Source organism: Balearica regulorum, chromosome 4 (assembly GCF_011004875.1).
Source record: "Balearica regulorum gibbericeps isolate bBalReg1 chromosome 4, bBalReg1.pri, whole genome shotgun sequence".
Lineage (NCBI taxonomy): Eukaryota > Metazoa > Chordata > Aves > Gruiformes > Gruidae > Balearica > Balearica regulorum.
This window is the reverse complement of record NC_046187.1, coordinates 66,525,777-66,669,955: the sequence shown is the minus strand read 5'-3', so window position 1 is coordinate 66,669,955 and position 144,179 is coordinate 66,525,777. Positions and strand designations below refer to the sequence as shown.

The 144,179-nt window shown below is 40.6% G+C and overlaps 2 protein-coding genes across 4 annotated transcripts; both read right to left on the bottom strand.

Moving 5' to 3' along the window:
* Positions 1–41,454: 41,454 nt before the first annotated feature.
* RAB28 (RAB28, member RAS oncogene family) lies at positions 41,455–109,026 on the bottom strand. Of its 3 annotated transcripts, XM_075752473.1 has the most exons (9): positions 108,761–109,018; positions 102,750–102,838; positions 100,870–100,966; positions 95,527–95,615; positions 86,757–86,886; positions 52,412–52,515; positions 49,455–49,532; positions 43,063–43,163; positions 41,455–42,130 (listed from the first exon to the last, which is right to left on the bottom strand). In XM_075752473.1, exons 2-8 carry the CDS (start codon positions 102,768–102,770, stop codon positions 43,068–43,070), a joined length of 615 nt encoding a protein of 204 aa, XP_075608588.1. In that variant the 5' UTR covers positions 102,771–102,838; positions 108,761–109,018; the 3' UTR covers positions 41,455–42,130; positions 43,063–43,067. The 3 variants fall into 3 exon arrangements, with proteins under 3 accessions (XP_075608588.1, XP_075608586.1, XP_075608587.1); XM_075752471.1 differs by lacking the exon at positions 102,750–102,838 and having other exon boundaries at positions 108,761–108,984; XM_075752472.1 differs by lacking the exons at positions 43,063–43,163; positions 102,750–102,838 and having other exon boundaries at positions 108,761–109,026.
* A 24,400-nt stretch (positions 109,027–133,426) lies between these two features.
* Positions 133,427–136,192, bottom strand: NKX3-2 (NK3 homeobox 2). The gene is made up of 2 exons (XM_075752470.1): positions 135,530–136,192; positions 133,427–135,045 (listed from the first exon to the last, which is right to left on the bottom strand). Exons 1-2 carry the CDS (start codon positions 135,939–135,941, stop codon positions 134,570–134,572), a joined length of 888 nt encoding a protein of 295 aa, XP_075608585.1. The 5' UTR covers positions 135,942–136,192; the 3' UTR covers positions 133,427–134,569.
* Between the last annotated feature and the right edge of the window lie 7,987 nt (positions 136,193–144,179).

Here is a 144,179-nt window from a genome sequence, read left to right as displayed (position 1 = left end):
GAGGAAACTTGGAATGTCTGAGAAGATTGCATAGTGTCTTCCCAATTAATGAGATTAATTTCTTTTCAAACTCCTCTTTAAACTGTAAATTATCAAATAAACATCTGTCTCGGTAATTGCTTAGAAATTTAAAAACAGAGGGATGAAATTATTAGAGAGAACTATTAAAGGAAAAAGAAGTTAAGGTTCTAATTAATTTTAGAATCAGTCCTAGCTGAAATCTCCTTTAGAGTGTTGTACGGAAACGCACAGGCAGCAGCAAAGGAATCTAACCCAACAGCAAAGGGGCCGTCACCACTCTGGGTTTGGAAAGGGAGAGGTCCCGTGGCGGGCAGCTTGCCCCAACCAGGGAGACGTTTCCACGTCACAGCGTCCTGCTCTTCCCTGTGCTCAGGCAGCTCATCTGGTTCTGCCCCCACTGTCTTCTGATCCAGCAAGGAGAAGGAGTGAAAGTGTTTGTCCTTGCAGTTTTTCCCTTCCTCTGTCCCTTCCCGTTTCTTCAAGCAACAAAGAGAGGCCTAGGAGAGGAGGAGGTGGGAAAAGAAACGAACGCCTGGTTGTTCTCTGCAAGGGCAGGGATGAAGAAATAAACAACTCGCATTACTCGCAGGAGGGGGTGAGAGGAAAGCAGAGCTGGTCTGGACAAGATGGATTTTCCTGGCTCCGGCAAACCCCCCCTGGAGTAACATACTGAGCCACCTCACACCCTTCGCTCCTTTACCTGAAGCACGCTGTCCGCTCGCAAGCAGCACTTTGCCTGCCCTCACAGACCTGCTCCTTGTAGGTGCGGAACAGAGGAACCAAGAAGCCCAAGGCACAGGCAGAGACTCAGCAGAGGAGGAAAAATGCCACAGGAGTCACAAGGACCTGGAAACTCCAGTGCCGTCCAGGAAAGAGGTGGGAATAGCCTACAGTGTTTGCAGGGAGGTGTCCTAGCTGTAAAGTTGCCAACTTTCCCTTTGACCTGCCACAGAGTTACTTGTGTGGCTAACACACAGCAGGCTGGTAAGGGACTAAGGAAAGTAAAAATAACGTTTCTATTTACTGCATCAGACTCAAGGCTTGAATGACCGAGTGGCAAACCAACAACGCATAGTGAAGACTGGAGTAGTTTTTGCAGACACATAAATTGGTTGAATGTGTTTAATCCAAAATACATTACCAATTTTGAGAGGAAGCTAGTCGGGGCAAATTATGTGTCTTCTTGAAGGCAATTTCATATGCACTGAATATTCAGAACTCTAAATGTCTGCTTACCTTAAAGTGACAGAAAACCATAGGTTAGATAATGTGTACTTTAGAGCTCTGCTCTTTAAAAAAAAAAAAACAAAACAACCCCTTCCAATGTATTTTACCTCCTTCTGCACTCAGTACAACTTAAAATTACCTTTTCAACCCTCTCATATCATCAGAAAGACTGCTGCATACCACCACCTACTACTTTATGCTCTCCAGTAGCTATACAAGATACAAAATGAGATCACAACCAATCTCAGGATTTTACATAACCTCCCCCCAAATTATGGAACATACTGTGACTAGTGAAAACTTCTGGGAAACATTATTCTAATACGCAACCACCAGATGACTCTGCAACAGATTTAAACTGTATTAGGAGGGAAACTTGAAATCTGAATATAACCATTGTGAGGAATGATGACATTTGAGTTGTCTCAGAAGACACATCACAGGGGAAGGATTTATGGAATTCACTTTTCATTCAAACCCAGTTTTCCTTAAAGCACTCCAGAGAAAGGAATCCACAAATCTTCAGGTCAGACCTGAAAAAAGGCAGCCCCATGATAAGTAGAGGGAACACAAACTGCACAGCGACAACAAACTGGCATGAGCGTGGTGAGCAGTCTGCATGGGCAGGGCACTGCCTGACCCACCTGCTCTCAGGTCACCTCGGCCTCCCAAGTATCTCCAACACCAGCATCTCATGCATAACCTCGTTAGAGAACTCCAGACTAGGAATCCCACATCCAAGTCTCAGGCAGGGACCAAACAGCAGCCTGGTAGGCAAATGGAAAAACTCATCTCTCCGTCCACTTCTGCAAACTCATTCTTTGGCACCCTTATTCAGTGTCTGGGGTGGCTTCTGGCACCCTGCTTGAATTTGAAATTTTCTCTTCCAAAAAGTGGAGCCCAGAAGTCAGGCACAGACAATGCACAGGAACACTGAATCGCCTCTTTACCTTTGCTTATCAGTAGATAGATGACTTTGGTGTCACCTCCATTTTTTCAGACACAAATTAGGCATCAAGGACCTCAAGATCCACTGGTCCACAATAAGGTTAGGTCTAAACACCAGTGAGACTTTGAAAAACATGTCTTAAGTTCCCACATCTCTGAGTTGGCTTCTGTAAATTGTTTCCTTCGAACCATTTTCAAGACAAGCACATGTTAGAGGACAAAGCTGAATGAATTTGCATCAGTTGTGTGCATGTGTCTCTCTCCACAGAGGTAGCATAAAGCAAATCCTCACTGTGTTAAAGACCCACAGATTTCAAATCTCCTCTCCTGCACAATCCGTTATCACTGCTAGTTTTGTTACAGCATTGTCAGAGATCCCATATGGACTGAGGCCCTCTGTTTAACATTAGGATCCCACGCAGAAGCTTCCCGCTGGTTGGCCAAGATTGACAAGACAGCGCTTTGACCCAACTCAGCCTAATATAATCCACCGCCTAGCAAATGTTCAGACTTTATTACTGGGCCCCCCAGTCTTTCCTCAAAATATTGGTGTGCTTCAGCTAACAAGAGTCCATGCTAAGATCATCAACGATGTACTTTCCAGAAAGAAAATTTCTTGGGAGTCATTTTGCAGTCTAGGGCCAGGATGAGGCAACTTGCAGTAGTAAAAAAGAAAAGCTTAAATGTAGCTCCACTGGAGCTGGCCAGTGACTGAAAGCTTGAACATTCACAGACAAAATCCTGGCCCTGTTAAAGGCAATGAGCAAAGTCCCACTGATTTCAGTGAGGTCTGGATTTCTCCCAGATGTACTCAGAAAAACAGTCAAAAAATCACCCTAGAGGCAGAGCCAAGCACTCACATTCCTGCTTCCGTAAAGAACCAAAATTCTCTCAACCCCCGGTGCATGAAAACCACCCCCATATCTAATGTAATTGCTTTTATCTTCAAAAGCATGGCAACTGGTGCAGAAAACGGATCAAGAGGCTTGTTAAATGTTAAACAAGTTACACTCTTCTGTCTCTCCCTTATGTTTCCTCCTGTTTATTTTAAAAGGGAGCTTTTTAATCCAAGAACCTAATTCCCATCCTGCAACGTTTCAACTGAGTGAGTTATAGGCATTACTGGGCCGATAAAATACTTACAGGATTTCTGAATTAGCTTTACCTTTTCTAAAATCATCAATTCTTAAAATAAAGCAAGAGGAATATCCGGTGGAAATGTGTTTTATCAAAAGGAAAAAGAGAGCACCTATATTTAGTCCCTTCAATACAGACAGTTTCAAAGCAAGACTGTAAGTAAAACTCTTAGACAACACTATATAAACACATTATTTAAGCTACATTCTGGATCTGATTAATTATAACAGGAGATCAAATGTTAACAACTTAAGAATCTTCACTCCCATCTACACATATGGAGTACTTTAAAAAGTACTATAATTTCAGAGTAATAAATAAGACCTCTCACTTAAATTATACAAGCGTTATCTTTTAGTTGCTTTAAAGGCGAATGCACAATACAGAGGTTTTATTGCAGACTCATTTGATAGAAGTTGCCCATATATGGCCTATGAGAGAACCAAAGGGGAAAATTATGTCCTTTGTAAGAACATTTAATTCACATTCCTGTTCTGTTTTCTGTACAGCAGTTATGCTTATGACAGGTATGCATTCCTGCACTACTTACAATGTGTTTTTATACGAAAAAGACATTCATATTGATTCTTAGCTGAGAACATGTCTTGCGTTGCTGTGAGTGTTACAGTAATCCTCAGTTTCTTAACAGAATAAGGCAGGCCAACTTTCTCAGTATTCAAAGTCCAAATTCAATTTGTATCCTTACCATTTTGCTTCCAGTTATTTTCTCAAATACTGGAAAACTTCCATTAAGTTCTACATCTTACAAAAATATATTGAATGTTTATTGCCTGATAACAATTACAGCAATTTTCAGTATAATCAGAACTGCCACATCCTGTAGTCACCAATTTAAGAGAAAGGGAAAAACCATCTCCAGTCCAAACCATAACACAGATAGTCCAAGCTCATTCCAGACGAGAGAGAGCAGAAACACAAGCATGTGATCCCAAGCTACCAATACAGGCTTTTATATGCCACATATCACCTTATAAAATTCAATAATGGAAGTGAATCCTCTATTTGAGGTTTCAGTTATTTTCCTTTTTCCTTCCCTTTTCCAGAAGCAGACATAGTGGGCCAGAGTTTCATTTTGAATTAATAGTTAAAGTGATCAACCTTAAGATGGGAGACTTACAAGGAAAGAAAGCCCAGTATTTTGGAGAAATTGCAGCTGTAAACCAGGGCTGAAATATACTTCCATGACTTTTCATGGTGCACAATCAGACTCTTGGGAGAAACACCTTTTGCTTAACACATGAGTCTGGCACCAACCAGTAACCTACCCCTTTTGCAAAGGCTCAGCAGTATCCAGACCCTGAATTTGGGTGACACCAGACTATGAAACACGGAGGGAGGAGGGGAACAGACACACGGCATTGTTCTTACTCCTGCTTCAGTGCCATGTTTGCACCAGAAGTAGACAGGATTTGTATCAGGTGTCACCATGGCATTCTGTCAACTCCAAAGATATCTTATCCTTGTTATGTCACTGTATCCACCCTCCATTTACAAATGGACACCAGAAACCAAACTACAGTCTTACATATTCTGATGGCTGTAACAAAAAACAAAGGATATTTGGGAACTCAAAATGTCCGTTCACCTATAATAGCTGTTGCACGTCTATCACATTCACGGCAGGTAACTCAAAGAAAAAGTTTAAGAAGTTTTTCATTTACTTTGCTCCAGAATGCAGCAAATATGTACAAAGTCAGGAGGTCTAAGCACAAATAGAACACAACCTTTTTAAGCAGTCATTGATCTCGTAAAAGTGCTCCACACAGACAACAAAATGGCTAGCCAGTCCAAAATAGGATGAAAAGCCATGACACTGAAAACATTAATAAACAAATAATAGCATACAGGTCAATTGCATAGTTCATGCTGTTTGCTGTTTGCCCTATTAAATATATAGATTTTTTCCCCCTGATAACTCAACTGAAGTTTCAAAACAAACCCACTTTGCATTCAAAACAAAAGAAAAAAACCCCTTTCATTTGGAAAATGGTTAAATAGGATTTTTCTTTTTTAATTCGCACTAGTCAAAATAACCTTATTCTTTAGATAAGCTCTTTTGCTTTACATTCTTTTCTATTGTTTTCCAACAATAAAGTTGTAATCAAAATATATCTAATGAGCTGTAATTGACATTTCCAGAGTTGATAAGAGAAGAACGTAGATATTTGATTGGTGTCAGAACTCAACAGAGCTGTGACTTGGCTTAACCAATTGCTAACCGTCCTGAATGAGCCTCAAGGCATCACACCCTGCACTGTGCTTTCTCCCTCTTCCCTACCCTCACCCCAAAACCATCCCACTGCACACTGACATCATGAGACAATTACCTCATCTGAAATGTGACCTTTCATTTCAGCACCTCCATTATCTTATTTGCTTGCCGAAACTTACATTTCTCACCGATTCCCCTTGTGTCCATGGGCATGCTCCATGTTTTCTTTAAACGTTAACCTCACATTTGCACGTGAACATGCAGCCCAGGGAAACCTTCAGAAAGAAAGACAGAAGATATGGTAAAACTCAGGAGTTTGGGGGCTCTTACATGCTTCATCTTGCTGCTACAGAAAACAACTTGCTGTAAGTCTGATGAGACACTGTATTATTCTTTGGCCTTGGCCAGCTAAGAGCAAATAAATATTTCTGTATAATATAATTTCTTTATAGATTATGGCCTGGTATTTAAAATGTAGATCACATGGTTAGGATGGCTTGTGCAGAAAACAGATATGAAACACTACAATGATGATGGCAGTATTAACTACTTGAAAAACTATCAGTAATTTTTTCTACATTAATTTTAATATTTTTCAATACTGTATCATAATGGCGTGACTCTGAATTACCACCTCAAAATAGCAAGTGGATACTCCTGTGGATAACCACTTTTCAGATTCCAACTGCATGATTTCCATAAGAAAAAGAGCAGGCAATAAACTCTCCAAAATGTTAGGTAATGTTTCTAAAAACATCTTTGTTTCTAAGGAGCTTAAACATGTAACTTTTGAACTTGCACTTAAGCAATTATGAAAAATGTTAATGCATATATGAAGAAAAGTAAAGTGTTGGAGTCTAACACTTGCAAGAAGAAAAAAGTAGGAAGGAGAGTCAAAATTTCTTTTTTTTTTTTCTCTTTCATTAAGGGAATTGACAAAGTTACCAGCTGCTAAACGACTTGAACTAGCTCATATAAGCTTTGTGTAATATGTTCACTCTTCTAAACTTAGCTCAGGATTAACAAGTAATACTACTCAGAGCAAGGGTGAAATATGGAGACTGTCTTATTGGGAGATGAATGGATAGTGTAAGCTTACAGAAATGGGTCTGGACTTTTTGCTTATATAAGGGGTCAACCCAGCTCCAGGTTAAAGGTCCATACTTATGAAACAGGTGCCACCTTCCTCCTTTTCACCTAGTACCAGAGCATTTCTAACACAGTAGGTTTTTGTCTGCAGCTGGTTTTCACTGCTGTGACACCGAAGTGATCTGAAGGAGGATGGACCCCTAATTCTTTAACCTGACGTAGAAACCTCTGGAAGAGAACCAGCCCTCCAGCTGACTGCACACGTGGCTCATGGCTAACAACAGTCCCCGGGTTTATTCTCCCCTCTCAATATTGCTAAGAAAGAGAGCATATCCCCTTTGCAGCTAAGCCCAGAAAGAATTATGATCTCTTTGGGCTCCTTGAAACTAGGACAAGGCAAGAAGTCCTTTGCCTTTGAAAGTTCGTAAGTCCTGTCAAAAATACGATGAATCAGCTGAGAAGGTGTAAGTAGCAGCACTCCCTTTGCTGTGCAGTGTGTCCAGGCCTGGTGTGCCTGGCACCAAGACACCTGAGCCCATGGCAGGACAGCTCCAGGACAGCTTTGGAGAGCTGGACTCACCATCTGGAAGCTCTCATTCGGCTGGCTGGTGCACAGCCTCATCCCAGAAGCACATAGGAAAAGCAGGATCCCATCCTGCAGAAATGGGCTCAACCATGTTCATTTCAGTTACAGCACATCACGAGCAAATCTCACGCGCTATGTGCAGGTGACCGAGTGCCACTGAATGCAGGACCTGCTGCAACCAGAAGGAACTGCTCTGTCTGTAACTGGAAATGATGTCCCGTGTGTCAGGACTTGGCAGCACTGAGTACAAGGAATGATTGGATTAGGTGACATAGAATCATAGAATTGTTTTGGTTGGAAAAGACCTTTAAGATCATCAAGTCCAACCATTAACCTAACACTGCCAAGTCCAACCACTAAACTGTGTCCCTAAGCACCACAGATGGTGAGTCTCTTCATCATGGAGCACTTGCTGCTGTTGGTGAGTTCTTGCAGGCCATATGAGCACAGCAGCTGACGGACCAAGCTCCTGGGTGTAAGCAGGCTCAGGAGGAAGGGTGAGTTCACTCACTACATCATACAAATAAATGTAGTCCATCTCTACAAGCCCTGAGCAACATAGAGGTACACTAGATGTCATTCAGAAGTAGGACACCAAATGCAACTTTAATAACTGTTTTTTTCACTTTCTGAGGCACAAAGAAGGGGGACTATGAGTCCCACTGGCCTAATCAGTCCTACTGACCATTGCTCAGCCTGTGCTAGTCTAGGAAATCAAAATTACTTCATCTTATTTAGGAACAAGTTCTTCACTGAGAGGGTGGTGAAGCACTGGAACAAGCTCCCCAGGGAGGTGATCAAGGCCCCAAGCCTGTCAGTGTTCATGAAGTGTTTGGGCAACACTCTTAGACATATGGTCTAATTTTTAGGTTGCCCTGTGTGGAGACCGGATTTGGACTCGATGATCCTCGGGGGTCCCTTCCAACTCAGGATATTCTTAACCCAAGGAGCTGGAACTGGGTGGCTTCGTAGTTATGGAAGAGATCTCATTCATTGCTCTAGTCCAGTAAATGAGCTTCACATCCCATAAATGATCCTTTCACGACAGAGATGATTGACACAAACTTTGCAAGGTCTGTAATTTTCAAAGGCTGCTTTTGAAGGGAACAAACTGCTGAGGAGAAGTAGAATCAGCTGGGACAGTTGTGTCTCAATATAAATATTTTGCTGTTATACATGGACTGTCATTAACTTCTATATGAATGAAAGTTTCACAAATGGAGGTTCCTTCTCCTTCAAAAAATAAAAATAAACAACCATGGGTGAGCCAGCATAAAATTCACATTGTAAGCAACAGAGTTCAATGTGTTAAAAACCATTAATCATGCTGAGGTCAACCAGTGCTTTACATATTTCCTCCCCAAACTCTGTCTTGTGGGTGATCTGTATCCTGACAGGTTTTGTATTGCTGAGTTGTAAAGCATTCTTGATGAATTGTTTTTGGCACTCAGTCCAAAGCCTTGAAAGCCCGAGTCCTTGAAAATAAAAAGCAGAGCCTTCCTTTAACATTAGTGTTGGACACAATGCTGGAACACAGTCTGCATTGCATGCATAACAGGAGAAGAGCCTACAGCCTGTGCATAGGTTTGTCTGTGACATCAGGGAGAGTCAGAAGGCTATCAGCAGTGTTATAAAGCAAAGCCATTAGAGAAATGAGAGCAGATTGGAAGGGAAGGCTACTAATATTAAATTTATTCCCCCTTCACTCTGTCACAGTAACTGTAGGACTTGTTACTGCCCCTCTAACTCCCACCATGAGACAGTGACCCAGTCCACCCTCCCTGCTTCCTGTTACTGTCCCTGCCTTTCCTTAACCTCTCATTAGTTTCGTCACACTTCTGACAGCAATGTGCCTTACTCTCCTAAACTGTGTGAAGAAGAAAGGCACAAAACCCCCTCTGGCTTCCATCCTTTTTTCCTGCCTTTTCAACAGTGGCCATGAACTGTTATACTGAATTCTTCCCCACTGACCTCATCCTTCACCCAGTCCAGTCTGGTTTCTTCCTTGAAATTACATCCTTCCAGATACAGTGAAGCACACCTCCTACCTGAATCCAGATGTTCTTGCTCCACCTTCACTGTCCCTCAACTTTCACCTGCTTTTACGAACTCTGTCATGCTTCTCTTTACTTCCAACCTTCCTCTGCTTTTTGCCTTTTGATTAGGCATTCAACATGTTATTCAACACCTTTCCTTCTTTTTCTTTCCCACTTTCAACAAAGGATCCCAAGACTCCATCCTCTGCCTATGCCTTTTCTTCTTCAGCTTCCATACCTATTTTTATCTGTCATTTTAATCTCCACTTTCCCTCCAGTCCACAGCACCATTGCCTTCAGCTGTCCAAAATGACTTATTGGATGGCCTTCCTCTGTGCAGGGAACCAAAAGTTTAGCATAATCTATTAGCTATCAAGTTTCCATGTCCTCCACTTGTTCGTATGAGTAACTTTCACTGTGGACAGGTTATACATCTAATGTATGTGTCTTAAAGTATTGCTCTTGCTTTCTTCTTACATCATCAAAATATTATTTGGTTTTTGATTCATCAAGAGCTTTCTTCAAGTGTCCATCACTTCATGCCTTTGCTGTTTCCACTAATTTTCTGCCACTTGTTAAAGATCCTTTGGTGAACACTTACCTCAACTTCTCTCCTAGAGTTGGTGTAGTCTTCAGCATAAAAACAGGTCAGTTATATATAAATTCTGCTATCTGTCAAACTGAACTTCAAGAGTCTTGTATAGCCAATAGATATACATGGGAAAATACTCTGTCTCCCAGTTAGAAATAAACATGTTTCAGAGAGATTGGTATGGAAAAAAAAAAAAAAAACAAAAGACAATGTAGTAATAAATGTTAAGTATCTCATTATCTCATTTCATAGTAGCTACTATGAAGAAAATATACGGAAAAGTAATTTTAAAAACCAGTGATGGATTGTTCATAGTAATTACAATTTCATCTATGATCATGAAGAAGAGTATTAACATAGGGCTGTGATAGTAACATACTAGCTACGATGAAGAAAATTAACTCTATCATCTCAGCCGAAACCAGGACAACCATACAGTTATACCTCATCTACACATACTTATCCTCTGTCATAATTTGTCTTTCATAAAGCCACCCAGGTCTTCCTAAATTACCCATAATCAATAACATAAAAGGACAACTCTTCTGTTCTCAGAAATAAACTGCTTTTCAACTAATAACCCCTTTCAGGTCTAAAAACTATAGTACTACCTGGCCTCATGGCTGAGGGTTTATGTGGGTTTATCGATGCAGACTAATTTTTCATAAAGCTTGCAACTTGAATCAAAAGATCATTTCTCTATTTGTTTTCATTACGTTCAATAGGAATCCATCCCTGCATTTCAGCAGAAGCTGGATCAGACACCTATTTTCTGTGATACTCAACTTCATTCATCATTGTTATCTACTATTTATTCTTCACCACTTGACTAGGGTTGTGATTAAAACACAACTAAACTAAACAACTCAAAGAAAGTTAAAAGACATTAAAAATCATGGATGCTTTAATGAAATAATATATGCAAATAACTTTTTATAATATAAGACAAATATTGTCTGCATGAGAATTAACAAACTGTAATGAAGGGAATTTAATAAAATTCTGCAGAGTCTTCATTCCAACAGTATTTTGTTTAAATACAACGTATAGTCATTTTAAAGACCAGCTATGGATTGTTCATAGTAATTATAATTTCATCTATGATCATGAAAAAGAGTATTAACATTAACTGTGAGGATCATCTCCTTCAGTCATATGATTACTTTCACTTAGTTATTCCACTTTTTGTTTGGTTATTTGTCCATGTCATGTCTTGTTCTCTTTTTGCCATTAAATGCTCAGAAAGAATTTTCTATTCCATGTTTATAAATAATCTAGCACAACAGAACCCCAATCCTGGTTATGAGATACAGAAATAATTCAACTTCTAATTATAGTGACTTCATCATTATTTATGACCGGCCACAAGAACAGTCCCATTTAACTCTGAATTAAATAAAACTGTAAACAACATTACTGTCAGCCCCTTGTTTTTGTGATACAAACTCTGGATTAAATGAATGCTTTAAGCATCAAAATTTTCTCTCTCGTGTAGGAGAGAACATGTTTTTATATAGCCTCTGGTGTCAATAAACTGAATGTGCCATTCAATTCTTCATGGAAACCAGTGATCGATGTTCCACCTCAAAATTGCTAAGAAGCACTATGTTAGCCTCTAACCTCAGCTGCCCCAGTATCTGCTGGGGGTAAGTGGATGTAGCAAAAAATTTCTTGGTCCTCTGAGCTTGCCAATGGTCTGATTTAGAGCAGCCCACGTCACATCTGGCTAGCTGTGACCCCAGAGGGCTGCCTGCCAGCTGGGATTTGCCAGAACATCGTGTGCTTTGGACATTCCCCTGTTCCCACAGTAACGTTCTTGTCAGGGGCTGCAGGGAATGTGCTAAGCAATGAGAATACCCAGCTGAGGAGACGCGGCAATTTTCCAGACATCTACAGTGCAGAATAAAGGAGCTCAGACTGACACACTCCGAAGCTGCTTGCAAGAGCAAACCCTCTTATTCCCGGATTGAAAGTTCACACCACACTACACCAGTCCCGGCTCTGAAGGAGAGATGGGGAAATGTTGCCTATGAAGGCATTTCTATTTTAACTAATAAGATAAGCAGTGCTAAGCTGAGACTATATTCAGATGGAGAGCACTAAGGTAAATCCAGATAACAAGGCTTTGTGCTTACAGGGCACCATTCTGTCTTGAAGCAGTACTATCCATCTTGTGTGTGATTTTACGTGTGTATTTATCACTGTCTATCAGTGGAACAGCATCTTTATAAAATCAGTGTATATAAATAAATGAGATATTTTGTGATAATTAACTATTTTTGCACTTCACCTCCCTTTGCAAGGTAAAATACCTACTTGGGACAGGCCTGAACAAATATCCAGCAGCATGTTAAATTATGTTTTTCTCAAAAATAACATTCTTTGAATGAGACTTAAAAGTGAGGCTCTGTACTGCCAAGAGCATTTAAAAATCCAAATCCATTTTAAATGCGGACCTAATCAACTACCTCAGCTCATTATCTTCTGCTCGTTCACTTCCTGTCCCAAACCACTACCCAGGATTCCTCAACAGCATTGGGCGGCTATTGAATTCCTCTCCCATCGATCTTGACGCTCCAGTGCTGTGCTTCCAAAGCTGTGAATAGTTTTGCAAATCCCTGATGAAATGCATAAAGCACTTTGGGGGAAGGTTGATAAATGAAAGATCCGTAGGACTTTTTTGTTTAGCACAAGAGCTTAATGGAGCATGATCAGGGTGGGTGGTGTGCACCTTCGATGGGGGGCGAAGGGGAACCAGAAAACAACCTCACTGAGAAAAAGGAGGAGACAGAGACAGTAAACAAGAAGCCATGGACTTTGTAAGAGATGATTTCTTAAAACAAGCATATTCCAATATGCAGCACACATATTTTCTATTGCTTTGAAATTGCATCTGCTTTTTATAAGAGCAGGGTGATTATTATATAAGAAAAGCCTATTTGCCTGAGTATGTGGTTACACATTTTCTACTGACTTCACAAATTGTTCAAATTTCAGTATTTGTTGGCTTCATTATAAACCAGTGTTATTACTGGCAGCTACTATAAGGTATTAAAAAGACTTTTTTATTGTTACTATAGTGTGGCATTAAGGATCAGAAACTCATCTGAAATAAGTGAAAGCTGAAAGGGCAGGAGCCAATTTATATTGTATTTCAATTTAAAATCTTACTAAAATAAATCATATTTACTCACCAGGTCAGGGAACCAACAAATCCCCCAGATGTGTGACGTCTTCTAAGATCTCATCAATTAGAGCTCTCTGGTTCAAACCAAATCCTGCCTGATCTCAACTCTGCTCAGTTGAAGAGACTCACTTTGACTGGTTTTTGTGCTTTGGTTCACCTCCTACCCAAGGCACTTTCTGGACTCGTTTAGGGTAGACTTTTCCCCGTACTTTAATATTTTTTACTGGTCTCATACTAACTGAAAACAAATTTTCCACCACAATCACCCATGAACATAAAGCAGTAAGGAGGAACCCACACCACAACAAGCCATGAATACATAAGCTGAAGAGTTGGCATAGGTCAAACCAACCATGAACAATCCTATTTCTGACGAGTTGCCCAGTGCTGGGTGAGATGTTTCAGTCTTGCATTTCTGCCAGTGTGACACACTCTGACAGGGAGAGGAACCAACAAATTTCAACCAATCGCTCATCTAAGCCTGCATGAACACAGGCTTTTTTATAGCTTCAGAGAGGGAACACGTGGCTTCAGATATTGTTTTCAAGGGAAATAGGCTTGGAAGGACCCTTCAGGTCACCAGATCCAGTCCTGGCTCTCACAAGCACCAGTTCAGGTAATTGTCTTTATAGAATTCAATGGAATCTGTGGCTTGCTTCGTTTTCATGGGTTTTGTTTCTCCTATTCATTTTGTTAGAAGACTGTTTCATAAATTCACTGCTCTGAGGAGCAGGAACCTTCTCATTTCCAGCCTGACTGCATTTCTATGACCCATCTATATCTGTCTGTTGTTCATGTCACTACAGTTCTCAGCTTTTAATTTCTCTTTCAGTGAAAACCCCAAATAAAAGCAGATTTATTTTTTTTCTCGGTGAAGCCTCTGCTAAGTCATTAGTTCTCTCACTTAGTGTAGCTAATTTGGTGCATCACCATCATGAACAGAGGCGGGGGCTGATTCCGGGAGAGCAATCTTCCAGCCAGACCTGTGCCTGGAATCCCCACTGAAGCTAAAGGGCTGCCTGTTTTGCCACATGTGGGTGCCCAAACTTGAAATAAACTGAAATTAATAGTAACAGCACCCTTCACAAAGATCAGGTCATCCATATAAAGATTCACATGCAGCCTTTTGAGGAAACTAGAAAATCAAATAAAACTCCATTCCCAAAGGAGACAGGAAATCTCTGTTCATTGCTTATGTTTTTACTCTGTTTCATCAGTAAACTGAAATACAAAAAAAAAAAAAAAGGTTTATTAAATCTACAATTATAGACCCAGGTGAACTTTTTCCTTCAGAATACTAAACTAGAATTGTACAAGCATGTGAAGTTTTAGGGCAGCAAACCTGTGCCTACAGTCATCCTGGTAAACTGATACCACAGAATGTACCCATATGCATTAACAAGAAGGAACATTTCAAGCTGAAAAGAAGAAACACATATGTAAATGTTATGCAAGCTGTTGATTTTGAAGACAGTACAAAAACATCAATTATTTTTCTATCTTCTAAACTGAAGTGCTTAAAGAACATGAGAATTGTTCATAATCCAAATGCCCTGAGTACGTACGGGGGCTCCCCAACTTTTCAGTGAGACACCAAATGCAATGGCTAGACTATTTCACTTCATAGGGTCACACTGAGTGCTAAAGTCAGCGGGAGCCACCTCGCACCCATGAGAGCAAAACTCATCTTGTCGGGTCTGCTTTCAGGTACAAGACATTCAGAAAAATCAGGTTAAGGTCAAATGTGGTGGGACAAAAGTACTGGAAACAAAGGCAACAAGACCAGCAAAATGAAGTATTCATCTCAATTTATGGCAGCACTATATACAGACTGTGAGACAGCATGTGCCCAGTTTGCTAGGTGTTCCTGGGGGAGAGGGAAAGGCAGTCAGAGAGGTGTATGGCTTTCCACAGCATTACTAGCCTGGCTAAACTTCCAGTATCTACTGGTTTCACTAGATTTGAGGCAGCATCTCTAATACTATTGTTTACAGCAGTGCCAAACTCTCAGTAAGTTGCCACAACATCAGCCCTATTCTTGGGTAAGGACAGAAGATATTCGCTGAGCCCAGCGCTTCACAAACTCTAGACAAGACAAAAGATTATCAGTTTCCCATCAGTAACACAGTGCAGTTGTTCAAATGACAGGTTATTTTGACACCTACTGGCCAACTCAGAGTACAGCATTGTTAAATTTCCAGGTTGAGACAGTGCCAAGAGTAGGCAGAAGTTTAAGCCAGCCCCAGTAAAGTAAAAATCCTTTCTCTTTCCTTTTTTTTTTTTCCGTCTACGGGAAGGCAACATACGGTTGGAACAGGACAGACTGCCGACAATCCCAGACTAGTCTGAATCACAGGGTTACTTTAACATAATTTGGGGGGATAGGGACAGGAAGAGGAGAAGGAAGAGGAATATGGGGACTGGGAAGCAGGATGCTGCTTGGAGAGCGTAACATTTATATTTGTAAGCACTGGTGTGGTTAATGGCTCTAAAATAGCTCTTAGGCATTGATGCATGAAATCCATTGCCAGGTCCAGGTGTTGAAAAAGGACCTGACTGATAAGAAAAGGCTGGTCAGAGTTGAGAGCGCTACCAATGATATAAACAACTGCCATTTGGGGGGAAAAAAAGGATTAATCACCACTGGAAGCTAATCAGAGCACCATGGCCCCTAAATACCGTTACTGGATTATAGCATCAGGGTCCATACAAAGAGAGGGGCGCTGTTATATTCCAAGTCAGTTAAAATATACCATGAAAGTAAAATCTAGGGGTATGGGATGAAAAGATTAATGAACTTTGTGATATTTTGACACCGGAAGTCAAAAAGCATGGTTACTGTCAACTCTTCTGCCAGGTTGACACCGGTACAGAATCAATAGATGTGGACACAAAATTACAATCCTGCCCAACTAGTTTGGTCTACAAAACAGAGAAATTACTAAGGTCCAGAAATGAGATTTTTTGCAGAGAAGAACCAGGTGCATTAACTTAAATATCGATCCAAACATTTTCCAACCTTCTTTCCAAGAGCTTCCACATTTCCGTGGCTGTGCACCTGAACAGAAGAGGGGTCCCACAATGCAAGGCAAAGCAAAGCTCAGAGAAAAAGCTCAGTTGAAACCAGAATAAATTTTCCAGCCTTCAGCTGTTCCCAGCCAGTCCTTTGAATTTAGCTACACTGTGGACAGTGTAAAGCAATGAGTCTTGACATAATTTTTGCAAGTAAGGAATGTAAGCAACATATTGCAAGAAAACAAGCAAGCAAGCAAAACATACTTGCAAATTCTTTTTTTTTACCAACAGAATTTAACAAGCACACTAGAGTTGCCATATATCACATCACACCGTGAGCATTAGACAAAAGAAAAAGATGGCAAAGTAAGTGTTGAAAGCTAGTACTGTCCCACCTTAGACAGACAGACTTGGATATGCAGCAACTGCTCAGTTGGAACATTACAGAAATAAAGAAAAATTGCTGAGAAGAGGTGGACAAGTTTTCCCAAGCTGAAAAGTTTGTGAAAAAATCTTTCTGGTGAACACTGGTAGTAAGAGGGACCAAAGCTTTCAAAATTTTTCTTTATTCCCTCTTTAAAGCTTTTTTAATGATGTTAGAGACAATTTAATTTTTTAACTGTGATATTAAATGGAAACCTATTCTTCACGGATAAGGAAACTTCTCCAAGCACAGTGACTGACCCATATAGTACAGAGAGTGCTATTTTCATATGAATTTCTGCCCTTCCTAGTCCTGTTTCTTTATCACTCTCAACCTCCGTATTTTTTTTTCCATAGAGAGAAGCTCTCCATTGCCTTTTTTTCTTTATATTTTCACTGATTTTTTTTCCCCTTGCCCCTTTACTATAATCTTGAAATGAAACATGAACCTCGTAATGTTGAATCTTGAGCTGAACCTTGAAAGCGATGATATCTGAGTGGGTTTGAGGTTAGACAAAACGAGTTCTCTGTTCCTTCATTTAAATGCTTGCAAGAAAATGTCAACCTGTGTACAGAGATATGGGGATTGACTTATGTTTTCAAACAGCACAGAATATTTTTACAAGGAACGTGTGCAGAATTTGGGATACTGAGTCATTGCAGAAGGATTTTGTACCCTACTGCAGAGAAAGTGTCCAGTGTTGAAAGTACTCATACAGAGCTCATACTTCATCTGGGACTCTTAGAGAATATAGTCATTTTTCTGAGCAATCAACCTACCAGCTAATATCAGCCCTTCATGGTGGCTATGAAAAAGCGAAGCCGCAGACAAAATACCATGAGTACCATTTTGCAGTTTGACCTTATCTGGCAAAATGTGTCTCTTGAAGCTGTGCATCCCACTCAGATGATAGGGAATATCTTTTTGCTCTCCTCTGAAAAGAATGTAGTGCCAAGTCTCTGGTAATGTGAAGCATTGTGGTGAGAGTGATATGGGCATAAATATGTATACAAGAGGAATTACATGGTGAGGATTTAGCCTGCACACATAAGCAACAGCTGTCCTAGGCATCTGCAGAGTGAGAGGTGTTGACTGTAGTTCCTGAAGTGTTGTTAAACCCATTTTTGTTTGTATTTGAATTAGTTGTGGGGAAAACAAGTGCTGAGCATGGACATCAATGTGTTAGGTGCAGCCTGATCCTGAGCAGGAGAATGATCCCTGTGACAGAACATTGCAATTCCCAGTATCAGACAGGAAGGTACAGAGAAATGCAAATGGGCAGATGGGAAACTATGAAGAAAATTGCACTGGCCATCCTGAAGTGCAGCAGTCTCAGCTTGCCAGGTGCCTGCTACTCTTTTTTGTAGGCTTTGTGGAAAAATAGAATTTTCAGAAGTGATGCTTAAAATTCATCTTCATGCAAAGTTAGTATCAGTCTCTCCTACCCAATAAAATGAGGAGAAAAATTCTTGAGTTCCTGCCCTCCAGCAAATTCTGCTGAAGAACTAGAGGCAGCATCCACTGCATCTAAAATGTTAGCAGTGCAGAATCAACATTCTTGAAACTTTATACCATCAAATGAAGCTAAAAGTCTCTGGTAGGTATTGAGCCTGAGGTCAGATATTCTACAGCTGCACTCCAAACACAAAAACAACTTTTATCTTAAGCCTCCCATGATACTTCAGATGCCTTAAGCAAAATTCCCCTCTACACATGGGTTTTCATCTCTGCTGCTGTTTGCTTCCTCCTGTGGGCAGAGCCAGTGGGATTCCCACTCAAGCAGAGCAGGCAGAATAGCAGAGCTGAGATCTTCTCTGTGATTCACGAGGAGAAGTAGTTGGATTTTAACCAGGCTGCCCAAGACTACCAAAATGGATATTATCATTGAAACATTCACCTCCCTCCAGCATCAAAAATGCAAGTATCCCTGTTCCAGTCATATACATGGAAGAACAGGAAAAGCTTATGAACAAATTTAATAGCTTGATTGCACCTCACCAAGATTTTTATCTGTTCATTTTATCATTTAAAAAAAAAAAAATCCCAGCAACACACAACACACAACATTTTTGCTGGATAAGGAAAGATACTGTCCTGTGTCTTTCAATATAGTATTTCATGTATGTGTTAAGAACAGCACCCAAAAGCACTTAAAAATGGATAAGGCTTTAGTAAAAGCCTTCGCTTCCAGGGATGAAGGCTACATGCAGGTACTGAAGAGAATAAGCATGGGAATGACAAGGCTAGTGTAACACCAGCCTTAATGTTGCATGTGACTTGCTCTGCAGCTGTAGTTTGTATGAGTAGAAAGAAACCATGTGTGGAGAGAGGGGAGAGAAGAGGGAGGCAGTAGTTGGCCAAACTAAGGTAATTTTGCAGCTGTATGGGCTACGGATATATATGGGTGAAACAAAGGAAACCCCAGAGCCCATTTTTCCTCCCACTAACTATCTGGCCTCTGAACTCCGATCATCTGCTCTCCCTACAGCCATAGTTCTGGCTTATTTGAGGATTTAATTTCAAATTATACATGTGTAAATGCAGACTGAAATCCCATTTTACCACTGGTTTGATCACTACTGTCTGAACTATAATACTAAAATACAGTGACTGTAATGTAGTTATGTTTCTTCTCTGCTATTTGTAGTATAATAAGATACAGAAGCCAGGAACCCACTGTATCAAGCACTGTGCAAACATATCCCTGTGCAATTCTTCCTCCATGAGTTTACAATTTAAGTAACACAAGGGTTGAACTATGTCAACACTACAGCTACTTCCCCTTTTTTTCCTAGGCTCTGAAAGACCTAAACATCAAGTTGACTGTATATGTTATAAATATTTTCTAAATTTTATTTACCCAAGAGGCAGGATAACAGCTTTGAAAGTATAAGTACAATGTAGAAACACTGAAAACACACCCAACTTTCCCATGCCTCTCCCTTGCAGTCCACTTAACACAAACACCCACTACTGTTTTCTCCTAACACCCTTATGTTAAGCATTTCCACCAAAAACAGAGCTTGTCTTTACCTTCAAGGCACCACTTAACCATCAGCTCATTCCTTTGCCCAGACAGCAGTATCTTCTAGCTGCCCCGTCCCGTGTTTATTTCTGACTGCAGCTACTTTCCATACTACCATGAAGTTAATGGAACTTTCAACTAGAAAGGGCAGAATCCCCTAAAAATACTTCAGTTCCAAACTAATTTCTCCTTGCTATATACAATCACTAGCACGTTTCTGTACTAAAACTGCTTTTTTTCTTCCTCAGAGTGTACCCAAAGATGGCAGGTCCTATAACTCCAAAATGGCTGGTCTAACAGACAGCTTGACACATTTCATAAAAGAGAAACAAAAGTGGAGTTTATGATAAATATGATGCCACCTTCACTTCTGAATTAATTCCATCTTCTTCTGTCTAAAAATATAACTTGAAAATCAATCCTTCCAGTGGGTTTCCCAATGCATATTCTCTTTCCACCTTTAAGCCCTAAACTCAATGAGCAAGGGACTGTTTCCATTTTGTGTCTCGCACAGAACTGAGCAGTTCTGTAATTTGTGATGAATGTGTGAAAGCAAACAAGGGAACGTACCACCTGAAGTTTCCATTACAGAATTACAGACCACTGAGTAAATTTGTACCAAGACATTAAATGTGAATTTCTGCAGAGCAGACCAGAATACTTGCTCCTTCATGACCCACTAGCAGACCTTTTGTGACTTTAACTTTTCCTTTCAGGAATCACATTTAGACTGAAGGTTTAACTCATTGATTAAAGTTGCAAAAATTTAAGATCATGGTGGAGATTCTTATTTGCTTTAAAAATTTGTCTTTTCTTCCTCAGTTCGAGAAAATATTACAGTCACATATTATTTAGAAGTGATTCTAATAAAAAAATACCTTAGAACCACCTTTCTTTCACATGTGCATTGCTCAGGAAAATCTTCCACATTTTAACGAGTGGCAGGTACTCTTACTTCCATCAGTGGATCGATCTTAATATACTGAATTTTAAAGAATTCGTTCTGGTGATTAAAAAGATCCAGAAATTTATTTAATGGACATTTAATTGCTGAAGAGGCTACAATTTTAAAGCTATTCATCATGCTTTAAGTAGTTTATTACATGTAACTAGCCCATTTAAAATTCAAGGAGCTTTGATTTCACTAATATTAATATTTGTCCTAAGTTAGTACTAATGATGGATACCAGTGTGAAACGATCCCTTTTCCTTTATATATCTGACCTGCAACCACCCAAGCTGTGAGCCCACTGCAGATGCACCAGAGAATCCATCTTATAGTTGCAGTCATGTCTAGTTTTTCCTCTTCACTTTGTAAGTTATCAAAACAGCTGTAGGAGTTTGGGGGGAAATGAGCAGTTTTATATTATTGTGTATTCTAAATAGTTGACTACTCAGCCAAAACAAACTTTGGCCTTCTAGTAGCTTTAAGGCAGTATTGGCACATGTAAAACAAAACATACAACAATACATACCACAATCAGTGCCAGATGTTCATGGGAGAAAACACACAGCTGTTGGGCTTAGATCACCTGAACTCTTTTAAAAGCCAAAGACACCGGTCACCTTTGTTGAGCTGTCAGATTAGCAGAGGGACTGCAAAGACTGGAAGCAAGGAAGGGTCGTCTCAGTTACACTGAAGAATGCCAATTTATGCCTCATCAGCCAGCTGTCATGTACAATTCCTTGTGATGGACAGGACTAAAAATAACTAATTTGTCTTTAATGTACTGTTAGGCACATTGAAATAATCTACGTGTAGTCACTCTTCTATTAGAAGCTGAGTGCTTCTCAAGTTTACTGTAAAACCCAATTGACTCCAATTCTGTTCTTCTATCCAGAAATAGCGTTGAGCAATTTAGTGAGAGGTTATTCGGCAAGACTAAATTTCACCATGCCATGAATTACAAGCAAGTGGACTGCAAACTCCTGAATTCTATAGAATAATAAAATAATAGCTAGGAATTAGGATTATCCCACATACACAAACATAAGATAAATATTGGGTAATACACATCCCTTACGTGGAGTTTCAGTAAAGATTAATTTTGCTCAAAAGAGGAAGACATATTACAACAAATCATTAAAATATTGAAGGTGGAGTTACCCCAGTGCTGAAATAAACTCTGGCAAAACTGGCCCCCAAAAGAGCACTTCCCTTAAAAGGATATAGCTACAGGATTTTAAGTCATTTTGATGAAAACCAGTTGTAAGACTAAACACAATATTCCATTCCCAGCACTGAATTACAGTAAAAGTAATAAATATTTTCCTCAGTTTTCTGAGCATCCAAAGAGCAGGATTGCATATTCTTCTAGAAGGATTCAGGGGTTACAGTGTTTGGATCAGTAATCTAAAATTCTGCTAGTGTACACAGTCAGAAGCATAAGCATACTATTTTGAAATCACAATAACCAACGAATAATCTATTTTTAAGCTCAGTTTTGTTGAGCTCTTATGCATGCATGCATCCAGCTGAAGATACTTAACAATCTGTTGTGTTTGCACATGTTTTTTCAGTTATTTCTCTGAAATTCGGTTGGGGCCAGTTCCACAAGTGTGTTTATCTGCTCATATTCAAATTTCTATGCTAATTCCCACTAAAATTGGGAAATTAAATACTTCTAGATCTTTAGAAATCACAGCTTCTGCCAAGCTTCTCACGTCTGCTCAAGACAATAGTTTTGTTCTCACTTTCTAGAGACGTCCAACAGAAACACACCGATTTTGACTTAGCCAAACTGTGTTCATGGTGAATCTAGAATTTTACAGCTAAAAATCTTAAAGGCATTTTTTCAATACAAGTTTATTGGGGGGAAAATGCCAAAACAACCAACTTCCGAAGACTGAGAATATACAATGGGTAGCTTTACATTTCTCATATCTCTTCCTGTGTCTCATATAGCTATAAATGCATGGCAACAGAATAAATGAACATAGCCACAATGCAAATACTTCACTACTATAAGCAGTCTCACTGCAGTTACTGGAACTTCACATCCATCTATGAAGACATCAGGACAGTTATCATTGTACATTCTATTCTCTCACTTTCTCACTATTTTTGTTATTTTTTTATATCATTCAAATATAAAATAAAGCTCCTTTTGGAGAGGTGTTTTTGCCTGCCATAAATAAATGTAAAGACGTGCTTCCGATTAGCACAAAGAAACAAAGTTCAAACAAAAGCAATCCCATCTCCTACCTGTTGCTCAATTACTGCTGCCTGCATGTAGTTGACACTACTTAGTATGTGACAGCAGGATTAGGACATTTGCTCTTACTGAAGACAAAAATTCACACAGTGTTAGCTCATGAAAGATTTGGCTCCGAGAGCCCACACATTAAGTTCCTCCTTCTCAGACTCTGTACACCTACTACACCTCTACGCTTTAACACATCCGTGCTGTGTTTCCCCAGTACAACTCTGTAAATGGCAAAATTACACACGTAAGTTTTTAGTATTTGTGAATCTCAGACTTACTCTGTCCTCACTTGGAACCAATATGCTCTAATATTTGTCTGATAAGCAAATTATGTCATGGTAGAGAATTCAGGATGTATTAAACATTTGCTGAAAAGTTTAGATCAGTCTTTATGGAGTTAGACTTTATGCAAAGAGCCTATGAGGCCCATCTGCTTTCCATAGGGTATGAGAGCCTATGAGATTCCTATAGTTTAATATTGCTCCCTAAAAAAATACTGCAATTCAATCCATAAGCTCACCACTGTATACCATGTTTAGTGCTACAGGTCTGACATTACCCACCTGAACATGTGATTACCAAAAACAGGTGACCAATTTTTTGTTCAAAGCACTGCATTTCTATATGCACCAAGAGAAACGTGGAGAAAAAATTGAAACTATCAATCATCATCATGAAATGTAACAACTATCTTAAACATTTTTGTTGCTGTAAAATCTCACGAGTGGTTTCATGGAAACACCTCCTTTCTATTAAGTCTAACTTTCTATTAAGTCTAATAAATTCAATGCTTCCTTAAGTTGTTGCCTCAACTGAAGATTTTAATTGCTGTAACAGCACAAAACATTTATTCATACATCTGGTTAGAATTCCATTTCTTTGACAAATTTAATCAGCGTAATTATCTATTTGACAGAAGCATAGTTAGACAAGGAGAAACCTCAACAAGATGTAATTTACATGCTTCAATTAATCTTTCTAAAAATTTGTACAATCTAACAGATGGATCAAACTCTATGCGAGTATTTGACCAAAGGCTATAAATCAACAGTGACATGTTTTCTTTCAGGCAGTAGTTTGAGAAATTAATATTGTTTCACAAAGTTAGACAAAGGAATTGTAAATGTTACACTTATAATAGCTCCCTTCTTCATAAAACTATCTACCACATAGAGAATATTAATGACGCGGCATTCTTAACCATGACAAAGAAAGGATAGGTTTAAAATATACATTATTATTGTTAAATAATTTTCTTTTATTCATGTAAAGAACTTCATAGCCCTGCATTACTGCAAATTAATTCACATTAACACTGATGAACAAATAGTGAAATTCCCCAAAAGGCAAACACCACCATTACCATCCAATATCACAGCACAAAGCAGAGACATTTCCCTGATCTCCTGTTTTTCACTAACATTTAAAAAAAAAAAAAAAAAAAAAAAATTGTGATACAAAACCAACAACTGACCCAGGTGTGATACGAAAACAAAATCTGACCCAGGGAGGTTGTATTATTGTAGGAAAGGCTGCAATAGATGATTTGCGCTGTACCGGAGAGAGGACTACGTCACTGCTGACCCTCCCCGTTACAGACGGCACCGCACTGCTGACCGCCCAACGGAGCAGTGCCTGGCAGCCACGGCCAGCGAGTCTGTCGGAATTGCTCCACGGTCTCTTGAGCATTGGTACCTCCGTACCGGGGCTCGGCACACCTACAGTCGGAGAACGACTCCGGGTATAGAGGCTGAAAGCCTCTCAGTTTAGACCAGCCTGGACCTCCCAAGCTGCCCTCAGAAGGAAAAATAAACCTGCTGCTTTGCCCCCCGTCAGTAATTAAAATACACTAGCTGAAGCGCGATGGCCTGCGGCAGGTCGCCGTGTTACCACCGCCTTACCCTGAGCCGCGCGGGACGCCCGCTTGGCCGAGCAGAGACGTTCAGAGCTGCAGCACCCACAGGACTCCCCGCCACCCTCCCCCGGAGGTGCGAGACGCCTGACAAACTGCTGGTCTCACCGAGGAAGGACCTCCTGCTCTACCTGGGTTCCCGCAAGCCTTGCAGACGGCCAGAGCTGCTGCCTTACACAGAGAGACGTTGCTGGTCAGCTGAGTAACGGCATCTTCCTATAGACCAACTTAAACAGCTTCAGCAAAAGGAAAGAATAAAACCTGCACCTCTCCCCTGCTATGAGAATGAGCACCGTGTCTAAGTGGAATGCCTAATTCGTTCACTCTTTAGGCAACCTTTAAAATAAAACCCTATTCACTAGCAGAGTGTGCTACCATGCCGTTGTCACAATATGCTTTTAGATTAGGTAACTCTGAATGACAAGTAATACTTCCTACTCTTTAAAGCACCACAAATGAGAAGCCATAGGGAGAAAGTTTGTCTGGCATGAAAACGTAGTCTCTTGGTTGTGACCTTCATCATTCTGCACTGAGAAGTAACAGGAGCTTTGACGACAATTAAGGAGCCGGCAACATGCAGTGCAGTCCAGACTGTGCAGTGTAGAACTGGGTGGGAGCAAGAATTTCATTTAAATCTTCCACTTGTTAAATACATCTTTCCATCTGACTCTGAGTCAGCAGCATCCCCCTCAAGGCTGATACAAAGCTCAAGAGGAAACAAAACTGCTCCAAAACGTTTTCAACCTTAATTTATCAAGCCAATATTTAAAAACATCTGAGGTTCACTCCACTCTAAAAAAAGGGGGTGAGGGTGACCCATGAGTGTACTTCAAAGGTACGCTCTGTTCACTTCAATGTGAAAAGCAGACCTAGTGCTCTAAAGCTACAAAGCCGTAACGCCCTTGATGTCTTAAAGATTATTTAAAATCAAATCAAATCAAAATTAATACCAGATGGGGAGGGGCAAGGAAGCCAGAGAAAGTGAAAAAAATATTAACATTCTGTTTTATCTGCAGTTATTTTTGGCATTTCATATTGGTACTTTAATTTTTTTACCCTTCAGTCTGCTATGACTAACTAATTCCGAGCTTAACTGGTAGTGACTATTGGCAATTTTGCTCGCTTGTCAGATAATCACAGCAGTTAATTTTTCCAAATATTTTATTTAATAGTGCTAGGCAAATAGATCAAAATTCATTTGCAAATACTATTCCCTTGTCGATTACTACTTCTGCTGCTTCATTGCGCTGGTATTTGCACCCTGCTTGTTTACTTAGGCCTTGGATCCTGCTAGCGCGTATGTTCACAACTCGCTGCTCGCACGGAGCCAGCCAGTGGGACTATGCACAGATCGAAAGCTCTCCCGTGCAAACCATGGATCCATTGCAGTCAAGATTTGCATTTACAAGGGGAAAAAAAAAAAGCTCTTATTTCACAGCATAGAAATAACCATTACAAATCCTTAAGCAACTTGGAAACAGAGAACAAGATAGCACATTTTTCAGTCCGAAGCTTTCCATAAGGAAACAAAAAGAATAATGTGCAAAACCAAGGAATGATCCTATGGCATGAATAACTTGCAGCAACCGGTATAAGGAAAAAAATCCCACAGTCTAAAGTGAATTTACACAGATTACCGACTGAATATTAAGAACATGAACGCATTCCCAACACAATCCCTTTGTGGGAACTTGGAATAATCTTGAGGGATATATTTTAAGAAGCTGAAAAGGTCCCTTTTTACAATGTTGTTCATTCAATCTAACTGAAAACCCAATTAAGATGTAAGATAATTTTCTTTAAAGTCTACTAAAAGTCACATGGCAGCCTTGGCTCCACCACAGCATACTTATTTATACATGTATATTATATTCAATGTAGATTATACTTTATTATATTCAAAAAAGCCATATGGAAGAACATTAAGGCTCCAAAAGCCAAACAGCGAGAAGTTAGCAAAAAGCCCGAGTCCGAGCCGCCTGTTCTGCCATAGCACTGCCTGCTCATGCGGATACGTTTTGACAGCATCTCCTGTTACTCCACCACTCAGTCTTTTCCCTAAAGAACGCCCTCCCGCCCCAGATATTGTGTATTTTCTCCTTCCCTCCCCCAGAAAGGTGCAGCACATTCTGTTATTTACTGCATGAACGCCTTGCTCTGAGGGCAGGACTCCTTTCCTCAGTGGTGAATGTGGTGTTGCACATCCCCATAGTAACTGAGTGCTTGTACCACGCATGTATTTTCACAACACCCCTGTCTCCATCCTCCGTCACTCCGCTTGGTCCCAATCCCTTTGGCAGGCTGTTGGCTTCCACAGTTTCTCACACCCCAGTCACCCAATTCCTCATGTAATCTTGGTCTCAGCCACACCTAGAGAACGAGGTTTCCATCCAAGTCGTAACTCCAGCAAAAAAAAGTAAAATAGGTGGGGTTTAACCCTTATTTCCTTGAACCCCTTCTGATGAAGCTTCTCTCTGACTCCTGCAGACCCACTCAAGAGGAGAAACGCCAGCCCAAAGAGCCAAAGTTTAGCAAAGTTTTTTAAAAACTGACTGCAGGGAATTGGAAAGGGTAATGTAATCTGGTAAAGCTTTGCAGAAGAAGTTGCAGCAGCTCTGCTGATAGTTTTCATAAAAGACGACACCAGCTTCTAGTGAAAAGGAATTTGAATAGAGAAAAAAAAGCCCATGGGGTTAAAATAACAGCCTGGAATAGAGAGAAGCACTCGCTTGGCAAAGGCCGCTTTCAAGGTTAGGGCTGCCTCATTTTGCACCACTTTAAGGGCCAGTTCCCAGCAAAGCGTGCCGAGGAAAGAAAGGTAATCCTATGGAAAGCAGGAAATGTTAACAGTTGTAGTGAAAAGTGTCATTTATGTGTATTTTCTATACCTTTCAAAACACAAAATATATCACATATTCCAAACTAACTCTTGCTATCTTCACAGATTTGAGTTTTTTAAAAAGTAACATAATATGAAATTACACCTCAAGACTGAATTGTTTTTTTTAAGCTTAAACACAATGTTAAAATTTCTTGTCTCTGCAGTAAGTGGGAAAATATTCTTGGAAATTTTCTCCCATTAACACACATTTTGGTAGTCAAATCAACACACTCCTGCATGATGAGGAACAACCTGTGTTGATGAGCTGGTCACTCAGAAAACCCTTTGTAAAGCCTGTGCTTCCCCTTCTGCAGGTTCTCCTCAATCCCACAATCGCAGCTGCATTACAGGACCCAGCGATAACCCAGACAAATCAGCTGTGGGTGCACGTCTTGGATGAAATACGTCTCTTTGCAGTATCTCTGCGCACAGATTACACCAGCTCCTAAGAGGAAACGAGGAATGCTACGCTTCATTTTCCTAAAACCTAGCGGTCTGCTCTCTGTTAGCCTCAAACGCTGAGTCCCCGGCAGCTTATTTAAACTTTGGAGCCTGAAGGAAATCCTGGCACTGCCTGCACCTCTCAGAGTTCACAGGCTGAGCGTAAACGCTCGGGGCCAGACCGGTGGCCTTTGAGCCAAGTGGCGGAGGCCGGAGGTCTGTCTGCACGCCTTGGGGCACTGCGGCACCTCTGAAGCTCCTCTTCGCAGGGCACCAGCGCAGCTCAGCACCTTGAAAACGCTCCCATGAGCGACAGCTGAGCAGTTTCATTCTTGTAGACCAAGTGATACCATGGCAGCACAAAGGTACTGGCCTGTCACTGTGCGGCATCAGCTCTGCTGGCAAACCCCTGTGAGAGGTGTGAGGAAAAAAAAAAAAATCAACTTTTTCTTTTATCAAATAATTCATGCAAGAACCGCCCCTGCAATGTCAGCTTCTAAAGATCTCGCAGCAACCAGGAGCACTCAATCTTCAGGGGTAGCCTCCCCACCTCATAACTTCAGAGACCAAGACTTGCAACTTTAAGACCAAACACAACATCTCAAGTTAAAAAAAAAAAAAAAAAAAAAAAAATTAGCAGCACACTGACAAAAAAAAACATTTAAAAAAAGTCTTGTGTTTATTTCAGCTTTATCAAATCCTGGTGACTTTTTAGAACATTTATTCAGCCGGTCTGGATTAAAAGTAAGATCTAAAATATTTGGAAGTATCATCAGATGTAAGTCTCTCTCATAAATTACAAATTGAAAGGTGAATGACTGTGAGTGGAAATGATAACTAATTAGTAATCTAGGGCAGGAGTCCAACTATTATGAAATCCATCTCCTGACTCTATTAAGTAGCAGATTAAGTACTGTTTAACTGCATGGATAAACCCTTAGTCCTTTATGCATCTATTATTTATTAAAATTCAGCAGATGTTTTGAAGATCACACCAGCTTAGTGTAGAAACAACCGTGAATTGAGGAGCCTCTGCTTTTTTTGCCATAACTGTTTGTACTGCTCATGGTTTTAACACTTTCTACAACAGGCACTCTTCAGGTAAAGGATGTAAACCCTCCTTTTATGCTTCCAGGTATCTCCTTGGGTTGTGAAGTATTAATCTAGGCTTGAAGTACAAGAAACCTTGTAATCCCACCACACAACAGGTATGGATTTCCCAAGGTGTTACTACATATCCATAACAGATCCAGAGAGAGAAGCCCAGGTCTCTTGGCCCCTATCTGAGGGCTCCATCTGTGAAAGCTGGCTCTCTTTTTAAACGCCTCATTGACAGCATTTATCCAGAATTGCTCTTCTAACTGGGCATCTGCCTAGATGCCCTCATCAAGCACCAAAGCACAAATTTTTCAGTCAATAGCACACAAGTTCCCACACAGTTAATGCATTCTCTGAACCTCAGAGTGATGCCATCAAACATGCAAGTCGTGTCCCCAGCTTTTGCCTCCTACTTGGAAGATGTTGCAACACCACCATGCATCTTCCCATTGAACATGTATTGTGGATATTGCCTTTTACACTATGTATGAATGTACCATTCTGAAAAGTAGGACTTTGAGGATGGACTCCTTTTGGTCTCTTTGGGAACCCAGGAGACCTCATTTGGCCTCTACCTTGAGAGGTGGAAACAGAAAGGCTACTCAGCTTTTGCCAGAGTCCAATAAATAATTTTAATGGGCAAAATCTGTGTCACCGAGCATCACAGATAGTATAAAACAGTGGGCTGATGCCTTTATCAAAATCCAACCTACAGAGCCGCTCATTTCCACCTCTAAAAGTGCACCATGCCGCAATTTACCCTTATCTTTCTGCATCCGTGCTTGACTCCTGACCCCTACTTACGATGGCAGCTCTTTGGGGTGAGGCCATCATTTCTTTCTGCATTTGAACAGCATTAAGCTTCAGGAATTCCAGATTACAGATGAGATTTTACCACTTTTTGATAAATACAGCAAATAAATATTCTTCCATGTTTCCCCTAGCAAAGAAACAACAAAAAAAACCAACCCAAAACACAAAGGGGAGAGGAATGCTTGGATTTGAATGATTTGACCAAATGTGTATCATTTACATGGCACAAATGTTTACATACATATCATACAGCAAATATAAATTAACAGGCTATGCCTAGGGATTGTAGCTTCTATACAAGGGGCCAACTTCAGCTTTGATGCAGTCAGCAGAATTACATTTGCTTCAGCGGCAGCCATGTGCCAAACACGCTTTTCACACAGAGAAGCTTTTGAGCCAGGAGCAAAACTACACAAGAAAGTTTCTAATCAGTATTGATTTGCCATTATGATACACTCCCTTCCTCAACTCACTTATTCACCAACAGATGGAAAGAGAGAAGAGAAGAGAAGAGAAGAGAAGAGAAGAGAAGAGAAGAGAAGAGAAGAGAAGAGAAGAGAAGAGAAGAGAAGAGAAGAGAAGAGAAGAGAAGAGAAGAGAAGAGAAGAGAGAAGAAAGAGAAGAGAGCCAGGTATGTTAAAACCATTTCTCTTTTCATTAAAAAAAAAAAGATGCCAGAAAACCCAGAGAGGAATGTAAAGTATTTCTTTGCAAAATATTTCAGACAGGCTGAAAGGGTGCATCCCTTCTCTCCTTCCTCTGCTGTTCCAAGAAACCACTGTAGAGGTAAAGGGGCAGGTCATTTTATACTTAAGGTAATAATCTTTCTTCATGGAATTTAAAAAAAGAAAACAAAACAAAAAAAACCCCACATGCACATTATTTTATAGAGAAAGAAATTAGAGAGATCCATTTTCAAAACCTGGGGTAACCCTAGCCCTGCAATCAGATGCTCAGGTATTCAGTGTCTCATTTTAGGCATCTCTGAAATATCCCCTATATGGAACACAGTCAGGTCTGTCTTTTGTTGCCAGATGTTCTTTGATGAGGCAGCTGGCTTGGCAAAAAAAGGGGGAAATTCTTGAAAATCATTATTATCTTCTGTGTTTCTGCCATTAATAGCAACATACAAGGAAAACAATGTGAACTGAGTATCTGGGAGCTCAGGAAAGGACATGTGTGCAGACTGACTTTCTGCAGGTGGAGTTGATATCAAGAGGAGGGCAGACAGTGGTGAGAAGGATGAGAAAAAGGTCACTTTTCTTTACAACTTTTGCACGGCCTGAGGAATGCAGGTCATAAAGAGCTATACATTTTCCAGGTTCTGATTCCATGAGACAGTTTCTTCACCGAAACACTGACCAGTGATGCTTCTGTGCCACAGCTCACTGTCCCCTCAGCTGTGCTTAAAGAACTTATGCCAGGCCACATCAGTCCTGTCTTCTAATTAAAACTGATTCTCTTACGCTCCTCTTCCACACTTTTTAAGCTGGATCATTATTTTCCCAGTCCAGATTATAACATGGCCATATAAATAATTGTGCTGCCTTAGTGACAGTGGAGTGAGGACTTAAAATACTGTAGGCTGAAACTACTGGGAGCATCCAAGTGCTTTGGAGAAATGACAAAAAGAGCTGGTTTGCCTATCTACTCTCCAGCCATCTTCCCATTTCCCAGCTTACCACCGCAGCTCTTATTGCACCATCTAATTAAAAGCAGAAGGTGAGCTCTGGGCAGGCATGCCACTTCTGCATCACAGCAGCGTAAGCAGCAATGTTCCAGCACTCCGCAGCGCTCCTGGGACCTGCTTCATTTACTGTATCGATGTAATCAACATAGCCTAGAGACAGCTATATTTAATATATAATATTAATAATTGTAGGTATTTCCAAGTTATAGCCACATGACTTAATATGGACTTCTTGCAGTACTGAAACCTCTGGGTTAAAACAGTAGAGAGACAGGTGAGGAGAGAAACAAATATTTACCTAAAACTTTACTAGCACCAACTACCAAGATATGTATATGTGCATAAGTGTATGCTGGTTTATATACATATTTATATACACATATAAATTGCGTGTGTGTGCAAGCAATATAATGTCCTACTAAAGTACATAGCAACAAAAGAATCAGTTACACTCAGAAGAGAGATGCGTGGTTGTTGTTGAGGATGACTGCAGTTGCCAAGTATACAACAGAAGCCACTGCTGTAGTGTGTTCAACATTTAAAGAAAGAAAAAAAGGAAAAAAAAAAAAAAAAAGAGGTGACTTTTTGGTAATTTTTTGGGTTTTACTAGAATAATTAGGGAAAGGCACATATCAGTAAAAAGACTAATTTGTTAATTCAAAAGAATCCCAAGACTGACTTACGTGACTACTCAGCCAGGCAAAGCATTCACCCATCCCCAGGCTTTGCCAGAACACCTCGGTGATCACTTGATCACAGCCTTCAGCTGTCATTTGGGCGTCTTCTAAGCAGAAATAGACAACTTTTTTTAATGTTTATGTATGTAAACAGTCAGCTATCCTTGCTGAGATAACTTTTATAAACTTGAACCTATTTGTTCCCTGAAATACACCTGGTCCAGGTCTGCCCCGTGTATTTGGCTATAAGGGGAACACCATCAGACTGCGCAGCCGCACAACGGAAGCCTTAACAAGAATCCTAGACAGTATTACTTGTTGCCTCCGATGTCCAGACAAGGTATCAGTCAAAACTAGAACTCCAGCACCACAGTAGGCAAGCACAGGACATTCCCGCGAGTGTCCGCGGCAGCCCTGCTGGGTGAAGTATTATGGTCACCCTGAAACGAGTCCCCAGACCCAGGCAGCTTAAGTGCTGTGTAGAAAGGCACACAAGAACCGTTTGCACCTCCTCCAACTCGGAGCCAGAGATGCCGTTCTGCCATTTCTGCTGAAAACACTCATCTGCAAGGCCCAGTTCCAAATAATCTTAAAGACATTATAATTTTAATTTCTTGGTGAATAGGTATCAATTAGACTAGTAAAGTCCTATAAGCCACCAAAAAAACCCCAAACATCCCCCTCCCCCCCCCCCCCCAAAAAAAAAGCCCAATATGCCAAATATTGAGCAGTTCATCAATTTTCACTGCCCAGCACTTCCACCATACTGGGGGTGTGTGTGCATGTGGAGAATAGAGAAACAATCACAAAGACCCGAACTACCACCAGCTACTTCATACCATTCTCTTGTAACGGATATTGCAGCATCACCATTACTTCGAGAGCTGGCTGATGAGGTCAGCGCATGCACAAGGATCTGGATTCAAACTTTCTCAAAGCTGAGCCAGTGGTCACGATCAGAACACTTTTTATATTGGAGAACAATTCACTTCCTTATTGCAGGAAATCTTTAATGTCTGACAAACCTGCCGTGGTAACACATCTCTGGCTCTGTACAATTCCAGAAGAGAAATATAGGTAAGCTGCAAAATGCAGTTTCCGCACGTAAACTGATCTCTGACAAGCACCTTTACCTTCCTTTTTTCTTTCCAGTTAAGTTCCCTGGTGATGATTCAAACCAGGTACAGCACAGAGCTTTGATTAACTTCATACCCAGAAACAAATAATGATGCTTCTAAGAACTTCGCTTGCCTGTAGCCCTCTGCAACCCGCAGGAAAGTTATTTTTCATGTGCTGAATGACAAAGAAGATTTTTACCAGTAGCAGATCACTGTTAATGATTGGGGATCTTCACAGACCCTACGGTTGCCATAATCTACCATATTTCTGTTGGCGGCATAAACATTTTGCCAGAATAGGCAAATCCATGGTTGCAAGTATCTGTGCCATGATTTAACAGATTTGTGCCTCTTATACTGGTTTCCAGTCAGTTGTCAGTAAATGTTGAAAGTTGTTGTATGTACTTGTTCAGACAAATATCTCAAAGCACACTTGGAGCGTGATGCCACTACTTCCTCCTCGGATCAACAACAGACATTGGAATTACCATTTTTACTCTTCTGAGGTGAGGTTTGGCCTCATCCTTGCTAGTCCAGCCTAGGAAACCAGAAAATGCTAAGAATCAGATTCAGAAAACCTGAACTTCTGTTCACAAAAGCCACAAAATGTGCCCTGAGAGAGAAACATCTACTGACTAATGGAGGTTCATGTGCACAGAGGATAGTATTTTGAGATTATTAGATCTGTGAGTAGCCACTTTGAAGTATCTGGGTACAAAAGGAGTTATAGGACTTTATCCTATAACTAAATACAGAGCCAACAGCCCAATTCTTGTGCTGTCTAGCACTTCTCTACCTTTCCACATGGCCACTCCACAGACCAGTGTAGGACTTTTGTGATACAGCAGACCCTGCATGGACCCTGACCGCAGCCTTCTGTCATCTGCATGACTTATGCTACTATGGAGATGAGCATATGTGCACAAACCCACCTTTATTTTGAAATTGTTGCTTTTTCCTCGAGTCTGTTTTGTCTCTGGAAGGCATGGATTTCCCACTCCCCAGTATCAATCACTCTGAGTTTTTCCCCTATGTTTATTTTAATGAAACTCTATTAACAGGGCTAAATTATATGAACTCAAATATATATTTTTGCAGTACATACACAGATAGCAGTAATAGCAGACAGCATTAGGTATCATACGACAGCCCAGGTGGTGTGTGTAACAGCTGCAAGGAACTGGACTTGCTCTGCACATGGAATGGGAACATTCACCTGGTATTTCCAGATTTCCACAACCTGGGTAGTGTCCAACCTGAATCAGTATGGTCAGTGGGTCTGCAATAAGCTTCTCGGCCAAAGAGGAAAAGACTATGCCCACACCCAGGAGGATGCAGAAACATCCAACCCTGTTGTCACAACTAAACAACTACAGTAAACTTACACGCGCCTAAAAAAATTAGTTTAGGAAAAAGTAAGTTTGCGTCTTATCTAAAAGACAACAGAAGAAATTCAACTGCTGGTGACATGTAAAAATCAAACTAATTGTACCTCAATCAATTAACTTACACTTCTGTGCTTGCAAAATCTGGCTGAACCTTCTCCAAGCACCATCATCAGCATCAGCACCGGCTGTCATCTCAGTCTGCTGCGGGGACCTGGCTGGCAGCAGGTGCTCTGGGTGGAGGAGATCAGAAAGCCATCTCATCCTCTCATCAACTCATCAACCCAGCCGACGACTGTATGGAGGCAGAGTTAAACTCTGACTTGCAAAGGCCGGCCAGAGTCAGAAAGATTAGCAGAACCATAGCAAAAAAAAAGATGGGGAGCACTCTCTTAAGAGTCTTGATTATGTTCAAGCTTAATTGGGACAAACACGAATAGTGCTTTTATGCTGAGAATGCGCAGCCCCCTGAATACAGGCTTATTTGCATCTGTGAATTTCTGGGTGATAAAACCAGGAAAGAGGTTAAACTGAAAGACTTCCATTTCCTTTCTTACATCAGTGTGTGATTCCTGGGGGATATGATTAGTTTTCTCATAGTTTACGCTAGGTTGTGAGCTCACTCACTGTTATAAATGGGTTGTCTGTATAATTGTTACCAATTACATGCAAATTGCTGCTAAATGGCACAGACAGCCCATTTGTGCCAAATGTTGGTTTACACTTTGCTCTCTTTCCAAGACAGTGGGGAGATAAAAAAGCAATTGGATTGATGAGTGGGATGTCAAAATTTCTCTCCAGTTTCCATTATGCAGTTAAACATTGCCTCACCATTCTTTGACAAATACTGGAATATATCCAGAAATCACACCTCATTTTTTCCAACATGGTGATCAAATACCTCCCCAAATCTGAGCAAGAAGTACCAGCTCTTGTTTATCCTCTGTGTCAGATCTGCAATTCAGACACTACAAATGAGAGCTTGAGACGTTTTCCTGCACTATCAGCCCGGTATTCAGCTTGCAGTGAGGCTTGCCAAGTGTCTCCAGATTCTGTTCTCTGTTTCTGATTCATAATGGATCTGAGGAGCATTTGTTCCAAAAACAGCAACTTGCCCAATGTCAGTAAGTGGTCTGATCACACAACTGAACCACATGTCAACTTTTTTTTTTTTTTTTTAAATTTCATAATCATTCATGCTAGGAGAAAGTATCAGAAAAGCAACTGAATATATGAGAAATACCTTTTTTTCTTTCTTTTTTTCTTTTTAACTTGGGAGTGGCTTTAGTTTATACCCTTCACAATGGGTAGAAAATTTAAGAAACAACACTGAAATTCCCGAAAGAACTCTAGCCTCAAAGGCATTTATTTCAATGGAGCCAGATTTTCAGTGTCAGCAAAGTATGCCAGAACGTATTTAGCTTCAAGTGTGTACTTAAATCGTGTAGACTTCAAGGGAACTTAAATACATGCTTAATTTTGAGCATATGCTTAAGTGCTTTTGGTGAATAGTATTGAACCACAGCATTCACCTCTTTGTAAAGGAGAGAATGCTTTCCAAAGCAACATTTACTTCTCAGGGCACCGTGTGTGTCTTTTAAATCCTCCTTTGATGTTTCTTGGTCTACTTTGTTTTTAAAAGCTCACCAGAAATCAAAAAGGATTAGTAGGTCATGATCCTGCAAGCTACCTGGTATGGATCAGCCCAGGAAAGGACAGAAATGGAGTTTAGCTAGCAAAGAAAAAATGTTTGCCTGGAGCAGTTTGCAGGACCAGTTTTCTGAGGTACAAATTAGTTAAGGACAGCTTGGTATTTTATTTTGTATTTATAATCATTATAATTCTAAAGAATATTTAAAATAAGAAAAGTAGAGAGTAGGATATAGGATATTTAGCAGATCATAATAAGTAAAGATGATTATTAATGTGTATTAAACACCTTCACCTATGCCAGTGATACCTCATACAACACAAGCAGTTTTTCCTGCTCATCCTTAAAAGAAAAACTTTCCTGAATGGAAGTGTAATTACCACATTTTGATTTTAAAATGGGGACTTGAATTAAGTTTTGTATAAAAACATTGATTGCCAATTGAGTAGAGGTAGAGAGTCTTGAAAGTGAGATTAAAAAAAGATCTGGATTCCTGTTTCCTCCAGAACTCAGGGCTCTAAATGTGGTATCTGAGCAAACACAAGCTCTTGACCTCAAATCTATATTCTTCTCCAAGGTTCATCCACTAGGATAAGGAACGCTGTGTAGCGGTTAAATACAAAACAAACCTGAAATTGGTACCTTCTGAGGTTTGGTTCTGACCAACCTTTGAAACAAGATTGCTTTCAGTCAATTGGTTATTTCAGCACTTGACATCACCCCCACATAAAACAAGGCAAATGGCCAATTAGCTAACTGGAAGATTTCCAGTTCAAAATGGTGCCAAAATGAACGAAGATGAAGTGGAGTAGGGGAAAAAAAAAAAAAAAAAAGTTTAAATTGGCTGAACAGTCAGCTCTCTATGGGAAGCTGAAAATAGAAATCAGTTCATGGAACTCAGGAGCTTCACTATCTTCTATTTGGGGAAGATCAAACTTCGGCATTTGCAAGTTAAACAGGGATCTAGGCTTCTAGAGAGTACTTTATAAAAAGAGGTTTTATATAAGACCTATGTATTTTGCAAATAAAACTGCAGCACATTAAATTCTAATCACATTCTATTCATAGCATCTGAAATCAGAGTATAAATTTGCTTCCTATGGTTACTTATCTGGACTAGAGTTTTATTCTCATATGTATGCCATTACCCCTGTGCAAACATGGATAATTTTGGGCTTTTTCTTTTCAGCAGCATTCAGCTATTTTGACATTTTAAGTGGTTATGAGTTGGTTTTAAATAAAGACAGCCTAAAGAAATCAGATGATACGTTAAACAGTAGTACTTGAACTGAGCAAGAAAAGAATGTAATGTTGTAGAATAACCTCTTTGCTTGGGAAGTAGTGCTCAAATTCCAGAAGGAAAAGCAGTTAATCACGTCAGCTTTGTAAATAGAATTTTTATAAAAGTCAATGTCACTTTAAATACATCTATCAGACCCCTCATGCAAACTCTGAAGCTACATCAGAAATGGATGCAAGTATTCTAAATCGGAAAAATTCTCCTGCAGAAAATTTAGTCTTCTGTCAATGACAAAACATAAACAGGAGAGTACAGTTCTAGTTAGATATACCAGGATTTACTCTGAAAGGGTTGAAGACCACAAGTTATGGGGGACGTAGTTTTGCTTTCCATCAGTTACAGGTGTTGGGCGAGCGCAGAGCTGTGATCCAGGCACGGCACAGGCACGGAGCGACAAGGCTGCAGCGCCGCTTGCTCTTCCCAGCGACACCTGAAGCTTTGGTCTCAGATCAACACATGAAATAGGAACACCTCCTAAACATCACCCTCTACTACAACTTGAATGAAAAGGTCACGATCATCATGAAACACAGACTACAAACCTTCTTTTGTGAAAAAGCAACTATATTTCTAACATAAAATAAATGTAAACAGGAAAAATGTGATTTTTACTTATTTAAATTGCCATCATCATCAAAAAGCGAAAGAATAGCCAACTTTAAAGATTACTATGATATTTTTCATTACAAGATTATTATAAAATTTTGGCTACACTGGCATTTGCCAGTGTTTACTCTGACAAGAAAGTTAGCTCTGCATTTAAAAGAAGCTGCCTGATCCAAAAGCCCTTTAGTTCCAGTGAAACCCAAACAGTGCTTTATGGAACAGGTTTTTTGGTAAATAAATGTCTAATGATGCAGATAGCACCAACAACTTTCAAATTCCTCAAAAGAGGAACACTCAGTAACCTTGTAAGTGTCCTTTAAAACTTTTTTTTTTTTTTTAAATTATTCTGGTTAAAAAGAAACCTTGTGTGGGTTTTTTTTTTTTAACTTTTATGAACTGTGAAAAGAACGATGTATTCAGAGAGGAGATCACAAACTCGTGGCAGGTTCTGGCACTCACAGCAGCTGGTCGTAAGGGAAAATACCTTCACAGTGCTGTTTGTGAGAGCCTCGGTTTGACCCCTCCAAATTTTAGAACCACAAAAGATAAGAAGTTGCACGAGTCTAATACCGCTTCAAATACATGTTTTAAAATACAACCTAACATACAACCAGGCACAAGGTACCTACGGGTGTCCACCACATCACGTGAGACTGACCGTAGTGAGGAGCTGAACTGAGAAACAACTTTTAGCTGGGGAGCTGTTACTGAAATGATTAGTTACAACAGCTCGGAGCAGGCAGATCACTTCACCAGCGTGGATCTGTGTAAGATCAGGGCCTGAACACGTTTCTTCCCTTCATCTGGCCTCAGCTTCAGGAAAAAACATGCTTCCCCCAGCCTCCACCCTGCTCCCCATGTCAATGGACATTAAGCATATGTCGCCTCACTTTTGGAAAGCGTCACATTATTTAACTTCATTACTGTTTGCTGAACTGCTTTCAACCAGTTCACACCTTGCAAAAAAACTTTTAAGTGCATTAATATGGCACATGCTTACTCTCCACCATATGTGACTTGTGCGGATCAGCAGTGGGACGTTACTTTCGGAAGGAGACCGGACACAGGGCGGTGGCTTGCCTGCCTCCCCCTACACATCTCTCCAAATTTGCTTCCACCCTTCCAGCGAGCCCCTGCCTTCCCTGCAGAACAGTGTCTCCTCCCGCTCTCCACGTCGTTTTAATCCTCCAGAATTATCTCTGACCTTTCTGCTCAGCCTGGTGGAACTTGGGCTGTACTGATGGCAAAGGCACCCCTGAATCTGCAGCTACAGCTGCTGCAGCACTTCAAAGGCAGCCAGCACAGCTACGGATTTAGACGGCAGCTGGAATCCGAAGGCTCGAGGTGGGGTCCCCAGGGCTGAGCAAAGAGAGCAAAGCTCATTTGTAAGGATTAAAATGTGGACAGGTAATGGATCTAAATGGGGAGGGAAGGGTAGGGAAAGGCAGGGAGAGTGGAAGTCAGTATACAATACAGAAAATCTGAGGAGGTTAAGAGGGGCAGCAAAAGGAGGGGCTGGGGGCACAGAAGACAAGAGATTCCTGGTTAGCGTAAATAATATACACGTATGGTAGGGAGGAAGAATGAGAGCAGCTTGGAAATGTAAACAAAAATATCTTCAGAGGATGTAGGGCTTTAACATAGAAAATGGTGAAAAGATCAATGGGAATAAAACACAAAAGGATGTACAAGTCAAAGACAGCTAGAAAAACAGGCACTGAGAATAAAAGATCGTGATGAGACGGAGACATAAAATCCATCTGTAAAATACCCTGGACTGGGACAGGTATCGTGAAAAAACATTTTCTTCTGAAAAGTGAGATTACGGAAGTTTTTAAGAGAAAAGCACAGTCTGCTTTTTAAGTCCATGCTACTTATTACTTGGGAAGCAGGACTATTGACTCACATGCACCAGAGATGACTCCAGACATCTGCCTGGGCCAGGTTGTGCTCAGCTCCTGGGAGAGGGGGCAGTTCTCATGCATATTTGAACACATGGGCAGAGTTCAGGACACAAACACACCAAGAAACCTGAGGGTTCACCAAACTTACCACATGCTTTGGAGAGCATAAACTTGTAAACTCATCAGTTACTTCAGAAAAACTGTTTGAACAGAAGTTCTCGTCTGTGGTAGTGCAAGACAGTTCACCTTCAGTTGCATTTAACTATAAGGTAAAGCTATGCAGGGGGACACAAACTCCATTGGACAGGAGCAAGAACACAGACTGTAACCCTGGAATAAATAATTTACTGCAAATTCACACCTACCTTAGTGTAGAATAATTTCTCAATATCTCAGCTTGTTTCTTAGAATTTTGCACATTTGAATGATAAAATATTACAACACTAAGTCATTATCATGGAGTTATAAAACTGTGTGTCAAGCTGCATGTTGAATGGTTTAAAAATGAATTTAGGTTTTCAATGAACGTGGAATATACCAAAATAATAACAAATAGCACATTTCTGTCATCTGCACTTTTTTAACATAGTTAAAATAGTTCAACTATTTTATTAAACTAGTAATAGTTTAATAGTTCCAACCATTAAGCATTTGCTTGAACAGCTTAATAGGAACACTCACTTGAAGGACCTTATCATTTTCACTTGTGATAGACAAGCTTCCTTCACTCAGCCTCATTAATTTCCTAGATCTCCAAACATTTTGCTGTACTTTGCAAGAAAACACATTCTAGAGTTAAAGCAGGAAAAGACTTCTAGTTTGGAATCAAGTTGGCTTAATTTTTTTTCTCTCCTTTGCTTTATATTCAGATATGCCAGCAGAGAACTGTGTATCTAAAAGAGACTGCTAGAAAAGGAACAGAGGAGAAATGTGATGATCACAGAGCAGACAACTTTTTATTTGTCATTTACTCTGAACTAGAAAGAAAAGAATATCAGGCCAAAAGTCATTTGGTTAGTTATTAAAAGTGACTGATCCTAATTGATCTATCAACAGTTTCTAATGCATGATGAATGTATCACTCAACTTTTACAGCCCAGACTGTTGACTGAGGTTCATCCATATTCATAAAGACATACGAGTGTATCTACTACTGCAAGAAGTAATGCTGATGTGGTAATAAAAATACACAAAACCAGTAGCTTTTTTTCAAAGCATCCATGGAGACAACTTGAGACTTCAGAAAAGTAACTATTTGTATATTACAGCTTTATTTCAAGCACTGTTTCTTACTGGATACAATTTATACATTTTGCAGTATATATAATTAATGGAATACTTTCCAAATTATCCCTATATGAAATATGTTACGTGCTTAAAATTATCTCCAAGTTACATTTTGCAGAGTGTTAGTTCATATCACGGGGGAAAAAAAAAAAAAGAGAAAAAAATTTTTAAAATGCTTTGGCAAAATACCCTTCCATAGTGATGTCTTTAAAAGTATTTTGAATGCAGGACTTCTTCATCCATTTTTATTCCGGTATCAGTCAAATACATGGAGGAAACATATAAACACAGTTATAACTGCTTTATTTAAATATCATTTAAAAGAATATATATCTTATTTTTTGCAAAGTGTGTGGTTTCAGATTTTTATTTCGTCCAGTCAAAAAACTGCCTGCTGCTTCTCAATGTACAATCGTGCAAGACGTTTTTGAAACCTCTAATTGCATTGTTGCGATGGTCACTGTTAAAACAAAGTTCCTGGTAATCCCAGGGCCTGTGTCAAGGTAGGAGGACTGCCAAAGGTATCAAAACAGAGAAGAATAGTATGGTCATTGAACTGTACACATTGAGCTTCTAGGAGGATTAACTGTTCTTGTCACAGGCTCCTGACTGTAGTTGACAATATCTGCCTTCACCACCCTCTGTCATAAAAGAAAACACAGTAACAATCAAAAAATATAATCTTCATGTTGGCAAAGCGTTCAACAGATATTTTACTATGAAATACAAAGGGAAAAATATCAGGCAAAACAGACACTGTTTAGGGGTCTTTTCATTACCTTACAGAACATCTTATCATGTGCTAACTCTTGTTATAAATACCAGTTTATCCATACTAAGCAGAAGGAAGTGCCTTGGTAGGTTTTCACAACATTGCAAATGGAGCGTGACTTTTTTTGCCAAAGCAATGAATAGTTTTACTTCCATGAAAATTGTTTTGTATGGAAATAATAAAACAATAGTTGTTAACAAAGACTACGGCATGCATTTTTTAAGAATAATTGCCTAAACTATAATTGGAAATTGTACATAAGTTTATCTTTCCATCTTTACTCCAAGCACTTCACAGGAAAATATGGACAGAATTCAAAGCAAATTTCAAATACAATCATATTTCAAAAAAGCTTTGATAGGCAGACTGACTAAAGACTAAATTAACATAAAAAGAACCTCTGCATACCATAAATACTAATTTTCTAATACAGATCCAACAGATACTACCCATTCTATTTATAAAGCATTTGATAAGACTGTTAGTCTCTCCTACATGAGGAGAAGGAAATGAGATTCCAATTTTGTGTCCATTCCATCTGAGGCAGCTATATAACATTTTGAATACACAGCACTGAAGGACCTTCCTAATACAGTAACAGGAAGTATTGCAAAGTTTGTATGAACTATCCGGTTATTAGAAATACCATGTAATTTTACACAGAGTTCCAAATTAACATGTTAAGTGTTACAAGTGCTTAACAATACAAAATATATTTTTCCAACAGAACTCACTGTAACAGTTGTTACTCCATGTAAAAGCAATGCAGCTTGAAAAACACCCCAAGTTTTCCATCAATACCTGAACTACTGCATTGAGCAGACTTTGCTCTGGCAGTTGGAAGTGCAGTGATGTTGGTTATCTTCTTCAGGATATTTCACTAGTTCTGCCCTGACAACATGCTGTTAATCATGTTTCAACATAATGGATAGAGAGCAGGGAGAAGAATGTAAAAAGAGAAGAGAAGAGAAAAAAATTGAGAGACTGATCAGTAGTTGAAAAGAATGAATGAATGACATAAAATGTTATGCAGAAGCAAAACGAAAGTGCATTTCTTTTCAGACAACAGGAGCAACATGTCTAGCTGAAAGCAGCACTGTCAGCATCAGGGATGCTTCTCAAGCTTCTTGAAGGACATGCCCTTTGAAAGCACCAAAGTGAAATACTCATATGTGCAATCAACAGAAGTCTATGAAAGTAAGAGAAGGGACAGAATAAAAAGGAAGGCAATTCAGTGGAAGAAAAGATGACGATGGCCTATTACTTTAAGTCTAGGGTACTTAAATATTACATTAGTCAGCTTCCTATCTACAATTGCAACAAGTGCATTAGATGTACACATGCATCTTTTCCATGGCATAACTATTGTATTATAACTACATATATTATCAAAAACAGTGACATAAATTAACAACCTCGCAAAAAGCTTTGATTTTTTTTTTGCTGCAAAGCTTTGATTTTTCTTTACTTCATATCAAAATAAAAGGCTCTCACTTTTCCCCTTAAAGACAAACAAAACTGTTGAAAGTTTTCTCACTATTAATACAGTGTTCATGCAAAGGGGAGAAAAATTCATAGAACGATTTCAGCAAAGAAGTAACAGAGGAGGTAGGTGTGCTATGAAAGATACCCTAAACCAGTTTAATAATTTTTTCTTATATACCTCAACTGTTACACAACATATTTTCAAGGCTAAAATGAATGGATAAGTTAATAAATACTATTATTTTAAAGAAACAATATATAAACTGGATTATATGAATATATAAACAGTATATGTTAAAGATTACCTCTGTAAATAAAACCTGTATGTCAAACAAGCAACAATAATTGAATTGGCTGGTAAGGGATCTGGATTTATTAGCTGCTGATGTATTCTTCTTGAGTTTAATTGATCACATTCATATTATCTTATCTAGTGGACAACACTCATGATTTACTGGACTCCTGGTCTGATGTTATCAAGGGAAAGGTTGTCAAATACCATGTAAGGCGGTAGTAGGAGTTTTAGCATTAAACAGTGTTATCTGACCTCACAGGACCTAGTTTCTTCATACAAATCTTTTAACTAGAGCTGGGGGGGGGGGGGGGGGGGGGGGGGAAGTCTTGCAATCAGTAGGCAATTAATTGTTCCTCAAAACATTGGTTTAAATCCCGTCCTATAAACACAGGCAGGTTAGTGACCCATGCTTAGGCACATGTAGCAAGCAATTGACTATCATAAATGACTTGGATTTTCTAAAGGAATTTCAACTAAATAAGAGTAAAAAAATACCACTGCAACATTCCTTTTATTAACTTCACGGTAATTAAAAACTTGGGCCTCTTTGTATCAGTTTCTATGTCAGGCACATCATTGCCATGGTTCAAAGCACTGTCAATCATGAGAAATAACCTTTCTTGGTGCAGGTGCTCTGAATTCCAGATCTGAGTTATCTGCCAAACATTTTATTGCACAAAGCTGGCACACACCCCCTAGTTTGCTGAACTGGCATTTAGTTAAAGAGAAAACTACACATCACTTACAAAAATGCTAGCTTTTGCCAATGCCAAGGAACAAAGCTGTACCCCATGCTGTTTTTACACTACAGTTGGAAGTAAAAAATATAGAAAGAAAAACATTTGATTAGTAAAGAAGCTATTTCCTCAAATTTCATAAGACCCTTGCAATTTAAAAGGGAGAGTGTTTTGAGGACTGAAAATAAGTCAGAATCTGCAATTTTCTTACTTTGGAACTGTTCCACTTCAAAAACATTCTCTACTTTCCAGTCACGCAGAAAGAGTAATCTAGTTCTTTGTTTCACCACAGTTTTGACCAAATAAAGGTTTGATTAACAGTCATCTCAGCATGTTAACAGACAAGGTTTAGTAGCTCTAGCTGAGACAGTTTAAAAACTTACCACCCCCAAATGTCTGTCCTATTCCTCTGCTGGAGATCACTGCTGCCCAAGGAGAGCTGGTGGAATGTAACGTGTACTTGCACCTCATCCGCTTCAGCGCAAAGTCTGGCAGCTTCACTTAAAAACAACTTTCAGCAGCATTTTAAGCTAAGCTGCTCAACTTTACCCTGATGTGGCCAAGGCACATGATCACCTTCCATTTTCTGATTCTGCTGTGGGAGTGATAAATTCCAGCAAAAGGGCAGTAACAAATAGCTTGGGTTGCATAATATCTTAAACTGCTGCAGCTGTTTTCTACAACAATGCATGGTAAATAATTCAATTTCTACGGCATGTTCTTGCAGTTAATTAATAGAAGCTTTGCTGTTAATTGGAAGGGGACCAAGAACTCCACTTTTCACAAGAGCTTCTGCAGTTCTGCCAGTCAAAGCTCAAATGTCATGAGTCAAGCCCCACAAATTCATACAAATTAAAATAATGTGTTTGGGAATGCTATTACTTTTTTCTAGCCACTTGTGAGTCACTTCTAAGATCTTCCTAGTCACTGTAACAATTATAATTGATTTTAAACACAAGAAATATGATCTTCAGGCAAAAAATCAAAAATGCGAGAAATCATTTTTAAAGAGTCTTCTCAAGATTAGGCAATCAGTAATAATGAAGAAATGCATAATAAAACATAATTCACATACAGCATTTCACTGTTGACATTTTACATAAACTCCGTATTTCATCTTATACTTTGTTACCACCTAGGTTGAATGAAGACATCTGATGTTCTCTGACAAACATATTCCAGCAAAAACCTTCTCATTTTTCAAAATAAGGAAACCTCACATTACACAAAATATGGAAAATTCAAAGATACCATCCAGCGTGTAAATAGTGCACATTTGTAAAAACTAAAATGTATTTTACTCTTTGTTTAAAAATGAAACTTAGGTCAAAACTTCTGTATTTATTGATTTAAGGATTAGTTGCACCTACTATTGCATTTTTTTTGGTTTCTTTATAGCATTTATCTAGTATCCATCTATCTATCTATCTATTTTTGTAGTCCAATAGCTAGAGTATTAAATGCCAAAAAATGTTAAGGAAAACATTCACATAACTGTTCCACAATTTAAGGAAGCTCTGTGCCCACTTTACAGATGGGAGAGGAAAAAAAAAAAACCCCACAACAAAAAACCAAACACCAACCCACCACCTCCCTAAGGAACCTGTACCTGTCATAGAAGTCTGTGGTAAGCCAGAAGCCTAGTAATGGCACCGTCACCTAACACCACCTCCTCCACCCAAGAGACCAGCTCCATGCTTTTGGGAAACAGCATCAACACATTACTTCAATTAGACTTTTCCACTGCAGACTAATAAATTTCTCTCAAGAAACATCCTTCTATTCATCTCCATGAGGACAGGAAGGTTAAAGTTTTCCTTCTCCAATTTTACGCAGAGACTTTACCTTTCCTATCTTAAGAAGAGACCAAGGTATTTGGTTGCATACAACAATGAACCTTAAGATACAGCTAACAGGCACTCCAATACAATTCCCATTGGTTTCTCACCAACTTAAATTTGGGCAATTCCTACAGCCCACTCGAAATAGCACTCTGAAAGGAAGCAAACGTTTTACTGGTAACAAAGAACTATCGCTTGTTCAGAACAGATTGAAACTACGCTTGATTAGCAGAATCCTGCAAAGTCAGGCAGCAGCTTTCCAGCTCTTACTCTTCAGCTATGTGCACAGGGTAGCACCACATAGTGACTTCTGCTGTACCTGAACGGCCATAATGTAATTTCTTTTCTGTCCAACTCCATTTACCAGCTTTGTTTCTACTTTTGTTGTTGTTCGTTTGTTGTTGTCCTTGGTTTTTTGGTTTGGGTTTTTTTGGGCAGTGTACCTTCTTTTATCACTATAGCTTGGATTGACATTAACAGTAAATGTGTGAGTCACAGTGAGTATTTAATTTATGCATATTAGCTATTTATAGGCCAATATCAATTTGACATAGAAAGTTATATACTCTTGAGTCAGGGCTATATAGATGTTTTTACTTTAAAAACAACCTAAAAATAGATGCTTTCTTTAGAAAGCTACAATTTTTTGTATAACCACATTTCTCATATTCTCTTTTTAATTTAAGGTATTTGCATACCTATCTACAAGCTTACTCCTGAGTTACGGGAACAAACCACCACACAGCACAGAGAGGTCTAAGACTGATGTTCCAGTGCTAGCTAAACAACCCAAGAAAAATCAGACACTCTTTATGTGCTGAATTATTTATATGCAAATAATCATAGAGCTCAGAACAACAGATGGATAGTACCTTCATAGTAAAAGATAAATGAAAAGACACAATATTTCTCTACCTATAAATTAGAGCTTTCCAAAAGTCCTTAGCTTTGCTTGTTAGGTATGCACTACAAGTATATTTTACCATTTTACTGTTTGCAATACAGTTTTCTAGTTAACCACTTCAACACAGATTGTAAACACTGCTCTGCCAAAACACTTTCGGAAATTACATATTTATTGTATATTTCAAAAAGCAGGAGACCAAACTGTAGGTAAGAGATGTTTTGCCTTTCTTTTAAATAAACTTGTTGACTTATTTTGTGGTACTTGTTTAATGTTGGTACTAACAAGCAGTTCCAGGATATTACACCACTAGAACAGCTACCTTTTGGTTCAATAACTAAATTTAAAATAAGCGTATTGTAATCTCAAATGTCATTATATATTAAGGGTTGCCTCAGTAGCATAATCTTTGTTTTTGAGGTTTCTGAAACTGGGTTTGTGTAAACTGGGGTTTTGGTTTAAACCTATGCACACAGTCTTCCTGGCAGAAAAATTATTTTTAGAAGCAGGAACTAGGAAGAAGAGGGTGGTAAGGGAAAAGGGGTTATATTGGAAAACCTCTTGCTTGATTGCTTATTCGAACAGTTAACACATTTTCAGTCTCCTAACTTTCACTGATAAAAACTAAGTGCCTTCCAACTCTGGTAGATACAGTTAAGCAAGTACTCACATTTTAATTAATACAGTTACAGTTCAAATTTTTAAAAATAGTGAAAACATCTTTTCCCCACTAATTCATAAGGTCATAAAACAATGTTCTCATTAGAGCTATTTTGCATACATCAGTTACTGAACAGCATGAACTCAACAAAGCTCTGCTACAGTTCAGAGCAGGACATGCAGCAGGGTTTTACCATGCATTCACAGTGAAATTGCTGTATTCACATCCCTAACTCACTGCTAACCCATGTCAGAGAATGGGGCACAACATTCTCGATGGCCTTCCCACCTATTGCTGTGAAACATTCTCCTCTCCTTTGGCCCTTTCTTAGTGCAGAGGAAATTGCAGAAAAATCTCCAAGATAACACTCACCACACAAAGAGCAAAACACAGAATGCAAGGGCAGAAACTATACAGCTCCTTTAAGGGGAGATTATTTGGGAAAGGTACAGTGAGAAAAATAATTGCAGATGCCAGGGCGCCATAATAGCTACCCAAACGCATGGTTCCACAGGTCTGCATGCTGTTGAGAATGGGTTTACTGAAGCAGAATAGGATTCCTTTCTCATCTGCACATCAGAATAAAATGGAAAATAGTGACTACAAAGTCATTATTCCTTCCCCGAGGCAGATAGTCACTACCGAGGAAAGTATTCTTGTGCTGTATTATATAGGCATATAATGAAAACTAAAATCTGAGATTAACTAAACACAGGATTTGACATAGTTAATTCCTGAGTCTGATTGACAAATAATATTTTTCCTGTATGATGACAATGAAGACTGATTTAGAACATTTCCACTCACAGAAGCTTATGCCTTCTATCACTTAAATTTGTAGTGTTCTAAAATGAAATTTGGTTTTAAATATGTAAAGAATTAAAAAAAAATTATCATAAAAACTTTATCTGACATCAATGTACAGTAATTAATGTACATATGAGTGTCTCCCATGATACCTGTATATGCATACATATAGTGAGGTTTTAATTTCTAAAACAATTTTAAGTACTATTTTTCAACAAACAGCTCTCAAACGAAAGTTCTTTCCTGATCTTTTAGAACATACATTTTCTTGTTTCAGCAAGTTTATCATGATGGATAAATAAAGAATTATTATATTTTTAAAAAGCTGTTGTGAAAGTAAATAATTGTCTTCAGAACAACAGATGCAGCTTGCTTTAAAAGACAGTTATTAATTTGCAACAAGATTTTTTTTTTTAATACTAAATAAAATACTAAGAAACAACATGTATTTCTGGAAAATCACCTGTGATTGTTCCAATTCTGCTTTGTTTAATTTGATGCCAAGTATGTCAGCAGCAATTCTCTGAAAACACAGGAAGACCTATGGAAAAAAATTAAATTGCATTTAAATGATTAAAACCAGACATCCTTGAGGTTCTTTCAAATATATCAAACCATTCTTGAACTGTAAACAATGAGATATACAAAATTATGACCTGTGCAAAATAGATCTGAAAATAACCTCATCTGGTACACTCAATTTTGTTTAAAAATTGGAGAAAATAACTCAACAATGATACAAGGAATGAACAGTATGCTGGGTTGTTAAGCAACACTTTTACTCTGCCTCCAGAGACCTAAGTTTAAACAAGCTTTTACACAACCCACCTCTCAAATACTACTCTCAGTGCTATAAAATATGAATAAGGGTATTCAGTAATGTTTAGCACAAAAACATATTACCAGACTATTGTGCAAGAGAGATGTAGGTTTCTGAAATTGAGAATAACAGAAGTGTGCATCAACATCACCAAAATCTCTACTGCTCACATTTGAAAAACATTAACAATACAAAAGCCAAGCAATGATACATTTGTTCTGAAGAGTCTTGCAAAACATTCTGAGTGTTATACTGAACAGAAGTTATCTAGGGAACAAGCAAGACGGTGTACGGCATGCACCAGCCCAGCAGAGTTAGAATTGGACGTGGTTTGACAGATAACATGGGGTGGCAATGCTATCTTAAATAACTCCTTCACTTCATCTCAATCCAGTCCTCCAATCTTATTGTTTAGGAAGCAGCTTTTTAAACGAGACTAAAGAACACAACAGATGTTAAAGAGGAGCAGCTTATTGCACTGCTTCTGAACACTGTATTGTCAAGCTACACATTATATTGTATCTACATCGTTATTCAACTGAGCTTACAACCTAACCTACTAACAAACACTGCTTTCATCATGCAGATGCCACCCCCAAAAGATAAGGCCTGTGTAAGCGCTTTTAATAATTTTCAATGAAAATTAAAAAAAAATACCATTTACACAATCCCTTCTTAAACCTGACATGGAAACTAGTAACGAATTAGTGGCACAACCAACAAGCCATGGTAGCTTCTGAAATAATCTCTTTCTCTGAACTACTTGGTCAAGTACTGGTCTACTCTACCAGCATCCACACAGCAAGAAAGTAGATCCTGAACAGCCTTACTTTTTCCAGAGACCTACTTTAACCCACACCAGGCTCTCAGGTGTACTGAACTAGATCACCTGCCAAGAGGATGCTTTATGCAGAAAACATCAGGCATGTGTTCAGTGCTTTAGTTATGCAATTTGATGGACAGTAAGACAGTTAGCTATACTAAATCTTTTATAGAAGTGTTTCTCCCCTGAGGAGACTTTCTGGCTTTTCTATGTACATAAAATTATCTTTTGCAAATGAGTCTGTTAGAAAGATCTGAGGTAAACAAAACAAATCATTTATCTTAACTGAGTATTTAAGACTCCTCTAGTCTATATCCACAGTAGCGATGGACGACCTCTTCTTAAATCACTGTCTAGGGTAAACACCCTGTCTTTCCTGCACAACTACCCAAATACATGAAGATTTTGAAAGGCCAGTGTGCACTAACAATGAAAGAGTTAATTCAAATCTAAAAATTAACTACTGTAAACTATATCTCATACCTTCTTTTGTTAGTAGACTTTTAAATAGAGATTTCTGGTTAATGCTTTCTAGGTATCTTCAGATTTACTTTTGTTTTTAAACAGTAAGTTAAAGAAAAGGACAATCAGTATATATAATGGGATGCTGCTGTAAGTCATGAATTAATTAAAAAGAGGTAATAAATTTGTAATGTTAAGTATATCAACCTTATAAAATGTACTGCTTTTCCTTCCTATTACCAAATCCCACAAAAAAGTTGTCTCCTTGAGAAAGGAACACATTTTATCAGATGCATACTTCATTGACTGAAGTATTATAAATTTTTTCTTGTTTCCAGCATACAAAACTTGATTTTTCACATATTAAACAAAAATTTATGCCAAAGATTTAACACAAACTATAAGGAGAATCAGGATTCATTGCATTTGTAACAGCAGTATTGTTAGACTTTACAGAATAACTATTATCTTATAAAATTAGGTAGTCCAATGTAGAAGTTTCAAAGATCTTAAAACAACAAGCGATTCCATTTATGTTACAGAATTATACTTCCATGTAACTGAACATGGTCTTACCATTCAATAACATAAAAATAAAGTAAATTATGTTGTCATAAATAGGAGACAGATACAGGACTGTTTTATGGGAATGACAAAGTCATTAGGCATGTGACAGAAATCAAGCAAAACAATACAGTGTGATTTAATTTGACTGATACAGTCAACTGAAAAAGAACCTTTTCTTCCATAGGCTTCCAACTAAAACAAATAACGCAGTTAGCTCAGAGTCAGAAGATTGTTCAAAAATGTGCTCTGCAAAGCATTACAAATACCAGAATGTTCAAATTTCAGTGGACCTGCAGAGGGAGTTTGTCTCATGGCTCAGGATCCATATTAAAAACTTTGATCACAACAGGCTCTTGTGACACTATCAACTGCTGAAAGTTTCTATATTGATGGTCTATAAATGGGACTCCACCTGGATTGAAGGAATACATTTAACTACAGGCTGACAGCAGAGATCCAGCTGGTCACAGTTCTCATGCTGATGTATGAGCTAGGCCATTTCCATATTAAAATCTATACCTCAAACTGCAAATTGGATGAGAAGCCACTGTAATTAATAAATAACATATATACTTATACAAAGATCTATTTTTTACACAAGTAGGTAGGCAAAAAGGACCAGCAGCAGCCAAAGTTCTCAATGGTTTTATGTGTGAAGTATAATAAAACTGCTACATCATATCCCAGAATAATGGCTTTCAAACAAACAAACAAAGACATCTATAAGGATTTTATTTCTCGTACTTACAGAATCTCCTGTCTTGGCTGACACGAAATGGCTACTGAAATTGTTTTCCTGACAAAATCGTTGATGCTTGTCAACTTTCACTGTGCGCATATGCTCCAAGTCAACTAAAAAATAAGTTGGAAAAAAAAAAAAAAGGAAAAATTACTACAATGGAGTCCATTTAGTTACTTGTCTCAGACATTATTCCTTGGAAAAGCATTAGATGTAATCTTTTCCTTTACAGATGTATGCAAATATAAGTTTCTTTCTTTTTATATTTGCAAAAAAATAAAAATAACTAATTAGCTCAGATGAATTTTATTTGCAAAACTAAAATGAAACCACAATTAAAATTCTACAGTCAAATGAAACAAATTTATATCTGAAATAAAGGACAAATTTCTGGATACACAGAAGAAATTGTAACAACTTTACTGCTAACTACATACAAAAACCTACGACAGAAATAAACTTTGAGCATTCTGTTTGCAAGCATGATGCATATTGAAGATTCCAGTGTAATCTAAAGACTTTTACAAAATAGAGTTTACCAAGCACATCTGAATCTACATATTTTTTCTAAGTAAAAAATGTAAATGAGTTATAAAGAATTTTATTGCAGAACATGGTAGAGCAAAAACATTCACTATAATAAAAAATGAACTAAGTAAAAACATTGATGCTTAGTTACTTGCATATGAAGATTTCAATTCCACAAAGGTATGGTTCAGAAAATTAAAAACAGTAAAATGCGTATTTCAAGAGTCACACGCATTTTCATTTTTATCATTTTACAACCACTGGAAGCAGAGCAAAGCTTTCAAATGGTATTTTATGTTGAAAAGCGCTGGTTGCTTCCAAAACAACATGGAACTCAAGTCTTGCACAGGTTTTATTGTGTACATTCCAGTTTCTCCAAATCTGATCCTAAGGTAACTGGAAACTATATTGAACAGTTTCTCTTTTTATTGCATTACAGTTCCTATAAGGGTGTTGACTCAATGCCGTCAAATTATAAGGCAAATATATTCAGAAGGATTTAAGGACAACCAGGCTCTTTGAGTCAATACAGGAAAAAAAACTTAAACTGATTTCCTGAGGAAGGGACCCAACTGACTTGTAAAAACTTGTAAATTTGCAAATCTAGTAAGCCTGCATAATAGTGTCATTTGATTATCAGCTGAAAAAATGCTCTCCTACTACATAAAAGGCTTTATTTTTAAATGATATTGGAGGTCTTTAATTTGTAGGCTCTGGAGATTTTCTCTTGGAGATTTTCAGTCTAACAGGGGATTCCTACACCCCATTTATACTGCTTACCTTGGTTAACGTGGAGTTTTTGCCACATATTACTGTTCCTTGCACATCAGTAAGGCCTTGTTTATAAGAACAGGCCTAAAATCATCCAGTTACCACAGGCATTAATTTGCAAAGGACTAAAATACTAAGCTATTAACACTAATGTTTGTAGTACAGTTTTTCATAACACTAAGCGTAGAATATACAGTTTCTTAAAAATAGGAAGAACAAATACATTTATTTAGATAAAACCCGAAGTCGATAACAATTTTCTTTAGAACTCATGCAGTCTACATAACAGCTACTTTGCTTTTTTCTCTGAAAAATAACTACCAGAAGAGAGCCTCTGCTGAAATGCTTTTAAGAATAAAATACAGCACACTAAACCATATCATTATTAACTATTATTTTTACTCTTCACATATTAGCTTTAAGTGCAGCTTGGAAGACACAACAGTGAGATTACTCTTTTGGGAACAATAAATATATATTTTCTTTATTTTTATTTGACAAGGTCTTACAGGAACCTTAACCCCACCTCCAAATTTCACTCACTGTATTTCTTCGACTATACCCGAACTCTAAAAACCTATACACGATTACAACAAAAATAAATAAATAGTTAGATAGCATTTACACTGTATCCCTCTAAAATACCATGACATGCTTATGCAAGCCCATAAAGACAAAGTCACAAGTTACAATCTCTCTCCAAGTCTCTTTCCCAGGGAGGAAAGAACCAGGAGTGGAAGAACACAACAGCATGCTGATGAATTTGCAAGAAGAAAATGCCACTGCCATATTGCAAATCATATCCTCAAATGCCTCCTGTTTTCTATTTGAAGAAACATCAAGAATAATATACCATCAGTGGAGCATATACTTTACTACAGTAGAGAAATTAAAAGCACACAAGATCCTAGAATCTAACAGACTGGAATTGAAAATCAAGGTGAAATTACATTTCTGAATTTTGTGCAATTCTCAGTCCCTCTCTCTGCTTACAAGTATTTCACCTTGTGCCTCCTGAATTATGGGCAGTCTGCTGTGAACTGTACGGTTACTGTTATGCCAGATAACTGCCAGGTAACTGTCCATGTGCACACTCTCAGCCCACAGTAAATGCAAGGCAATTCATGTTACATTAGCTCTCAATGAAAGAGGGCACAGTTTTAGTACAAGAAAAGGGTTTCAAGCGTTAATAAATATTTAACTATAAAAAGCTGCAGTTTGCAGTCAATGAAAGATGACTATGCTAACTCAAATTACTTTTCATTGCCACAGGCTAAGGGCACAGTCATAGACAGTTACTGAAGATCAGCTAAAATACAGTCAATAGGTACCCTCCAGTCCTTTTTTTTTTTTTTTTTTTTTTTAAAAATCTGATGTTGGTCAGCTCAACAGGCAGAATTCTTAGCACACCAGGAGATAAGTCTTGTCCAGCTTTTGTTTAGACATCGCAGCAAAAAGACTTTAAGGAGGGATTTGGAGGAGAAAAATTATTTTCTAAAAAGATGTTTATAAGGAATGTAGGGACTTTATAGAAAGAAAACTGACAGCTGGCCAACGTGGGCTCATATGATGAGCCAATTAACAGCAGGAATAGATATCTTGGGATGAAGGATGATAATAGAATGCACTTAAGCCATGAAAAGTTTAAAGGCAAAGACAAAAAAGTTTTGGATAGAAAGCAAGAGAATCAGATACATAAATACAGTTTGATTTTACAAACCAGGAAAATGATCTTGTAGAATATTCTAAATGACTAGATAACATTGCATTGGCCAAGAAAAAGGAATTACTGAAATTAAGATGCAAAATAAGAACATTTTAACTGTGGTAATGGTTATGATGGGCCATATCTAACAAAGGTTTCAAAGAAAGAATCTGCAAGATTTGGACACGCATCAAACATAAACATTTAGAGAAAGGCTCACAGTGAAGTTTATGTGTCAGATGGCACAGTCATCGTCCTCATCTGAAGTAAATGAGAAAGAAGACAACAGAAGGGGAAAATAGCTCCATTTTTACCACGTAGAATTTAAATTGATAGCTAAAAATTCACAATGGGATGTCAAAAAGAGACACAAGGATTTCTGTTTGAAAAGTGAAGAGAGATACAACCATTTGCAAACAGTGAATCTCTAAAGGACACAAATGTGACAAACCAGCACTTTGAATTAAGTGCTTGGATACAAACTCTGCTATCTACATTAATAAATTAAGTTTTCTGATCATGAAAAGCTAAAGCAACCCCAAGATGTATAAATTTTACAGAATGCAGTGAAAGAATTTCTTTGATGGATCAAGTCTTAAAAATGAGACCAACAGGAATGGCACTTAAAGTAGACATTAGCAAAGCAATAGTTAAAATGTCAAAGGAGTACACCAACATTGCTACTTCCTTGACTATACAGGAACCACTTGGTATATTTGCATTAAATTGAATACTTAAATAAACCACATGAAAACTGAAATCAGGAGAAGCAGAGGGACATCACGAGCAATGGAGAGGGCGGGGGGGAGAGAGAGAGAGAGAGAGACAGAGATAGGTCATAGTATTGTTTCACTGATTGGCCTGATGAGGACAGAAAAAGAGGCTCATCAGCCCCCAAAGTCATTTTGAAGTCCCTTTCTAAGAAAAAGCATCCACAGTATGGGCTGCTGCCATTTGCTCATTTTTATGCCTGGAATAACACACTAAAAAGCTTGTGTGACAACTCCAAAAAACAACAACCAAAAACCAAAAAACAAACAAGACAACCAAAGTTGCCAGATATTCACCAAAAAGTATCTCTGCAATCAAACCAAACCACCTGTAAGCTTGTCTGTTGTGAAGAATCATTTCAATCAAATGAAATTGGTGAAATTGGAGAAATTGGTGCTCCACAACTAAAAGATCTATACATGTTTCTATGTGCAGGTATCCCATAAAGATACTGGCACAGTTAGGACTTCCACCAAGCCAGAGAGATGCAAGTGAAAAAAAATCTCACCTTGTAGATGAAACCAGCATAGATCAGTGTCCGCTGTAGCAAAAGCAGGTAAGGCTTGCTAAAAGACTTGTTTCTTATGAACTCTGGAGAGTTCAGTTTTGATTTGTAGGGGAGACTAAACAGATATCTAGTGAGGTGAAAAAAGAAAACAGAATATAGGAGACAAGTATGAAACTCCTACAGAAATCCCAAAGACACTCCCTTTCAGGCATGCCTGAAAATGTGTGGGGGGGCAGGAAACCAGGTAGGAAGAAAACGGCTGAATCTACGTAAGGAAAAAATACAAAGAAAACTGCAGAATCTACATAAGGAAAAAGATATAAACATCATCATGGTCACCTCTGTGGAGAGAAAGTGACATTTCAAAGATGACAAGGACAAAATAGTCGGTTTAAGTTAGGACCAGAGAGATTTGATTGGACCACATCTTTATTTATATAAACAACATTTTCATCATCCTTTGAATTCCTGCTGTACATCACTTATTCGCAGTGAAAAGCTGATAGTGCCCACTCAAAAGGAGAAGGAAACTGTATTTTAAATGACTGTCTGCAAGGCTAGATACCACACAATAGAAAAATTCTGAACACTTGAGACAGTATAAATAGTTATTCAAAGTCAAATCTCTCTGTAACTTTGAGAAATTAAGAATAAGTCACTGAAATTTTAGTTTATTGGGCAGTAGCAAGAGAATAGAAAGACACTAGATAAAGTGCTAGATAAAACACAAATGGGTGCTTTGCAATCTACCCACACACAGCTGTTCAACAGCAATCCAGTCTTGATTACATAATTCTGCTATTTTTTTACTTGAGGCTCGGGAACCACTTAATGGTAAATAAATTAATGCCAAATATATTTCTTTTACACTATTTAGATACATGTACCATTCCTTTAAGATAAAAAAGGCTTGCAACAAGCCACGTAGCACCATTGTGCAAAGAGAAACGATCATTTCCATTCCATTACACCATACAAATGTGGAAAAACAACAGTCAGGCAACTTAAATAATCCTTTAGCTCACCTGCTTCACTGAAAGGAACTAGAACAGATGCAATCAGCTAGCCAGAGTTTGCTTCAAGGAATAAAGTGCAATATCAAATCCCACAGCTGTATTGTCTTAAAATAAATTACATAAAAATATGTATAACAATCTACTAGAGTAATACAACTGGTACAAACATGAAGCCAGTAAGCATTTTAAAATATGTATCATCACTTAGTAGAACGATGAATGTTCTGGTTTTGTTGTCTTTCAAAATGCCAAAAATGTAATAATTGCATATTTTTATTTAAATATTGTCAGTCCAGCAAATAACTGCAGATACTCTAAAACGACAACAGAACATCATTTATGCAGAATGTAAAGCCTGCTACTCAGGCTATTTATCTCCCTTTCCCACAGGGCTGCCAGTCTCTTCTTTCATAACATCACTGGAGAAGAACTCCACGTAAAACTACTTTTTTTTTTTTTTTTTTTTTTTAAAGCCGGAAAACATCCATTTCGCATGAATCTTCCTTTCAGGTAATTCTGGAAGAAACACAAATATATAACTTGTACAGGTACTTCCAAGCACCTGAAAAAATAGTGACAGTACTTGTTCAGAATGGCATAAACAGCTGAGTGCCATGCATAATGCATGTTAAGCAAGTCTGAATGTTTAACAGTTTGTTGGCATTTCTCCTGGATCGTGAGATTACACTTGCAAACTATAAGGCACTCTACAGTCACTGTAGATGACTACACCAGCGATAACTAACCTAACTATTTTCTAAAACATACGTATGAAAAGAAACAGGAGACAGTTCAGAGAATTTCAGTAAAGGGACGCCTCTCCACCCAAATCTGACCGTCTTTCACTTTCAAAGCTTGCAATTGTAGTAACTGCAAGTAACTGTTACAAAGGGGCAGTTCTCCTATTTAAGCTAATCTTTTTCTTTTATTGATAATTAGAGTATTTGCCATTAAAATTGGTACAAACACATAAATGAATTTGCAACTATCCGGTTTTGTAGTTATGCATATGATAACTATTTCATATTTTAATATAATCAAGGATAGTTTTAAATTTATAAGCATCGATATTAATCTACAGTACTGCACAAAAATATATTCTTTTATAGTATGCTGTGAAAAACGAAATATAAATCTTTCTGCAAAGTATTTGCAGCTGTTCACACAAGGTATACAATTACATAATGTTTAAATAATGAGCTATCACGATTAGCCCACACAGACATGACAAGTAAAATGCTTTAATAATTTATTAATTTGATTTACATGTGCTTAAAATTATGTACATATTTTCTCTTCTGAAAATACTCCAGGGTCATAAAAAAGAGGGCTGTATACGATGATCTCTTTTTCATCCTATTTTTTGGTATAATTTCAGAGTAATTTCTTAAGAACAAACCTAGCTTGAGCACCTGAAAACCCAACAGAGTGATGAAGATACTAGTTCTACAGTGGTATCTTCATGCAGTAATGCACTGCTCAACAAGTGCAGTCCAGTTAATTTCAGAGTGTGAAGGTTCTGCTTCTCCCATGCATAAGCAAAAGTGCATGAAAAGAGGAATAAAAAGGGATTTCTCTAAGATGTGCCAAAATATCCACTGCTCTAAAGAATAAAAGAGAAATCATGATGAATACTGGGAGCAGCATTCTGGGTAACAGGACTTACTGCCCAGTTTATCAGACCTCTGCCCCACAGCACCTCAGCAGAGCATGACTTGGCAGGTCCCACAGCCCTGGCCACAAGGAACCCCTCTCAAGCCTCTTCTGCCATAAGCAATATTACCCGGTTTTAATTCTAATTCTGCCATCTCTCCAAAGAAAATAGAAAAAAACACAAACAAACAAAAAAAAAACCTCCCTAGCTTTTTATTGCCCAGCTTACCAGTCACCCACTGCCTTACCACTGAAAGATGGAGCTATTTCATTATGCCTTAGCTTTTAAAGAATATTTGAATGGGTTATTTAAAACTTCAAACAAGTGCACTTTCATTTTCCAATTAGACACAAAGGTTCGTTCTATGTAAATAAAAAAATCATCTGATATAACATATATCTGATGTTATTAATAATAATTACCTGATATAATAACAGAAGAATAACCAGAATTATGCAGAAATAATAATAAATAAATTTGACAACAAATTGTACTGAGTCTGCAGTACTACCGAACTTCAGGTGTTACCTAGCTTTCTAAAAATCAGTTTTGATTTGGTACTTTCAAATTACTACAGCACACACTTCTCGAATATTCAAACCTAAACGGAGTGCAAACTGCACCTTTTTGTAGTTAAATTTTTATTAATACTTTCAATCTTTTTCTCACACTAAAATTGTATAACTGCCAAGAAAAGAAAACGCTTTCATGGAAGTCCTGAAAACTATGCCACTACTCTGATTTAAGGAAGCTCAAAACGAAATATAAATATAGTCCCAGTACAGATTTTCTCAGTAATTTTTTTAGGTTATCAAGAAAACATCTAGAGTGTTGATCTGGTTATACTCATGTCAGACAAACTACATGTCACATTAACTACCTCCAGGAAGTTATTCCAAACACAAAATAAACTGTTTATGCCCCTTCTCAGATAGATAGCATGACAGATTGTTATTAGTTGAAGACAGATGAAATACATTAATTTGATTGCAAGCATGTGTTTACTTTCTCACTGTCATGTACACTCTACTGCTGATTCTTCCCCATGAGGACATAGTAACAAATCAAACGTTGTATTAGAAGACTTGCTAAGGCAGAATAATAATAGCTGGTCCTGCACTTTAATACTTAAAAAACTATACTTAACTTTTCCAGCTACAACAGGAAATTACTAGGTTCAGAAAGAAAAAAAAATTGATAGCTTAAAACCTCTTGTAATTTACACAAAACATTGTAACACTTCCTCCTCTAAAAAAATTAGAATTATCCGCAAATATGCTTGTCAATTATTAAAGAAAAATGTACTTTCTTAACACCCAATCTATGATCTGAGCTCCTTCTACACCAAAAGACAAATTCCTACAGACTAGAAAGTGTATGCCTAATCTGGGAAATGAAAGGTGGGCAATTCCTAGGTCTTCAGTTAAAAACAGAAAGTGTCTTGCCTGTGAAGTGAGGGTTGCCTGGTTTTATGCATACCTCTCTTATGGGCCTCCACTTGTTTGTACAAAGCCTATGTGGAATTCTCTTTCCTCTCAAAGAATGACAAATGAAGACACAAAATCTGTGATGAGCTGCTTAGAACAAAGGTACTTCATACAATAAAATCAGGTTGATGATGCTAATAGTTTGTTCTAACACAGGAAATAGTAAGAAAGAATGTGTTTAGCATGACCAGTTCTCTTTGATCTGTATTTATGGAGGTAGCTATAGTCTCAATATCAAGTTTTCTAAATAAAAACATACCATATAAAATAAGACTTTCAAAGACTGTTTAATAAATAAAGGATAATAAAGGATTACAGCATTTTTTCTAAAGCTATAAAACATAGTGGTTCTTGGGCATCTTTAGAAGACAAAAGGCTAATAAGGTTAACATTTCCAAGATCTAAAATAGATTTCAACAAAAAACAAAAAGAGCAGCAAGAAGCAAACGTCTCCATCTCAGCACACCAAGTCAAGCTAACTAGGGAGGACACAGTGTGACAGGATTCTCGCCTAATAACAAGCATGTACAATGTTTGGTAGATGACAGACTGTTTTTAAGAAGATATGTTAACCTTTGCAAATACAAACAGCAAGCATCTTTTCATACCAAAGTAAAATCTCTTATGAAGAAAAAAAAGAATACACCCAAGTTTCTTTTCAAAACTAAGATGACAGATGACTGGTTTACACAGCTTGAAGAGACAGTTAAAGAGAAAATAAGAATATTTTTTTCTCAGCTAGACATTTCCCATTTTCATTTTTCAATAAATTCTTGGCAGAAATTCATGCAACCATTTATCATTTGACTGAACAGACTAAGATTACACTGATAGTTAGAATATGATCTCTTCTGTCAGGCACCTATACTCCTTATCCCTACCCCTAATGCAGTCATTTTTGGAAACAAGTATTCAAAAAAGATGGTATTAGTCAGCAAATATCCAGTGAATTAACCTTGTAGTATTATTTTACAATTAAAACAACTCTGCCTTTTTTTTCCTTTTTTAAAAGGGACACAGAAAGCAAGAGAAGAGAATGAAAGGCAGGAGGTGACTGTCATCTCCCCATTCTGCAACTCAAGTCCCTAAGTACACTGAGATACATCTAGACGGCAGAGAGTGGCATAGCAAAGATATGGGCAAATTAACTTGAAATGCATTAACCTGGGCACAAGGAGTTTATATGTGGCAGTACAGACCTCTGTGCAGATGATTTTACCACCTATCTCTGTTCACTGTCTGCAGCGTACAGACTACATAAACACACCCTTAGGGTAAGCTTAACAAATCAACTGAGGGTGTGAATGGAAGAACATGAAACACTTTTGTGCATACTGGTATGGAGAATGACAGCCCAGCTTCAGGAAATTAATGCCACTCTCTCTAAAAAGCATCATCTCACAGGACTTTAATGTTCTCTAATTTCACATCTTTGGTTGATCAGTTTTTACTTTCTGCAAAGAAACTACAAGCTCCTCCTGGAAAGATGACAGTTTGTTCACTCTGCCTGGTTATGTAGACAGTCGGATTCTTACCTGGCCATTATCGACAGTTTATAAGCACTTTGCAATAATTAACAGATCATTTGCTGACTAATTCTCTTCCCAGTAAATTACATGAATACTATTCTTATTTTTACAAATGGAAAAATAAAACATACATGAAAAGATAAATTTAAAGCCTTGCCTAAGATCACATGAAGTTTCACTGAACCATGAATTTATTGCTTTGTGCACTAAATCATCTTTCATCTTCTTTAACACTTGTGCAAGTGCAAAAATTGATAGCAATTAATTTTACTTCCTTATTAAGTAAAAGCTGTTAATTTGGACTCAAACATCTTTATAAATAGCTATTTCCTGGAGACAAGAAGAAATGATAAAATGGATAGGACAGGAGAACCCCCCCCAACTGGATTTTTCTTGCTCTATTAATTCAATTATAAAATCATTGGCAGTTGCAGTGACAAGCACAGCACACAAATGCAGCTGGGAAAGGCTTATTTATTGAACGACATTGAGAAAGCAAAACAAAACAAAACCAATCTGTACTCACACAAACTATAATCCAGGATGCCCAACAACAGCTGGAATTCCAGTCCCCACACGCACACTCTAACACGCTGGCATTAGACAATGAAATGTCTGATGAAATTATTAATAATACAGTAACAGCATTTAAATGATACAGTAATAGCATAAGGGTGACCATCTCAGAGAAATGACAATTCTGTTCATTAAGTACCATAACTCAAATACAGTACAGCATAAAAATATGTAATTATTTTGTATCTCTGCAACTCTAGCTGCAGCATTTCTTCTCATATTCTTAAATTTTTCTACAAGTAATAAATACAATATTTCACTTTTTGGATCCAGCATCATTACAAGAGTAATGAAACATACTAATTTTTAAAAAAAAAAGTTTCAAGTGATATATCATTTTCTAATTGACAATGTTTTAGTGACACTAACAAGAAAAAAGTTACACCATTTAAAAAAATCTACATTTTCTCTCACCAATATAATACTACCCTTTACAGCGCAACAGACTGAGAAACACAGAATTGCTTGATTCATAATCTTGTAAGAATATTTTTAACACTATGATGACTGCAATATATGTATTTTAAAATGTTCATATGAACTCCTCTGGACAAATGAATTTCTATGAGCCTAACTTCAAAAAATACATTTCTCTTTAGATTACACATTACTGGTTTTGATAGTAGTTTCCAAACTTCCCTATACTGAACTTTAATAACTGCCCAAGCACTAAGAAACAAAATTTGCTGACAGAAAAATAATAACAGACCCTTCTTTGATTCAACATGAAATTATGTTTACCAGGGTTACTGAAACAACATAAAAAACTGCTTAAATTGATTTATTTAGCTGAGCTACTAGTGACAACTGCTGGACTTCAATAGCCTTTTTTTCACAAAATAATTTCCCTCCTTGTAATAGTAAATCTACTTTTTAGGACAGAGGTTAAAAAAGTGTAAAATAAAATATTCTTAATTTCTCATTAATTCAGCTATAGATATTCTTTGGTTTGGTTTAACGATTTCAAACACAACAGAGTTTTAAAAAGATATTACAGTACTATGATTACTGAAATTCAAAGTTGAGTGAAGATTTTTTTAAAATGTTCTTTAATACCTTAGTGAAGACATAAAACTGTAATGTACTAAACATTCAGAAGATGGTGCTAGTCCAATATATCTGCAAGCCATGGATGGATCAGCTTTTCTTCGTCGCTCTCAAATATTTTCTCTAATTTTGATGTATCTACTACGTTATCACTGAATTTATAAATTTCGGGACAAAGTATAGTTATCTTCAGTTAAATACTAAGAACACTATTAAATGATTTAGCATTCTAAAATTCACAGAGGTTTACTGGATTGACAGCCATAGAATATAAAACTAATTATAATTTCATCAACTCAAGGTCTTGGGATCTTAATGAAAACTCATACAACATTTCTTAGACCCTACCTTCAGTCGCTCACATCTGTCTCCTTTTGCAGTCAACAGCAAGACTTTCTGGCCACAGTTTCAAGACCTACTGATGCCAGCACCAAAGCTCAGAAAATCTCACCAACCTGTCCCACTCCTGGTTGTTCAGTCCCACCCGCATGCCACAGTGCACTATTTTCTCCTCACCTACTTAGGACACCAGGCAATTCATATGAGCTTATGAAACTCAATGAGCTGATCCACGTTAAAAATAGCCATTTCTTTTTTGCAACATTCTGTTTAATCCAGATTAAGTCACAGATCTGATTTCCTGTGGGGCAGTAGTGCTACTTCAAGCTGTAAACCAGCTTCACTGCAAAACTACCTGATCATGGAACTGCAGCCTCCGTGAGCTCAGAAGGGCTGAATTCTTTGTCAGCATTCAAAAGGGCAGGCAAGTTAACAAAGTCAGTCTCACTATTGCATATGAAAAACTATTTTTTTAATGTTATTAGAGGTCAACATCTCCTTACTAAGAGATTAGATGCAGTCTGTAATTATAGACAGAATACCAAAAAAAAAATCCCACTTACCTTCCCCTCACCAAACCCCCACAAAATGTTAGATACATTTGCAGTTCTGCCTAATTCAAACCTTCTACAGTGCCTTGTAAGCTAGGTACAGTTGTACCAGCAATTTCTTCCAAAAATAGTAAATCCAGACATACTATAACATCAAGCGAAAAGCTTTATCCTTACATAGAAGTTCCTAAAACAATGTTTTCAAAATAGTACAGAGGAACATAGAGTAATATATGTCATGAAGCCGTGGAAACAAACTACTAATACAAAACTTCTTCCTATAAAAAGGAATAATAAATAATAAATAACACTCCTAATAAATAACACTTCCTCACAGGAGCCACTCCAGCATTCCTGATGGTTTGCTGCTGCATTCCATCTATACGGACCATTTCCACAGGTACCCTCCTGTTGATTTTACGCCAAAAAGCCGTGTTAAAAAACTGGCTAGCCTCTTGACTGTGATGCTGTTACCCAATACCCTGAATCACTTGCTCCTAACAGAGCCAACCCAGGTCAGCTCCAGGGTCCTTCCATGCCTGATTCCATTGTTGCTTCCGCAGATGTAATAAAGAGTTGGAGACACTTAGTGTTTTCTCCGTACATACCCCTCTGGGAGCTCTCCCACAACAAAAATTATAAATGAACATGAAATCATTCACTGGGATATAAAAACAAGCCTTAAATGTTCAAAGATCAGGCCAAGTCAGTATTATTGTTATTACAATAAACCTCCAGCATTAAGCAATTTCAAACATCAGTTCTTCTTCCAAACTTTTTTCAATGTAGAGGCAAGATTGGCACATATCTGAGTTAAATTACTCAGTTACTAGGCAATTTATTACTGCTTAACTGTTCCATGTGTATCAAATCCCATTTGACAGCAGCCCAGTTTTTCTTCCATTTGGAAGCTTTTGTAACTAATTATTACCAAGCCAAAAGTGTTTTTGACTGGCAGTTAAAAAATTAATAGTACAACTCAACTTTATATTAAATTACTTTTTATGTGAAAAAAGTAAGACTGCTTAGTAAAGAAATATCACATGCTTTGATTAACTATAAAAGGAGAAATTAAAACCAAACATATTCAGATCACTGATAGTGAATTTATCAGCTATTTCTTAAATTCAACCACAGCATTTCAAAGACTACAAAGAACTGAATTCAAACTATTTGTATTTCAACATGATGATGATTTCAAACCAGACAGTAGAAGTGGGACTGTACAAACCTCTTTCATATTTGCCAAATCACATATTTCATTTCACTAACTAGTGACCCAGGCAAAAAAAAAACCCTGAATTTCAATCAATACATCAATCATTACTTCATCATTGTATTGAAGAACTGTTCTTGTCTCCAAGTAGAATGAGCATATAGCTTCTTTCTTCATGACAAATTTTTATCATGATGTGAACACTTCAGTCCAAAACTTCATTGACTTAATAGAAGGTCATAATTGACTCAGATACTGAGGAAAGGCTACAAAAGCTCTTCTACAATATTTATGTCTACTATTTTTCCAAACAAATTAAAACATCGAATAGCTGGCACACTGAGACAGAATATACTAACATTGTACCTTTACAGTATTGACCAGTCTCAGATGAGCAAGAGGCACCAACTCATCAGGCTAGCTACAAGGGACTGAACAAAAATTGTTAACAACTTTGTCCAAGACTTTAAAGCTATATAATACATAGAGGACCCAAGGAATAAGAAAAGTACTTTGTACATAATTTGATTGTTACACACCTAACAAAGCAGGGTCCATATTCTTTTCAGAGCTAACCTGTCCATCTGGCTGTGCAGAGCAATCCAATTCCCACTTCTTTTCTCTAACACAAAGACAAAAAAAACCCAAAAACATCAAACCAAAAACCCAAACAAACAACAAAAAACCTACACACACAAAAAACTTCCATCAAGAAAGTAGATAGTTCAGCAGAAGGGGCTGGCCTGAGGCTAGAGTTAGAAAAGTGGTAGTTTCTTTAGCAGCATAAGCTACCATGATTGCAAATCAAACGGATGGTCCTGGCTTTCCCTGTTCTGCTGGCCAAGTACTTCCAAATCTCCCCATGTGATAGTAGGACTGCAGAATAAAAGGAATCCACAAGTTCATTCAAACCAGAACAACTCCCATTGTTCTGTTCAGTTTAGGTTGGATCAGGGAACTGAACCTACTCTCTGTGCAGTGCTACCATGACTACAGTTGACAAAAGCGAAACTGGGTTAAGCCAATTGTGAAACAATCTCCTCAGACTGGGCTGAGCCTTGTGGGGAACACAACACTGGGAACAGCCAAATTTAGACACATGTATGCACTCAAAAATTTTTGTTAGGATTCACTTTAATTTGAAAATATTAAGCAAGTTAAGGTTCAGCTGGGACTTCATTTTGTAAACTTTTTAACACTTTTTTCCTAAAACTTCCTAAAACCAAAGACGAATTTAATAGTTTCTGCTTCATTCAATTTTTGTTGAAGTTAGAGAAATCAGCTACATCTGACTTACAGCAGAATTTAGATTATTTTCCCAGATCATTTGGTCAGTCACAACCTGCAACAGTTAAACAAACCCACTCTACTTTTTATAGTTAGGAGTCCTCAAGGATAAGGAGCACTTCCTTTGCTAGGTTTGAAAAGAAAAGGGAGAATATGAGTCAAGAAGTTAACAAGTGCCTCGTAAATAACCCCAAGATATTATCTACTAAAATTTTAGCACAGCCCTGATAATGACCTATTTTCTTTTGACTTAGTACACTCCTCCTCTTCTAGTACACATTAAGAGGGCATGGAGGCATAATTTCCATGGGTGAAGTTTTCAAAATTAGGATAGTAAAGAGATTCTAGTTAATGGTTAAACATTCATTTAGGCCACCATTGAGCATTCTCTCAAAAACTGTGTCACCATCATACCTCCATTTAAAGCATATTTAAAAAAAATATTAAACAGCACATTATATTTTTAGAACTTTTCGGCAAAACAAACATATTTCATATAGTCTAGGCAAGAAGTGGCATTTTCAGGAGAGTCTGTGTGACTAACACAGCTGAATTTGTTAACAGCAGATACTGTAAAGACCCTGAGGGCCTAAAATTAATCACTAGGGATTACTCAGATACTCGGTGCCTCTCTCTATCCCACAAATTTCTTAATTACTTTATCCAAAGACTGTTGTATTGAAAAATAAATGAGAGACTGTGGAGCAACCACCAGAATCCAGGTCACATTCTCTCACCTGCACTGTTCCAACCAACCAGCTACAAAGTAATATATATAAATACAGCTACACAGCCTAAGGCATTGATGGCAAAATGGCAAGGGAGGGGTGTGTGTTTTGTTCGCTGTTCTGCGGGTTTTTTTGGATGGTGGAGCAAGGGAGCAGACACTGTAATAGCTCAAGGTCAATAATTTTTCTTTAAAATCTGATATTTGAAGGTCTGGTATAACCCATGCCAGTAACACACCTCAAGCAGCAGTCAACAGCAGGTATTGAGGCAGGAAAATAAGAAACAGTACAACAATCATTCCTTGATACACACCTCACTTCCAGACAACCTGTGTTCCTCAGCCTGACACAACATCTCCAGGTTGCAAGGAATACAGCTGAAATGTTTTATAGTCACTGGTGGACCAGCCCTTCACAAATCTCTGTGGTTCCTTTTATGAACCCAAGCACTTTTGGATTCTACAACAGTCAATGAACAGGACCTTCCACAATTTAATTATTCACACTGTGAAAAAAATAATTTCATCTGTTTATTTTAAGCTTGCTTAATATAATAAAAATAATAATGCCGTTTTTAATAAAACGGCATGAGATTTCCTCAGGTTTGTATGGCGAAGATGCTATATAATTGTTCTCTAGTCTCTTCGCACAGTTTTATACACCTGTTTGTCTTTTTCCTACTGCTAATGAACTCAACCTGTTTTGTCCCTCCCCATATAAAAGCTTTTTCATTCCTCTGGTCATTATTGCTCTCCAATATGCACTGTGTAGACTGGGACCACCTAAACTTCTTAATTCTTCAGGATAATTCTGTGATTTATACCCAAAATTCTAATCCCATCATAGATGGAGTCCTATAAGAGCTTTACAGTTTGGTACCAGGGATACTCACTGGCAATTTGTCCTACTTGTTTCTTTTCCTTTCAGAAATGATAGTGGGAAATTTTTAGGGAATTCTGATTAAACACCACAATAATGAGACATCCAAGAAATCTGAAGTGATTTACAAGCTTTTTGGTTCTTGCTTGCTAATAATATGAAGTCATAACATACTTAAGCATATAAGCAGAAAACAACGACAAAATAACTTTGAAAGAATTTACATTGCTATCCCACTCAACTTCACTAGTTGCCCACGCAAAGAAAACACAGGCATATTGCAAAGAAAGATATGTCAAATAAAATCACTACCAAACCTTCAAATCTGAAACATTAGGCTGCACACTGCAGGCTACACTCTTGGGGGCAAAAGTGATATTGAAGGTATAACACAAGCGTGGAAACCCCAGCACAGCAGTTAGAAGTGTAACAAAGCAACAAATCCCAAGATAGACTGTTTTAGTGACAGCACCAGTTAGCACAGGCTGTAATCTGCTAGAATGAAAAGATAACAGAACCTCAGCACCCTCAATTTAAAAAAAAAAAAAATTGTAGCTTTGAAGAAACTTCAAAAGCATTTATGATTATTATCATTCTGCTGCTCCATGAAAAAGTCAAAAGACTGAATTAGGAAATGTGGCTCAGGGGACATCTCACTTCAGTGGATTGGCACAAGTTACCACGCAAAGCTGGTTCTGTCACACTCACACATAGGAGGTTATATCTATATGCCACGTGTAGCACAGGCTGGTGCTACAGCCATGTATCTGCCAGGCTTCCAAACTGTATGAAGACAGTTCTATATCCCGATGCATGCTCTGAATGAGTATTAGTGCACACTGACACAGTAACCTGGAGCTAAGCGAACTTACTGTTGCCCTACCACAGCGGGACTGCTCACACCTCTTTAGACAGGCTGCCACCATACATCTGGGAAGGCACTGCAGCAATGACATCTTGCTTACAGAATGGACCGACTAGGACAGGCCCAAAGAAAATTGCACAAATTCCCAAGGTACATACACATGCTTACTAGGTCGCAAAGCATTTTATACTCCAGCGCCCCCCACTCCATCAGTAAAGACAAATGTTCTTGAAGGAACTTTTTTTTCTCTCTGAAAGCTCCTTACAGTACAGAAGGTGGACTGAACAAGGAACAGTCTAAATCTTTCTTCCTTCTTTTAAATATTCAACATCTGATAAATTACCCGCATGTTTCTGTCCAACTGATTAGTCAGATTTGGTAACTCAGACTTGAAAAAGAAATCCTATAATTACCTCAAAATGCTTAAGTCATGAGCAGGACTATAATGCCTGCAAAACATGACGCGAGGGAAGCGTTATCCTTCTACGCTTAAGTCTTAGAACTCAGGAATTTCAGTGAACAAGATCCCTCATTAGAATTAGATGGGGACAGATGTACCTGCATTGTGGGTGGGCACGGGTGGACATCAGCCCCTCAAAACTCTCTAATGAGTAATTTCCCCAGATTCAAAGAAAAATTTCATAAAAAGTTAAAGAGAAATGGCAAGTTGCCCTCCTATTACCACTGGCCTAACTGCTTGGGCTGCTGCTTCTATAAAACACAGGGTTTTTTTTTTCAAAGAAAATTATTGTTAAAACCATTTGGCTGAAAGTGAAGAGCTATTGAAAAGTACAGTCAAACTGCCAGCTTGCTCTTAAAATTCCCCCTACCACTTTTATAAGTATCGTTTTGCTTGTGGCTTTTCACAGCTGTTCACACACGCCTAAGCTAGATGTGAACTTTTATTTTCCCAAAACTAAATGGGAAGCTTTAAACAGCATCTGATTTAATTTTTTTTTAATTAAAAGTGGAGGTTAAAAGGACCATGGAAATGGATGATGCAGCTGTGCTGATGCTAGGGAAAAGAATTCCAGAACAAGAAGTGAGGTAGAGTAAACACACAAAATAAGTTTCATGAAACTAAGTGTGCACCACACTTAAGTGATTTTATTAGCTAATGGGAAGTTAACTCTATGTTTCTTAGGAAACATTTTCCAAAATTAAATTAAACTGTATTTTGCAAATAGAATTTGGCTATCTACTAAGCTCTTCCCTCAGAGCAATCCTAAAATTAATTCCAGAATGAAGTGGCTTCACAGGTTCCAATATTATTCCCAAATACATTTAGGAACTCAGAAAACTCAGACACACAATTCAGAACTAGCTCATATATATGCCATATATTTACTGGTTTGGTTCTCAAAAGAATTTAACTTCTCCTGTATTTACATGTCTTCTTGGAATAATTAAACGTTTAGAATCAGACTTACAACAGTACTGAGATACTGAAAGATGCAGGCAGGTATTCCTAGGGGGACTTTTTAAAGAAGCAAAGCAACTACTGGGCAACTAGGCAATGGTTGAACCACATTCGAAAATCCCACCAGACAGCAGTCTACATTTTTAAGCACCGGCATACTCACAAAAATTCTGCCCTCTTGGCCTAATTACTTAATACCTAGCACTAGATACTAAATTCAAACAAACAAACAAACAAAAAACCACAGAAAGAAAGGAGAATAAAAATGCCACGGTTTATTTCTACTTGTATGCCTTAAATACAAAAGCACACAATGACAATATAATAATTCCAGATATCACCACATATTTAAAGGGTCTTGTCTACTAAAACTCTTAGGAAAAACATAAAAGTATTAAGGCAGAAAATTCATAGGATTATGAAGGAAATGCCACATTAATCCACATGGATTATATACCCTGTAGACTGTAACAGCTCCAAAAGAAGTCTTTTTCAGTGCACTAGTACAGCTACTATTTAAACCAAAAGACCTTAGTAGTTCATCCATCAAGTTTATTCAGCCAGAGAAGCTGCTAGATTTTTTTATAAGATGTCTAATATACTACAAAAATATGCAAAGTAACCCACACTTCTCAAAGCATAACTATTAAAAAAAAAAAAAAGAACAAAAACCTGGTGTCCATATGGAGCTGATGAAGCAGCACTCCCAGAACATCTATGAACAAAGAAGAAAACCAACAACCTTAAGAGCGTTCCCTTTGCACCAAGCACAAGGGAGTAGATGTAAAGAGAATGGAGAGGATAAAAAAGTGCGAGAGACATGTAATCCAGCCTGGACAGCATAGCATAGGTGGAAAATTTTAATGATGCAGTTGTCTGTTTGTCTCCCTTGTCCACCCACATGCAAGACACTTGAGGATGAGAAATAAAGCGCTCATAACAAATATGAAAATTGGACCTAATCAAAAACAGGAATCCAGAATATTCTATTCAGGTCCAATAAAAAAACCACTACAACCTGGATCCCTGCCTAGGGTTCCTCTGGGACAGAACTTGATACTGTCTTTGATGATATGAAGCCTTGATTTCTGTTGGGTTAGTTCCTTGCTGAATCCAAGGCACAGTCTGGCAAATGAAACCCAGGTCACAAGTAAAATATTTTATGCAGGTGCATATAAATTACATTTGTGCACTTTAGCACATCAAACATAACAAATAAAAGTTCACCACAGGTAAACACACTGATAAAGCACTAATGTTTCTGAACCTTCTACAAATAAAACTATGCTTTAAGAACTAAGATTAATACAGTGTACACCACTGACAGATAAAATGATCCATAGTGCAGAAAGAAAATTTAACTTCCATAACTAGGAAGTAGCTATAAGTTACTTTTTGTTTAGTTACCTAATAGTACTGCCCTCAGCACTACAAATATACATAAATCTATTATAAAAGTATTGCTCGATGAAAAGACAAAAGGAACTATCAATGACTATACATTTGGCAGAAATACAGTTCCTTAATATTTTACAAGTTAGCTGGAAAAAAAAATGGCCATGCGATCGCAGAAATTGATACACACTACAAATAAGATCACAGAGATGCACTCACACTATAAAATGCTCAAAAACAGATGGCATGGAAACAGAAAATGCCTTGTTCCCACAAGATATTTCTTTGTCCAAAGGATACCAGAAATGCTCTTTCTTTTCCCTTTTGTTACTCAGTATGACTCTAAACATATCAGAAGCTAGCTCCCAAAAGGAGCACAGAGATTTTCCTGTTTTGAAGATTCTTAGCTGGAAGTGTTCTCTTCAGCCTAAACTATAAAAGCATATGGTTCTGCAACCTAGTAAAGGCGAAGTGAAACTATTCAAATTCAAATGGAACGAAAGTGTAACCATTTTCATCAATAAAGCAATATAATCTGCTCAGGACAAGGAAAGTGGTTTTATTCCATGTTTGCTCAGTGTTTCCTTTGCACCTTGGTTTCCTAATATCTGATTTTGTTGAGAGACTGACTTTACCTCCTAATGGCAGCAGGGCTTGGGATGTTAGTAGAGTCTGCACTGCTTGAGAGAAAAAATGATAGCCCTCTCTCAATGATCTGTTCTAGTTCAGGCTGAATTACTAGCCATGAAAAAAGAGTTAGACAGCAAATATTATGACCTGTGCCATGCAGATCAAGTCTGATTATCAAAAACAGGGCTTGTGGCTAAAATCTCCGAAACAAATCTTGGTCATGCTGACATCAAAGGCAAAACAGTACAGCTGACAGTAGAACTACACACTCAGTTTTGAATTTATGATTTTTCAGTTCTGTCTCAAAGCACATCAATAATATCCTAAAGCTTATCCCCACATAACTGTCCATATAACAAAAATGTAAGGTGCTATTCAGTGTAAACATCGTAATTAAAATAATCATTCTATGACCATTTATTTCAAAATTAAGAGATAGGGGATAAACAAACTAACAGTTGTTTTGGTGACTGTTACAGAGCAAAACAGTGGATTTGTAAGTATGCTTCAATTTTAGAGAAGCCATGTACAAGACATCTTTCCGTCCATTTTGCTCTCTAGTAACCTGCCTCCATTATTAGTTCATTGCCACGCTCAGAATTTAAATATATGAAGGAAACTTCGGTGTTCTTTCACTGGTCAAGATAAGTGTATACCGTGGAATTGTGATGTTGCTATAGTACTTACTCTTCCATGAATAGTAATTACTCTAGCAAGTGTGTAAAGCAGACAGGCCCAGTTGCATAAGGCTCAACGCAAGTTTTATGAACTGCAGAAAAGCATGATTAGTATTGGGGGGAAAACATGTTTCACACTTTTATTGTAAAGAACATGAGAATCTCAGAGAAACTGCCAGAACAGATGTTCATAAATTGGGCCCTTAATCTGCAGCACTTTCCAGGTTTTAAGCTATATCCACTGGTCTGTAGAACATATTCCTCTCTTTTTAATATAATTCTTCTGTTTAGTTTTTTTAATAAATAAGTTTATGACTTTAGTAGTGTTGCCAGCTGTTCAATTTTGATTTACTGTCAGAGTCTGCTTTAATATATAGTGGCTTTTGTGGCTTACCCATATAGATTACATTTTAAGCTTCAAGATATCACTATAAAGCAGCTGGAAAAAGTACTGGCTGTGCTCAGAAACCAGCGTTATTGCCCTGGTGATCAACCACTTAAACATGCAACTACACCAGTAACTGTTCTCTAAAAACCTTTTGGATACACCATTCCCAAAATAAAACTGCAAAACTTATGGCATAAGAGGAGGTCATTGTAACATATACAGTTTAAAAAGCCAGCCCAAGAAAATTGTTAATTGTTAATTATTCATTAGGTGATGTATTAGCTGGCAATAGAGATCTCTACAATGACTGTTCTTTATTGTTTCATTACATTGCTTCCTTCTACTGTGTATCTTGAGACAAGAAATAAAACCTCTTCACATTAAAAAGCCCAAACATGTAAGTTCAAACATTATGAAGTCCAGACATTTTCAGTAATTGTTCCTGATAGACATCAGTAGCAGTGTTGAAAGTTACAGTTATTGTAACTTATTGAAGTTACTGTAGGATGACAAGAACTAACAGAGTAAAGAACATAGTAAGTAACTTATAGGAAAACCCAGAACCTGTCTACAGCCTGAATGTGTATTCCATATTTTACAACGGCTTTATACAGTGCTTTCTATCAAATTTCTTTACAGCATTGTTTACTGAATACTGCTATGAAGGAACTGTCAATACTCTTCATACAGAACCATGTTTAACCTCGTAGAATTGCAATATAACCAGACTAGGTTCTTGTTCCTCTATTATCTGCAAGTACAGGGTAATGTTATTAAAATAAACTACCGCAACAGTATTCTTAGAATTGAACAATGGATCAAAAGAAAAAAACTCGGGAAACTCTCTACAGTTGGACTAGTCCAGAGTTACCAGTCAGAACAACTAAGGGTTTTTTTATTATTATACTGAAAACTGCTTTTTCTGATTAAAAAAAAATCCTTTTTCCATATAAAACTAACTCCCTAAAAAAACTCTAACCAAGAGAACAGAACAGTTTGATTCAGAAAGATCAGTAACATGGCTAATGAGAGGGGGGTTTTGTTTGGCTTACACTGTTTTCTCCCAGGTTTGGATTTGCCAGTTGGACAGTATCCATGATGCATTACACTCACAAAGTTCTATCATATCTAAAAGACTGTAATACATCATGGAAGACATAAGGTGAAAAATAAAACAAAACCAAAACCAGCCTTTATACCCACACCATCAGGATTATAGCTCATAGGAGAATGGGAAGGGAAGCATCAGCACTACACTTCCCATGAGACATTGCAGTGGCATCTCTACATCAAAATACTTCAACCTTTTCCATACTGGTTTTGAAGGGGGACTGAGGAGTAGACTCCCAAATGCCACCATTTTCTTCTATGTGGGAAGCAGAACATAAAAATATTTTTCATAGAATCATTGTGGTTGGAAAAGACCTTTAAGATCATCAAGTCCAACCGTTAAAACAGGGTTTTTTTGAAACAATTCAACTTAACAGCCTGACCAACAAGTCCTATACACTGCCTTCTTCCTTCTGCACACTTACAGCAAATGACTTTTCAAACCTCTGTAAATGTATAAAGTAAGTTTTTAGTGACTGAGGGTGTCTTTTTCTTTCCACAATATCAAAGGTGTGCTATCTCTACCAATCTTAACTTATTTTTTCCAGTCTTTATTTTAAATTATCTTCCACAAAAAATGCTTAAGATTGCAAAACCCAGCATTTTAAAGTTGCCCTCATATTTATACATAATGATTATATCCCAGTATTTTTCAAAAGCAAGCCTTCCTTAAGACATTTTGTTATTCTGTGTGTTCCATTCAACTATATAGTTTGTAGCCTTTTTTTGAATGTGTTTGCTTAGCATCTGAAACAAAGAGCAATGATCCTCATGGCAGTTTTCAAATGCTATTACATAGGAATACTTAGGAATGACTTGTCTAGTCAAAGTCAGAAAAAGGTAATGTTATTCCTCTTTTTTGTATACATATTTCAAAACTTTAATGAATTCTACCATCACATACTAATATGATATATTCCTATTATCACACATAATTAAGTACACGTATTGGACAATACTTACCACAAAAGAAAGACCACATAGTATAAATATACAAAAAGTAATCAAAAAATAATATTATAATCTAGGGGCTTGTCATGAAAACATCAGAGTAAATTTGGAGCAGCTCACTAAAGGTGCTCTAAATTTACAGCTATGTAAACAACCAAAATTTTTATCTTAAGGTCAGTGATTCCCCATACAGAATAAAAGAATGCAGCAAATGTGACATGGCTCATTTTACAGTTTTAAAAATTTTTAAGTGTTAAAAACATTAGTCTGGATGAGATGGGATGGTTTACTCCTTGTACTCAAGGATCAAAGGACAAATATATGGAATGAAATTAAACCTTCTCAAAAAGTTTGGCAGAAGTTACATATTTACAATTCTCTTGTCATATTCACAAAATATACTGCTGCATTGTTAAACAAGGGAGATAAAACTTTGACAGTACTGCTTCTGCAAACAATCTGAGTTAAAAAAGCTAAAATATATCATGAAAAATTCACAAGGAACTTGGCATTTTAAAAATAGAAATTGTGTTTAATGTACATAAAGCCTTCCTCTTCAAGATCTCATTTTAAGTAAACAAGCCAGATTTCTAATTTTCTGTTCACCATAACCGTACTCCACCTCCTCAATCAACACATTTCAGCAAATCTTAAATGATTTTTAACACTAATTTTTTTGGCACTACAGAATCTTAGATCTCTCCTTTGAAATCAGCAAACATATTTTGAGGTTATCCTCCATATCACGAGGGCTGGAAGCACAGAGTGTAAATAACAACAGCAACACTGTCTGCATTTAAACTACCTGGCTTAACTATTAAGAGCAAACAAGGCTTGATAATGCCTTAGTAGTTACTTCAGAGTCTCTTGTTACACAGACAAATAATGAAATACCTTTTTTCAAATACCTTTTTTCCTCAAAAATAACTGTCCTATAAAGTAAACCAAAGTAGATAGCACAAAGAAATTGCAGGTCATTCAGAATCTCATTAAGACATGCATCTCAAATACTGGAACAATGAATAATTCATAACCAGAGGTGCTAATGTCATTAAGGTATTAATATGCTTTAAGATCTATCAAAAAGCCAGACATTTAGCAAAGTATACATGTTCCTATTCTGAAATGCGCATCATAAACTCAGAATGTCTCATTATATCAAGTGTATGGAGCTATAACTGTGGACTAAACTGGAAATATATATTATATTCCACTTCTCTTGCAAATCCCCAATAAACATCATAATGTCCTGACATTTGTACAATGTTAAAACACACATATAATGCATTCTCCATAATTTTTCTTCATTTTTAAATCTGCATGCACACAGTTCATACTATACCACTAAGAGCGGCTGATTTGAACACTCATTTATCCATCTTCTATTGTATTTTGCTTCTAAAACATCTGAGAGCAAATTATTCTCAAAAACAGCAACATGGGAAGATAATCCTACAGTATTATCTTAACTTTAATCTCTGTAAGAACATCAAATATTTAAAAATATTTTCAGGACAATGTTTCAGAATTGCATTTTTCATACTACAAATTCCTATTAATCATATTAATGGTGGTTATCCATTATGATTATTCCCCATATTAGCTTAGGCTATCATTCATCCTCTAACTGAGCTGAAATAATTACTGGTTACTTCCAATAAAAGTCTTAAATTTTTATGGTTCATTGAAATAAATAGAAAAAGCTTAAGTTTTTCCCTGCTGACTAGGAAGAAACTTCTCTTCCACACTTTCTGCCTGTATGGAGTAGTAAACATACTCAATTATTGTATGCATTTCAGTTGAAGTTGCAGTGTACACATAAATACTGTAAAACTGTTACTATGTTTTATTAGTCCGACTCTGAAACTGTGAAGCATTACAAAAGATTAGTTTACTGACTTATCTAGCTTTTAAATAGAAAATAATGCTACAATAGCACTTGTTTTTTTTCCCTACTTTGTGCAAAATCCTACTACTAATACCCTATTCACACTTGAAATTTGGTTATCCTCTCTCATCAACTTCCTTCAATAATAATATATGAGAATATATTTCCACAGTAGTTAATGGAGACATTCCTACAAATCAATGTGCTGCAGTGATACAGAAATAAAAGCTTATTTCACTGTAATGATGCTTCCAGACTTCCCTCAAGTCAGGTGGTTACTTGCAGTTAATGATCTGTGACATACCACACAAGTAGTCCTAAAAAGACTTATTATCCACTGCATGTGCAACAATATTTGCTTTATGGATGGCTAAATGAATGAAGACATTCAATGTAACTGTAAAAGTAAAATCAAAAGAAAACTTACAAGTAACATGTTTTCTTGAGTAAAGAGCTGTGAACATTTTCCATTAATACTTAACCTTTTGCTGGAGCAGTGCAACCACATATAATGCTTGAATCCATAAAGCCCAAGAGCTGCTCCGGGTTAACACTGATTAACTGCTCCCAATCAAATGTTGTAACTTTTAAAAATTTCAGAGAGCTTCACTCCACTAATGAAATCAAATTGCATTTATGTCATATGGCAAAGGTGGGAGCAGGACAACTTACAAAGAAAAGGAATTCTGTCCTGTCTTAAAAACAGGTATTTTTTTCAATCCGATAAAATAGTCATGAAATTGATTGGGTTTTAAAACTACTTATTTCACACTGCACTGACCTACATTAATATTCTAATAGAAAAGAATAGAAAATTAATTTAAAATAAGCTACAATCCAACAGCACAATATCTCCCATGACTCTCAGACTGTGCAGACATTCACACATTTTCTGTTTATAATTTTTTTCATTTACTAGACTCAGCTTTTGTCCACCATATGTCCACCATAGATTAACTATTCCCTTAGGCACAATTAAGGGCTTTCCATTTGTTGTAAGAAGACCTAAGTATGAAGGACGCAGCCAGAAAAAACATTTCTACCTAAACCAAAAACAGAAGCACATTCAGCCTGGACTATGGTTTATGCAGCATCCTTTTTATTAGACGTATGTCTACATTGCTAAATAAACTACAGACAAAATCCATGGAAACAGTAAGAGATCTCTCAGCATTTCATTTGTGTATTATTATAAAAATAGGGTACATATACTGTTCTAACCTTTGTATTTAAACAGCTTACTTCTACTTCCATTTTTTCAATGACATCCTTAAAGATTTTTCTGAATTTAAGCATAACCATTAGCAAATGAAAATATAGTATTTACTGGCACTTCTGTCACACTGGCGTTTGAGTTTCAACTACACTAACAATATTCTACCACGTCCTTGAACTTGGTCTTAGTGCTTGGTTGGTCTTAGCAGGCAAAACTTATGTGTGCAAATAAAAACCTGAAGTGTGGCCTCAAGATTTTAAGTGCAGGAAGAAGAAAGCAAGTTATTCACACTCAACTAAAATAAAAAAAGGCTAACATAAGAACAGTCTGTCAGTTGGACTAGTTCATGACTACCCTCACTTTCTTGTCAAAGTATCATATGATCCAAATGAGAAAACATTAATTTCAGCAAACAGTTTGTACAATATCTAATCTGTTCTGGTTCAAATGAATGCAAATTAATTGATTTTCATAGAATTACACCTGTTTATATCAGGGCTCTGTCTAGCTATACAAATCTCAAACTCAGACAAGTGGTATAATGGTAATAGAAATTCTGTGGGAAAGATGTATATATTATTCAGCTTCATCCCTGTACTGAATCCCATACTGCAGCAGAACATAAATCAAAAAGCAAGCTCACTACTAGCTAATCCTATCTGTGTTGAACATCAGAAACTGGTCTTAAGACAGCTAGTGCAGAAAATTGTGATAATGATGAAATCATCTTTTGAGTAGCATGACAGAAAAGGTTTCCTCTTTCCACTCTGTTTTTTTGTTGGTACTGTGGCACAGGCTACTTGGCTTTTGTGAGCCACCATCAAACTCTACCCTTTATACATGCTCCAGTAAGGGCTGCAGCTTTGGAAGAAAGTCCAGAAGTCTAAAAATCTGCCTTTAACCAGGTGATTTAGCAGCTGCCATGTCCTTTGTGACTTCTCATTCACGAGATCATTTTATGAAAGATTCTGAAAGAAGGGTCTGAGTAAAACATTAGCTGATTTGCAACCAGATACCTTTACCACAGCAGATTACATGGAGATTGGGGTGAGAATGGAGTACATACGCCCAGATCCTTGTGATCTATCCTGCCAAGTGTTTTCCCTTCCCAGCAATAGAATATGTCTAAGTAAATACTACACAACAGCAATAAACTTTTCTTCCTTTGTTCTATATAATTTTCTGTGAGCTCAGCTACTTTCTAAAGAACCACACTTGAGACTCAGGCTCTGTTTATATATCTCTGTGTGGCATACATCACAGTTTAGTAGACTTGCCCACATGGCAACTTAACAGACATAATTAAATAGATGACTTTGACAGCAATGGTAGACAGCACCATTAATACTATGCCAAGCATGATTCAGGATCAAAATCTCAAAAGACAGATGCTTTCTCAGACAAGCAACGTAATTTTATCACTCAAAAATGTGTAAGTTTCTAGACTGGTCCCATCCCTAAAGTAATACAGATGACATTCAGACACTGGGTTGGAAATATATTATTATGGTGAATAAAACAGCATTTTCACCTGTGATTTTCCCTTTCATTAATTGAAGTTTCTTGTTAAAAATAATTTTAAAATAAGCTACCCAGCCACTGAAACAAACAAATCCATAAGACTGCAATTTTCTATTAATCTTACAAGTTTGTTGAGACAAACATTCTATACATATTTTAAAACAGGGTAGCATTCTACATTTATTCAAATGAGTTGGTAAGTTGACCATAGTACAGGACAAGGTTTTCTTTTTAAGGGAGTCTCTACATATAAGTAGTTTACCCTCCAATCCCAGGAGCATGTGTCAGGCTCAGGTGACTGGATCTGCTGTCAGGAATATAGGAACTGTAGTTTAATCAAGCATAAGACTCAAAAGAACAAGGGTCTTTGCATTTACTGCTCAACACTTGTCTTAATTACAGGTGAAGGACCTAACAAGTGCAAGCCCAAAGGAAACAAGAACAGAAAACAGCTGAGGGAGGTTGGGAGGGACAAGAGAATGAATGCATAGTTCTGAATTTTAATAAGCTAGAATCTCAAAATTTGTATTAATGAAGAAATTTTCTGAGTACAATGGGGACACTAAGTGTATAAGGCAATAACGGACCGGGTATGTCCTATTACCAGCCAGATTCAGATGAGTATGCAGTACACCAAGCATTCATTTGTATCTGGGCTGAAAAATGTATGTCTCTGCACTCAGATAAGATAGGTAAAAACATTTACCTTGTATGTAAATGCAAGCTAAAGGGTACACTAAAATGTAACCTTTAAACTTCACAATGTAACAGCATACCACTTCCTGTTCAGAGATAGCATTCCAAGATCAATTAATCATGGCTAAGACGAACAAATGGTCAACATTCTTAATTAGTGTTGATGCATTCTCCTCTGTGCCCTCATCTGTCATGAAGACTGTTTAAAAATCTGAGTTATTAGTCTTTATTGAGGAGTGGATCTGGTTAATATCTCTAAGAATAGAAATCATTCATCCATCCACTATACACTGGTACCTGATAATTTCTACCCCCTATGTAAGCTACAGATAACCACCGCCCTAAGACCATCTTGGTAGCTATAAATCAAAAGGAGTGCAGCTCCCATGCAACCTGGGTTAATTTTTGTTTACAATATATCCACTGAAAACGTTGGTATGACACTTGAGGAGTCTGCTTATAGATTAGTGCAGAGGAAAATATATAAAGTAGTCAAGGTAGAAAGGAAAGAAACAACATCAGTCATACAAAACACTATAAAAACCTCTCTAATTCACACTAACAACTAGAAGATCCATTGCGATTACTGAACTTTGTCAATACCAAATTTAAGCGAAGATCCTAAGTGCACAAAACACAATTAATTCACTTGATAACTATAGTTCAATTTACCCTATATGATATAGGTCAAAGTATTTGACTGCAACATATCTACAAAAGTTTTAAGTTACTTCACTGAAACTCAAAAGCATTTGTTAATCTTAACAATTAGGTTTACTCCCTTACTTCTGGTGCAAATGAAGTGGAATAAGCAACACAGAAATAAGCACACTTCAGATATACTTTGTATTAAATAGGATTAAAATACCACAAAGTTACAAGGAAAGTTAAATTTAAGATTCAACACCAACTGTAAATTTTAGGATTATTAAGATCGTATGATTTACAGTTAATATGAAAAGTTCTACATTAAATTTTACAATTCCTTTGCTGTTTACCAAATGCACAGACAAAAAATCTATGGGAAGACAGAATTCACTGATAATAAGTGCAGGGAGCAGACCTGGAAAAGACCTTGACTCAAAACAGTTTTCTACTCTCTCTGACTAAATGTGTAGGTCAGGCTATAAAAAAATGTATGGGAAGGAAGAAAAAATGAAAAATAAAACTTAAGCACCCAGGAGGAAGACAGTCACCTTAAATAAAGTACCACTTTCACAAAGGAGGACTGCATCTCTGAAGGTCCTGTTATCCCGATTATTTTTAATAGATTAGTGGGCAATGACAGTCCTTCATTTTAGCTAGTCTTGAAGAAAAAAAGGAAGGGGGGGGGGCAAAAAAAAAAAAAAAAAAAAAAAAAAGGAGGAGAGGTCCAGAATTTAGTAGATCTCAATTCATACTACTCTATTATTTTCAAATAAATTTCTGATGGATGAGAGACCAGAGACTGATTGGAGGTTTGTATGTAGAAATTACCTTTCCAATGAGTAAATCTTAATCTCTTACTATCACGTCAGGACATTTAAATAAATTGCCAGCACTCTGAAGTTAATTATCATGCTTTACACAGGCATACAGTAGCTTACTGTGTTCATGTTTCTAATATATTGCAATGTATGATAAAATAATCAAAACTAGCACTGATTCATTTAAATCAGCACTGAACAATTTCTTCAAGTTTGGTGGAATACTGAAGAAATTCCTGCAAATTTAACACTAACAGAATGACTACAAATTAAAAACACTAAAAAAATCATGCAGTTTTATAGACAACTTAACAGCTAGTACACAATCATGTACCATATATTGCTATACTTGAAGTAACTTGCTTTCAATGACAAAGATTGCTCAAAGAATTTATTTTCATCTAAAAGGATTCATATGTAGAGTTTTCTTTTTCTATATTTCATTGTGAAGAAAAGTATTTCTCAGTGCTTTCTTCCAAGCTTTTTTTTTTTTAAACTATATCATTATTCCTATTTCTGAAGCACTACAGCAGAGATCCCATGTGCATTTACCCCAAAATGAAAAAATACGCATTTCTTTCAGACAGTCTAAGTAAGTGGAAACAGTCAAATGGGAGCCTAAGCCAAGATGAGTATACTTTAAAGAGCAGCACTAAATTTAGGTCAAGGTTTCAAAATGGATGATTTCAGCTAGGCTTCCAAATTCTTATCTAGGTATTTAAATACTGACCCAATGCTTTCCAATTGTTATGAATGAAAAAAATGAAAATTGCATAATTGGCAATTTTTTAAAAACTTTTATCAGAAAGTTAAGCGTCAGAATAACTTGCCTATGGATATAGACATTTCTAGTCTTTAAGTAAGCATACCTGGATATTTTCCTAAAAGACATGTATAGCTCAAAAACCAAGTACAATCCTGAGACACAAACTACTGACTGAAAGTATTTCTCATATATGACGCAGGAGGTCAAATAAGTTCATCAATTCATCAAATGGCTTTTCTTAGCTTTAAACCTATTACCTCTCTTGCATTGTGTATGAATGTCTTATTACTTACTGAGTAAAGAATTTGAACTATTCTGAACAAAGTGATTCCACATGAAGAACTTGTTAGTACTGGTAGCTTTATCCTCTCATAATATGCAAGAGTCAACAGCATGCTTCTGTAGAAACACCTTGTGCCCGGAGTACTGCATTCAGCTTCTGAAGCCGCCAACATAAGAAGGACATGGACCTGTTGGAGTGAGTCCAGAGGAGGCCACGAAGATGATCAGAGGGCTGGAGCACCTCTCCTATGAAGACAGGCTGAGAGAGTTGGGGCTGTTCAGCCTGGAGAAAAGGCAGCTCTGGGGAGATCTGATTGCGGCTTACCAGTATCTGAAGGGGGCCTACAGGGAAGATGGTGAGGGACTTTTTATCAGGGAGTGTAGTGACAGGACAAGGGGTAATGGCTTTAACCTGAAAAAGGGCAGATTTAGATTCAATATTAGGAAGAAATTCTTTACTGTCAGGGTGGTGAGGCACTGGAACATGTTGCCCAGAGAAGCTGTGGAGGCCCCATCCCTGGAAGTGTTCAAGGCCAGGTTGGATGGGGCTTTGGGCAACCTGGTCTAGTGGAGGGTGTCCCTGCCCATGGCAGGGGGGTTGGAACTAGATGATCTTTAAGGCCCATTCCAACCCAAACCATTCTATGATTTATGTAACAAAAGGAGCCTGACTACAGTTACCTCTCACAGGCCATTAAAGTATTGCAGTGGAAGCCCTCCTAGATATTCTTCTCCTATTTTCAGAAAAGCAATACACTTCTAAAAGCTTCATTTTTATCATGCTGAAATAAAAATAAAGCAAAAAAAATTACCCCTAAGTAGCACCCCCTGCATGCTCAACCAGTGCAACAACAAACATCCTTAGGATCAAGTGAAAGCAATAGTTTGCTTTTTTTCTTTATAGACAGTTTCTGAAGGAAAACAAGGTAGCAAGCACACTGTCCCTTCAGCTACTTTTTTTCATAAAATGAAAGCCCTTTCACTAGTCAGTGTCAGCCTTTATCTGGAAACTCATGTACAAAACCGTATTCTATTTGCAGATGATCCCAAGGAAATACTTGGATTTTAAAGAATTGCAGGCATGTATACGAGAAAAAAAAATATATACTTAAGGCATATAAAAGAGAGAAAACTCCTTCCAATGGAAACCAGTGTCTAATTTTCTACCTCTATGGTGTCACTCCAGCCAAAAGAACACTATTTATCCCATGTTACAGTGTATCTTATAGTAAATAATTAATAAGATTTGCAGAACACCAGCTAGAAAGTCCAATTTGGGGGCAAAATACAAATCAGTGAAAAATATTTTTCATTTGAATTTCAACAGAATCTGTATTATTGACTCTGGTCTACCAGAGTACAACACTGACTGTGTTATACTTTCAGAAGTGCTATTTATATATTGTAACTCTAAGAGCTTCTCTGTTTTCTTCCCAGAAAATAAGTAGTCTTTCATAATTAATATCATGAAATGTTACAGCATCACAGTAACAACACTACAGTTCTCAATTAAAGTGTTGTTTCTACATTGTTTTCAAATGCTTTTAAACAATACTAACTTGCTGGATGAGGTCTTTTCAGGTTTGTTCATGATACGGACATTGTGACATGGACACAAATTACTTGGAACGTCAAAAAATTCAAATCTAGTTTTTGTTGTTCAAATAAATGTATGTACATTGTAAAAAAAAAAAATCTATACCTGCTTCCACCACTTTGTTTCTAAAATTGCTTTATGTTGCTTCTATCATCTTCAACAGAAAAAGGGTAAGAGAGCCAAGATCAAGACCTCAGATATGCTAATAAGGATGTTTCTGTACAATTTCTTAGCTGGAAATGGGGGAATTTGGTATTTATCCTATTAGGAAACTAACCAGGTAATGGTTATTTAAAGTGGCATATTTTGGTGTTCAGAAGAAAACTGTTATATCATACTTACATGATGAAAAAGAGGACAGGATAAAAAAAATCCCAGAACAACAGGAAATAAGTACCCTCATGCAAAACTACAGATAGCATGCAAAAAAAGCTAATAAGCACCTCATAAAGATTATGTCTAGTGCATAGTGTAGTTAGTTTAAATAATATATATACAGTACTTAATTTAGCAGTCTCTCAACATACAGAACCATGAGATATACCTGTTGTTAGATCCAGGAATGCTTCCCTGTTCTCCGTTCTAGATGCATACCATGGCTATATCCTGAAGCCCTATCAAATTCAAACATGGGTGAGAGATATTCCCCTACACCTGTGTGCAGCCCTCCAACTAAAGAAAGCACAGGCAGAGAGGCTGCAGGCTTGGCAAAGCATGATACAGCAAGTCCCTCAACCTAACTACCCAGAACCAGAATCCTGAGGTACACCCAAATGTGTCACCTGTACACAGCACTGAGTTTCATTTTACTAAAGATACGTGCCCTGTGCCACTTCTTCAACAGAGAGCAATATCGAGAGTATTTCAATTAATATTTAAGTATGAATAACTTACTTTTATTTCCAACCAAGGCCACAAGTGGCTGTGTTTCTGATTCTTCATTCACTCTTTTTACCACATTATACCAGTCTTCTAAATTTTCAAAGCTCTGGCCATTGGTAATATCATAAACCAAGAGAATAGCCTAAATAAAAAAATATATTTAAAATGTTACAGGTTATAAAAACATTTGAATATGGTAAAATTTGCATCAGTCTAAATTATTAACATTAGCAGTAACAAATAATGGCATTGTCTCTTTTGAGGAATAATCAAAGGAATTACAAGCTTCTGTAATAAACACATTTCATACAGTATTTGTCCCACATTCCATGCATTCCAAATTCAGATGCTAACTGAACTACAAGGGGAAAAAAAAAAAGACAATTCAGTAAACAGCACAATTATTTAAATTAGAAATATTCCAAACTGCCTATGTTTTATGAAAAACTCAAAAAGCACTTCACACTAATAGTAAGATAAAAATCACACTGGAGAAGGACTTTTATTTTAGTTAAAATTATTTGGAGTTTCACTGTTCTCTTTTCGAAAAAAAAATTAAAAATAAAAGCAGTTCAACTGTACATTTCTGCGCATTGTGTCTCTGCTCTCCTTTGGGAAGAAAGGCCAGATCCCTTCCATCACTGTTGTAAAAGACAAGCAAGAAGTACTGGGAAGCTTTAAAATTTCAAAGGAGAAACTAAAAATGTAGTCAGAAGTCTATTGGTTTTGAGTCCCATGTATTTGGGCCAGGTTACATGTAATAAATACTCAAAACAGAGATTACTGAGGATTCCTCAGAGCTAACATCTTATAAGATAAAGCATAGCCTATTAATAGTCCAAATAGTTCACCTTTTCCCCTCCATAATTGTAAGATCAGCTCTCACAAATCACTCTCAATTATTGAGTCTTCCGTCCCTGCTTTCCACTACACCCTAATAAAGTATCTCATAAATGAGGAATAAAGTCAGAATTGGCTTCTGTTGCACTTGTTCTCATGGTGTTCACATCTGGAAAAAAAATTCCAGCAACTGCACACTGTTCCTCACATGGAATTTTCACAAATATTCTAAAAAAAAATACAACAGATACAAAATTAGCTGCTTTCTATTGACTCACTGTCAATAGAAAAGATTTTTTTCAAGTCAAGTTTTCCAGTCATTTGTCTCAGCCCAGCTTTACTTGATAGTTTCATGAGGAGTGTCTTAGATCGTAAAATAGAGTGCACGCTTATTAAATTAATTTCACAGATGACAACAAACTGGTAGAGACTGCAAGATTATTTGAGAAGAGTTTAGATTATATGATGAGAAACGACCTAAAAATAATAGGATGCAATTCAATAAGTATCATGACAAGTTCAAAGGAAGCAATAATCAAATGCACAACAGGAAACATCTGGCTTTGTAGCAAGTTCTATATAATAGGATCAAGGAGTTATAATAGATCACAGTTGAATATGTCAAGCTTATTTTGTAGTAAAAAGGCAAATACCACACTGGCATGAAATATTTCAGGTGAAATAATGCATCCAGTTTAGGACACTGAATGTCAAGAAAAGCGTAGGCTAGAAGAGACCAGTAACAACAGAAATTTGGAAAACATGACTGACGTCAGAAAATTGAAAAAACTGGACTGTTCCAACAAACACAAGACTGATGGCAGGCATGATGATGCTGGTAAAAGTTTCAAGAGAAGATAACAGGAGTTCTCTTTTTATATGCTCTTATGCATAGTTTGCAGATGACACTAAACTGGGAGGACCAGCCAATATGCCTGAGGGCAGGGCTACAATTCAGAGGTATGTAGACATGCTCAAGGAATGGGCAAACAGGAACCTTGCAACATTCATCAAGGACAAATGCAAAGCCCTGCATCTGAGGAGGAATAAACAATACTGGCTGGGGGAACTGACTGGCTGGGAAGCAACTGAAAACGACCTGCAGGTCTTGGTAGACAGCAAGCCAAATAATGAATATGTTCCCTGGCAGCAAGGATGGCCAATGTGATCCTGGGCTGTATTAGCAGAAGCACAGCCACTAGTTCAAGGGATCTACTCCCTTTTACTCAGCACTTGTTAGATCATATCTAAAGCAATGCATCCAGCCTTAGGCCCCTCAAGACAATGATAACCTGGAGTAAGGTCAGCAGAAGGCCACCAAGATGATCAGAGGCTGGAGCACTTGTCCTATGAGGAAAAGCTGAGAGAATAAGAATTCTTCAGCACGGAGAGGTGGCAGCTCTGGGAGAACCTAAAGGAAGCTTTCTCATACCCATGAGGAAGCTATGAAGGAGATGGAGCCAGGCTCTTCACAGCAGTGCATGGCTGGAGGATAGAACACAATGGGCATAAGTTGAAACAAAAGAAATTCAACCTAGATATAAGGAAAAGCTTTTTTACCATGAGGATAATCAAGCAGTGGAATAGGTTGCCCAAAGAGGTTGCTCAGTCTCAATCCTTAGAGGTTTACAAGAAGGAACTGGAGCAATGTAGTCCCATCTCACAGCTGACCCTACTTTGAGCAGAAAGTTTGACTAGAGACCTCCTGAGATCCTTTCTACCCTGAACTTTCTTACAATTCTGTGATCAATATCACATGTAGCAATAGGTTTAACTTACAGCAAGAGGATTACAGCAAGAGTATATACTAGAAAAAAACACGTAGACAGTAAGAATAGCAAGCTCTGAAATACACCACCTTCAAGGACAGCAGAGTCACCAACACTGGAGGATTTTTGAAGGTTGATAAAAATGAAATAGACATTATACAGGTATAGCTTTGGAGGAGGGCAACAGATCCTACTGAGATCCCTTCAATTTTTATTTCATATGACAGCAATACAAATGTATCTCTTTTCCTTAGATGCCATCAACTCCGTGCCAAAATGAGTTCTTGTTCCTTATATTTATATGGCTCCTATTCATTTCTGAAGAACAGCTTTCACCAGTTCCTTCAAGGAAATTAAGAATTACGATGCCCATCTTTTCCCTTGCTATCTTTCCTCCTTTACTAATCAAATCTAATATTAAACATCCACTTCCCTCTTCCAACTTCTGAACAATTTATTCCTTAATATCTCGTGTCTCAGTTCACTTCTCCTGACTATTTTAACTACCCAAATGCCTGTGCATGTATATTTTTGTCTTTCATAACATAAGCCTTGCTCTAGGAAGGACAAACTGATGTTATTAAATGCTCAGTGGAAAAGAAGAAACTCAAGCTGAAGGACAGGTATTATAAAGGTTTAAAAAAGCCAGACATAACGCTGAACGTTGTAAACGAGAAAGCGCAAATGGCACGCTTCTTTCACCAGTGATCAAGTTCTCTCACCAGCCTTCAGCAAAGCAAAGCAGACTATCTAAACCATCTTCAGTACTGAAGAGTTTAGTGAGAGTTAGATGTAAGATAAAGTTAATAGAATCTGAGCATTTAAGGTTGGCCAACTCTGTTTCTAACTAATTCTTCATCCAAATGCTACTCTGTTACATGGTCTCTAGCCAACTGCAGCCTACCTACACCTTTGGAATAAAGAGTACTCACAGTGGATTTACTGTGAAAGAAATCATTGAAGAAAGTTTGCAACTGGAGCTCACCTAACTTCCTTCTGGTCCCCTTCTCCATGATCTAAAAAATTGCCTCTAAAGCATATCCTTTTCTTAACCAGTCTTTTTTTGAATCTTGTCAATATTTCCTATAATTAAGAAACACAGATGGCAGGTATGACACCTTAGAGACAAAAAAGCAGCATGGCATCCAGGTCATAAAGAATACTTCTTGCTTAGATTTTTGCCACAACCGCACTCTATAAGCAACTTAGTATGATACAGTTAATTAATGAAGGACTACTCATAACTTCACAGGTAAAATTTATTTCACCTTTTTTTATTTAACATAGAAACCCCATCATTGCTTTTACAAAAATATATAATATTTTCCACAAACTTACAGTACATGGAGTACAGAATGTGTGCATAGTATAGAAGCTGTTACTTTCCTATTATGCATAAAGAATTAAGGTGGAAAATTAACACTGGCTTTTGTTACGCAGAAGTAGTGAATTTCCCTGCCATGAAAAAGGTTTGAAACACATGGAGGATAACATGCCAAAACCAGCATGTTAATTCTCTAGTCTCCAGCAACGTGGCAAATAGTCCCTCTTGCATAATTGCACTCTAGTAAGAGAGACATTTTGCCTACATTAGTGCATATGTGAGTGCTTTTTGTTTTGGAATTACAGAGTATTTTCAAAAATAGGTCACTGGAAACTGAGAACATTGCAGAAATTATTTGCTGGTCTTTGGAGAAGGTACAGTCTGTCGTACTCTTATTCTATTAACAAGCCAATTTATGAGGTAGTGTATGCCAGCGCTTAAAGATACTTTAGATATGTGGGTAGGGGAAGCAATCACAGGTAAGAGATGGGAGTGGTTCTCAAATATTTACCACACAAACAGCAGCAGTGCTATTATACAGCAGAACTGCTATTATGGAAGTGGTGTAACCAGGCAATATATCACACTAGACAATCAACATTTAAAAGGTGTCAAGTTTATGTCAGGATTTGTCACAATAAAAAAAAGCTACAGAAAACACTAATTAAGACCATATGTTCTCTTCTTCAGGTTTATCCTCAGCTGCCCTCATCCTATGACTGACTGTAGTATAAAGGAACGAAATTAACTTCCAAATTTCATTAATATTCATTAAATATGCCAAATCAAAATCATAAAATTCTTTTCTAGTCACAGAATATTCATTTTAACAAAGAGTAACTTCATTATGATATCTTGCACATCTGCAGAAATGCTATTTTTACAGGTGAAAACAGTTTACAGTCTACATATACTTAACAACTGTTGTCTTTGCTGATACTGAGACTACTGTCACTCAAATAGATGCAACTGAGTTGCCATAATTGAAGGAGCTACTATCTATCAGCTCAGCTGTGTTAACTGAGTATATGATTACTCTTAGACTCTCTCAATTCTGAGATAAATGTGTCAGTTTTAATCAACACTGACAGAAAGCTGTTTATAGCATTATTTTCATTTATAAAGATCAGAGCTCTTTCCCCCCCCCCAGCTTGCAGAGTTCTTCTGACCCATCAGTGAAATTCAGCTGCCAAGATGGGATGCAGCAACTATATCATTCTGAATGAGCAACACCAGAGAAAATTTTAAAAAGGAAGACAAAAAAGCAACTGCTTCAAGACAGCAAATGAATTGCTATTTCTCCAACCACAACCACGCAAGCAAATTAAATAGGTTCCCATCCTCAAATCTGGCACTCTATTTTAAAACATGGCACAAGAAATCAGGGGCCTCAGTCAAAAAATGGCGTCTTAACAGTAACTTATTCAAAAGATCTATCCTACAGAATTGATTCAGCTCTCATTCAAAGAGCAGGAAACCTCCAGTAGCAAGGTTTGCAGCAAAGTATAGACAGATGCTTCACTCATTCCCCCTGGTATCCTGATCAAATTTCAACTGAGATCAAGTGAACTGCAGACTTGCTATTAAGATAACTTTTTCAGTTACTGTAGATTCTCAGAACTCCCATCTCCAGCTGGTCTTAGTATTTTATAAGTAGGTCTACCATACATTTGGATTTCTGAGTGGAAAACCAAGAATTCAGACACTTGTGATTTCTGAATCTCAAGATGATCAACCAGATGAAGTCTATTCAAGGCTGTCGGCATCTGCAAATACTGGATAAAAGCATAATGCATACTGTAGGCATGCTACAAGCTTTTCTACACATGTATTTTAATTTGAATGATTTAGATTTGGAGAATACATGCAGATGAAAATTTCTGCAACAGATCCAAATCATCTACTCTACGTGTATGTGTACAGCTTGTGTACTTTACAAACAAGATGTTTAAAATCCCAGTTGCACCACACATGCTGACCAAGTGCAACACACCATAGGTACACCTACTTCTTTTGTAGCAACCTTCGCTAGAATTACTCCAATATTTTAAAGGCTTTTTTGTACTGGAGAGCCCAAAACTGAACACAGTACTCCAAATGTAGCCTCAAAAATGTCAGAAGATGATAATCACTTTCCTAGATGTGCCTACTTCACTCTTACTAATGCAGCCCAGTATTCAGTTAGCTTTTACTGTCGCAAAGGTGCATTGCTGACCCCCATTCAACTGTTTTTTTCCAGTAGGATCCATTTCTCCAAAGCCATTTCACAGAATGACTGAGGTTGGAATGGACTTCTAGAGGTCATTTGGTCCAATGCCCCTGTTCAAGCAGTATCACCTAAAGCCAGTTGCCCAGGCCCACGTCCAGATGGCTTTTGAATATTATCTCCAATGGAGACTCCACAACCTCCTTGGGCAACCTGTGCCAGTGCTCAGTCACCCTTCCAGTGAAAAAGTGTTTCCTGATGTTCAGAACGTCCTCTGTTTCAGTTTGTGTGCATTGCCTCTGGTCCTGTCACTAGGCACCACTGAAAAGAGCCGGGCTACACCTTCTTTGCACCCTCCTTTCAGGTATTTCTCTATATTGAACCTTCTCTTCTCCAGGCTAAGCAGTCCCAGCTCTCTCAGCCTTTCCTCACAGGAGAGATGCTCCAGTCGATTAATCAGCTTCATGGTCCTTCACAAGATGCTCTCCAGTTGATTCCCCACCTGCATAAGGTTCTTCTGGCCCAGGTGCAGGACTTCGCATTTGTCTTCAGTGAACTTAACACAGTTTCTATTGGTCCATTCCTTCAGCTGGTCATGGTTTCTCTCCTTCCCTATTTGCAAACTTACAAACAATGTTTTCTTCCATTGTTCAAAGAATTAATAAAAGACATGACTCCAGCACCAACCCCTCGGGAATACGACTTATAGCCAGGTACCAGTAAAACATTGACCTATGGACCTTTAAGTCCAGCTGTCTATTCAGTTTTTCAGTCACCTTACAGTCTGCCCATCCAGTCTGTATCTCTACATTTTGTCCGTAATAATATTATGGAAGATTATGTCTACGGCCTTGCTGAAGTCAAGGTAAATGACATCCACTGCTCTCCTCTCCACAGAAGGCAATCAAGTTGGTTGGGCACAATTTACCCAGGCCAATTCCATGCTAACTCCTCCCAATTACTTTCTTGCTGTTTTGCTGTCCATTCATGGGAATTTTTATACATACTTAAAAGATTTTTCCTCCTAAATACTCTTACTTGTTCTACTTTATCTTTCCTCTTTTTCTTCTAAAAAGCTACAGATGTTCAACATGAAATAAGCTTCTGCCTAGAAACAAGCTGAAAGCAGTGCCTTTCCAAATTATTCACAGCGTTTCATGAACAGATGAAAATAAAGGTAGTTTTATGTGTCTTCAACAGGTGCTGTTAAAAAGCTAATAGAAAAGTGTGTTACAAGTCAGCTTTGATGATAAGAAGCCTGTATGGAGACATTGGCAATACATGCCAACAATAGGAGAGAGAATAGTTCATTAAAAAAATTAGGGTTACAATGAGGATTGGGAGAGGATTAAAGAAGAGATTGGATGTATGGGTTTTTTGTTAATGTGCTCAGAATGACTAAAAATAAAACTTTTGTAACTTTAGGCTTACTGAGAGCAATTTTTTCACTACTTTGGGGCACTGGTATTAACTTTTTGACCTGCTATTGCTGATAAGAAACTCCTAAGTTTATCACCAAATTCAGTACAGAAAAAGTTAATAGTCTTTTATTTCCTTCATTGAGTTTACTTTGGGCATATGGCAACAATTTGTGATTAATCAAATTCCCTCTGTCATGGACACCACTTTCTCCTGTTGCTTGGTAGATCTTTAACAGGGCAGCAAAATGTTTTTTATTAAAAAAAAAAAAAACACATGCAACAGCTAAAAACATTCAGGCATTTTTTGAAAGTGACAAAATGTTAAATTGACAAGTTTGTCTTTATCCTATTAACTAATAAATCCTAATCTCCTTAATTAGCCATTTCTGTGCTGTACTTACTAGTACAAAGTTACTGTCCAATAAAAGTTTTAGGATTCCATATTCCTACTGCTTAAAGTATTGAGGGAAAAAATAAGTGTGTTTTGGTTTTTTTCAGATAAATATATCATTGTATAATAAAATGTTATGCCTATTGTTCTCATTACAAACTCCAAATTAAAGAACAGAGTACCTTTTAGGATTACTCATGTTAAGAAGTTTGGCATATAGTACGTCTTCCTAAATCATCTCGTAACTCAAGATACTGTTATAATATTTAGCTCTTACTTAATCCTAACATTCAGTTTAAGTTGCTTAGTTAACCTCAAGATAAAATTAATTTTCATTGGATAGGAGTTCTGCAAAAATATTTAGCTACCTGGTTGCCTCCTTTTGTTTGCCCTCTTATAACCCCAGATGCATGTATGAGTTTAATGGTGTAGGATTGCTCTTAATTTCCTCCTTCTACTTTTTCCCCCCAGGAGGCATCTGTTCTAAAAGCAGCCACTATATCTACCATGTGGATATCCAAATAGCCTTTACTATTTACTGTGATTGCTTTTCTTAACTCAAGACACAAAGCATGGAAACATACATCTGTTCTTGAGAGTTATTCAGATCTACCCTGAATGTGCACCCTTGCTTTGCTTTTTAAGTCAGTTCTAAGAAATTAACTATGTACCAAAATTAGACTTGAACATTGTCATTTAAGTTTAGGTTAAGCAGAGAGTCAATATTTTTGCAATTTACAAAACCTGTAAAATATGTATAATTTTAAGAACAAAATTTCAATGAATTTTATATAATTACTATAGATACAATTATCATCATTTATACTGTACCTGAGCTCCATAAATATATTTATCCAGCATTTTGCCTCCTATCGTCTGCCCCCCTACATCCCACACTTGAAGAGTAACATTCAAATTTCCTAAAAAAGAAAATGATACAGATATTGCATAACCTGGAAAATTTAGATACAAATAAAATTAAAGATATATTATCATGGCAGGTAATACAGCTCTAGCATATCAACAGCAACAGCTTTTTTACAAGTATACAATAAATAGTAACGAAATTTCAACACCAAGATGACTATCATTTGGAAAAAAGTCACTTGTGTCCAGGTAAGTCATTAAGATGCAATAAAACTATAGCTGGGTATTAACATACTTAATATTTTAACAGAAAAGAACTGGAATTGCACAAAGTATGCAATGACTTTGCATATTAAATTATGCAAAGTATTCTTGACTAGAAATTCAGAAAATTTCAGTTTCTTCACTGAAGAAACGTGTAAAACTTTACAGAGAAAGTTCTATAGCACGGTATTTGGAATTGAAAGGTAATACAATTAATGCCAACTTAACCACATTATTTCATACTCTGTATCTCTTTCCCACCTCCCCTCCAAATTTTCTCTCAAAACTGCATTTTGGTAGTGATGCTCTTAGTACTATACAGTTAAAGAATTATATACCTGACAGATTAAAAAATGGAAATACTGACAGACATCTAAATTGAGGATGCAAACTATGATTTTTCCTCCACCCACCACCACAAAGCAGGCAACTAAACTGGACATGATTTACATAATTTCATCTTCAAACAATCCACACCAAGAATAGATCTTCCTTTCTACTCTAGTCTTTAAGCTATGTTGAAACTGTTAACAGGTTTTCAAAAACAAAGTAATGAAAAATCTGTGTAAATATCGAGTATTCAATATCCTACAAGTCATACATATTCTGCAAGCTAACAACTCAGAAACCCACAGGCTAAATATACACACAGCAATGTATGTCACCACATGGATACAAATGTATTAAAGTATAATTTGGCTCATTTTGCACAGTGAGAACTGTTTTCAAAACCGTACTGACTACCTGAAAGCACCAAACTCTAATACAGTAAGATCTGATGAAAATTTTTCTAATCTACATACAACTCACATGACTTACACGTTAATAACAATTCTACATACTCATAAATAATCATAACTGCCTATTAATTTTATTCCTAGATTTAAAAAAAAAAAAAGCAACAAATTCCACACCGCAATTGAAAGTCGAGTGAAAAGGAACACATTCTTTTGGGCTGCTAAGATAGATATACTCTTAATTCTACTATTTTAAATTATTAACAACCTTCTTATTTTACACAATGTGATCTATTCAGCCATCAATTTATAACTAATACATTCACATTAGTTATGCAAGGGAGTGTGCTCCATGGAAATAAATCATCCCAGTGCTTAGTGAATATAAACAGCAAATTAGAACTATATAGCTGAATATGTGCTACTTGTGGTATTAAATAGACCACATTATGTTTCTATGATGCATCTTGCTTTAATCTGGTTGAAAGCACAGATTTCCTAAACCGCTACTTTGGTCTCAAATATATTGAGATGAATGTGAAACAACCTATTCACAGAATTTTTAATCTACATTGAGTTTTAGCTAATACTAAGATAAAAAATTTCTACGCAGAGCTTAGTAAATACATCATGAACACTTCAATAAAGGCAACCCTTTATAGAATAAAAAGCTTATTTGTTTTGACAGTGCATATACTATGTATTAATTATTTTTAAAGCTTATAACATAAGTGACTGCAAACAATCCAGGAAAGTCTTTCATAAAGCATCTGGTGTGGATAAACTGGTGAATCCGCAGTCTGAAATGACAATGCATCCTCAGTGCATAAACAAACTAAACATATTCAAAAGCTCACTAGACTGCAGTATTCTACCCCTAACTCAGTTGCATGTATTCTACCGGAAATTTACCACATCATTCATGCCAGCTATTTGCTAAAAAAGCTTTATAAATACTATCACTTTCAAACTTAACAATTCTCAGATGCCTAATTTTGTGTTCAAATGCTTTAAAATGTGTCTAACTCCATCTTTCCTCCTAAAAGTAGTAATTATGCACAGCATACTGGGCTTAGCATCTGGATAAATTATCTGAGAAACTTTAATGCAGGAAGTTAAATTAAATGGTCTAACAGTCACTGTTCAACTTAAAAATCTACTATTACAAATTATTTACTTTCCTTCACTAACAACAGAAAAAAGAAACCAGAGAAAAAAGGTTGGAATGTTCTTTTAAGATGAAGTGGTTCTCAATTAAGACCTCACTAACTACTGAAATTCATGCTGATCATCTCCAGTGCAACACACTTCATTCTCCCTTTTTTTCAGTTAGGTCCTGTAGTATTTGCTTTGTGCTCAGATTGATTTGGCGGGAGAAAGAAGAATGTTAGGATTATTCTGACTGAAGGAAAAACTCCAGACAATTTGCCTAGCAAATATTTAATTAAGAACTATGATAGTAGCGCATGAAGTTTTCTGCAGAGAGTTTGATTTAAAAGGAACATACAAACTGGAGAATGACAACAAAACAAAAAGAAATCACGCATAAGACAACAGTTCTTAGAAACAAGGTTAACATACCAATAAAAATAACTGAAGAGTCCCATAAAAAGAATATGTAATACACTGCTAAGGAACACAAAAACACTAACACTTCTTTACTCTGTAGAAAATCCACACAAGCGCGAAGTTAAAATAACTGAGGCAACACAGTGCAGGTATCTAGACTATTTCTGGTATGAACTGAAGCCACTGGGCTGATTCAGTAGTGGTCCTACAGAAGTATACTTGGTGCATTGGTTAACCTTAAAGTGCTGCACAGTCAAGATGGAACTGAAAACACGAGTCTGCCCACTTTTTGCACTGACGAGTTAAAAAAAAAAATCCTTTTAACAGAAGAATCCTGTTTACTGGACTGCACCCACAACCCTCCTAAAAGTATTTGACTATGGCTCTTAAGAATATCTATCAGCAGACCCTCTGACTAACACTACACTATTTAAGCAGTAAAATCTACACCGTGGTTGCATCCAGACTATACAAGATACTGCATGAATAAATATACTGAAATGGATTTGCATTTGAAAAAAATATTTTGAACAAACTGCATGAAGAGAATTTCTCAACAGTTGAACACTAAAAGTCATATTCAAAATTAATCAAAGCATTTACTATTTGTATTAAACCATATTGTTTTACCATGTAAAATATTTACTTTTTTCACTGCAGAACTGAATCAGTTACTAAAACAATGGGAGACAACTACAGCTTTTACTTTAAAAAAAAAAAAACCAGAAAAAGACTACTTTATTTTACAAGCTAAAATGCATTTCTAATGTGGCCTAATGTAAACTTCTGTACAATTCCAGAAAGCGGCAATTTTAAATTCCGAAATCTTTGTTTACATTTAAAGAAGAAAAAAAAAATCAAATACTGAACCATAGTTATTCTTCAATTCTCCCGTTAAATAAGAGAAATTGAGGCTTTTTTTCCTACTGATATACACATTACAGTTTCTGTTCAGCAGTATGAATTAACCTTTCAAGTAAACACAGCAGCTCTGCAAACCCAGAACTAATCAAGAAATTAAAAAAATCCGCTTGCCTAAGTAATGCTTCCCATTCCAGTACTTAGAAATTTTACCTCCCTCTTCTCTTCCTTCCCTCTCACTCCCCACCACCAGTTCAGCTTACCTATAAAACACAGAAATCATATATACCTGAACGCATACACAGGCATAGGCAAAACCAGAATGACAATCAACAGAAAAATGCTTCTTCCCAAATATGAATACATTCCACAAATGTCACTATTTTGTTAATGACAAATAAGGAGAATAGATGTACAGACTTTGTTGCTGGTTTGGTGTATTTTCATCTACATTCTGAATTCATTACAAAATAAACTAGAAGAAAGTAAAACATGAATGAATCAATAGTTGATAATTTTCTGAATTTTCTACTTGGCAAGAATATTTAGAACCCCAGTAATGTACTAATAGCTTCTGTGTGCTTAACAGCTGGAAAAAAACTTGCAAAATACAAGTTCTCAGCATGCACACTGCATGATTTGTGTACACATTCCACTTGCAAGTACTGCTGTTAAGTATTATGCACACTGGTATTTTTAGAGGCATGAGCAGGACAATAAAAAAATTATTCTGTTGATTTTATGGAGAAATAAGCACTGAAATTTGGTACTTTATCACTCACCAGGTACTAAAAAAAAGTACAGCAAAATGACCAAACCAAAATAGTGAATGCAGGAATAGTCTGAAAAGATTATTCTGTCTCACTTAAGAAAATATACAAACATAATCAAGAAATCATTGGCAATGTAATTTTAAGAAAATAAGTTCAAGAACTTTATATATTTTCTTATAACTTCAGGTTATAGTTAAAATACTTCATTTCTGGGTTTGCTTCCCTCCCCACCCTCCACAAGGAAAAAAGACATAACTACAGAACTTGCATCAACTTTATCAAATCTCACTACAACTTTTAATAATTACACATACTTTTTCGAACTTCTTCTGATTTCTGAAACCAGAAGAAAATGCATTTCATTAAATACTTTCATACTTAGAAATCAAGCAACATCGAATCAATGAAAAGACCTATTTCAAACCCCCAATTGTTCGGAGACAAACTTCTACCAGCAACTATTCTTTTTTTTAATTATTTCTTTGCATTTTCCATGCAGTGTGCTGCAACTGGCATCTAAATAGTTTCTTTGCCGTCGTGAAGTGAAACATCTTGAATGCTCAAACTGTATTTTTATGAGTGCCGAGGGACCCTAAATTTTAGTGGTCTATTAAATGCCAGCAATTTCATGCTGCCTTGCATAAAACAGCATTCACGTATTAGAGCACTGCGATTCCATAGCTGCATTATGCTTCTCTCACACAACTTAAATACAAGTTGTGTATTTCATCTAAAAAAAAAGAATCTATTTCTTTCAAAACACATGTACTTTTTCGAGGAACATATTTAAAGTTCCATTTCATTGTTGTATGTTACACTACCCACATGGACAGCAAGTACACTCAAGTAGAGATAATAAAAATCATGAATATAGATAGCATTCATTTTATTTGACTTCAGTGTTTTACTAAAGATATGCTGCAAATGCATAACCCTTTGTCACCTGGCAAGAACATACTAACATAATTTTCTCTGAATAACCTAATTTAGTTTGCCATAAAAAGCACTGTACTAAGCTTATTTAGTATACATTACTTTGAAGAATCTGCTTTTGCAAGTCTTACTGCTGCCCAACCTTCCAGTGTTAGTTTTTGTTCTCTTACCTGGCAATAGTATCCTTTTCAAGAAGAAGTCCAGTCCTATGGTTTGTTTGTACTGTTTTCCAAATGTCTCTTGGGCAAAACGTGTGGCTAAGGATGTCTAAAACAGAATAATATCAAATTAAGTTGTCATTTTAAACAGCAAAAAACTTGATGTTAAACCAGAAGTATGAAATACAGTTAAGCACTTTTTAAATCAATGCATGCTGACAGTGTTCATGGATTTGGATTGACAAACATTCCAGCCAACACCAACATAGCAAGAGGAGGTAGCAAAGGCTACTAATTCATGCAAAAAGAAGCAAGGCGCATTATTTCCTTTGTATTTCAAAGATACTGTGATATTCATATTACAAAATATTACACAGATTTGAATGAGGTGTCATTAGTACGCCCAAATTTACACAAATCTAAGCAACACTATCTATACTTGAAGACCTTATTATTTTTATAAAGCGTTTATTTCCAAAACAAGGGTCCTTCCCTGGTACAGAACACCATGATCCCAGACCTGGGAACTTTCTGGGAGGGAACAGAGATCCGCACTGTGCAGAGTCCCACAGGGGCTCCAAATTGTAGCAGGATTCCTGCCACTGTACATCAAAGTTTCAGGATCAGGGATTACATGAAGTCTAAGATAGGAAGATTGCTTCCTTGTACACAGAAAAAAATAAACTCATGTTACGAATGCACACTTGCAGAATCATTCCTTTAAGCAGAACTCTTGAAACTTATTCCTTCAGTTTATAATTTCTGGATTTATGAAAGTAGACCAATACACTGTTGACCTATATAAAGAATCAGCTTTTATTATATACTGCTAAAAGGATACACAACTAACCTACACAAAGTCATGAAGCAAGGCTTTTATATTCTTTCACTAGCAATTTAAGTTCTTCATGCAAGGCAGGGGAAAAAAAAAAAGGAAAAGGAAAAAAAAGGAAAAAAAAAGGAAAAAAAAAAGGAAAAAAAAAGCAAAAAAAAAGCAAAAAAAAAAGGAAAAAAAAAAGGGGAGAAAAGGGGAGAAAAGGGGAGAAAAGGGGAGAAAAGGGGAGAAAAGGGGAGAAAAGGGGAGAAAAGGGGAGAAAAGGGGAGAAAAGGGGAGAAAAGGGGAGAAAAGGGGAGAAAAGGGGAGAAAAGGGGAGAAAAGGGGAGAAAAGGGGAGAAAAGGGGAGAAAAGGGGGAAAAGGGGGAAAAGGGGGAAAAGGGGGAAAAGGGGGAAAAGGGGGAAAAGGGGGAAAAGGGGGAAAAGGGAGGAAGGGAGGAAGGGAGGAAGGGAGGAAGGGAGGAAGGGAGGAAGAAAAAAAAGAAAAAAGAAAAAAAAAAGAAAAAAAGAAAAAAGAAGAGCCCCACAAGCTAAGGTTAAAAAAAAAGGAAAGAAGAAAAGAGAAGAGCAATTAGAAAGAATACAAAGGTTTGTATTGCAGAAAAAAATAAATATCATATTAAAAATTAATGTCACATAGATAAAAAACATCCTACATCATATTAGTGGAACATGCTTACAAATCACTTGTTGACATGACATCTGAAAATAAAAAAAACCAAAGTAATTTCAGGAAAAAAAAAAATCTAAATATGCATTTTTGTATTGGGGGGAAGCCCAACAGCGTCACAAAACCCTTACACTGTCAGAAAACTCAAAATGGACATGAAGGATTTTTTTTTTTTTTTGCCAGCTTTCCATTCATCAAGACCAAAGAGATAAGTAACATTGTTATTCGAAAATGCTGTAGAGCACATTTAGTTAAAAATGCAAAGCACAATAATGCCAATAGTTCTGAAAAATGAGAGTAGGCAAGTTCTATTAATAGAACGCTTATTAAAAAGATCTAAATTACGCTAAAAATGTCAAATGTACGCAGAAAGAAAAGGTAACTTACTCTTTTTTTGCATGAAAACATGGCCACCAGAGCTCCAGCATTAAAGCTCTAGTATGAATAGGCAAACATTTATTCACCTATTAAATTACCTGTGAAGTAAATAACACAAGATTTACTGTTTTCTTGTTTCTGTATCACTTTAATATTCCTATCACTGTCATATATATATATATATATATATAAAAAAAGATGATATTTTGATATCAGAAGATATGTTTAGGAAGTAATCCAAAAAACAAATTAAGGACTATGGCAACATTTTCACGTACTTCACTGAACTCAAGACCCGAGAAGATTAAAAATAAATAAATGGGGAAAAAAGCAAGTAAACTACAAATAGCATGAATATGCTTATATGTTTATATCTCTGTGGAAAGGGCAAAGACCACAGAGGATGAATCGTGAGAAGATTCTTCTGCCTACAGCTATGTGACAGTAATACTAAGAACATGAACAAAAAAAATTCAATACAGATTTAGACTGTAGTACTAAAAAAAAAAAAAAGAGTAGAACTGATTCTTTTCATCACAATAGTTGGCATGTCAAGACTACAAAGACATTATTTTTAACCTGTCATGACCTTTAAGATGTAGATAAAATAACAACATTGCAAGAATACACCATACAGTCTTCTCCTTGAAATTTTCCTTTCTGCAAAAGTAACCAGTACCCAGAATACAGATTAAAATATCATCTGACTGTATCATAGTATGCTATATTCTCCAACACGCTAATTTAGATCCCCATTAAATACGCAACCACTCCCTTCTTGTTTTAAGGGCTCGGTAAATATTAGTTTTATCACTCTGTGACACTCAATATTCCCCAAGGGCTTCTAGGGGTGTTAGTAAAAATAAACAACATACATTCAATTAACAGCCAACCAATAAGAGCAGCAAGTAATCAACAGTATGGCAAAGTTCTCTTAAACAGTTTTCCTCTACTGTGCTCTTGAATGCAAAGGAATTTACAGCAGAAAATCATTGACTAACTCCTTTTTAATTTTTTTTTCTAATAAATGTTAGAGCTCAAGGAAGGTGTTGGATTACCAGAGTCCTCTATTTATTCACAGAACAAGCATTTATCCACAAAATATTAAGAGCAACAGTTCAAACTTCTCCACAACAGTAAATGGAGAAGTTATGTCAATGCACATTCAAGCACCTCTACAATGCAAACACTCCCTTCAATCCTAAAATTGTTCTCGGCCATGCTTGCCATAAAAGATTTTGCATGACAGTTTTGCCCACAAGGATATGTTGAGTATAATCTATGTAAAAAGTAACCAAAGTTAAATAATGGTTCAGTAGAATTGTAGCTGTAAAAATAAATAAGTGATCAGTGAGCATTTTTTAAAAAAAGATTATGCTCCATTCATAAAATTTCAGCCATTAATCTAGAGATCAGAGGATAGTATGATACCAAGAAGGCCTCATGCCTTGACATCTCTATTAAGACAACCAGGCCGCTAACTTTCATAGTAGACTTTCCATTAGACCCAGTTTGGCAAGTTCACATATTTGCCTTAAACACTTCAAAGCAAATGTTTATATGCTGCTCTGAATAGAAATACACTGTTGAAGGTTGATGTTACAAACTCCCCCCTTTCAGACCAAAAAAATGTCTTTGGGTTCTAACATATAGCACTCAAGACAGCAGTAAAAAATAATACATAAAAATCACAGTATTCTAAGTGCAAAATACAATGGGATATTTGGGAAGGTGCTTTGGAAACAAATGAAGATGCAATTAAACCTCACTGGTGAGGCAAGACAATTTCTTGCTTCTATTTTTCATTGTCAACAACTCATAGTACAAACTGCTGACATGCCCTTCCTAAATACCTACATAGTGAGTAAACAGGAAAAAAAACCCCAAACAATATTTATGAAACAGTAGCAGACAAGTCAAACAGAACAAGCAATGATAGCCAGCTCTAACCAACACAGACTACTCATGAGGACAACATGGAAACTTGTAGAGAAAACCCTGCCGATGACAATTCTTTGAGTAAAATCCTACAGAAGAAAGCTTTCAGAAAGCAATGCCAAAGTGTAGTATCATAGCTGTAAGAAAGAAAAACTAAAAGTCGATGGGAGGCAAGGACATCGTTCTGAAGCCATGAATTTCCATTTCCAACTTTACCAGCCAATTGAGAACTCACTTTCCAAAAAGCAACAGTCCGTCCGTCCCCTTCCCTCCCCCAGTCCCATCTAGAACATCAATGCCATTTTCCAACCACAGCAACATTCACCTCTCAGTCACATCCTATCCCTACTGGCAAGAATTTTAAGACAGACAAAATTAAAAGAAACACTAGGCTAAATAACGCAATGCTTTAACTAGCATAAAACTACATAACTGTCCAACATAGAGAATTTCTGATTGACCAACAGTCTGGCTTTAGGGGGAGGGGAGTATTTTTTAAGCAAAGGAAGTAGTTCTGTCAGCCAAGGCTGATGTCTTTCCACCCCACTCCTAACTACTGATGAAACTTTGTTCTCTGAAAAAGAAAATTATCAAGACTTTTTGACACCAGATGTGCACCTATGAAGCTAGGCCAATCTGCACAGGACACTTGATGCAATTTTTCATTTGCAAGACTGAACAGTGACAACGTTTTTGTCAACATTGATGAAGTTTTTGAGCCTATGTGTAACAGCAAGATCCAGAATTGGCACAATGCTTAAAAATCTGGCATCCTAAAGCAAGCAGGACACCACTCTGCATTCCAGCCTACATTTTAGCTCCTGCAAATTCCCGCACCAAGTCAGGTATTCGCTCTTTCATCCTCATAATCCATTGTTAAGAGAAGGAAAAGGTAGGATGTTTCTGCTATCATATTTTAGTCCCAGTTGCAACAGCTGGCAGAAAGACAGAACCTCGCCTGCTTTGCTCCTCCCACATGCATGTTTTTCAGGACCTCCCTTCCCATGAATAGCTCCAAGATTTCCTTCCAGAGGCCCAAAACCTTTTTCAACAGTAGCAAATCAGAGTAGTTCTAGCTCAAAACAGCGTCATTATATAGTTCAACATTAAGCCAATTTGTGCATAGCAAGAGTAGAAATATCTGGATCATAACATCATTTTTTTTTCAATCCATACTAGTACTGCTGGTTTATTTTAATAGAAAATCATTTTGGCTCAGGAAAAGTGGATTGATTTAAAACCTAGATGTATAAGGCTGCTGTGTGTATGTAAGTTCCATGCTGTAATCAAAATCAGAGCTAACTACTATTAATAAATGCTGTTTATTTTCATCTCACATTGTCCCCGCTTCTGATTTTGATTGTTTTCCTAGCTTGTCTAGTTCATTAAAATCAGTCTCTATTATGATCTTCCTACTAACCAATCTTGTCTTCCTCAATTTTTCTTTTCAACAATTTACCATTTCCTTACCATCTATATTTTACCCTAATACTTTTTCAGATTCTAGTCTCACTCCTCTCATTCCTTCTTCCCTTTTTACTCTTCTCTCCTTAAAGCTTGCTCCAGCAGTGCTTATTCCTACCCTTAAAATTCTATCTAATTATTCATTCAACCACCACAAAACAAATGAATAGAAGCACAACATCCCTCCCTGGCCTCATGGATAGAAGGATTCCTACCTAGCGGAAACACAAACATTCCCCTTAGCTTGAACTGACGCTGACTTGTTTTTAAACTGCTACGAACCCTTGCACAGAACCTGAATCACATTGCTTCTAAACCATGGGTGGGGAAAAAGAAAGCAAGTTTACACCTTCAGCCAGTTGACCCATAAAGACATAATTTTTTTACCCTGGAGAACTCAAGACCAGAGACACCCAGATGGCCAAGAGGGAGGAAATAAAATCTTTTTTTTTTTTTTCCTTTTTTTTTTTGGGGGGGGAGGCGGGGAGGTGGGAAGAAAAGAGGGATGGGTGCAGCAGGAGAGGGGGCAATATAAAGACATCAAATGTGAACACCTCACACTAAACACGAGATGTAGTATTTCAGATATATTCCATTATTTCCTACACTCCTCCAGTCTGATGATCCCAGCAGCAGAGGAAGAGAAAAAACAATGTCTTGCCCAGTAAATGAGAGACTAAGTATGCACGTGTATAAAGACCAGCTGTGAACCAGATGTGAGAGGCAAGCTATTTAGAGTTGAAAACATATAGACATATGCATGTTTCAACAAGTAAGCGGAACGAGTAGCCAACAAAGGAGAGGAACCTCAATGATTCAGTCTTCTGAGGTGCCTGAAATAGCACTAGGTACATTTTATCCTTCTATTCCATGACCCAATCACTTCTTTATTTTTACAAGATCTTACAATAAATCTATTATTGCCAAGTGTTTGCTGTTAGGCCATAAGGATGGCTCGAAGAAGCCTCTATTACAGCATCATCTAGGGGGGACAAGAGGAAAAGCAGCCCACCATAGCATAGCTGCTGCTCATGCAAAATAAACTGCACTTGAAGCACAGGATTCCTAGAGCCAGCAGGAGATTCAGTGAGTGGCAGCTCCCATGTGAGAGGTAGGAACCAGCAGGAATATACATCAAAACTCAAGAACGCTTGAAAATCCATGTTTGGCAAGAGGTTTTGCCACAAGGTGCTGAACAGCAGTAGTGAAACGATTCCTCAGTTTGAATGGAAAACTCCTGGGGAACGCTACCAGTGAAACAGTACTTCAGCTGTCAATCTTGTACATATATTATGCTCTCATCACATAGTCACTTGGAATTGCCCATCTACTGACTCAGATGAATACAATACCACTTCAGACTGGGTTTAGAATCGCTGGAGACAAAAATAATTTTGTTTCTTCATAGAGCTCTATGTAAGTGAGCAAAACCATGCATGTGCTTTCACTAAAAGCTTATTTCTATTAATGGCAGGCAGTTCATTTAAACCACCTCTAAGGATATTTCTACTTTTCAATTGAATGGTGAGGCAGGCAGACTTTCTGCCTCCCCATATTTTCAAGTTAATGATAGAGGAAAAACTGTATTCTTCAAATACACATTAAAATAGTCATTTTATTGTATATCTCGCAAAAGGATTCAGGATTGCAATAGAGATGTTCACAAGCGTAAGTAAAAGATCAGAGACTATTCCCATGGGTAAGAAAGCACACTCTCTTTTGCTTCTTTGGTTTCTATTTGTGAAAATTTCTCTTTTTAAAAGTATAACTTGTTTATAGACAAACTGCTTATAAATAGTAATTATATTGATAGAGGGAAAAAACCCGTAACAGTCACAAACAAAACCTACATTGACCCAGAAGCGTCTTTCCAAACTCGGAAACACTAACTCAAACAGATGCAAACTGTTCTGTCCACCTCAGGAGATTATTAGCTCTGAGGCCGAAACGAAGAGCGCCTGGAAACCCAGCGGAGCACCCTTCCCTACTCCTCGTTTCGGCGGGAACCGCGAATTCCCGTGCCGGCCCCTGCGAACAGCTTCGGGCTATTCCAACAACTCCGGCTGAGCAATTACCCGTCACGGGTGCGCGATCTGCAGCGCACGGGGATCGGTGGGGAAACGCCATACCGGGCAGTACCACAGTAATTACGTTATTAGCCGCTCCTTTCACTAAGGCTCAAGCAAATTGGATTAAAGTCGTACACGTCTGTTTATTGACCAAGCCTCTTCGGGTGCCGCGAAGGTACGGAAACGCCGTTGGAGGGTTCCGCTGCCAAGCGCAGAGCGGACACAGCGGCCCCGGAGCGAAGCTCCCGGAGAGAAGCCCGCCCCTGCCTGCCGGCCAGGGAACGACGGAGGCCCGTCCCGGCTCTCCGCTACGCCCCCGCCCCACACACGTAGGGGATACAACGGAGAGGAAGAAGTGCAGGGCCGAGGGAGCAGTCAGCCGGCGTCACGACGCCGAGTATCGCGACAACGGCAGCGCAATAGACTTGAAAGCGCCCCGGGCTGCTCCCTCCTCAGCGGGAGGGCCTGAGGGGGAAGGCCAGGAACGGGGCACAGGGCACCGCGGAGACAGAGAGGAGCGGGGCGCTGCCGGCGGGGGCCGGCACTGACCTTGCCAGTGGTGCCGTCCCCCAGCACCACTAGCTTGAGCTGGCGGTCCGGACTCTCCTCCTCCTCCGAGTCCGACATGGTCTCTACGCCCCCGGCGGGAAGGAGAAGAGGCGGAGGGCAACCGGGAGGGACGGGGTGCAGGGCCGAGGAGGGGAAGGGGGAAAGGAGCGAGCGCCGCCCTCACGGAGCCGGCAGCGGTGCAGAGGCCGGAACCGCCATCTTCCCTCAGCGCCCCCGCCGTCGCTATGGCCCGCACAGGGACGAAACCAACGAGAGAACGGAGCGAAGGGGGAGAGGGGAGCTCGTGGGCGGGAGCTACAGCAGCAAGTCCAACAGCCGCTGCGGGTGCAGGCAAGGGGCATCCCCGACACCCTCACTTCCCTTCCCCCCCCCCCCCCCGAGACCGGCCGAATGGTTCAGCCCGACTCCGCTACACGCAGCGGTGGTTTAGCCCCGAAGTGACGCCCCGCGCGGTAACTAAGGAACGTGGAGGTCAGAGGTGTCGCGTGGGCGGGGCTAACGGCCCCACCGGCCGCGCGCGCAGCGGGGCGCTCTGCCATCCCGAGTAGCCGGGGTACGGTGCGGGGCCGGCCGGGCGATGTCCGGCCCTCTCGGCCGCGGGGCCCTGCCCGCGGTGGCTGCAGGCCTCCGGGAACGGACCGCGCCGGCCGGCCACTTGAAGGCTTACACAGGGGACCTGAAAACCGGGCAATGGCCGGAGAGGTTCCCTGGGTGCTGCCGAGCTGAGGTGATCCGCTTTCACCAAGGGGCTGCGTTTTCATCCCGGCTGCGTCCACCTGCGCCGCCGAGTCCCCTTCTTGGCTGGGCTGCCACACAGCAACAAGACGTACTAATACTTTTAAAGCAGTGTGCTGACACGGAAAGCGAACACGGCAGCAGGCGCCGCACCGAGCCCCGCCTCGTTTCCCCACGTCGCAGCTCGGACGTTCTCGGCAGCTCTTTGCCTAACCTGCCAAACCCACCGGGTTTCCTTAGCAATCTACTCACAACTTTCATACCTATATATGCAACTAGTAAGAAAACTTGCCTACACAGCCCTAACTGAATTTTAAACCATTATTTTATTATGCACAATGATTATGGGCGACAGTTTGTAAAGTCGTCTGCAGCGGCCTTTCACATATTTGAAAATTTAGTGTGTCTTCAGTCTGTTGTCTTTTCCGTAGACTAAACAACTCCACTTGGTTCAGGCTTTCCCTGGGTTGTCTTTTCTAGACTTCTGATTATTCTTGTTGCTTTCCTTTGGCCTCCCTCCATTTTCTTGAAGTGGTATGCCAGAAACTGGATACAGTACTTCGGTTGAGGCCGTATGAGTACTGAGTAGAGTGGAAGTATTACTTCATGTGTCTTCCATACGAGACTCCTGTTTATATATCCCAGTATGATGTTTGCTTTTTTCACGGTATGACATTGCTGACTCATACTGTTTCTGATTTGCTAAAAAAAACCCCTCTGAATCCCCTCCTGTTATCAGAATTTCATACACTTTGAGGGTTTATTCCTGTTTAACTGTAGTGCTTTCTGCATGTCCCCATTGAATTTCATCCTATATTTCAGGCTACTTGCACAATTTGTCAATATGATTTTGTTTATAATCCTGTCCTGCAAAATGCATGTTATTTCTTCCAACTTAGTTACATCTGCAACTGTAAGAATCCTATTTTCTATTCCAAAGTCATTAATAAAGATATCCAATAGTACCAGATCTCTGCAAGCCCCTATTTGATATACCCTTCCAATATAACAAGTGATGTCAATTCTTTGGCCATACTTTACACAACTTGATAAAAAGAGCCAGCTAAAGCTGTTTAAAGTATAGATGTACTTTAATGGATTCACTATCAAGCTAAGAATTTTTAGAACAACTTTGTGTAATGTCTGAATAGAAATCATTCCCATTTCACTCTCAGATTTGTTTTTTGAAATGTATGTGTGAAATTTCCAGTATTACAAGTACACTGTTTTACTCAATCCTCAGCAGGATCAAGAAGATTCCTTATTACTCATGTGTTCAAGTGTTTGCAAAATTGAGGCCAAATGCTTTCCCAATGACATTCTGAAAAAAGGGGGAGAAAAAGCAGAAGAGACCTTAATTTCTAATGGAAAACCAGACACACATCTTTGTCACTTTCTTCATATTTCAAAACAAATTAAATGTGTTACTCATCAGCTATTTTCCACTTCATCTTTTAGCCTAATTATACTGCAAGTTCCCTTAACTAGGAACTTCAGCAAGATCAGCATCAGAGCTTAGCTGAACAGCATTTCTGGAAGGAAGAGCAACAGGGACAAACATGGAGTTTTCCTTTATGATTTCTGACATACTGAAATTAATTTATAAATTAATACATAAATATATATTTATATATAATTAGTAAATAAATATATAATAATATATAAAGAATAATAAATGATATATAAATATATTTTTTATATATATATAAATTTATATTTAGCTGCTCCGCATCTCACACTGGGGCAGGAACTGTTCATATTCCTGCCAATTCTGCCTCAATCAGGTTAAGAAAGAACATAAAAAATTAATTCAAAGTTTTCTGGCACTTTGGGAAGAAGCAGGGTTCCATTCAACTCCCAAGACGAGAGTTAGGGAGGTTCGGGCTGTGTGTGCAAAAGCAGGATGATCGGAGAGGAAGGTACTCCAGGTCTGCAGGTTACATGTATTCTCATTTGAAATACAACAAAGAAATGTGTGTGTTATCATACATATCTCTATTTTCTTCTTCGGTTATATTCATTTTTCTTCCACAAATCACCTGAGCTTCTTAAAAGTTAGCATCATCATCTAAACGAGAGAACAATACAGAAAGAACTGATTCATCTTGAATATGGCATTCACAGGCTTAAAGTTGTCTTGAGGCTGTGTATCTGATCTATTTAAATAAGCACTTACATATTAAGGCATAATTTCAGAAATAGAATACTTGTTATGGATAAACATGCACGTTTGCTGCTGACTATCAAGATAAATGAATGGAAACAACCTTAGGAGACAGCACAGTAATGAAAGCAGACAACTCAGCCCCCAAGAGCATCCTTGCAGTTGTTAAGTGATGACAGGGATGGATGCATGGATGACAAGGATGTATTAAAATCCTTTTTTTAGTATATAAAAAAACCAGTGTACGAGATTAAAGCTGCCTGGTGGAGTTAATACTTTAACAATAAACCTACAAATAATGTTTACCATTATTTCGCTTTGTACTGGCATAACAGAGCAAACAATCAGATTACAAATATTTATACATCTTATTTGTCAATGTTCAGCAAGCACATTAACGGTTATTTTATGTGGAGTGGTACAGATTTTTTTTTATAGATGAAAGGAAGCTAGTCTTGAACAGCTTGATACTATACAGGTAAAGGAAATACATGAAGTATGTTGAAAAGCACTCAAATTAACAAACAGCAGTATTTTTTTTTCATTGATGGCAGTATGCAAATAATTTGAAACTCTTCTCCATTTTTAGAACACTAAGGAAAAAATCCTTGAGCAGTACCTTTGAATGGAGCTTTCACTGAAAAATGCCTGGGTCACCCAATGACACAGAAAATAATATATATTGTTTAGTGGACATTCAGTCAGTATTTTGACATTTCCTCTTCTGTTTTTCATTATAGTTTCTATATATACTTTATATGATTTCGTTATGAAGAAATTGCACTGGTAATCCACTGGTGATTGCAAATATTGTCAATGATAAGTGAGATGGCAGCAATTTAAAAATTCTCAACATGAGAAAATAATTGTATCCCCCTTCTCTGTCGAGTTTTGTCTTATTGGCTTAAGCATTTTCTACGGAATTAAATCAATTTAATATGTGAAACCAAATGGTATAACCAGTTTCCTATCTCTATACTTGAGAAAAAGGGATAGAAGAACTATATGACTTAACTTCAATTCCCTAAGCCAATAGTTCTTCACCAGTGGAGCCTTGGATGTTTGAAAACACCTCGCAGGAGTCCATGGAAAGTTTCTGAGAAAAGCAAACCCAGAAGGCTTAGGTTTAGCCTATGTAGATTTTCACTTTCAGTTGAGGACTTTTAAGAGTCTCTGAGACTGTAAGTTGCTGTTGCTCCATGTCACTACTAAATGTTCCACCTTTATCAGCTGGGCAGTGAGTTTAATTAATGTTTTCATTTGGTTTGGTTCTTCATCTTCAGATGATCACTGAAGTTGTTCCAGATCAGTTTTAGGTGAAAAGGCTTGAGTATTTGGAGGCTCGGCAGCTCTCCCTAAGTGGGATCACTACAACTGCTGAGTGAGTTTTGACAGAGGTAATTGAGTGTGACGTATTTTTCCCCACCACCACCACCATTTTATTCCAGTTTAATGAGAAAACAGTTGTTGGTGATCAGTTTCAGTTTGAAGAAGAAATAGCACGGTTCCAGTTGATTTCTTTGCCCCCTTGTTAAGTGACCCTGACTAAATAATTGTAGCATATACCATCTACTATGTTTGTGAATGCAAATTGTACAAATGCAAACTAGACCTCTGTGAATGCATGAATTTTTTTAAAATATAGTATAAGGTTGCATTTCCTATGTGCAAGTGTCTACAAAAAAGCCAAAAATCACTGCCTGCATAGGAAATAGCTGTATGCTTCCCCCAAGCCCTGAGAAAAGGTGTGAATCAAGCTGAATGAGGAGGAATTCTGTGCTGACAGAAAAACGGCATGTGTGAGAGCCTGTGACCTATTTGCCGTCCTCACCAGGAATGCAGGGTCATTAGCTGTTGAGTCATCTGTGCTGTCTTCTTCAGTGCTTGATGGAAACAACACATTTCTCAGAGTGACCGACAGGAGCTGTGTCCTCTCTTACCAATACAAGCCATTCTTTTAACTTTTGTTCTGCTGTTTCTTCCTGTGCTCATACGAACACATGCATTTCCTTTTGTGTTTCTTTCATACCAATTTTTCTAGTTCAAGTCTCTCTAAGCTGGGATCCATAGACCCTCCTCTTCTTCAAGGTGGAAATGGCCATTCCATCTGAACAAGGAAAGCGTCCTTCTTGAAAACAAAGGAAAATTGTTGCAAAAAAAAGAGTTGAATGTGCGTTTAAAAAAAAATAGGAGATTTATTTGCGTTATAGTGTTGATTTTGCCACTTAGCTCTGGAGCAGAGTAGAAAGCAGCTGTAACTTTTAATTGCACTGGAGATTTGCAAATAAATACCAAACTGTTTCTTCTTCATCAGTATTATCTTTAATGTCTTTACCAGATAAGTCTTTTCTTCTGCACTGCTTGATTACTGTACGTTGAGTCAGACTCAGTGATTAATGCGGCTGGCTAGACTGACAACTGAGTGGAAATGGTAAATAATCGTTTGTTTTTGTACAAGTAAAAAACACTTCATACTCAAGTTGGAAATCTTTGCTTTTGGAAGGGCATTCTTCCATCTTGCTTCCTGCTAACCTAAGGTCATTTAAGGAATAACTGCTTTAAGTGCTTGTTGATTACAGTGATGTAAATGTCTCTGGCCCAGACACTGCAGTGAACAAGACTTTCCACACAGGAATATGGTTAAACTGAAGGCCGCAACTTTTATGAACTACATTGCCTAATAAAACAGGGAAGAACCGCTAGCCAGCTGTTCCCCACAAACTACCCAGTAAAATAGGACCAGTGAGGTTCACCAAGCACGAGACTATGGAGGCCAAGCTAAATGTTTAAGAGAAGGCTAACCGCATCCTCCCTCCCGCAAAAGTGACCAAGGCATGTGGTCCCAAACAACCTATCTCCTCCTACACTGTCTGTGCTGGGGAGAGAAGAGTGAAGTAAGTATTAGCTTTTTTTCTTTGTGTAGGGTGCTAAATTTTCCCTGCATTGTGGAAAAGGAAATAGCTAACTGACACCTGGCCAGTATTTAAGACATGAACAGTAATTCTGGCCACAGCTAACATAAAAACCCACATTGGAAACTTGCTCTTTAGTTGTGTGAATGCACAAACAAGTTCTCTGGTCTTTCCACTAGCCGAATTTGCTAGTAAAGCCACACCACATTTTCAGTGTGGTAAACACTTTTTCTCACTGTTGAAGGAAAGCATGCTAAGTAGAAAATCCAGCAACAGCCAGGCTAAATAACAACAACAGCAGTTAGAGAAAGAGAAGGGGTCATAAAGACCTTCGGAACAAGAACTGAAGAGGCAACTGGAATTCACACAAAGTATGTCTAACTTCTGCTGAGAGGGTCACGCAAATCTGAAGTTTCCCACCTGAACACAGAGGATCACTGGGAACTGCTGTTCCTTGTCTCCAAACCACAATGCTTGTTAGAATAATGGAGAAAGCTGTCTTTCTCACAGCGTTGACCTGTTACCAGTTCAATAAAAAGCCATTAATTTTTTCTTCCTTTTATAACAACATGGAAAAAAAATTCTAGGATTATTTTCTAGCATCTAGGAGAAGTTTGGAAGGACCCACATGAATCACTGGTGTTCTGTTGTAGTTCCTAAAGGAAACCATCAAGTTCCATCACAAAAGAAGGAAAGTCATTTGCCCCCACCACTCTTAGTGGCAGCTTGTTCTAGAGCCTAGTGGTTTGACTCCATGTGGTGGGTTGACCCCACCTGGCCGATAAGGTGCCACCCAGTCACTTGCTCACACTCAGCGGGGTGGGGGACCGAATCAGAAGGGCAAAAGCAAGAAATAAAGGTTGAGACAATGACAGTTTAATAAGTGAAACAAAGATGTTGTCATGGTTCAACCCCAGCTGGCAGCTAAGCGCCACACAGCCTCTTGCTCACTCCCTGTTCCCCCCAGTGGGATGGGGAAGAAAATCAGAAGGGTAAAAGTGAGAAAACTCATGGGTTGAGATAAGAACACTGTAATAATTGAGAAAAAAATTAGTAATAATAATAATGATGAAAATAACAAAAAGAAATAAAACCCAAGAAAAACTAGTGATACAAATTAAAAACAACTGCTTACCACCCCCCAACTGATGCCCAGCCAGTCCCTGAGCAGCAATCACCACCTCCTGGCAAACTCCCCACAGTTTATATGCTGAGCATGACATCATATGGTATGGAATATCCCTTTGGCCAGTCTGGGTCAGCTGTCCTGTCTGTGTCCCATCCCAACTTCTTGTGTACCCCCAGCTACTCACTGGCAGGGCATGAGAAGCAGAAAAGGCCTTGACTCTGTGTAAGCACTGCTCAGCAGTAATGAAAACATCCCTGTATCATCAACACTGTTTTCAGCACAAGTCCCGAACACAGCCCCATACTAGCTACTATGAAAAAAATTAACTCTATCCCAGCCAAAACCAGCACAGGTGCATGCACAAGCAAAGCAAAAAATTGAATTAATTCACTACTTCCCATCAGCAGGTAGATGTTTAGATCTTTCCTGGAAGGCAGAGTCTCAGCATGCATAACGGTACCTTGGGAAGACAAATGCCATAACCTCAAACATCCCCCCGCTTCCTCCTCCTTTCCCCCAGCTTTTATTGCTGAGCACTACAATTGCATTTGTTTTTTTCACAAATAAATCACCTTTCCAATAGACCTAGTAGTCATCTCATTCATCTCTTAAATTGTTAGCTATGATGCCCTATCTTCTCCTGGAGATTTGGTTACTACTTTCCAAGTAGACCTTGCACTTTATATGGCTCAATCTTATCCCACATCAAGTGTTTCAGACCAGAGTTATCTAGTTCTCTTGGCCCAGTATCTTGAGCCTCCTCTATAGCTTCTCAACATCCTCTTACAAGTTAATCAGTCTGATCCTGCTTTTTGTGGGCGGCTCATTAAGAAACGCATTACATAAGATTGCATCTGAAGCTTATCGTTGAGGTAGCCCATCCCCTGCAACCTGATACTTCTTTCAATAATATCCATCATCATTTTCTCTTTAGCTAGTTCTCCCATCTTCACTTTATCTACTGATTTCCACCTTTCTAGCTTAATGAGTACCTACTCTGTCTTTATCAAAGTCTACATAGATGATATCTACCATATCACCGTTGTCTAAAAAATCTTTCAGCAGAGAAAACTGTCACGTTAATCTGACACATGAAGTAAATCTGTGTTGCAACGTATCCTATTTTTCACTTGCCTGGAGGTCCTTAATTATTCTTTTTCGTGCTGAACTTTATGCCAAGAGAAGTCCCTTGGAACTTCATGTCAGTAAATGCCTTTATATAATCTATCAACCTGTGAAGATATTATCTACTTGTGAACAATTCACAAGAAGACAAACAATTTTCTAAATAAATTATTAATGGCAAATTATTTTTAAGATTCTCATGATAGTGAATGTACCCCTTTCAGCATTTTTATGGTCAGTCTCTCCAACAATAGTCATTCACTATCGATCTCCATCCAAGGAACTGCACGTACATGAGTTCAATGAATCTTGATGTGGGAAACTCACTGCGATCTCCTTTCTGCCAAGTCTAACTGACCTGCTCAAAGTCATATATGCTGTCAGCCTCAAAGGCAAGATTAGAGCTCAGGGTTTCCTACCTCGACCTCTCCGAATATACATTTATCTCCAACACTAAACTGCAGATCTTAGTCATGGCTGTTACACCTAAACATGCAGTTCTGTGTTCACTGCGGCACATACCAACCATGCTTTCGGTGTGCTCAAACCTAATTAGTTCCCCAGACTCCTAGGCTTTATTTTACTAGTCTCTGTATAGCATAGAAAAATATTCTGGGTTGTGATCCATTTGGCAAAACTTGAATCCCTGTTCCAGGAGCTTTTTTCCAGAAAGAGATCTCTCTAGACTTCAAATTATTTTGGTTATGCATCTGCATAGCTCTTCCAGAAGCTCTCCTATTGTATGGGAAAAAAATATTACCAGTCCGATTACAGAGGGACTCAGCTGTGAAGAGACGGGAGACTGCTCCTCTGCTCTTTCAGTGCTTGTCTATAATTATCTTGGCAGCTGGAAGGTACTGATGATCCAGTACAGTTGTCTGTCATACTCAATACAATTGTCTCATTGTTTCTTGGTTCTTCCCCATGACTGTGGCAAGTTTCTGTTTCTTTCTTTATCCCTAGATGCAATTTGCAATTTTTAAGAAACAAATATGATCTATTGGCTATACCTGGGTACATCATCTAGTGAATTGAGATTCCCATGCCTGACTACAGATTTTAGCTGCTATGAATATATGAGCAATACAGTCAGGTGTACACCTCAGTTTGGAATTACTCAGCTGGGTGCACAGTTTCCTGTGAAACTTTCATGGGAGAGGTAGGTTTGCACCGCCTGCAGACACCCGAGCCTGATTTTCTTGAGTAGGCAACTATTCCAGTCCAAAATGAATTTGAAATGTCTGTAAAGTATCATTTAGTAGCCTCCTACTCAGGTACATACTGCTGTTTGTGACTAGATAAGATACAGGGCAAGAGAGGATGAAACCTAGCGTTACCTCCACAAACCATCCAGCCATTCGTCAGCTGCGCCATTTCAGTGCAACGCGTCAGTGAATGAAGGCAAAAATGACTGAAGCACTAACTACCCCAGCGTACTTTGCCAGAAAATTATCCCCATTTGAATAATTAAATGTTACATGTCTTAATCGGCTTTGAAATGTCTATTGTGCCTGAGAGGCATTAGTGTCACTACCCAGTGTGGCAGAGGGCTCTGATTCACGTTCAGAGAGCAAACAGCTGCAGCAGCCCACCATGTTATTTGTCATCCCCACCCCTCCGTTATTTGCTACCACACCTCTGCCCGCAGTTACCACCACATCAAGAGATTTGGCAGCAACAAACGTGTGCCCACACCTCACCCACACCACAGCCTCATGCCTTCGCGTGAACTCATCTTGGTCAGTGACTTAAGCCATGAGAGTGGGGCCAGGCACAAATCCCTGCTGCCACTTCAGCTGCTGTGACCTCCGGCAAACTGGAGAGCTGATGTCCCGCAATCCGCAGGGCGTCGCAGTCCAATTCAGCAGCTGACCTGCCCTAGCTCTAATAAACGTACTCTCTTAGATATTATTGCTATTGTTTAACAAAGTAGAGCTCACAGCTCAGTGGTAATGTGTCTCATCTGGAATGACAAGGGGCTAAAATTTCAGTTACTTTTCCTGTCTATCTTTCTTTTTGCACATGACAAACTCAAATCAGAACTGCCAATAATCCATAAGTGAGTATGGCCAGCAGAATTACACGTCTGGAATAACTGATTTTCAAAACCCAACTTTGTATTGATTTTCTTCTGATGTGGTATCAAAAGTTATGACTCGCCCAAAATGCTTTTGCTCAACGCTAGGCTATGTGCTCCCAAACTAATTTCCTCCCAGGAAATTTTACATGTTTGAGGGCAGTTCATTTACCGCTGCCAAAACTATAGGTGTTCTTGATGGAGCTGGAGTAGCTTTATGGCGTGATTATCTCAGATCTATGTTTAGCCAAATTATAGAGATGTATTAGCAACCCGGTAAATACAGAAAATAGTAAGGAAAAGATAGTTAGGAGAAGCACACCAAGAAAAATTAAAAGCAACAACTGTGACAGAATTTGCATATCTAATTCTGTACTCAATTAGACCAAGATGAAAGCTTGCAATTAAGGTTTTGAGAATATGCAACTGTTACTAATGAGAGATTAGGTATTCTATTCAGTGTCTTGAGGATTCCACCACATATCCTTTTAGTATCTAATAGTAGATCAGATCCTGTTGATTTTACTTAGGCAAAATTCTTGCTGGTTAATAACAGACTAAAATTCATGTTCAGTTTGGCAATATATTAAATGAATTAAGAGCTTGCACAGCTTATAGCATGGACTTGATGAAATACTATGAAAAAAACACATCTAGAGTACTATGAGAACCAAGATTCACACTTAAAATTAGATGTGATGGCTCTTTAATCTTTCTCACCATGCAATACAATTTGAAATGTTTGGAGTGATTTTCTATGGTTACTTGTAATTAGAGTACATGTTTTTAGAAAAAAAATTATATTTGAATTGATAAAGCTCCTTTCACATGGACAAACGTACACTCGCACCTACAGCCACTCACACTGTGACTGCTGGAGCACATCAAGTGAAGTGGCTGGGTTTTAGATCCCCACTGACAAACACGAACCTGTTGGATGCTGTGCAATTCTGTCACTTCATTTTGGTGCTTCAGTGGCAGCTGTAATCTGGGGAAAAACAAAACAGTCTCATAAATGACTGAGCTGTTTGGCCAAGTTCCTGCGATCCTCTGCCTACACAAAACTGCCTTCTCCTCAAGCTCTGTTATCCGTTAAAATGTTGCCAGAGATCTCCACTGATCTCACTTTGTCATGCAAGAACTTTTCCAAAATATTCCCTGTTAGATTTCAGCTTTAGCTGGTAGGTGTTAGTATGTTTTCATTTGTCCTGAATCATTCGATGTCTGTCGCAAGTGCAAAAACAAGAATCCTTGAGCCAGACTCTTGCCATGCACATGCAAAGGATTTTTCGGGAGATCAAAGGAGAAAATCTGGCTGGTCTGAAGGGTGATATCATTGCTAACCCTATTTTATTTTCTGCCTAGTGAGAATGAAGAGAAGAAAGCTTTATACAACATACAATGTAAACACAACAGAGGGCATGAGCCTGTCAGCCTATCGTTGACATGAGACATGCATACCTGGATCCTGACAAGGATATTTTGTGAGCAAAGGCAATAATGAGGTTTTGAAAAGCACACATTTAAGTATGGCGAATGCTTTAGAGCTGTGCTTGTACAAGTTGTGATTTAAAAGGCTGGAGGCTTCAATCTGAGCCACTAAAATTCAAAATGACAGAAACTTGCAAAATTGTATTGCTCTGCATTTAATAACATTCACATTTACGAGCTGTCAGTTTGAAATGCTGAATAACTCATAAGTTAGAACACTGAACACAAGTTTGGATTGCGCTCGAAGTTCATTGCTTCCTACTTAGAATCTTTCTCAGATACTCAGAATACTCCTTCAATCCACGCAGTTTTGTTATCTCTCTTAATTCAGCTTTGGCCCCAAAAATATATTGACTTTGCAGGAAGGTCAGGGAAAGACACGTATCTTTTTGCCATAAAAAAAACCCAGGCATAATTAAAAGCTCCCATTCTGCTTGTTTAATGTGCTAATATGAGACCATTAAGACCAATGTACCATCTACTGCTTGGTTGCTCCAGCTGTCTGGATTTTTTTGTTAATTTATGGACTCAATTATGTAGACTCTTAAATCCACAGCATTGGTGGGTGGTAAGATAGATGGTTAATGAAGAAACATAGAGTAGGAAACTCCTTTAATGCCTGTTTTATATGTATCTTGGGTAACATTTTTAGGAGAACAAGGATCAAAGATTGTAACTTTAAGGAACTCTCAAGACAGGAATAAATGTACATGATTTTAAGGCACCCCTAAAAATTATGAGATGGCTAATATCCCCACGATTCTGTGGTCTGTTCTAAAACAAAAATATTAAGCCAAATGTTTGGCTCTGTATAATAAAAACAGATTATCTAATGGTTTCCAGTGGGAAATATGAGAAAGACCATTCATAAAGACTCTGTAATAGTTATGAATTATAAAGACTTCCTCATTTTCAGTATAAACTGAGACCCCAGTAGAAACTTAGATATTTATTCACATGCCCTCAAAGGGACTGCACGTGGACATTTTTAATTAACATTATTTGCAACACCTTACTCAAGTTGTTCATTATTAATTTGACATGTTTTGAAGTCCTGACCAGAAAGTTTTCATCACTTACTCTAATTACACCATTCTTATATGACTCTAATACTTTTAAAGGGATACAGTGATTTGCAATCTATACTTATTTTAATTAAAAAAGAAAACCATGTTTAAGTCATCTAGGTCATAACATACCAAAAAAAAAAAAAAAAGAAGTCAGGAAACATTACATAAACTTTGGGTCATTATCTTTGACATACCACTAGGCCTTCTCTATAAAGACAAAAAAAAATAAATTATTTAAAAGTAAAGGCATGGTTTGACAGCCCTTCTGTGTTTCCAGAGGTGCCTCTGTTGTCCCCATTTTACTCCTCCCTTTCCAGCTCTCCAAAACGGTTTTATGTTTATTAGTGGGTATAAAATGGATATAATCACCCTCAGTTCACCTCCATCTGTCCTCACCATCCAGATGTCTGTGCCAGTCAGTTCAAATGATTAAGCTATGGTAAAACTTCCTTGTCTTGCCTCATTTGAATTATTTTCCTTAGCTTCTCTCTTTCATGCAGTTTTACCTATTGAAACCATTCCCCAAAACTGTACAGTGAGTCTGCAGAGATTTATCTGAGGTTTATCAGAGATTTATCAGAGATTTATCTGAGATTTATCTGTGGTGGTAGCAAAGGCAGAAAATATGCAGGAAACTATTGACATGACCTTCATGTTTGTGCCTATAAAGGATAAATAAACTCCACTAGCTTCTTCCTGAAGAATGGTAAACACGACTAGAAGAGAAGTGCCACTGGGGAGACCTGAGAGATGATCAGCAAAGCCTGAAGTTATACCGTGATGGACACAGAAAGACTTGCTCATCCATTGAGAAAATCCAACAAGCTCAATTATGTTTACGCTTTGCTCTTTAGCCAGAAGCTAAAATGTTGAAATTTAGCATCTTAAATAAAACGGACGCTTGGCACCTCCCTTTGAGAGCATGTGTTAAAACTGTCTGCAGACTCAGCTACACCTTTATCTTTGCAAATTACATCTTTTCACTGAAACTTAGTGACAGAGAGTCTGAGTTTGTAAATAATAGCTGAAACTCTGGAACACAAGATGGCAGTGTCAGACACCACGTACCAAGCTAGCAGGGACCACAGACTGGTTCGGCTGGATCTCTTGGGAGGGGGGACAGACACAAGCAGTACTGAGGTCTTTGTGCTTTCCTTGATACCCCTATGGAACTCTTGCTAGGAAGCTGAGAGACCTTTCTGTTCCAACAACACCTAGAAAATACCCTGCAGAAGGAATACAGAAACAGTACTCTCTGCGGAACAGGTCTTGTTCCCACACAGATCTCTGAGATCTCCAGGTTTAAAATGGTGTGTTAAGATGTAAAATAATATGTATCTTGCAAAGTTATAAAGGAAAATGGACCTTCTGTCACTGGAACATTGATTTTCTTTCCCTAGGGTCATCCTTGGGGGAGAATGGAGATATAGGTTAATTTTTTTTTTCCCAAACTCATGTATCACCAGTCTCTGTAGCTAGCTTTAGACATATAGTAAAAGCCTAATCTTTGTCAAAGACATAATGGAAAATGTATTTGTTAGTTCTTAAATGCCATGGTTTTGTCTTGTTGCTTGTTTTAGGAAGCTCACTACAATCCATGAAGGTGAGCATGTGAAGGTCAGAGTGGAGAAGGTGCGAACGTGATCTAAAACGTGGCAAAAGCCCCAGACCAAACCTGGCAGAGATGGAGCTATCTGGAGTCCAGACACCTGGCAGAGTCTCAGTGGAGAAATAAACTTGAAAGACCCTTTAATCACACCAATATGTCCAAACCCAGTGAAGGTCATTAACAATTACTGTTCTGCTGAGTTTGAGAGATTCTTACTGGGGTGTCCTTGATGACTTCCCTAGCACTACAGAGCACCTGAGCCCCAGTCCTGCTCCCACTGAGGGACATGGGTCTGTTCCTTTTCATGATGCAGTTCTGGACCCCCCAACCTCCCAGGTGCAACCAAGCAAAACTTTCAGGGTCATTACTTGAGCAGGGACGCTCAAGTGAAGCACTTCTCCCGTTGACCTAAAACCGGGCAGATCCCTTGGGGGCGCAGGGAGGAAGGACGAGAAGGCGTTTGAGGATCCAGGTGGTGCAGACACGGGTGGGAGAGCTCAGTGGTACTCGGGGCCCTGCAGAAATAAGGGTCGGTGGGGTAAAGCACCCGGGGAGATGGGTGGCAAAGACACGGGGCTGCAGTCCCGCATGCTGGGGCGGGGGGGGAGTGAGGACACAGAGGAGGGATCCGGCTCCAAATCTCCCCGTCCGCCCCGTCGCCTTCCCCTGCGGTGTGTTTGAGACTGCCTGAGGACCTGAGGACCGAGACCAGCCTTCCTTTCCCAGGCGAGCAGCTCGAAATAGAGGGCTAAGACAGTAGTTTGTTTAGTTCTTGGGGAATCTGCAAGAACACCTCAGACACGTCGTGAAAGTTTAACTAGAAATAAATCTCCTAATCAAAATACCTCGCCGGGAACCGAGAAACCTCAGACAAGCGATCCCTCTAGTCCTTGTTTTCAAGCGCATTGATAGAGAAATCCTTCCACTTTCTCCGTTAAAAACACTATGAGAGCCACATTTCCTCACCCCCAGCTGTCCAAGGCAGGGTTGGGTGTGTATGCTCTTTGCGGGGCCGTTTCTCTGCGGTCACTGCGGGGGGGGACACACACTTTATCCCTCCCGCAGAGGAGCGGGGCCGTGGCGGTGCCGCGGTCAAGCCAAATTCAGCACTTTCCCGCCGATGACAGTTCCCTCTCGCCGCCCCGAGCCGGGGTCCGGCGGCAGCTGCTGGCCCGGCCGCTCCCCCCCGCCCCACGCCCGCATCCCCGCAGCATCCCCCGGCCGCTCCGCCTCTGGAGAACACGGCGGTCCTCCCGCCCTGCCGCCGCGGCGGCTTTTTTCGCGGGTGCCCAGCGAAGAAACAGGAAAAAAGGAAAAAAAAAAAAAAAAAAGAAAAAGAAAAGAAAGAAAAAAAGAAAAAAAAGGCAGTGGGGGATGCTTGATGTCCAAGGCAGGGGGAAGGGCTTGAGTTCACAAGTGGGTTATGTAGAGGTGTTCAGGGAGCGCGACAAGGGGATGAGGGCACTGCGAAGCCCTGAGTAATGCCGCGGCGTGCTCGGGCGTGTGGCTCTCACGCTGGTGATCGCCAGCCCTCGGACAGATCTGCCTGTCCCACTGGAAACATGCGTGTCTTTGCGTGACCCTGTCTGTGCTTCTCTGTCGCTCTAACTAGGCCTTGTGCTGCGTCGGGAGAGCAGCACAACGTCAGGATCTGACCTTGTTTGCTCCCTCTCTGCCCTTCCTTGCAGCTGTGACTGGGATATCCACAGTCGATGATTCCTGCCGAAGGAAATGTTTCGTGTGGCTTTTTAAACGTTAGTGCAGCAGAAATATTTAGGGCTTAAAGAGAAAGCGATGCCTGCCGATCTATAGAAGCGCGGAGTTTCCCGCCTTGCAGCACTCGGCAGGGACGTTGTGCCGTGGGTGTTGTGTCGTGGTAGTTGCGGCGTGCGGGAGTTAAAACCAAACGCAATGGCTTAGTTCGTTGATTCATAAAAAAAAAATCATAATAAAAAAAAAGTAATCGCCCAGGGTAAATCCTCACTCGGTTGCTTTTGGCAAAACGTGTCCCGGCGGGGAGGGTCCGTGGGCACCGGGCGCGTCTGCCCGCGCAGCGGGTCGGTGCCCCGACGGCCGGGGCGGGCCGGGCGAGCGAGGCTGGGGCGGCCCTGCTTTCATCGTGTGCATCCGACCCCGCAGAGAGACCTTCCACCGGGTGCATCGGATTTCCGGAGGAACCGTGGAGGTAAATGCCCCAGGAAAGCTGATGGATGCGATGGAAAGCTCTCCGCGCCCTTTTTACGGCTGAACCTCCCCGCCACCCTGTTCCGCCTGTCACATATAGGACGGTTCCAGGCCAGGCGTCCCCACGTCGAGGACGATCGGGGCTTTTCGCCTGCGCTGGTAGCCGGTCTCCTTTCTCGGTGCACGAATAAACGCGCGAGCTTTCCTGGCCGCGTTGGCGATGAGGGCAGCGGGAAGGGAAGAGCCCGCAGAGACGCCTCTGACTCTCGGATCAAGTCGCTCTCCCAGCCGGGGCTTTCTCCGCGGTGTATAACCGCCCCGAGGCCGAGCCCAGCTCGGTTGCCCCGGGAGGGCGGCGGGGCGGTGAGCTGCGGGGCCGGCCGCTCCGCACGGGAATCGCTTCTGTCCCCGCCGGCTTGCCCCACGCACGGCCACGGCCGCGGAGCTGCCGTCCGGGGGCTTTGCGATGGCAAACGGCCGAGCTCCAGCCGCCTAGGGGAGGGCGGGGGGGGGCGGGTTGGAGGAGAGAGGTTGGGGGGGTAGTGGCATCCCAGGTGCCCCTCTCAAAGGAGAGAGGCTTGCTGCAAATGTCATCAGGGCCTCGCAGCCGAGCCCGGCGCGTTTCAGCCACATATGGTGGGTGGATTTAGGTGTCAAAAGCCGGCGAATTAGAAATGGTAATTGTCCGTCATTATGGGTGAAACGCGATCTATCACAACAACTGGAACATGTCTGGGCGCTAGCAAAAATAATTTGAATGATTAGCGATCATTATGGATGTCAAGCCGCGTCCATTAAGTTGTATGAAGAAATTATCCTTGACGTGCGAAATCAAACTACAAATACACAGGCCTGGCATTGAGGAGACCCTCCTTGCTGGGCCGCGGGAGGCCGGGAGCAGCCCGGCAGGGCGCTCGCAGGGCCCGGGAGAGCCGCCGGGGCGACCGCGCTGTCGGGGCCGGGCCGCCCGGCACTCCCGCCCCGCCGCCCGCGGTGTCCCGGGACGAGGGCTCTGCCCCGAGCCTGCGTGGCCCTGCTCACGGTGTGGGGGGGTCAGGGGAGAGGCGCTCGGTCGTTCAGAGAAGGTTTTGTAGGGAGAGGGAGGCGAGGGGCAGGGAGCCGGGCAGGACGCGGCGGCGACGGGCGGTTGTCCCGAGCAGTCAGCAGGCATCGCCCGGAGGAGAGAAATGATGGGGAGAGTATTCTGAAAGCTGTCCTCTACAAGGGACACGTCTGCATCTCACGTAGTTACACCGGCCCTCGGCAGGCGGGGACGTCCGGGGACCCGCTTCCCCGGCTCCTGCGGGGGGGCAGCGCACCCCGGCCCCGCCGCGCTCCCCAGCTCGCTGCCGGCGCCGCCAGCCCCCGCTCACCCCCGCCGCGCCTGCCTGGCCAAAGGGCTTTGCCACCGCTCTGAAAACGAGACTCTTCCCGAGGCGAGATCGATTTACCAGTAATTTCCACGTTGCAAGGGTTGCATATATTTTTTTCTAAGATAAAATGTCGGTTTTTTCCTTTCAAATTCTCTCCTTACGAGGAGGGCTTGCGATAGATGGTTTTTTTTCTGCACTCTTTCCCTTCGTTTCTGATCCTTTTTCAGCGAAATCATTTGTTCGCAAAAAACGAAGCCGATATTTCAGTGTCCTTTGGAGGCATTTTTGGTAAAATTATGCAATTGTGATCCCCCGGGCCATAACCTGACACGGACGTCTAAGCACAATTTCCCAGGGGCCGCGAATCCACGGTGCAGACCGCACTTTTTAAAGCAACACGCAAAAGCTTTTCCCTGAGAGTGAGGAAAACCGTCCATTTCTTCCAGGCATTTTATTTTATTTTGTTTTTTAATCCGATAAATTAGTGGAATTTCAGACAAACTAAAGGAGCCTTTAGAGCCACTTGACAAAATGACAGACTGCACCCCTGCAGAGTGATGTTTATAACCAGCGAATGAGTGCATATATTCTTTTCTTGTTGCGGTAATGGGAAAATGTTATATGTCCGTAGAAGTTCCCCTTTTCCGATTATTTTTTCTTAGTAAAGCGAACTACGAATCGCTTTTTTTTTTTTTTTTAATAATTAGCCAAGTAAAAATTATTTGTTTTGTTTGTTCGTTTAGAAGTCCTGTGCCACCGTGCAGAACGCAGCAGCGACGCAGCCACTTCGGTAAATCGGCTCACGGCATCCCCCACGGAGGAAAACGGCTCCGCGGCTTCTCGGCGGTGCCTTTCGGGCTCCAGAGCCGCCACCCGCCCTCCGCCGCCCGCATCGCCCCCAGGCACCCTGCGGCCGCCGCCCGTTACCGCACACGAGTGCCGAAAGGCAAATCCCGGACACGACCCGTCCCTTCGTTTTCGCTATCCCGAGCAGAAAAGCCCGGCACAAACCTCGCCATCAAGCCCAAGTGCTGCCGGCAGCCAGCAGAACTGCTTCCCCTCCCTGCTCTCCCAGCCTACCCCGGCTTTATCCGTACAGTTTGCAAATCTGTATTATTCCCGCACAAGCCAAAAATAATATTAGTCCTCTCCACGCGCATTTCATTCCTAATTATCACTCGAGTCCTTTGCGACACGAAGAGTTTCCCCGGCCGGTTTAAGCGCAACGCAGCGCAGATCCATGGGCAAAGTGTTTTACCCCTACCCGTGAGAAAAACAGGGGGGTCTCGCCGTCGGGCGGTTTTAACGGGGAGCAGATCACCGGTGCCGAGCAGGGTCCTCAAACCACCCGCGCCGAAAGGCAGGGTCCGGCTCTGAACCAGCGGGCAGGGGAGACAGTGTCTTTCTGAGCCATCAGCGCTTGCAGGATTTGATTTCCCCACAGAGCAATTTAGGAAACAAAGCAGTAACCCGTGCCTCCCGAGCAGCCGGCTCCTGCCCCGTGGACGCTCGCCCCGGCCCGGCGTCCAACCTTGCCCCCCCCGCCCCCCGCCACCCCTCTGCCCCGGCCCGTCCGGCGCCCCTGCTCGCACACTGATGCCGTCCAGCCCCGAGAGGCTGAAAATCAAAACCTTCTTTGCCTTTCCACGCGTTTTATGATTTTCTGGCCATTCTTGCTCGGTGTGGAAGCACTGTTTTGTTTGTCAATCGGCCGTGAATGAAAAGGCTGCCTGTAGCCTTTTTAGCTCCCATGCTTTTTCTAAGAAAAAAAAAATAAAAATGCTTGAAACACCTACGAGCACTATTACCTAGCTCTATAGCTTTATTAATAACTGTGTCCCTAGTCTGGTGGGAAGGACACCAGTCACCAGTCCTGGTGGCAACTTGCAGCCCTTTGGAGACAGCAGGTAGTCCCCGCAGGTCGCCTCCCGCCCGTGGCCGGCAGCGGGGCAGCCCCCCTGCCGCCCCTCGCCTGCCGCTCCCACAGCCGGGCTACTGCCGCAGGAGAGGAGAGGCTTCCCTGGCTCAGTTGCAGCTCTGTTTTAGCGGAGGATCTGTTGCTGGCTGCCAGCAGTGTCTTTCGGGAGCCCGAGTGCCGGCCTCTTTGCTACCGAGTCAGATTTTAAGCAAAAAGCCACGGGCGCACCTGAGGGTCCCAAACCGCCGTAACCTGCTGCTCTGCAGCCACCACTCCCAGCTCTTTTTTTCGAGGAGCGCCCCGACAGTTGCACTCATCGCCAGCATCACTTGGGACCAGCCTTGTGGCTAACACCTCTCTCAGCTCCGGTACAGAGCTGGGGAAACAGGCGGAGATGGTTCTTCAGTTTCCACAAGGGCTCAGGGCAGCGGAGTCAAACCCCTCATCCTCTGGCCAGGGCTTTCCTCTGGGGCCCGTGGGACCCGGCTGGGAGCTGCGGTAGCGGGGGGGGGGGGGGGGGGGGGGCAGCCCTCGCCCCTGGCCTGCCCCGGGCTGGTGCCGGCCCTCGCCGGGCACCGCGACATCCCCGTCCCGGGCGGGCCGGGGCGTGAACTCGCCCTCGCTCCGGTCCATCCCTCCAGAGAGAGTCAGGGTTTGCGTGCGGATTGCTGAAATTCTCTCCCTCCCTTAAAAAAAAAATCCCAACCAAACAAAACCCAACAAAAACAATAAATACAAACCATAATTTTAAAAAAAGCACAAGTCCCACCTGCGGGTGAGAATCTGCCCGCTCCCGTGGTCTCTCGGCAAGGCACCGGCCAGCCGCCATGCGCAGCGGCCGCGGTGCGGGGCGGTGCGGAGGGAAAGGCAGCTCCCCGGGGGCAGAGCGGTGCGCGGGGCCCCGCAGGCGGCGGCCTCAGCAGGGCCGGGGTCTCCGGGCAGAGCCTTCTCGCCCACCGGTGTCTCTGCTCGCCCCCGCAGGAGGGAGCGCTGCCCCGGCACGGAGCGGTGCGGGGTCCCGGCTCTGACCGCCGTGCGAGCTGGCTGGGAAATGTTTCATTTGCTCCCTGGTTCACCTTGCTCCCCGGTTAATCACGTTGTTCCCCGCAGCAGCGAACAACGCAAAGGACGAGTCCCCTTTGGGGAGGATTTCGGACAGGCTAGGAGCAGTAGCAGCCCCGAGGACGTGGCCGGGGCAGAAAGACCTGCCCTTTATTTTTCCCATCACCTCGAGAAAGAGCAGGCTGCTCGCTGGAGCCACCACTGCCACCGCCTAGCACTACCCTGGACGCGGGGGGTCTGGCTTTTCGGCCGCCTGGGTCAACCCCGCTCCGGCAAGGGCTCCCAGCGCTCCCGGCCCGCTGCGGCAGGACCACCGGGCTCCGGGGCCCTCCAGGCGGAGCTGCTTGCTTCGAGCGGTTTGGGGCTGCAGCCCCGGGGAGCCGCCGGGAGGGCAGCTGGGCTTCCCCGTGTTCCCGGCCCGGGGGCCGCCCTCGGGGCGCCTCGCCTTCCCACTGACAGGAGAAGCGGAGCGGAAAAGTGCTTGCCAAAGCCCCAGGCCTGCCGGGGAGAGGCCCTTAACCTCCGGGCCACCTTTGCCCCCTGCTCCCGGGAGCCCCTGGGAGGCCGGGCAGGTGCTGTGCTGCCCGGGGGACTGCCGGTGCTCCGGCATCTGCTGCTGCTTCTCCTCCTCCCGGGGAAGCGTGGCTGATTTCTACCTGACAAGTGAGGGGGGGGGGGGGGACACGACACACATCTACATGGTTTCCTGTTTTATTACCCTGTGAGCGAGCAGGAGGTATCTAAATATAGGCAGCCTCCCGGTTGCAGAGTTGGTCTCTGCGCCTGTGCCAGTGTTTAATACACAAACACAAGCGCCTATGGAGACATATGCTAAGATATACACAATTTACATTACATTTCAACAATCGAATGTCTTGTAGCTGCGGTAGTTTCTCTCTCTCCCTCTTTCTATTGCGGCTATTTTCTCTTCTTTAAGACTGGAGCTTGTCCACGGCCGGATGGAAAATTATTCCCACGGCTCCTTTACGGGTTCGGGTTTTGGGAGAGAGGCCGAAGTTGGGAAATACCGTTTGGGAGATTATTTTCATGATGCAGCCGTGGTTGTGCTGATGAGCTGAATGCATGTTGGGGCGGGGGGGGGGGGGGGGGGGGGGAATGGAGAGAGCGTGCTAGAGCCCAGGTTTTGCTGATAATTTGAATGCCGAAAATTCAGACTTATTCTTTCGGCCTTTGTACAGGTACGCGCTGGTTACTGGGGATTTTGTCAGTAGGAAAAGACAAAAAAGACTGAGAGTATTTGCTTTATATTTAAAATCGTAAAATTATCAATAAAACCAGGAATATAAACGCCTCCAAATTCCTGTAAAATTCCATTAAATTATCGATTAAATTTTTCCGTAGAAAATACTGACGTTTCTCAAATATCAGATTTTATCAACGCCAAACGAAGACACTCCCGACGTGTAAAATATTCGATATCAAACTCAATCCTAAAATTCCAAGTAACTTCACTCTGAACATTTTTTTTTTCCCCAGCAATTTCTGTCTCGAGTAAAATGCATCTTAGTTTTACAGGATTCAAAGAAAAATAGTTTGACGCTTTATTCTTCGCATGTTATCCAGTGTTATAACCCGGGGAACCCCTGGGAAGCTCTAATGACCGACACTTTCTTTTCATATCAGGCGGTTCCCTACAGCGCTACATCCGTCAGCAAGCACGAAGCAAAATAATAAAGCACCGTGTCCCCCGGGGTAAAAAAAACAAAAAAAAAAACAAAAAAAAAAGAAAAAAAACAAAAAAAAAAGAAAAAAAAGAAAAAAAAAAGAAAAAGGCGGCTTAGAAATAACCCTCTCTCTCGAACAGGGAGCCCGACAGGAACCATAACCGGCTTCGCCAAAAGCCTCCCCATCCTTACCGGGGCCAAACCCTCCGCTGGTGTAAATTGTCCCATCGAAGCTGGGATGGGAGTCAGCGGCTCCATGTCTTGTATGGGGTTGCAAACCTCACACGGGCACACGGGGCTGCAGGCGGAGGAACATCCCCAGGGGCAAGAAAAAGGAGCAAATTTTTTTGTTTGCGGGGCAACAGGGGCTCCTCTTCACCTTCCCAAGTGCACGGGGGCCCTGCTCCTGCCACCCAAAACTTTCATTTTCCCAAGAGGGAAAGCGGTGGGAAAGGCAGAAGGAAATAATTTGAAAAAAAAAAAAAAAAAGGAAGAAAAGGGTTTCAGGATCGGGCCTAATAAATGTCGGTCCTCTCGCATCCGCCAAGGTCAACTCTGTAGAGGCTCCTTCCCGCCAGGACCGCTACATCTGGAGCGCTCCTTTCGCCGGCAGGATTGCCGACCCACCCGGCGGAACAAAACCCAAACCAAAGCATCCCCCGGTGCCACGGCCACGGACGGCTTTAGGAGCAGACAGCTCGCTCCGAGCCCGCGCTGGGGCCGGGGCAGCCCCCGGGGAGCCGCCGCCTCTCCCCACCGCCCGGGACAGCCGGGGGTGCCAGCCCCGGTGCAATCTCCCTCGCAGGGCAAACGCAGCCAGCCCGCAGCGCTGATTGCCCGAGCCTGGAGAGAGCGAAATAACAACCGGGGAACGCCAGGGCGAGGGGGCTGAGGAGGAAGCAGCCCGGCCGCCTCTTGGGGTGGCTCGCAAGGCCCGCGGCCGGGGGGCGATGGAGCAGCAGGGGCTTCCTCTTGTCCTCCGAGCCACTCCGTGCTCGGGAGCCGGCGGGAAGCCCGTGCGACCCAGCGGGGAGGGAGAGGAGCCGGCGGTGAGGGGGAAATCGGCGGCGCCCGGGCGACGCGGCCGCCTGTGAGCGGGGCCCGGTAGGGCTCCACCGGCACGGAGAAACTACCGCAGCCACCACCGGCTCCGGCCCCTCTGAGCGCCATTACCCGGCGCCGGCCCGCCCCCCCCCCCCCCCCCCCCCCCCCCCCCAGGTAGACCTGCCCACCCCAGCGCGGGCTGCCCGTCCCGTCTGGAAGCGCTGGCCCCGGCGGGGACGGCAGCCGGCGGCGGGGATGCGCTGCCAGCACCGTGCGGAGGGCCCGGGCTCGCCGCGGAGGCTTGGAGGGGATTCAGTCCAAGGCGGGAGGCTGCCCCAAGCGGCTGTCGCGGCTGTGTCGGGATACAAACGGCCCCGGCCGTTTCGCCGAGGACTGCGAAGCCCCATCCCGCAGCCCCAGCCGGAGCCTCCGCCCGCCCGCGGCCCCCCGGCCCCGGCCTCCCCGCCAGGCTCCGGCAGAGAGAAAACAATCTGCCGACCCACGCACTTTCCGCGGGAGCTGCCAGGGTTTTAAACCGACAGGGCCCGTGGAAACGGGCAACTGCCGGGCCGCCTGGTCCAGCCCGCACAGCGAGACCGCCCTCGCACGGAAAAACCGATCTGATGTTCCCGCGGCTCCTCCGACCGCGCCGCATCCTCACCGTAAGCCAGGCAGCTGAAAACTAAACCAGCGATCCTGCTGTCCGGTAGAAGGGGCATCGCTCCATCCTGGACACGCGTTACCAAATAACTCCTTAAGGCTCCCGGCCCGAGAGCCCTTTTGCTTCCTCCGCTTCCCACGGAGGGAACCGGCACCGGCGCTGCACGGTGCACAGGGGCAGAGCGGCCCTGGGGACCGGAGAGCGAGACCTCCGCCAGGCACCACGATCCTCACCGCCGGAGCTGCCAGTTCCCACCAGAGCCACTGCCAACCTCCGTGCGAGTGGAAAAAGGAGGGACGTGGTCTGAACTACAGCCTCAAGCCTGCTGCGGGGAAAAAGTCGCTGAGGAAATCCGTGTCCGTTCTCAGAAACGACACAAGCGGCAGAGCTAAGTGTTAAACTAAAGTTTATAAATTAAAAAAAAAAAAAAAAAGTACAGCGGGTAGCTTACAAACATTCACAATTCATTTGAAGTAAATAATCTAGTTGAGTGCACAGTGCCGTTAAAAGAGAAAGGGAGGGGGGGAAAGAAGAAGAAAAAAAGCAATGAGTTACCTTGAAAGAAAGACTGTAATTACATTGCTGAGCAGATCAGAAATCCCCGCCCCTGAAGCAGAGGTCTGCAGAAGAACTGTAAAAGGCACTGATGGTATTAAAATTTCCCATTACATCGATTTCTTAAAAAGCCTGACTAGAAATATTCACATTGAATATAAAAATAATAATAACAACAACTTTAATACAACTGGAAAGTGCGAAAAATCCGTAACTCCTCCCTCCCCGAACACGGAAAGATCTCAGGAAAAAAAGGAAAATAAGAAATCTGGAGTTTCGATATAAGTCTCACCCTTTTGTGACATATTTATCCTTTGCCAGGGATCATGGAGTACAGGAATAACATGGACAACAAGGGCAGGGGGGTTCTGAAAGAGGCTTCCTTACATTCAGCACCATACAAGGCACACTCAGTTTGCAACGAGTTGGAAGACCAAGGACTCAGACGTCAAAAATAATCTTCCTTACAATCCACCGAGGGAGTCCTTGATCTCCTCTTTTGAGCTGCGTTTGGTTTTGCGGGTTTTTTTTTCTTTCCTCCTCTCCTTTTTTTTCTCTCTTTCTCTCTCCCACACAAGATCGAGTCTCTACCAATCCGAAGCGAAATAAACCAAACAAAAAGTCTACACCAAATACACTGACAACATGGATACCATGAACTAGTCGTGCCGAATCGCGAGAGTCCTCGGCTGGCGGGGTGGGGACAGGGTGAGGATTGGGGCGGGTTGGCCAAGAAGTCCTATGTTGGAAGAGGAGAGGGTGAGGAACCATCCAAATAATATTAATAATAAAAATAACAATAAAATAATAATAAATACTGTCCGAGGCACTGAGAGCTGCAGCTGGGGCTCTGGATTTGAGAAGATGGATGGATGGATGGATGGATGGATGGATGAATGGATGGATGGATGGATGGTGGGGGGGGCAGTGGCAGAGGGGAGATGGGTTTCCTGGCTGCCAGTGTGTGTGGTGGGGGGGTATGTATGTGTGCCCCTCACTGGGTGCCAGCGGCTGCGGCACAGGTGGACAGAGCCCACCCGGGCAGGCAGTAGTAGGGGTAGTAGTAGGAGGGCTGGAGGGAGAGCAGCGAGGGCGGCCGCAGCACCTCGCCGGGGTGGTACTGTCTCTGGTCGTCGCGCACCAGCACCTTCACGGCCACCTTCTTGGCGGCGGGGGCGGCAGCCAGGAGGTCGGCGGCCATCTGCCGCCGCTTGGTCTTGTAGCGCCGGTTCTGGAACCAGATCTTCACCTGCGTCTCGGTGAGCTTCAGGGAGGCGGCCAGGTCGGCCCGCTCGGGCCCCGACAGGTACCGCTGGTGGTTGAAGCGCCGCTCCAGCTCGAAGACCTGCGCGTGCGAAAAGGCTGCGCGGGAGCGCTTCTTCCGCGGCTTCGGCGCCGCCGCCTCCTCCTCCCCCGGCAGCAGCTTCCCGCACTTGCCCGCTCCGTCCTCTTCCTCCGGCGGACTGCGATCTGCGGGCAGGGGGGAGAGCACGGCGGTCAGGGCCGGCAGGCACCGGGATACCCACGTCCCCTCGCACCGCTCCTCGGCGGGCCCGCACCCGCGCAGGTGGCCGGGCGCGCTCCTGGCGGCCAGCCTGCAGCGACGGGGCGGGCGGAGACCCCCGCCGAGCCGCTGCCCACCCCCCCGCCGCGGGACAGCCGCTGCCGGCAAGCCGGGGTCTCTCGGTCTCCTTTAAGCGCCGGGCGCCCTCCCGGGCTGCGTGCTCAGCCTGGCGAAGGGCTCTCCCCGATCCGCCCTCCCTCGCCCCGCGGGACGCGCTTCGGGGGCTTTTTCCCCCGGCACAGCCCGGACTCGCTGCACAACGCCGCGGGGCCGGCGGAAAGCCCCGATCGTCTCCCCGCTGTCAGCCCTCCCCCACCGCCCCCCCCCCCCCGGGACCCTCCCGCCCTCCCCGCGCGGGTGCGGAGGGGCCGCCGCCGGGGCCGCCCCTACCTGAGACGGCGGCCGACATCTCGCTGTCGCTGAGGCCGGCGGCGTCCCGCTCCGCTGCCTCCGGGGGCTGCGCCTCCTCCGCCGCCGCCGGCCGCCCCCCGCCCGCGGCTTCGGCGGGGCGGGCGCTGCCACCGGCGCCCTCCTCCTCGGAGCGCCGCTCGCCCTCGGGGTCCTCGCTGAGCGCCGAGTCCGAGTCCCAGCCCGCCGGCGTCCGCGGGGCTGGGCCGCGGGCGGCGGCGGCGGCGGGCGAGGGGAGCGGCGGGCCCTCGGCGGCACCGCACAGCCGCCAGCCGCCGGCCGCTCCCGGGGGCGGCGGCGGCCGCCCCGCCGCGTGGCGGGCGCGCTCCTCCTTCTTGTTGAGGATGGCCTGGATGGAGAAAGGCGTCAGGGCGTTGCCGCCGCGGACGGCCATGGCCCGGCGGCGGGCGGCCCCGCGGGCGAGCAGCGGACCGCGCCGCGCCTTCAGCTGGGCGACCGCATCGCCGACCGCGGCCGCGCCGGTGCCGGGCCCTTCTCTGCCGCCGGGAGGGCGGGCGCCAGCGGGGGCAGCCTCTCTGCGCCGCTGCCGGCCCGCCCGCCCATAGGGCCGGGGCCGCCGCGCCGCGCTCCGCCGGGCGCCGCCGCGGGTCCCTGGCGGCGCGGGCGCTGCCTCCGCCCCGCTCTGTCCCGCCCCGCGCCCGCCCTCTCCTTTTTCTCCCGGCGGCGCTGTCATCCCTCACCGCGGCCTGACAGCGCCGGCCCCGCGCCTTCCCATTGGGCAGCCCCCGCGCAGCCCGCCCGCCGATTGGCTCCCCGCCGCGGGGCGATGCGGCTCCGCGGGGCGCGCGGCGGGGCGCGCCGCGCCTTAACCCCTTGCGGCCCGCGGGGCTCCTCCCGCCCCCCCCCCCCCCCCCCCCCAGCCCCACACCGGCCGCCCCGGGCGCCGCGCTGCCCGTCGGTGCCGCCCGTGGCGGAGGCGACCCTGGGAGGGACCGTCCCTCTCCTTGGAGGAGAGCGGCGGCTTCCACCCGGAGAGTGAGGGATAACAGTTTCAGGGTGTTTTCCCTCTCGCCGCGCCTCGGCCGAGCCGGGCAATGAGCGCTGCAGCCCGGTGGCGGAGAAGGGTCCGGTCACGGCGGGAAACGTCGCGGAGGGAACGGGAACAACGTCGGCAGGCTGGCAAGCATTTGATGCGTGCTGCTCGGGGAAGAACCTCGGGGAATTGCTTCTTTCAGGGTCTGTCGGGGACCGCGCCGCCGGGAGCGGGGCTGTGTGCGCTGCGGGGGAAGCGCCCAGACCTCCGGCCGCTCGCCTTGAGGGTGTAAATGCAACGTAGCCTCGTCTGGTTGACGAAAATGGCCTTTTCACCATTCCATTTGTTTAAAACCGTGGTCCGTTACATATTAGGGACGGTCTTTCGGTCCATGGGGCTTTTAAAGACCGTTTTAGGAGAGCAATTGCTCGCAGATTAAAGACTGCTTTCCTCGAAACGATTCTTTCCCTGAAAGAAAATGGCCCTAAACAAGAAGCTTTTGGAAACTGTTACACGCACGTGAATTGTATAAAAGCGACTCGTTGCCGAAATAACAGTGTGCCCCAAGCATCATGCTTGTCTTTATTTCAGACATTATTGGCATTCTCAGAGCTAACAGAAAAATCCCGGCAAGGGTATCAAGCAGGTACACGCGAAATGAAATGCCAGCGCATTTCATTCACTTCACGACCGTGGTTTTTTGGTGCTGGGGAGACGCGGCAACCCAACGAGCTAGAGGATATCAAAATGATAGCCCCAAACTCGGCTTTGCTTCGTGACCCGAATTCCCAAGGTGTTAACCTGCTTCTTCACGGGAGTGATCCCACCTCCAACATTTCCTTACTTGATCCCGCAGACATGAGCCTCTGTTTGCAGTAGACCACGAAGCCACGATAATTGATTATCAACGACTCTAGCACGAATTAAATGTTTTCAATCGTCATTCTTACCCGGACAATAAATTAATGAAATAAATAGTGCCGCTTTCATACGCGGCACGAAGCCGGAGAGCACCTTTGCGTGACTGAACGAGAATAGGCTTTATCCTTCTGAACAAATTCATCCCGTTTCAATAATCTTGCTTGGGCTCACTCCTTACCCCTTTCTCCCGCCCAGGTATTTCCCGGGGTAGCCATCGCTTCTGCCACCCAAGACTTCGTTGCCACGGTACACTCAGGAAATATCCAAAGGTTGTGGGGTTTTGGGGTTTTCTTTTGGTTTGATTGGGTTTGTGGGTTTGTTTTTGTTTTGGGGTTTTTTGTTGTTGTTTTTTAAGAGCTGGAGGGAAATAAAAGTCATCTGGGGAAGCTGCGAGAAATCCACTTAGGAGGAGATGTGTAGGAGGTGTAGGAAGGGTGCCCTGTGCCGGCATTTGAAGGGGTTCTGAACGGCCGAGAGATGAAATCTGGGGTGCCAGAGGAGATGGGTGGACGGAGACTTGGAGAGAGAGGAAGGTCCGCGCTTCTAAGGGGGAAGGCTGGAGGTGCGGATCGCGGGAGCCGTGGTTTGGGTTGACGGCCGGAGAGGGGCTCTGGGGCACGGCGGAGAGGGGGAGCTCCGAGCAGGACTGGCCCGGGCAGCTTCCCGGTGTGTGTTTCTTTTTTCGGGCTCTGCTCAGGTGCGGCAGACGCGCCGAGCAGGAGGCAGAGCAGGCGGCTGCTTTGGGGCTGGGGGAGCGGCAGGGAGGAGGATGGGGCGCGCTCCCCGGTGCAGCCGCCCTCCAAGCTCCGACGCAGGCAGTTTCCAGCCCGCGAAGTCCCTGATTTACAAGGCTTCGCGTCCAAGCTCTTGGAAATACCTGCGGTTAGTTTACAATGGCTGTAATTCTTTGCTAATTTACCCAGCTCCCTCCCTGCCGTCCCCTTTTCTTTTTTTCTTTCTTTTTTTTTTTTTCTCTCCCCCTCTCCCGCCTCCCGAGGCGATCTCTGCGCCCTCTTCCCGGCCAGAAAACTACTGTTTGGGGGAGGAAATGCCTGGGGAGGAGGCCCGGAGGAGAGCGAGCAACAGCGGGGGTAAGGCGCAGGGGAGCGGCGGAGGGAGGCCGGGCAGGGCCGGCGGTCCCGGAGCTGCGGCAGCCGGGGGCCAGCTGGGTGGTCCCGCCGCGCCCGCCCTCCAGCCCCGCCGGAGGAGACGGGCAGCGGGAGGGAGGGATGGGGGGAGAGCTGCGGCCCCGGCATTGCTCCGCACTGACCGCCCGGGTGGAGGGCTCGCAGCCGACTCCCGGCCGCCCTCAGCTGGGGCAGCACCGGAGGGCAAGGGCTCCCCCCGGCCACGGCGTGCGGCGGGCAAAGGGGGCTCCCTTCGAGCAGGGGGGGACACGGCGCAAACCCTCCCCGCAGGGAAAGGCTCGGGGGAGGCAGGAGGAGGCAGCGGGCTGGGCAGCCGAGCGGGCAGAGCAGCGCCTGAAACGGGGATGGCGGCGGCGGCACGATTTCCACCTTGCCCCCACCCCTGATAAGGGCTCCGCACCCCCCCCCCCCATTCCCCGCGGTTGAAAGTAGGCAAAACCCATACATTGTGTCGGATCCGCCGTTTTACACACGCCTATTACACTGCAGCGGGGAAACCCCAGACGCCGCCGTACCCCATAACCGCCTCTCCCTGCGCCCACCGGAGACCCCTCCAGCATTTTATCCGACACCCCGCGGAGGAGCCCGGCTCGCCGCCCCTCGCCCTCCCGTTCCCGACCGGCGGCGGCGGAGCCGGCCCGGCGCTGCCGGCAGACGGGCTGCCCCACCTAGAGGCGTCCTCGCCGCATTGCCCGGCCTCGGCCGGCCCTCGGGGCTGCGGGGTTCGGCGGCGCTGCCCAGCCCTGGGCGCTCAGCGGGACCGGGGTGACATGGGGGCCGGGGTGGGACAGGGCAGGAGCGGATAAGGTCACCCCGTGTGGGGACACGGTGCCAAGGCACAGCCCCAGTGCCCTGTCCCAGCATCCAGTGACAAACCATGGTGTGGGCTGGGAAAGCGGGAGTGGAGCCTGCCTGGCTGCAGCGTGAGGTGGCTTCTTACAGTCACCTGAGTCGTTTTTCTTTCCAGGTGCGAGGAAACTGGCTCACAGAAGCACTGCGCATAGTGCATGGGGCGGTGAGACAGGGAAGGATGCGTCCTGCTTTACGGGCCTCTTATGAAAGCGTCAGATAAACATGTGAAGGACACTGCACGTATACACGAAGAAGGTGGCTGCAAAACCTTAAAAAAGCCTTTGTAAAAAGCACAAACCATATCATGTTTTATAAAAAAAGACCCATATGGTCCCTTGGGTGCGAGTAGCTCGCACTGGGAAAAGGAAATGTTACAACCTTTCCTTCAGGGTAGGATTTGCCCGCTCTGGGAAATTAATTAGTGATGTGACCCCCGTGTGCCAGCTCTTGGGCGTTCCCAGAGTCAGGCAAGCTCAGGAAGGGGTTCCACTTCTGTCCTGTTTACACCCCAAACCCTTCTCATGTCTGAGGCAGGCCAAAGAATTTCATTGTCCAGGGCTACCCCACACTGTCACCCTCTTGGCAGCATTTCCCAAAGCCTGTGTGGGGGTGACACCTTTGCCATACCTAATTAGGAGCAAGATTTTTTTTTTTTTTCTAGAAAGAAGCTGTCCTCCCCAAACTTGTCTCTGTTTTTGCTCTCGATATTCACACAGAGATGCAAATCCTTGCAGAGTGTCCTGCTGGGTCTCCTAGGGACTGAGGTGGAAGATGGCAATGGTACAAACAGTGCTTCCTCCAGTGAGGAATTTTAATTCCCTGTCACCCTGTTGGTGATGGAGAAGATTTGGTTCATGGTTTATACCTTTGCTGTGCTCCTCTCTGATTGTGCAGCAAAGGCACATAAACAGGTCCTGGACAACTCGCTGATTTTGCAGGAAAATCTCAGGTCATCTGCTTTCAAATAGGTTTTGACTCTATTTTTTAAATAACAATTTCTTTCCAAGCAAATGTAACTGTAGCTACACAGTAGGTGTCAGTTGTGCATCTCTAAAGTTCTGAGCAGGATTCCTCCATGTGCTTTGGGAGGGACCTCATGTAAGTAACTGCTGCAATGCTCAGCCTTCAAATGGCTTTTTGCAGTTGATGTCAAGATCCTGTGTTGTTGCTGAGACGTCAACTGTAAGATGCTTCTGGACTTCAGTGAGAGAAGCATATACTGCCTACAATTAAGAGAAAAATCTGAATGATTTTTAGAATCCGACTGAATATTAAACTTGGAGAATGTGCAAATATAGTGCTGACAATGAGAACTCTAATCTTACTAACTTGACAACCTCTTAGCTCAGTAGGTTTTAAGAGCTGGTTTGCAATCCCCTTCTCTGCTCATATTCCTTATATGGGGAAAAGCCCATGTCCTTTAATGCAGGGAGGCTCAAACACAAACATTCCTATAGGAGTTTACAACCAAACTGTAAGGAACGCTTGAATCTTGCTGGTTGCGTAAATACAGTGACATGATTTGGTCCAGTTTTATTGCTCAGAGCTGCTGTTTCTAGGAAAACCAACCCAAATCTCCCTCTTGTTTCTTCACCTTTACAATAAAAAGTGAAGACTTGGCATGCAGAGTACCGAGCGTGAAAACAAAAGTACCAACATTTCATTTCACAGCGCAACAGTTTTTCTCCTGAATTATTCCTCCTTGCAAAACCCTGAAAAGGAAGAGACATGCGGACTACCTAATCATCATGTTCCCAAAAAAGAGTGAAGATGTACGGTTGTTGCCTCCACTTTGTGCCAGGAGGCCACCAGCTGCATATGCCTGCATAGCCCTGGCCCACAACTGCCTTCAGGGGAGACCGTCTTCGGAAAGAAATCTTCTCTTTGAGTCTCTCCGTATTTTTATGCTAGATTTCCTGCTCCCCTGGTAAATGGGTATATATTCCTCATCTTCTGATGTATTTATCTGTAGGACAGAAATACAACCTGGACAAGATTGACTTGATTTACTAATAAAAAGCAAACTAGCATTGCCAAATGGCCAGATGCATCTCATAGTCATTAATTAAAACTTTTGCATTTTTCTGTGCGATAAATATTGTGATATTTAGCCCCTGTATTTAGCTTTTTATCTGTTTCAAGCAATTTTAAAAGGAGGCAATAGTCTATTTATTTGCACTCTCTGGTAGAAAAACTGAAGTAGAAACAAATTGAATGACTTATGCCAAAGTGATACGTGTGTGTCACCTGTACAGTATCTGGTCTATCTACGTGTTCTGAATTTTTCCTTATTATTTACTAGAACATCTTCATGAATATTCACCATATTACAGTAGATGAATTTGCTCTGTGCAAGTCTCTAGGCTTTTAAGAATATTCATAGGACAGATTAATCATTTGATATTTATTTGGTACAATATTATATGAAGTCCACGTTTCCTTTACCATTGCTGCTCAATGTATAAATAAGTTATAACCTTTCCTACTTTTTATTTGAAATAGTTGAGTTCACTTTTCACGTTTGATGGACTAACTTGGTAATTAAAACAATGGCTACATTGGGGTAACATCTAAATATTTTTATTGCTTCTGACGCTAGGTAAATCAAGTAAGCCTGCTGGCCTCTCAGGATACTGAGACTGTTTACATTTATAAAGTGATTTCACATCTTTGTCTAAGAGTCACATCTTTATTGATAGCAAGTCAACAGGCATTTTATATTGATTTTTTCTTTATATTTAGTATTCATATTAGGAGTAGACACCCATCAAAGGTAATATCTGGGAGTGTTTGGGTCTTACCCATTATAAATTTTCACAGATCACCTATGACTCAAAGACTGAAGTGAGCTGTGAGTTCACGAGGTAATTGCGCAGGGTGGTTGGTCTGGTCCCTGCGAGCGTACCCATCCCTCCGTTGAGCAGAGAGGGAAGCCAGGCAGGTTTGAGTGTCTCACTCCATGGTAGCTCCATTCTCTGATGGGACTCTAGCCTCTCTGAGAGCTTTTTGACACATATGGTGGAAAACAAGACCCCCAGCTCGACATGCTGTGTGACGGGGGAGTGCACGCCTGCGGCTGCCTTACGCGGCCACAGTGTTGGCCTCGCCACGGTCCGTGCCCAGTAACCCTTGGTAGAGCAGCCAAGCCAAGCTGTTTGAGCACAGAGACCTTGGATCCAGTGTTGGCTTTATGAAGTTAGGGCAATTAGCAAGTTCGCTGTGTGAGTTGTTTCCACTGGCAGTGGTTTTGTATGTACAGTGACTGTACATTTCATCTGAACACAGCTTTTACATTAAATCACTAATTCTTTTGGCTTGCTCGGTGAGAATACAAATACTTACATAAACTTCACAAATAAACTAGGGACTCCGTTTTGTTCAGTTCACATGCAAATTTAATTGGCTGCCCAAAAATTAGCAAACATGACACAGGTTGTCTGCAGGCAATACAGATATTGCTCATATTTTCTGTGTGTATCTTAGAGAATAGAGACTCTGAGCATGTCAATTATGAATGACTGCAAATGTGCACCCTGTCTTGTCCTTATGACACTCAATTCTCTCCTCTCAGAATTCCTGTCTTCATTAGTGTTCTCTTTACTTAAGTTTAGAGATTCTGAGCTATAGGTTGTCTCATTCTGAGCATTTTTATGGTGTTGAGGGGAGCACAGCCTGGTATTCCTGTCATAGAAGTAGATATTTCTCTAATTTATTAGCCAGACATATTTTGGGATTTACCAAACAGAAGAAACAATATTAATGCAGGTGACAGATGACAAAGAATAAAAATGTGTAATATGACAAAAGCACTTTGCACGTTACCCGTTACATGAATGAGAGTAAATGAGATGGTTGAAGAAGTTTCCAATAACTAAAGGACTCCTGTGACTAGGTGGAAAACTTTTGCGATGTGAGAGGGATCAGACATGCAGGTAGACAAAATGTCAGTTATGAATCCCTTAGAAAATGAAGGAAGTCCTTTTATTTCTCCAGGAGGTTTTTCACAGCAAAAAGATGCAGAAATCTGCCTGCGAGTGAAACGGGGAAGGCAGAGGAGTGCTGGCAGGAAGGACATTTTGGTAATAATTTCAAGATGGCAAGCTGCGATTTCCTGCACTATGGATGAGGTTATTGTTGGCAGGAGGAATGAGAGCTTTCTGCTCTCCCTGCCTGGGAAAGAGGGTCGTGTGTGGTGTGGTCTTCTGGTGCTTTATAGTATTGTCTGGTTTACGAGACCTGATTAAAATCCCCATGCTTTTCTCTATATACTCTCAGTGTTCCAATTCCATATAGAAGCATGGTAGACTGCTGGCTGTAGGAAGTGTTAAAACCCAGTCTTCACCCAAAAAATGCTGCTGTCAACTGTCCTTCCATATCTCTGGAGGAATTCTGATGTGGCTATATTCCTTTCACACAGCGTACACTTTGTGCGACACCTCTGTGTCAAAGGAACTCCTTTTGAGAAGGGTTGTGCAGGGGAATGTACTATTTTGCGTTAGATATGCTCCCTCATCGGAAAATACAACTCTTAAAGGAAAGTGTTATGCTTCATAGCTCCAAAAAGATGTCTGCAGTGTAGTCTTCTGCAAAATATGCAACGAAGTCCTTACAATCTAACCCCCTTGTATTGTCACGGTGGTTGTCTGGTTGACTGACCATCCCAAACAGGAATGGCATATATGCACATCGATCAGTTGTGTTCCTGTTGATATTCATA

Coding starts and splice junctions, on each gene's coding strand:
- RAB28 (XM_075752471.1), bottom strand. CDS start 108,838: ATGTCGGACTCGGAGGAGGAGGAGAGTCCGGACCGCCAGCTCAAGCTA. Junction 95,616..100,869: donor GAAAAGGATACTATTGCCAG/GTAAGAGAACAA, acceptor TTTCTTTTTTAG/GAAATTTGAATGTTACTCTT. Junction 52,516..86,756: donor GGCCTTGGTTGGAAATAAAA/GTAAGTTATTCA, acceptor CTTATTTTTTAG/TTGACTTGGAGCATATGCGC.
- NKX3-2 (XM_075752470.1), bottom strand. CDS start 135,941: ATGGCCGTCCGCGGCGGCAACGCCCTGACGCCTTTCTCCATCCAGGCC. Junction 135,046..135,529: donor GATGTCGGCCGCCGTCTCAG/GTAGGGGCGGCC, acceptor CCCTGCCCGCAG/ATCGCAGTCCGCCGGAGGAA.